This window comes from Myiozetetes cayanensis, unplaced genomic scaffold (assembly GCF_022539395.1).
Source record: "Myiozetetes cayanensis isolate MyiCay16 unplaced genomic scaffold, myiCay2020 scf5-8, whole genome shotgun sequence".
In the NCBI taxonomy this organism is placed as follows: domain Eukaryota; kingdom Metazoa; phylum Chordata; class Aves; order Passeriformes; family Tyrannidae; genus Myiozetetes; species Myiozetetes cayanensis.
Genome location: NW_026087742.1, coordinates 41,758,582 through 41,902,760, shown reverse-complemented (window position 1 = coordinate 41,902,760; position 144,179 = coordinate 41,758,582). Strand labels below are relative to the sequence as shown.

The 144,179-nt window shown below is 41.3% G+C and overlaps 3 protein-coding genes across 13 annotated transcripts; 2 read left to right on the top strand and 1 right to left on the bottom strand.

The window, feature by feature from the left end:
- The first annotated feature begins 8,045 nt into the window (after nucleotides 1-8,045).
- SLN (sarcolipin) lies at nucleotides 8,046-9,850 on the top strand. 2 transcript variants are annotated; one of them, XM_050333201.1, is made up of 2 exons: nucleotides 8,046-8,168; nucleotides 9,201-9,850. In XM_050333201.1, the coding sequence occupies exon 2, from the start codon at nucleotides 9,308-9,310 to the stop codon at nucleotides 9,401-9,403; it is 96 nt and encodes a 31-aa protein (XP_050189158.1). In that variant the 5' UTR covers nucleotides 8,046-8,168; nucleotides 9,201-9,307; the 3' UTR covers nucleotides 9,404-9,850. The 2 variants fall into 2 exon arrangements, with proteins under 2 accessions (XP_050189158.1, XP_050189159.1); XM_050333202.1 differs by having other exon boundaries at nucleotides 8,062-8,193.
- Nucleotides 9,851-28,415: 18,565 nt separating this feature from the next.
- Nucleotides 28,416-72,835, bottom strand: ELMOD1 (ELMO domain containing 1). Of its 4 annotated transcripts, none has more exons than XM_050333627.1 (13): nucleotides 72,644-72,835; nucleotides 57,554-57,659; nucleotides 57,144-57,238; nucleotides 45,933-46,078; nucleotides 45,755-45,783; nucleotides 44,447-44,544; nucleotides 40,514-40,643; nucleotides 37,348-37,481; nucleotides 36,063-36,131; nucleotides 35,745-35,768; nucleotides 33,673-33,723; nucleotides 32,052-32,185; nucleotides 28,416-29,802 (listed from the first exon to the last, which is right to left on the bottom strand). In XM_050333627.1, the coding sequence occupies exons 3-13, from the start codon at nucleotides 57,158-57,160 to the stop codon at nucleotides 29,630-29,632; spliced, it is 1,005 nt and encodes a 334-aa protein (XP_050189584.1). In that variant the 5' UTR covers nucleotides 57,161-57,238; nucleotides 57,554-57,659; nucleotides 72,644-72,835; the 3' UTR covers nucleotides 28,416-29,629. The 4 variants fall into 4 exon arrangements, with proteins under 4 accessions (XP_050189584.1, XP_050189582.1, XP_050189585.1 ...); XM_050333625.1 differs by lacking the exon at nucleotides 72,644-72,835 and adding an exon at nucleotides 72,223-72,371; XM_050333628.1 differs by lacking the exons at nucleotides 35,745-35,768; nucleotides 72,644-72,835 and adding an exon at nucleotides 72,223-72,371.
- Nucleotides 72,218-140,255, top strand: ALKBH8 (alkB homolog 8, tRNA methyltransferase). Of its 7 annotated transcripts, none has more exons than XM_050333619.1 (12): nucleotides 72,218-72,362; nucleotides 89,554-89,694; nucleotides 92,357-92,597; nucleotides 93,660-93,791; nucleotides 94,484-94,579; nucleotides 95,921-96,025; nucleotides 106,529-106,599; nucleotides 124,793-124,899; nucleotides 129,108-129,262; nucleotides 130,072-130,337; nucleotides 138,213-138,362; nucleotides 139,558-140,255. In XM_050333619.1, the coding sequence occupies exons 2-12, from the start codon at nucleotides 89,563-89,565 to the stop codon at nucleotides 140,128-140,130; spliced, it is 2,028 nt and encodes a 675-aa protein (XP_050189576.1). In that variant the 5' UTR covers nucleotides 72,218-72,362; nucleotides 89,554-89,562; the 3' UTR covers nucleotides 140,131-140,255. The 7 variants fall into 7 exon arrangements, with proteins under 7 accessions (XP_050189576.1, XP_050189578.1, XP_050189580.1 ...); XM_050333621.1 differs by lacking the exon at nucleotides 72,218-72,362 and adding an exon at nucleotides 79,999-80,065; XM_050333623.1 differs by lacking the exon at nucleotides 72,218-72,362 and adding an exon at nucleotides 82,364-82,385.
- The last annotated feature ends 3,924 nt before the right edge of the window (nucleotides 140,256-144,179 follow it).

Here is a 144,179-nt window from a genome sequence, read left to right as displayed (position 1 = left end):
GCTTCCTATCCATCTCTGAGCTCCGTAATTCCAGAAGCAGGGCAGGTGCTTTCTACATGTTGGGTTTGCTTTTTTTATCTTCCCCCCCTCTCCTGACAGGTTCCAGGCTATGACTTCAGTTTGCTGGCTCTGTTCACATGCTGCTCTGAGTGTCCCTAGTGAAGGACACCTGTTCTTTTCCATGTTTGCAGGAATTGGCTCTCTGTCTTCTCACTGTGGATGTTGGACTATGTAAAGTGTCCATTGCTGGTAGTTACTTTCTGATGATCTTCCGGAGGAAAGGGTGATGTCCTATTATGGTGGTTTGTTTGGTTTGGTTTTTTGTTTTTGTTTGTTTGTTTGTTGAACCCAGAGGCACTGTTTTGTCAAAGAGTTTGCTGTTGCCATTTGTAAAGTAGTGAGAATGTAAGGGAATGAACACCTATACTCACAAGTAGAGCATCACCCAGAATTTCTTGTCTGTTTGGCTTCACAAAGTATTTGAGGGCCCAGTTTGACCAAGCTTTAGCCAGAATTTCAGAGTTTCTACTTTGTTGGATTCAGGTTGTTTGTCAGACTCAGGTAGAGCTACCAAAGGATTGGTTTCCCAGGTGTAGACAGAGAGTGGCCCCTCTCTACTCCTTTCAGATGGTGTATGCACAGGCTGCTCCACTGCAGCACTCTTTTCAGTAATCCCTATCCTTCAGAACAGCCCCCATCACCCTTCTGGAGCATATCCCTTTGTATTTTTATAGCCATCCAGGGATGTTTAACACCCTTCTGTGGCTGCCACTGCTTTATCATGAGTAATTGGGCAGAATATTGTCTGTCTGAGGAGAAATAGTGCTACTTTCTTGAAATGCAGTACCTGCTCCATGGCATCTGTGGTTGTTGATACTGTGGTAAACATGAAACATCTTCTCCCACAGAGGAGGTGGGACCATCACCACATCAGGGGTGAGGGCAACCGTGTGGTTTGCACATTGCAGCACAGTTGGGTCTGGGAGATTTCAGAGAGATGTTCATTGGCCCATAGGCTTGTCAAACCACACAAACGCTGTGTGTTTTTTTCTGGCTGAAAGCATCAGAGTGTTTTGGCACAACTGCTGTTGGCTACCTAGTAACTAAAGACAAACCTTTCTCACAGGGAGGGATTACAGGCTGCCCTGTAAATTACTCCAGAGATGCAAGAACTCACACAACAGCTGTATGAGTTAAGCTGAAAGCTTGTCACATACCAATAGTGCTGATATGGTTGTTCACAGAGATAAAAATTGTATTTCTGCATGGTGCCAGCACATAGTTTATTGAGGACTCACTTCTTTCCATGGAAAAGATCAAACCAGGCTGTGAATGCACAGATACCTCACTCTGTAGTAGAGTAAGGAGAGAACCTGCCTGACATCAGTGGAAACTTGTGGCCAAACTCCCACTCAGAAGCAACTTTAAAGTAAGTTGTTGCTTTTTTTTTTTTTTTTTTTTTTTTTTGGAGATAAGCACTCTGTCTTTTCTTATACAACCAGTTACCAGGATGCAAACAACAGGTTGTAGGTTCACAGCCAGCCCTTGTTGCTCTTTGCTCCAGGATAGTTGAACCCCCTTGGCAGGAGACTTTTGGCATGGTGATAAGTTCAAGGACATCAGTCATTCTTGATGAAAGAGCACTGAACATCAAGGCCTGAGTACAGAAAGCTGGACTTCTCTGCTTGTGCCTCTGACCCAGCTGCACCAAAGTCTTCTCTCTACCACCTGTAGAAATTTCCTCTTCCACTCAGAGATCAGTTAAAAAAAAGACCAGTTTTGTTTCTGATTTGAATCTGTTCTTCCACTGTAGTTTCTGCCATCAATCTCTCTCACGCATTTCTCTACTAGTTTGCATATTGTTTTTTCTTTGAGCCAATGCTAACTAGATTTATCTGTTCCATTAACACCTTGTGTCCACGGACAGAAGTCTTCTGGTTCAAGCATAAACCCCAGAAATGGCATCCATCACAAGAAGGAACTTTTACTGATGTGGCAAAGGTCACAACTGCTCTGCCGGTGCAGAGGCACAGTCACAGGGATTTATGGTGCACCTGCCCACTCTGTCTGTCCAGACTGCAGCTCTGTCCAGCAGCACATTTCAAGCTGATGTGGAAGAGTGTGGCCACAGTAACCTGCATCTCTGTGACCTTGATCCTGATTGCTGAAATTAGCTTTACAGGCATTTAAGCTCAAAACCCTCTCCATATCTTCCACCAATACTGTCTGGACAAGGGAGTGTAGCAACAGCATAGCCCATTGCATAGCCGTGAATTCCCTACTAGATTTCAGTTATCTTCCTGGAGAAACTCATTAATTTCAAGGTCTGACGTTTAGCATCACTGGGAGAAGTTGACTTTTAATGACTTTCCTTAAAGTCCAGTGAAAGATGAAGGCTGTGACCATAATTCAACTCCATTCAAAACAAGGGGGATGTAAGAATGTAGGAACTGAGACGTAAAATGCATCCATTTTGTCTAACTTTCAGCAGCATTTTTGCATAATTCCACCTCTGATATTTAATCTCCTAATATTCGCTGCTTGATTGTACCTGGGGTGACTGGGTCACTGCTGTTGCAGATGAATTGATATTTTCTTCACTCTTGACCTAACACTTAAATTTGTTTGGAGACAAACACCTATAAAAGACTAAAATTAAGGTCTCCTTTGCTTTTACCTTCTTATCTTACCTCTGACATAGAACAAGGGACTATGACCTGGCAATGAAATTACAGAATCATAGAATGCTGAGTTGGAAGGGACCCACAAAGATCATTGAGTCCAGTTCTTAGCCCTGCACACAACCATCCCCAAGAGTCACACCATTTACCTGAGAGTATTGTATCTGTGTGACTCATGGTCCATACTTTGGTTATTGCAATCTTCTCTGAAAAATGTTTCCTTGTTATGCTGGGCTTTTCTGTTCATGTTCATGTTGAACAACTGTGGATGCAAAAAAGCTAAATACCTTCCAAGGAACCGTAAATGTCAATTTTATGTCAAATAAATGAACAGTTGGAGAACTATTTCTCCCCACCAACTACAATATAATACTGGTATTGGAAGAGATTATTCTTACCATCAGACACAGAAAACTAGTGACTATTCCCTTCCTGCCACTCATCCATTATTGAGTTCTTCTTGGGGATCAGTTTCATTAACAAGTCAGTATGAAATAAGACTAAATATGAATGAAAGATTGTAAGAGAGGGTTCCGTGATAATTAAAATTTGGAAGTCTTATTCATCAGTATTTTCAGTGATTTCATAAAATCATAGAATGGTTTGAGTTGGAAGGAACCTCAAAGATCATGTAGCTCCCTGCCACAGGCAAGAACACCTTGCACTACACCAGGTTGCTGAGGACCCCATCCAACCTGACCTTAAACACTTCCAGGGATGCGGCATGCACAATTTCTCTGGGCAACTTGTTCCAGTGCCTCACCACACCCACAGTGAAGAATAATTTTCTTATATCTAATCTAAATCTACTCTATTTCGGTTGGAAGCTGGGCTAATACCACCTATGTCTAAATAGACTGTACCATCTCTCTGCAGCCCCAGGAAAAGTACCTGGTTCTACAAATTAAAAAAGCACTTAAGACTTGCTTTGACCCATAATATCCTACTCACTCTGTTGGTGGTGTGAATCCTTTCTTGGGGTATTAGGTAGGTTCATCTGCTAAAAAGATAGACTTCTGCCACCTGGCCAAGTCCAGCCTTCTCAGGACCCCCAAACTCGCTTTGAAGGTAATCAGTGTGATCAATGGAGTTTAGGGAGGCTGACCCTATGGCAGACAGCTGCAACAGGTAGATGACTTGCAAATGTTAAGAGCCTGGTTTTCCTTCACTAAGTCTTTTAAGGCAGTCTGTGCTGACAGGTTCTGTGTGAGGCTCTGTGCTGTAAGTCATGCAGCCATTGTGCTGAGAGTCACAGGTCTCACACCTTCCTGGCAGGTAGGATCCTGCTGCAGGAGCCTAAAACCAAGACATGGTAATATTCAGGTTCCTTCTTATGGAGTGATGGGGTCTGTTTATGAGTCCTGTAAATCATCAGATTTAAGATCTGTTGAGCAGTCTTCAATTCCTATACAAAGATGTGATAGTTATGTGTGAAATACACGCGGTGATTACAAGCACTGCATGTTTCTGCAAACTTGGGTTCATACAGATAAGACATCAGTGTTTCAAGTGGGTAATAAGAAGATACTTGTGATTACACTAGAGAGTAGGTGTCAATTTAAAAATGAACGAGTTAATAGCAGATTTTAAAAATAAATATACTGCACTTAGTGAGAAAGGTAATGCTAAGAGCAAAAATGAACACAATCTGATCTAATTGTGTAAGAATGGCTTTGAAAGATTCCGTGATATTTGTTTAGTAGGCTGGGAAGAACCTGAAATAGTCACAGCAACTTTAAATATAGACTAGAGCCTTGAGTATGTGAGGTATGAAGAGGGAGCTTTGGCATGGGCCACATGAAAGCTGAGAACATCCATATCTGTCAGAAAAAGAAGAAAAAGTGCCACAGAGAAAAATATTCAACATGGTATTTAAACCTCTGGATTAGCATTTAAAGTAGAACCACTTAATAATTCTCTTTTTCTTCTTTCTGCTTTCCTAATCTGCACTAAATCACTTGGATAAATAAACCATCCTTTTAAAGATACAGCCTTTAAGGTCTTTGTGCTTTTTGTTCATTAACAGCAGGAGTATGTGGGGTTTTTTTGGAAGGTGAGGAGAGACGGCAGAAGTTCAGCCACTGGCAACTCTAATCTATGGTTTGTGTGATGTTCAGACACTGGTAGGATTGGCAGTTAACGTCCAGGCACATTCCACTGCTAAGGGGTGTTTATGGCACCCCCTGTTCAGTGTTAAGCCCTTTTATTTTTCACAACTCTGTGTGTGTGTATACACATATGTAGTATATAGAAACATTCTGTCAGATGACATCAGTAGTAAATGTAACATAATTTGGCTCTTCTAAAGAAGCTATGGGCAAGCTCTGTCAATCAAAAGCTGTTTCTTAGCTAAATGGTCTCAGTTCTAGCAAATGAGCTGCATTCAAATTGCTGGTTTGTTGAGGAAAGTTACTTTTTCTGCTTTGCAGAATATTTTAATTTGCAATATAATTTTTGTAGTGTGGAAAGTATGTAGTATGTTGTGCAGAGAAGCTCAACTATGAACAAGTTGCCTTATCTAGAATTATTCATGGAATGAGCCACCACAGCTGCAGGAACACACCCTCGTGTTGAGTGGGCACCCTGACAGTATGAGCAAGAGGGAGCCATAAACCCACCCTGTTTGTAGTCCCAATCTAGTTCACAGACTGAACCCCAGACACCTGAGGATATTTGTGCAAAGATTATGTTACATTTGCTGTGTTCCTATAATGCTTTTCCCAAATTTCCCCCCAAATACTGGTCTGTATATTGGGTTAGATGAACCTTTGTTCTGGTTCACCAATGAATTCCTGTGATCCTATGTGCTCATCCATGGTCTCCTGTAGGACCCACAACACAAAAAATGAGAGAAACATCTGCTAGGGCATTTGTTGTGTGTGCTGATTAATGACGTTTATAGCGCTGTTCCCCTGTTTTGAAGCTGTCATAAAGGACATTCAAAAAGAAGGAGATGAGCTAGGATGGAGCAGGAAGGGGCTCCCTGTCAGTATGGTAATGCAAATACAGGCATGGGGACCAGAGCTGAGGGGTTCTAGAAAAAGCATAAATTTTTTGAGTTTTCCATTGCCAGAGAGTAAAACAAACCCCAAAGTTTCCATAGCCCAAGGGGAATATTTGGGCACTGATGTGCAGCATTTAATAATTAGGGTCAATGGCATTCAAATGCTTTACCCTTTTCCTGGTTGATATTTATGTGATTCAAGGTAAAGTAGATTAGCCATTGCATCAGAAACCCAGAGATTTCTGCTTCAGAACACGTCAGGGGAGGGAATAGACTAGGGCAGGTTCATGGCAGTCATACATCTTGCTTCTCTCTGGCTGACAGAGAACATTTTGAATCTGAATTTCCCAAATCCCCTATAAGTGTGGGATGTGATTGCCCAAGTTTTCCTTGAGGGGATGGCCCAGCAGAGCATGCATTGTGATAGGGCCCTTCAAACCTACTTAGGCATATAACTCCTGAATGAGGCATGGGTTAAACCTTTGCTTTTTATTTTAGCACAGGACTCCCACGCAGCACACTGACTTTTTTTGAATGTGCTGCCTGGTTGTGTAGGAGGGCAGGGGCAAGGCCGTTAAACCAATGGAAGGGAAGGTTTCTACTGTTCTGGCCCCTTCCTACCTCCACTGATTGTGTGGGAAGACTATTTAGGGAGATCATCCAGCAAAACTCAGGCAACACTCCCCTCCACCCCCCTGGTTACCCACAGCTATTTGTTTTGTTGTGTTTTCCATTAGGTAGGTTTCCACCCAGCTGGCCTCCCTCACTGGGGCATCACACTGTGACATGAGTGCCAGCAGCGGTGCAAAGGGAGAAACCTGGGAGCTGATGGAGGTGGACTGTGAAACAGGCTTAGATGCTCTGAGCTACAGTATGTCCTAGCATGCCTGAATATAAATATACAAGAGGCATCAGAATCAATAAATAATCTGCATGCTATATATCACGTGGTGCTTGGCAGTGAGAATAAGGCCAGAGTTGTGGATAGCCTTACACACTTGAACCTGATCAGGATCCTCCCACTTATCTGGCAGGCAGCACTCTGTTGCAGAAGTGACCCCTCTGACTTCAGTGGAAATACCTGTATTTTCCAAGTAGGGGGAAACCCATGGCAGTGCAGGGCTGGCAGAGCGTGCTTCCACTTCAGTACAGCTCTCGCTCTGCTGAGGCTCTGGTTCAGCTGTATTGACTTAAAGGAAGGAATTAGCCATTTCTTTTTGTTCACGTTTATAACAAGTCCTACCAGTGCCTTGAGCAAATATAATGGGATGTGGCAGTTACAGCTCTCCAGGCCACAGAGCAGTGTGCTTTCCGGGATGAAATGCTGCAGGGTGGCAAAAATACTTGTCTATATGCTCAAGCAGGTGGAGCATTCATACCAGCACTGAAAATGGATGAGGGAAGGGCATGCAAGAAATCAGTAGTTTTTTTAAGCAATGGTTTGTGCTTTTCAGACCTCCTAGTCCCAAACTTTTCTAACCAGCAAATATAAACCAACATAGCCCTTTAAAAATATCTAGGGAGAGGGTAGGTGATGTCCTGGCTTGCCAACACAGTTGTTGGTCTCCACCCTCAGCCTACTTTAGCTCCCACATAGGGATAGAGCATCCTGGATTTCAGTAATTTGTGTTCAAATGCAAAGAATATTTTGCTCCTATTGACTTTCTTTTAAAGGCATATGAACTTGAGAAGCTGTGTAAACTGTAGGCATATGGAACAGCAAGAGCTGTACTGTACTTAAGAAGGTAAATATGTAGACAGATCTCCGTATCTGGGAAATGATCTTAAGAATTCTGCACACAGAACTCTTCAGGTGTCTCTTTCTTTCCTTTTACTCACACTGAGGAAGACACCAACAGGCCAAAGGAACACGTGTAGTGACAGAACAAGGGGCAATGGCTTCTAATTGAAGAGAGATGGTTTAGAGTTAGGAAGAAGTGAGGGTAGTGAGACACTGGAGCAGGTTTCCCAGAGAAGTTGTGGATGACCCCTGGAAGTGTTCAAGGCCAGGTTGGATGGGACCCAGAGCAACCTGGTCTTAAGGAAGGTCTGGCAGGGGTGTTGGAACTAGTTTTAAGGTCCCTTCCAACACAAACCATTCTATGATTGGATAAGATTCTCTATCAAAGCCAATTAACTCCCAAGAGCTTCACACAGCCCTGCTCTTAGCACAGCACTACAACAGAGGAACAAAAAGAAGCAAATCAGCCCACTGATTATGCAGAGTCCACTGCATAAACAGCCTTGACCAAATTTGCAGCCCAACACAGCCCTTTAAAAATATTTGGGGGTGGGGGGAGGTGATGTCAGCACCTGGCTTGCCAACACACTTGTTGGTCTCCACCCTCAGCCTACTTTAGCTTCCACACAAGGACAGAGCATTCAGACCGAGTGGGAAATAGGCAGAAGCTTGAAGGGAAATAGTATCTGCACTGACCCAAAGTCCAGAAGCAGAACCACTGGGCTGCATTTACCTACTCAAGGTAAAAGAAGTGGCTTACTTATCAGGTCAGATTTTGTTTTATGCAAGAATGTAGGAGGCTGATAAAACAACTTGAAAATGCAGGAATTGTTTAACTGCATGCACTGGGCTTTTAATATTTAATCTGCAAACTAAGGCAGTTTCAATTTAAACTCTCTGTCTTCATGCTGGGATGGTCCCAGGGCTTCTCATATGTACCATAGACGTTACAGCCTAATCTGGTTTTGTAGCTGAAATTCTTTGTCTAGAGTTTGTGCCTCATTTGTTTAAAGGTTTTTATTTTATTTACGTGGCATACAGATGGGATTAGTGCATGATATTCATGATAAAGGATTCTCATTTCTGTGCATGAACTCCAAAAATACATAAAATTCAAAAATTACTGTCAAAAGTAAATTAAAACAATAACCAACAGAAAAGTTTCTGAGTACAACATGAATGGGATTTTTGAAGTATGACATTTTTTGCATCTTGAAATTGCAGGAAAGGCAGAAGGTTCTTGAGAAAATGCAATTTCATCTGTAGGATTAAGTCACAAAATATGTGAAGTTCTTCAGAAAAGAAAATATCTAACCTTAGGTTCTCCTTGTACTTTTAGCGGTAACATAAATAATTCAGATTTATTAGTCTTTCTCTATAAAAGAAAGTTTGCACCCAGTTGCTTTAGAAAAAAAAAATCTGTAGACGAATATAGGAATTTTAAAACTCTTAATAGTAGTATATTTACAATGTATATCTGTTGAAAGTATTAAACAGGGCTTGGACATTATTTATTTGCAAATGCTTGCCCAAAGTAGCACTAATTTCCACAGTAGCACTGTAGTTTGGGGTGACACTTGGAATGCTTCTTGTCAAGTGCTGTAAATCAAAGAGGGTGATAAGCTGTCAAAGATGGCTTTTACTTCTTAGCACCCCGGTGCTTGCTGACTCCTGGCCACTGAAACAACATTTACTTAGATCAACATAAATAGCTCTGCTGAACGTGCCACCTTCATGCATCTGTTCTTCACATATTTTTCTCTTTTCTTTAAAGAGCCCGTGCCCTGAAGGTTGAGCTCAAGGACACATCCAGGCAAGTCGCTGAAGTTTTTCCTTTGCTCCGCCTGCTGGCCTCTGCTCTCTCCTCATTACTCCCGAAAAATGGAGCGATCCACACGAGAAATTTGCCTCAACTTCATGATTGTCCTGATTACTGTAATCCTCATGTGGCTCCTTGTGAAGTCTTACCGGGATTGAAAGACAATCAGAAACTTTGGGGGGTGATTTAAGTGTGTGTCTCCAGAGAAGAGTAACAGCCACAGCATGCCGCTGTGATTAGCTTTCAATCAATTGAGGATGTCATGAACCTTTTTTTTTACTCTCTGCTGTCTGTTGCCTGTGTTAATGTTTGTAATGGGTCTGTGATGGTGTAATCATTTTATGTATAGTGATCCAGCTGTAGAATGTAAGATGCTTAGGCACTGTTCGACGTGTCTCTCTCCTCCAGTGGTTCCTGTGTGTCGTATCCTCCTGCCCACCATGCAGGCTTCTTTGACAACAGTGTCAGGTTCTTGAGGGTGTAAAACTGCAGTACCTAATGAAAGTGCCTGTATTTACCAGTGTAAGAGGCATAAACTCGCTTAGCAGAAAGGAATGTGAAACCTCAGCTTTCACTTGCACATATTGTTTAAATAAAGTCCATGTAAAGCCATTTTTTGGAGCATTCATTTTCCCTCTCCCAGCCTGACTGCTGTTCACAGAGAGAACTGAGGATAACTGTGGTACAGTGTGATATGCAAGTGTGGTGGTTTTCTTGTTCCTCCCATCGCATTTTAATTAAAAAAACCCATTGTATTTAATTAAAAAAAAATGCAGTAGAATGGACCTGTTTGGGACACTTTTCAGTCCAGGATGACTTACACAGTTGGTGCCTGTGGACACAGATATCAGAAAGAACCTCTGTCGCACTGGGGCATTGTCAGTAACTGTGTTTTTTGAAGCTGGATTTCGGACAGGGATTCCCGCAGTCCTATTTTTGGCCAGCTATACTTGGAGCAGTGCCTGGAAGGATGGGCCTGGGCCAGCTGGAGGCGTAGGTGCCCTCTGGCACCCAAGTCCTGCAGGAGCCTTGCCCAGGGCAGCATTCCCTCGGGTCCAGTGCAGCACGGCAGGCGCCACAGCACACCCATGCCCAGCCCCAGCAGGCTGAGGTGTGACTGTCTGGGTTGCTACGATAGTGTCGTCGCCTGCTGAAAAATCTTAAGCCATCCTGAAGGGCCCACAATCCCTGGGATGTGAAATCAGTAGTCAGACTCCTCCTAGGCATTCCCCACCTGCTATTTTAGTGGCTTCGAAGAACCAATATCTTCTACAAAATACATCTTCCTGTAGGAAGGCAGTGAGATGTGTGCCGTGTTGCTGATACAGCTCTCCTTCTCCTCCGAGAGCCTGCAAGGAACAGTCAACATTGCAGAGTCGTGCTGAGTTACTGAGGGCTGGTCTCTGGGATGGCTAGGCGTTGACAGCTGAGACTCAGACCAGACTTTAAGGAAAGACCGAAAATGTTGTAGCACCACTTACTAAGGCTGTGTGTTACTTAAAGGTTGCTAATAAATGTCCCCTCGCCCTGTGCCATTTGTACTGCCCATCTGGGTTTGCAGTCACCCCACTGCAGCTTGTGCTACTCATCTTCCCAGTCAAGAAATTCCCGCTACTAGTGCAATGATAAAAAATTACCTCTTGTTTACTCTTGGCTGCAAATGAGGAAACTTCCCTCCAGCATTTCTAGGGATGGCAAATTTTCTGGAAGAAAAAGAAAACAAAAAAAAAAAAAACCCAAGACATTGAAATGAACTTTTACCATCAATGGATGTAACATTTCTCTGCAGCCCAGGTGCTGCTACATTATCACTATTTCACATGGTCAGTTTGTGTTCATAAGCTTGGCTGAGACATGCAAGCAATGGCTGGAGAAGGGCATGGAAAATCTATTTTTAAATACTGTGAATACTTGATGATTCAGTATGAAAGATTCTCATCTTTCACTGGCTGCAACTCCCAGAAGAGAGTAATATCATGAGCAAATTGACATGTTTGGGCTCATGACAGGCTAGCAAAGGAAAAACTAGAGGTGTGGGCTTCACTGTCTGAACCAGAAGTGGTTCAGCAACAGTTCAGGGTGATCCTAGCAACTTTCAGATAGGAAGAATCATGGAATGGTTTGGGTTGGAAGGGGCCTTCAAGATCATCTAGTTCCAACCCCTCTGCTGTGGGTAGGCACACCTTCCACTAGACCAGGTTGCTCAGAGCCCCACCCAACCTGGCCTTAACTGCTTTCAGGGATGGGGCAAGAACTTCTCTGGGCAACTTGTCCCAGCGCCTCACCATCCTCACAGTAAAGAATTTCTTCCTAACATCTAATCTAAATCTACTCTCTTTCAGTTGGAAGCCACTGCCTCATGTTCTGTCCTCTGCAGAGCTGTTTTCCAGCTGTTTGGCCCCACATACATATGTGTATATCAACATGTGACCTGCTGGAAGTTTTACACACAGTGTGCACAGGGCATGAATGCAGCACGTGCTCATGGAGAGGATTGCCAAGGTGACACTGCACTAACTCCATTTCCTCCGCCATCCCACCTACTTTGTCAAAGGCACTCTGTGTAGCAGGAACTGCCCACAACAAGCAAAACAGTGGTTGGGCATGACTTTGACCTGATTTGAACAAGTTAATTTTCATTCTGACACGGCAGTACAGATGAATTAGCCACACCCAGAAATAGAAGTCCATCAGGGGTCTTTCCATTCACTTTACTGGGCTTTAGATCAGATCGTAGCTACCTAATTTTAGATGTTCAGATTTCTGAAGTTTGGCTCTAGGCCTGGTAATTTGGAATTGCTAAGCCCTTAGCATCTCAATCCACAGAAACTAGAGAGATTGGATGTTCGACATGCTTTTGGGAAAAATCAGACCACTATTTTATGTGTCTGGATACCAACCTAAAAAAATTTTAGGCACCAAGATTTGAGACTTTGGTTAACCATTAGAAAGTTATTTTCTAGGGTTTACAAAAATGTTTTTATCTATCAAGTGTGTTTTCAGTTTCTGTATTTTTTTGCCAGAAAAGTGTTTTTATCAAGGAAAACTAAAATTTGTCGGTCAAATGTCCTGCCTGAAAGCCAGCTGTGCCCAGTTTGTTTTTGAATGATGTGGCTGCCATAGGTTGTGTGATTTGTACCCCCTTTCTCCTTTGTAGTCCAGGCTCCAGGCCAGGCAGGATCTCTATCCCACGTGACATGACCAGCCACTCTTGTGATCTGTTACCTCCAAGTCACAAGGCAGAAAACGGTCATGCAGTGAGAGAGAGGTGAGTAGGGAGAAAAAAGTGATTGACATCAAAGAACTGCATGTACTACATTTCTAAATGGATTGATTACAAACATATTCTTGCTGACATTTTTTAGTTTGCAAAAATTCACTCAAAATTCAGTGTTCTGTGGGAAAAAATTGCACACTGTGTAAGCTCTGTGTTCAGCAGATGTGAACATGTAATGTGAAATGTATAGACTTGGTGCATGTGTTCAGCAGATGATATACAAAAAGAAGAAGGAAAGACGAAACCCAAGGTTCTCAGTCTTATCAAAACAGCATTCCTGTGTGTACATAGAATTTTTGTCTGGATCCAAAAAAAAAAAAAAAAAAAGTGAAACATCAATAACTTCCTCACTACGTAGCAAGTCCAGCACAGTTCTATTTATACAACTGCATTTGGAAGACTGCCAGAAGCGATAGATGCCCTTGCAATTCAAGAAGAACTTGGCACAATCGTTATTTATATTTTGCTGGTGCAGTGAGCTAGAAGGGATCAAGAAGACTGACAGGTGCTGACACCCTGGGTTACCATTGCTGGGGCTCCTAAATCACTCTTCACCTACACAGCTGAGCTGTCTTTGCCCCTTGTGCGTATGGCTTGCCCACAGCTTAGTGCCTCAGAGGTCTGAGCTGGAAAAGCCTTTGGCACGTTTCCCAGGGTCGAATACAGCTGGTGCACAAGCCAATCAACTCTGACCTCTTAGCTTAACAGTTCAACTGTCAGCTCCTGAAGAGAGATGACAGCATTTTCAAGCAGGCTCTATTATGCATATCAGACAATGCTAATCTCTACTCACACTGGTACGTTCCGTGAAGAAGTGTAAAAAAGTATAAATCTATATACAGAATGAGTGGAGATAGTCAGCTTGTGCTGGTTGTGTGTTGTATTGCACTTCTGCTTGCCAGTTCTTCTCTGTAGTGGGTGGATGAGGGAAATGAGTAATAATTTGATGTTGGCGGCAGTTGTTAGATAAATGTAGACCCATGCTTCCTTATATTACAGCTTGTATGGTAAGGTCCAGAAAGGTGTGCCTGGATGTGCCTTAATCTTTTGGTTTTGCATATATGCCTCTTGTGTACCCAGAAGAACAGCCAGACCTGTCTCTTTTCCAAATGACTATTTTCCTTGTGTTTCACCTCTTTCCTCTTTGGAAGCTGGCAGTGGCTTATATCTCTCAGCCTCATGGCCAAAGATGTGCACAGTCTACCACAATAATGTCATGCCCTGTTCATGTCTGCTCTGCACTGCCATCCCTGCTGTGTGTAAGAAGGCCTGAAATGAGTGTGGCTCAGGTGACTTGAAGATCAAACTGATGGGGTCAGGATATTCACAGTGACTCAGGTACCTAAATTGCTTAGAGGGACTTAATCCCTTGTGGAGGTGTGCCTTGGGAGAAGGGCTCCTGGAGAAGATCCTATCTTGTGCTCATAGAAATCTTTCTGCATGCACTTGGCAAATCTTTGGGCTTGCGCATCACTGTGACAGCCTGGCCTAGATGAATCCTCCAAAACATCTAGCGGGAGTGACCTAATTCCTTAATCAAAACTGTGGGACATGCTGAGCAATAAATAATCCAGAATGGATTTTGCATGTACCTCTTTTCCCTGCAGTATTCAACCCTTTTGCTGTTCAGCTTCCTGTCCACAGACATCTGTTGGCATAGCTGAAAGCAGCGACATAATTTTTTAATACCTGCATCACAGTTTCACTGGTGACTGCCAGTTTCAGTAGGATTAACCTGAACCTTGCTACCATCTTAGGAAGGACCTGCTTCTGCTTGCTGCAAGTCATTTCCCTAGTGGGCTTCAGTGGAGCTGGGCCTGGTTACATCAGACAAGGATCTGTCCCTTTGTGTTTCTCCAGTTCTGATCTGCCCTCCACAAAGGCCTCTTTTAGCACTACCTGGAAGAGAGATGCCAGAAGTATCTTTAGATTTTTCAGTTCAACCCGGTTTTGAATAGAAGAATTTCACTATAAGCAATCTTATATCTCATATGTATTAAGCTATATTAACTAACACTTTAATGAACCTAAGATTTGGAAACATTGAGCCTCACACCCTATATCTATACCTGTATTTGAAACTATACTTCTGAATTGCTAGGTTCTAAGACTTGCTGGGCTTGGAAGAAAATAAGTAAGAACAATTAACTGAATTTAATATACTTGTTTTGCAACAAATTTATTTTTGCAACCCCAGTAGAATTTTAAATCTAGTTTGTTTTTTTTTTTAAATGGTTTAAATCAAAGTGAAGTCAGGAGCCAATAAGCATTGAAAACACTAAACCTTGTTTGTTTGTTTTGGTTTTTTTCAGGCTAGGATACTTCCCTACTTAGCAATACCTCTGGGTACTTCAGCTGCATTTTCACTTGTTTATCAAGAAAACAATTAAACTGAAACTATTCCATGAGATACAATCAATTCCATGTCTTAATGAGGCTAGATAAGGTCTCTTGTGAGATTAATAAGTGGGAACTTATACCTGCTGCACCAGAGTCACACTGCCTTTGCAGTCTTGGTTGTGAGTTTTGGCTCTTTCCTCTGCTGAGGCTGTACTCAGCTGAACACTGAAATTACTGAAAACTCCCAACTCTCTTTCAGGCTTGAGGAAAGCTTGCCTGCATAAATCACCAGTCCCCAAAACTACAGTGCTCAGCTTCTATATGTAAAATTATATCATAGTGCATCCTGTGATATAGAACAGGATGGAAGTCAGTGAAATTCAGATGGGAAACAGAAACAACAGAACAAACAGCAATTCCAACAATTAAAGGCTCATTTAGCCGGAAACAGACCAAGACCAAAGTTAAACATCTTTTAAATTATTTTTTTTGTTTGAAATACTACTATACAAAATGAAATTGGGTAGATTGGAACATCTGGTTATTAGTCAGGACTGGCCAATGAGAAAGGTGCAAAGTGGGAGACAACCACTAGGACGTGGTGATAATGCAAATATCAGAAAGACAAAGAAGATAGTATCAGTAAGGAAAGTGCAGCATACATTAAAGAAAGCTCTAGAAAAATAAACTAACTGTTGCAAAATAAAATATAATGCCCCTCTAGCCTGACTTTTCAAAAATAGAAATAGTGCAATTAGGACTAAAGTGTCAACTAGGATAATACATGCTATAGGACAGCAGCAAGGCTGTAAGGCAGAGAGCACAGTGGCCACAGAAAACTTCAGCTATACACCACCTCCACAAAGTGGGAAAATGTCAGACTGGGCTCTAATTCATGCTGCATTTCTTAACAACATGAATTATTGTTTCCTGGACAGACATCACAGAAGGATGCAGCCGTTGACAGAACACAGGGTCAGGATCAAATGTTACCTTTGGAAAATGATGGTGTGACAGTAACCACAATGTCCATAAGTGATACATCCTTATGGATGGATAAGTGAAACATCCCATCCTTATGGGAATGGGAAGGCTAAAAAAAAAGAATCAGCAAAGCACAGGGAGTAATTATAAATAAAATAGTACTGTTCAAAACACAGAATATGTATCTGTATTGGCAAAACTGAAAAGAGCTCAGAAAAATTAAATAAAAAATTGTAAGGAGGGCAAGAAAAAGTGTTGAGTAACACCACGCCAGATGCATTAAAAACTAATAATAAAACACACTAGAAGCTGGCAACCTGCCTGGAAACTGCAGTGTCTGCACATGATAGATACAGAACAGGAGTGCTCAGAGAATATAAGTTTGGTATAGGAAAGGTATATTAATTACCTACAGCAGTGCTCACTGTGGAAAGGCTTAGGAGAGTTTCCACGCTAGAACTTTTATCTGCAGGTGATGAGAAATGGTCTCAACTGAAGGGCCAGAAGCCAATAGCAGCAACAGTGATATATCAGCAGGACCAGATGATGCTTACCCAGTGATTTTAAAGGAGCTCTGATATGAAATTTCCTGCCAAGTTACTGTGGAGTGTAACTTATTGCTTACATCAGACTGGTACCAGAGGAACAGGAGGTGGCAGATACAGTATCAGTTTATAAGTGGACTGCAGAGGACAACTGGGCAGTTACAGACCAGGAAGTTTCATTTCCATTTTGGAAAAAAAAAAACAAACCACAGAAAGTCAAAGAGACAGAATTCAAAGCTGCGTAAGTGCCTTGGGTTGTCAAGCATTGTAACAGGCTGCCCAGGGAAGTGGTGGAATCACCATCCCTGGAGGTATTTAAAATACGTGTAGATGTGGCACTCAGCAACATGGTTTAGTGGTGGACTTGGCAGTGCTGGGTTAATGCTTGGAGTTCATGATTTTAAAGGTCTTTCCTAATCTAAACAATTCTACAAATCTATGATTCTAAGTGGAAAAAGTCAGCAAGGCTTCTGCAAAGGGAAATTCTGCTTTTGATATCTACGACAATTCAAAAACAGTCAGTAAAAGTGAGCTGATCAATAAATTTAAAAAACCTCAGAGTGTCATGGGACAGAAAGGGGAGTTCTCCCTTTAATTCATGAAAGACAAAGAGCGTGGAAGTGAACAGTGAAATTGCATAATGTAATAATGTGTTATAATAATAATTGGTGTTGGAAAAACTTCAGAGAGGGACAATAAAATTATAAACAACATTGTGACAGTTTCAGCTTGAGAAGGAAACCAAGACTAGACCTCCTTAACTTGAAAAAAGGTAACTGAAGAAAAGATATGAGTAATAACAAATAAGACCACAAGAACTGGCTATTTACACTCTCTCAGTCCATGCAGCAACATATGAAATGAAAAAAGGCATTTCACAGAGTAAAACTGATATGTAAAACTCAAAAAGTACAGGATGTTCTGAAAGAATACAGAACAGATATGTTTAAAAACGTTTAGACAAATCTGCAGAAGGAAAAAAAGACATTGAGTCCTTACAAATATAAGGATAGACTTGCTGGCTCATAGGAAGCTTAACCCACAAACTGCTAAGTCTCAGGAGGTATTCTGGTATTGCTCCTTGTTTTACCTATTGTCGGGGTACCACAGTGGACAGGGGCTCCCCAGAGAAAGAACAGGGCCTGGCAGTCAGGACCCATCCCACCACCACTGTGCAGGGCAGGCCAGGGGCAACCAGTGGCAGCCCCAGCAGCACACACCAAGCACCTCACTGGGAATGGGGATGGGCCAAATCAGACAAAAGAAGATTTTTAACAGCCTTCAAATATATACAACCTAATATCAAAGAAAGCAATAGACTCTTTTCCTTGCATACCAAGTAATGGGCTTGAATACTAGCAAAGGAGATTTCAGAGCAGTTTTCTTAGTCTAACTAGTGGATGGTGTAGTTGATTACTATGCTGCTCTATAGAGAGGTGCAGACCTGCCAATATCAAGAGATGTTGTCAGTGCTCCTTAAGAATGAGTTCAAAAATCCATCAGAAATAGTTTATAACAACTGTCCTACCTTGGAGAGGGATACTATCTCCTGGGAAGTTTCCATGAAAGCAAATAGCAAAGGATTCTTTCAGTGCTTAAGAGGCCCCAGCCTCCCCATTCTGCCTCAATTGAGGGCATTTAACAATGAAGAAAAATGCTAATAGAAAGTTGCTGTAATTTGCTTACAGGAATGAACAGGGAACATGTGAATAGACCTATCTGTACTGCCCTTGATGGAATTTAGAAAGTGTGTAACTGACCTAGAGCAGGGAAAATGCTTGCCTCAGGGAAGACAAATGTTACACTAATTTTATTTCCTACAGGCTGCTGCCATCTTGCTGGGATCTCTCAGGCCTTGAAGTGCAGGATCCTTGGCAGACTTTCTCCAAGGTGAGGGCACTCACAACAGCCAATTTCTATTCAAGCATCTCATGAGAGAATAGAATCATAGAGTATCTCAAATTTGAAGGGAACCTGTAAGGATCCTCAAGTTCAGTGTCTGGTTTCTTGCAGCAATATCTAAATTAAAAAATATGGCCAAGAGCATTGTCCAGCTGCTCCTTGAACTCTGACAGGCAAACTGAGTAAAAATCACCCAGTATAGTTCCAAACACCTGAAGGGGCACAGCCTCCACTTGATTCCCAAACTCTGAATTCCACCAGAAACTCAAGTGTAATTAACCTATTTTGATTAACAGGACTTCCTTGGAGATAGTTACTAAGCATCCCCACTGTTGTTCCAGCAGTCACGAGCAGCAAAAGGTTGTAACATGGGGTAGATGCACGAATTACAAGGAGCCAGGAGAGAGGGTTGTTTGTTTGCCATAGATGCCCGGTGGGCCCAGCAGCCCTGGGCGCTGTGCTGGCCCTGCGCTGCCCGGCCCTGCCTGGCGCTGTCCAGGGTGCTGAAGCACCGGATTCACCCTCGGCTGGTGCCGGGGAGACTCGGCCCGGCGGGAGGCAGTGGCAGCGCCGGGCGTGGGAGGGACCCTGGCACCGGGGGAACGGGGTTGTCCAAAACCTCCGGGTGTTTTTTTAGAACAATATCAGAAATATTTTGATTTTACCCCAGAACGGCTGTCGTTATAACTTTGAGGCGTCAACGGGAAGGCAATTCATCACACAATCCTAGAATATTCTGAGCTGGAAGGGACCTACAAGGGTCATCAAAGTCCAGCTCCTGGCACTGCACCGAACAGCCCCAAGAGTCACACCATGTGACTGAGACCATTGTCCAAACACTTCTTGGACTCTGTCAGGCTTGGTGCTGTGACCACTTCCCTGGGGAGCCTCTTCCAGGGCCCAACCACTCTCTGGGTGAAGAACCTTTTCCTAATATCCAACCTAAACCTCCCCTGACACAACTTCAGGCCATTCCCTCGGGTCCTGTCTCTGGTGACCACGGAGAAGAGATCAGTGCCTGATCCTGTACTTCCCCTCGTGCAGAAGTTGTAATTGCAATGAGGTCTCCCCTCAGTCTACTCCAGGCTGAAAGAAGCCAAGTGACATCAGTCGCTCCTTATAGGGCTTCCCATCTAGACCTTTCACTATCGTGATGGCCCTTCACTCACCATAGTGTGAGGCTGTTTATAAAAATATTGGTGTTTGTGGCTTTGAAGTTGTCTTTTGTGGTTTTATTTTCTTTCTTTTATGACTTTCAATTAATTGTATAGTCAGACATCAATAGTGAAGACTAAGTTGCAGAGGCCTTGCGAGATGAAGAGTTTTGAAGGGGTAGTGAGACTTTGGTTTTGAGCAGATAAGAATGCAGGTGAAAAAAAAGGCAAGGAGGCAAACCCCAAAGGTGTCAATGGTATGATGCTTAACTTGTTAGAAACTAAAAAATGTGCCAGGCATTAAACAGAGGAAGCTGCCCCCTCTGCCAGGGGAATCTGACTTTCTATATTTGGATGTTGTTGTGGTTTAGTCCCAGATGGCAACTCAGCAACAGCCAGCCGCTCACTCCCCAACAGTGGGATGGAGGAGGAAATCAGAAGGGTAAAAGTGAGAAAACTCATGGGCTGAGATAAAAACAGTTTAATAGGTAAAGCAAAAGCCTCACATACAAACAAAACAGAATAAGGAATTAATTCATCACTTCCCATGGACAAACAGATGTTCAGCCACCTCCAGCAAAGCAGGGTTCCGTCACATGTAATGGTTACTTGGGAAGACAAACACCATCATTCCAAGCATTCTCCCCTCCTCCTCCTTCCCCCAGCTTTATATGCTGAGCATGATGCCTTATAGTTTGGAATACCCCTTTTGTCCCAGCTCTGTCCCCTTCCAACTTCCTATCCACCCCCAGCCTACTCACTGGTGGGTTGGTGTGAGGTCTGCTCAGCAGTAACAAAGATATCTCTATGTTATCACCACTGTTTCCAGCACAGATCCAAAACACCAACCCATAGTAGCTACTATGAAGAAAACTGACTCTAATCTCAGTCAAAACCAGCACAGATGTCACTTAAGGGTCAGATTTCAAGTGTTACAGAATGATGATGTGACAGCTTTAAACAAGATGAGACAATGTCTTCCATCCTCAGTGTATACATGTATATTGAATAACACAAAATTCAGCCATGTCAGAGAAGCGTCTGCTATAGCAGCTGAGTCAAGACAGTGAGGTTGTACCCAAAATTTTTATTGACTGACTATAAACCAAGATATTTCATTCTCAAAGGGTATCCTACTTTTCTTTTGAAGAAAGCTTTCTCATGGTTGAAGCAAGGAGGGACAGCATGGGAATTCAGGCCTCTCTCTTGCATTAGCGTAATTAAAACCTAAATTATTTTGCATCAAACCTCATTTTTCCAAATATGATAAGTGTTATTTGTTCATGTACAGGGATTTTGTGAGACCAAATTCCTTATGATGTGCAAAGCATTCCTTGGACAAGGAATCAGACCCAGCCAGCACGGGTTTAGGAGAGGCAGATCCTGCTTGACCAACCTGATCTCCTTTTACGATCAGGTGACTCACCTGGTGGACGAGGGGAAGGCTGTGGATGTGGTCTATCTGGACTTCAGCAAAGCCTTTGACACTGTCTCCCATAAGATACTCCTGGAAAAGCTGGCAGCCCATGGCTTGGACAGGGGCACTCTGTGCTGGGTTAGGAACTGGTTGGAGGGCCGGGCCCAGAGATTGCTGGTGAACGGGGCTGCATCCAGCTGGTGGCCGGTCACCAGTGGTGTCCCCCAGGGATCAGTGCTGGGCCCACTCCTGTTTAACATCTTTATCGATGACCTAGATGAGGGGATTGAGTCCATCATCAGCAAATTTGCTGATGACACCAAGTTGGGAGGGAGTGTCAACCTACCAGAAGGCAGGAGGGCTCTGCAGAGGGACCTGGATAGACTGGAGAGATGGGCTGACTCCAATGGGATGAAGTTCAACAAGGCCAAGTGCCGGGTCATGCACTTTGGCCACAACAACCCCCTGCAGCGCTACAGGCTGGGGACAGAGTGGTTGGAGAGCAGCCAGGTGGAAAGGGACCTGGGGGTGCTGATTGACAGGAAGCTGAACATGAGCCAGCAGTGTGCCCAGGTGGCCAAGAAGGCCAATGGCATCCTGGCCTGCATCAAGAACAGTGTGGCCAGCAGGAGCAGGGAAGTGATCCTTCCCCTGTACTCTGCGTTGGTGAGGCCACACCTTGAGTATTGTGTTCAGCTCTGGGCCCCTCAGTTCAGGAAGGATATTGAGGTGCTGGAGCGGGTCCAGAGAAGAGCAACCAGGCTGGTGAAGGGACTTGAGCACAAGTCCTATGAGGAGAGGCTGAGGGAGCTGGGATTGTTTAGTCTAGAGAAGAGAAGGCTTAGAGGTGACCTCATCACTCTCTTCAACTACCTGAAGGGAAGTTATAGCCAGGTGGGGGTTGGTCTCTTCTCCCAGGCAACCAACAACAGGACAAGGGGACATGGGCTCAAGCTCTGCCAGGGGAAGTTTAGGTTAGATGTTAGGAAGAAATTCTTTACAGAGAGGGTGATCAGGCATTGGAACGGCCTGCCCAGAGAGGTGGTGGATTCACCATCCCTGGAAGTTTTTAAAAAGAGATTGGACATGGCCCTTAGTGCCATGATATAGTAATTAGAGTTGGATCAGGGGTTGGACTTGATGATCTTGGAGGTCTTTTCCAACCCAATCTATTCTATGATTCTATGATTCTATGATTCTATGATTGTCCTGGCTGGAACACAGCTGTTGGGACTCAGTTATATTACAGCAGTTTTCTGAGATACATTGATATTAGGTGGGATTGTTAACAAAAAAATATTGCTCTCTCTAAAGCAGAGTATTTTTCCCATTGCAGTGTTTGTTACTGGTAATTTAATATGAAGAAAATTAAGTTATTTCAGCTGCTTTGATACTAAAAGCGGCAGTGAGCTGAGGAATTAACTTCTGGCACAGTACAAGACTGATGTAGAAGTCCCATTGCTTATTCAGGTGATGCATCACTCCATAGTCCAGCCGCCATGGGTATTTCGGAGTTATTTTCTTTCTAGGTAAGTACAAAGAATGACAGAATATGCCAAGTTGGAAGAGATCCACAACCCAACTTCTGTCTCTGCACTGAACAGCCCCAAGAGTCACACCATGTGATGAGGAGTATTGTACAAACACTTCTTGGACTCTGTCAGGCTTGGTGCTGTGACTGCTTCCCTGGGGAACCTCTTCCAGGGCCCAACCACCCTCTGGATGAAGAACCTTTTCCCATTATACAACCTAAACCTCCCCTGAGACAACTTCAGGCCATTCCCTCGGGTCCTGTCTCTGGTCACCACAGAGAAGAGATCAGTGCCTACCTCTCTTCTTTCCCTCATGAGAAGGTTGTAATTGCAATAAGGTCTCCCCTCAGACTCCTCTTCTCCAGGCTGAACAGACCAAGTGACCTCAGCCACTCCTCATAAAACTTCCCCTCAAGGCTCTTCACCATCCTGAACATTTTTGCTTGTGCTTATCTCGCTCTCTGAAATTTAGGCACTTGATTAAAGGGTCTTATTACTGATTAAATTTTCAGTAGCATCAGAGTGACCTCTCCAAAATGGCACAGGCTGCATTGCCTCCCACATGCTCTATCCCCAAAGAAAATTGTGTCTTTAGGATGTGGAAAGTGTCTAATCCCCATCACTCAAATGTCTAGGAGCTGTCATTGCTGTGCCTGAAAAATAATGGGATAGAACTGTGGCATAGAAGTTAATTACTGTTATGTATGAGACTCATAGGCAGTGATTGTAGACATCCATAAACTTAAGAGGATCACAAAAGATACTTTTGCTAGACAACGATGTTTAAATTGCATTTATAGGTGCAAATTGAGAATATAGAATAAAACATGCAAGTTCCAGCATCTTTCTCTGACTTGTAGTTCAGACAGCTCCAAAATGCAGGGTCCCAAATGCACTGCACCATCTCTCTGTAGCTTTCTTATCACTATTGGAATTAGAAACTAGTTTAGTGCTCCAAAAGTACTGATATTTCACATAATGAAAAAAAAATCACTGACTGTCTTTTTAAATACTCTCTGAGGATGTGAATGTTTAGTCTACCTTTTAATACAAGGGCACTCATACCAACGATCAAAGAAGATTTTCAGTAGAAAACCACTCAGTAGATAGTTGATGTTCACATCTCTCTCAGATCTGCCTTTTTATCCAGCAAATGGAGAAGAGAACTGTGCTGGGATTATAACTTCACGCCTGGGCTCAGGATACCCTTTTCTTTGCTGTTGCTGGATTGATTTCTTCTGGGCAGACTTGGAACCAGTAAAAATTTGCTCAGGTTCACAGCAGAGAGGCATGACTTACACTGAGGCCTGTCTCAAGCATGGACAAAAAAACCAAACCAAACAAAAAAACCCCAAACAAACAAACAAACAAAAATCCTCATTCTGCAGGACAGAAGAAAATGATTCTCCCCAGTGGGAGGTTGAGGGTGCTTTAGGAGTAGAACAATGGCATGCTCTAAGTTAGTAGCTGAGCTAGAAAAGCCCTGTGTTGTCCATGCAGACACATGCTCATGTTCTTTTCCCACAGCCCTCATGAAAGGCACAAAGCAGTTGAAGCAGTTGCAGACAGCAGCCTTGAGATGGCCAAGCTTAGAGCAACCGTCCTGCCCTTGGTGTCACAGTGGTCCCCTGCAAGCTGGGCCAGGGCAGAGCCGGGGGAGGGGGCTCACCAGGTCAGCTGGTGTCTGCTCAGGCCTCTGATCCCATCATTCTTTTTGTGCTCTTTTTTGGCCATAGGGCTATGGAGAGGTGACACTCGCATCTCCTGCAAAATGGCTTGCTGACAAATGTGTGTGATGGGTCAGTGGCGACAGAGGCATGGAAACTGGAGGCAAACTGTGTGTCAGCTGACTTACATTCAAACCAACCAGTCACTAGGGATGTAAACTGGGAGAATGGGAGGAGGCAGATGATGGCTTAGTCATAACAGCTTAAAGGAACATGTGAGACCAGCCAGAGTCAAAGCAGCATTACAAATACGCCTGTCAAAGAGAGACAGCAAACTGCATCCTTGGGTCTTCTGCATCATGCCCCCTTTTGGGTGGATCTATCCTGATCCATGTTACAGTCTCAGGTTGCTCATCATTTCATAACAATTCTCCCCAGCTTAAGCCTGATGTGCCTATAAGCACTTTCCAGCTCTGGAGAATGCTTTCATCTTGTCTATGGACAGTGAGCAAGGGTTCCACTTTTCCCCTGCTCTCCATTCAAGGCTTTACATCAAGGTTATGTCTACATCTTACTGATACTTCCTAACTAGCCTCTGTTGAGAATCATAGACTTTCTTTTCAGCCATGTGGTATCCACCAGGGATCATAAAGTCATAGAATGGTCTGGATTGGAAGGGACCTCAAAGATAATCTTGTTCCAATCCCCGTACTGCTCACCTCCCTTGTGTTAAGCTGTAAGCTCTTTGGAGAATGCACCACCTATGGTTACATGTTTTTACAGTCCTCCAGCACAGCGGAGCCCAGGCCTTAAGAATGCAGCAACACAAGTCACCAGCCCTCTGCCCTTCCCCACAGCTCATTTTGAGCTAAGCTGCTGTACCCAATTTTTGCTTGGAAGTTTTAGAGCTAAATCTCTTTTCTAATTATAGTTCTATACAAAGAAGAACAGTTTTCTTTACTAGAATAAGTAATGACCTGATTTCTATGTGCAGTGCTCACAGGGGAAGGCACAAAGCCAGTCCTGCTGTATTCCTATAGGACCTTGTAGGAAGAGTCTTGTCTGATCTTTGGCAAGTCTTACAGAAAACCTGCACTGCCGCAAACTAAGGAAAACAATGAATAATTCATTTTCTTATCTGTTTCAGGATTGTTTTCTGCAAAACATCTATTTTAATAATTCACGTGATCTTTAGCTGCACTGTACTGCAGACGCAAGAGTACAGAGGGGAGCCCTACTCTTTTCCTCAGTGTAGCCTGGAGGATTCATTAGTGCAAAATTCGATCTCTCATTGGACTTAGTTGGAAAACAGGCTGGTTAACAAGATTCAAAGTAGAACAATTCTCTGAAAATCATAATTCCAGAGGAGTCTTCCTATGATGCCAAAATGTTCATATGTTGATGATGTCAAGCTCGTCAAGAGCCAACTGGGGGACAGAGGGAAATATATTCAGAATTCTCATATTTCCCTACATTGTATATAGAGTTTCCCCTGTTTCCCCAACAGTATTTGTCAAACACATGGACTTAACATTTATAGAATTGCACTCCAGTTACTATTTCAGGCTGTAACTGATTCCTACCTCAGTCAGATCCATCCAGGTGGCAGAGCTGTGGATTGAGGTTTCCTCTGGAGCTCAGGCAGGAAAGATTACAACCTGCAATACACCACTAGTGCACAAAGCTGCAGTGTTGGTCAACCTTGCGGGAGGGTCAAACACTTCTGGTCACATTCTGACAAAAATGACACAAAAAGCTAACCACAGTCCACGAAGGGAGGGATTTAAGGATGAAATGATGATCTCACATAACGGAAGCCAGCGTGTGAATGATGATACCAGTGATTCTTTGGGTCAGTAGCAGCAGATCTTAGTTCATTAACCTGAGCATCAGCACTCTGTTCACATACATCCTATTCCACCTAACAGCACTTATTTCAACCGGGGGCATGCTAAAAATACCCTGCTTGCAGCAAAGTGTTTCAGCCTGCTAAGTCATCACCACTTGGCTGTGCCCCACAGGGCTCACAGTGGGTACAAGTGCTTTTAAAGATTGCTTTTCCATTAAAAAGGACCAATTAATCCTCTTTACCCTGTACATGACAATAAATTTTTCAACCCAGCTTTGTGGCTGCTCCAGGAAACAGCCTGGAGATACAATTCTCCAAGACAAATCACATAGCTAAGATGGACCTTGTTTGCTTCTAAAAATAGTACATAGAAATATCACCAGCACCAGAAGTACCTTCAATAAGAGACAGTTAGAATCACAGCTAAAATATTTCTCCCCTCCCCCAAAGGAAAAAAAAAAAGCTACAAGTCAAAAAGTTTCAGAAGCTGGAGTAGCATTTGCTCTTCTCCTGGCTGTAGTCAAACCCCCAGGCATAGATCCTGTTCGTTCTCACAGATGCTGGTGGAGAACCAAGGTTACTGAAGACAAGTCGGTATCCACCTACATTGTTAAAGGAGCCCTGGTAACAATTTAAATACTCATTAACTGGGATAAGGAAGTGCTGTGCTACGAGAAGTGGCTGAATCTGTGACAGAGAAATACAGGCCAGCCTTATATAATTCTGCACACAGAATTAAAGAACTCCAACACTACATGGACCTTTTTTCTGGGTTTAAACAGATCCAAGGTAATCATTTCTGCATTTTAGATCACATACAACTTCCCCATATCACGTTTTCATCAATTATATTTTCATCTGCCCACCCAAGGCAAGACATTCTGCATAGGTGCAGTGTGCTGTCTTGTATTTTATAAAGTAAATTAGCAGCTTTGACTTTTTAAAACTACACTGGGCTGCATGGCACTGCCATGTACTGCAAAAATTATTTGCTTGACAAAAATTACCTCTTAAAAAAGAAAGGTATAAAATTGCTTTACAGTCTGGGCAGGCAGCATTTGCTTCCCAAGATGCACATGGCCAGTCACGAACCTGTGGGAGAGATGTCTGGTGAAGTGCAGTAACCATGAGACTGTGCAGAGCTTTCCAAAAGATCCAGCACAAATCTTCTTTGTTCTTGATTAAACCAAATTCTGCACCCTGCAGTGTCTATAAGTACTGATTCTACTTTCTTGAAACAACTTTTATACCTTTTTTCCCCCTGTTCTTTCATTTTCTCCTCCCTGTGGACAGCAGCACCCAGTTGCTGACAGGTCAGTTTGGATTTGTATCCATGACAGTGTAAATTCTGATTTCTTAAAGAAAAGCTTAAGTTTTCATCGTGGGGGGCATTCCTGGGGAGGAGGGAAGGCAGTGCCAGACAAACATCCTCCCTCAACACCACACAGCCAGTTAGGCACTCACCAGGGACATCTCTGCCCCAGGTCTGGCAAGGATTTTGAGAACAGGAATGTTACAGGACAAAGCTGAAGCACAAGTGGGCAGGATGATAAGATCTCTGAAGGCACCCTCGTGCAAGGGCTCCACAGGAGAAGGAATTTCACACTTAGCTTCGTTAAATCCATTGCCCTGAAAGACTGAAAAAAATTATCACTCAAACCAGTTAGATTGTAATGATATAATCTGACATGGAGCCAGATGACATTTTCTGATTTTATTTGAAGCTGACACCTTGAGACAAGGCATAACTGAGAGGATGACAGCAGTAAGAAGGGAGGAGGAACCTTCGTGCCTCCCTCCCCTCCGCCCAACTCCATGAACTCCAGTGCAGAGTATTAAAAATCAACCAGTGTAACCCAACAAATTGCAGAAGATATTTCAGTCAGAGTGGGACAAGGAACGAAAGTGAGAGTCTAAGATTTGAAACTATGAAAATTGTTACTAGAAACTTATTTTAGAGGCTTCAGGAGAGACATAAAAATGTCCTTAAGGCCTAATGACTATAAATAACAACTTCCCAAAATCACTGGTAGTTAAGTTAAACACGCAGAGTTTTATTCCTTATATTTTCATGCAAAATATGCAAATGCTCCATATTTCCAAATTCACTGTATAAGACTAATTATAGAATTATAATTAAGTAAATATAAATATAGAAACATAGAATTTTGCTGATTAACTCCACAATGAGTGCAAGTTTCCAGCCCTGTGGAGAAGCCCTGAACCCCATCTTACATTTCAGCTAAGAAACTAGAGGGCTTAAATCCAATAAGGAGTTTCCCAAGAAATTTAAGTATTCCTATTGCTTTACTTTTTTTTGCTTATAAAGCCATGGCCCTAGCAGGAACTAAAATGATATAAAGCACCTGATCTGAGGAAGTTCAGATCACACTTCAGACTTGGGAATACCACAGAGCTGCTACATCCCATTTTACCTGACCCATTAAAGCAAAATAGCTTTCATCTGTATTACTGCATATCTCAAAAATAAAATCCACAGTGCTTCATTTTAGAATGATGTATAATTTATTGATATAATTCACAAGTAGTTGGACACTACTCAATTTAATCTCCATATGCAAGTGATTTACACAAACATATAATACTAAAATTGATTGCTTAGAAGGTAAAAAATACCATGGGTATGAAATGCCATGGCAGATGTTGTTCAATATACTACACAATCTTAGTGTCAAACACTTTTACTCATTTATGGTTTTAGAAAAAAGGCAGTTTGCCATTTTAAATTTTTCTTTTTTTTATAAGTAGTCTGGGAAACTCAAGAGGAGAGGTTTTGCTCTAAACCTTCTAATCAGTTATGTCTCCCAGATCTTAGGAACTGAACTGACAACCAAAGCAACATTTTCAGTAGTTCAAACCGAAGATTCAGATTTTTGCCCCCTTGAATTCACCAAGCACCACGTGAACAAATCACGTTGCCTTCCAACATGTGATACAAAAACTTCTGTATATTCAAAGGAATGTGCAGGAATTTAGACCATGCTTCACCATGGTGGTGTTGGTGAGAACAACCTGATGTTGTAACTTTTGGCCCCTGCCAGTATCTGGTAGTTGTGAGTGTGTTTGCAGTTCACTGTGAATGTATTAGCATCACCAGACCATTTGGTATTCATGTAGCTGATTGTAATTCTGCACAAACTCTTCTCACTGAAACTTGTGTCTCATAAGCCTCATTAATTTTGCATTAAGCATATAGTGGCTGCATGGAGAAAACTGGACTTTAATGTGTTTGCCTGCATCAGATTAAATTACACATATTATCTTCTAGATGAGGTCCAAACATATATTTTGCTTGAAATGCCAGTAGTTATACCAGCCTTAAAACATATCGAGAAGCTAGAAAGCTTTCACAATACGAGATCCAGCTACTTATTCCACATATACAAAAACACAGCTAGAGAAATACAATTCAATTGTCAATGCTGAATTATGAGGAAAGTCTAAAAAAATAGAAAAACTCTGATATCTGGACATCAATTCAGAAGGTAACACTGCATAATGAGGCAATATGAGCACCCATTTAAAATGAAAAATCCCCAACCAGAGAAGCATAAGGGGATCATGTTACAAAAATAGATGAATACTGCACCAAAAACATGCACACGATTGCCATGGTCATTCAGTATGCTAGCGATGGTCTAACAGTGGTCTAACACAAGAGTGAGACAGTGTTTCCAAAGAAAATTAAGTGAGTAACTACATATTGATTAAACTTTCTGATGCAGCAAAGTGAGGGCACAGAGCCATCTCTGGGTTCTGGAGCTGTTTCAAGATTCGCTTGTAAAATTTCTCTCTGACACGATTGAACTCCATTATGTCCAGTGGATCCTCATCAATCCAGAATTTGTGGAATTCATGCATTAAGTAGCCTACAAAATAATAAAAAGGGAGAAGAGATGAATACAGTATGTAAAGATGATATAAAAAAATAGAAAGAAGTCTGCAATTAATAATTATGATCTGCACAGAGTCGTGGTCACTGAGGTCTGACTCTTCAGGGCACTGAGCAGAGACAAGATTAAACATATTTTGGGCAAAAAATTGGATTAATACTACACACTGGCAGAACTTCTCACCATAAATACAAGAAGTCACTAGTTGTCTTGACATATGGATTCACTAATTAAAACATTAAACTAGTGAGTATAAAAGCAGAGAAAGATGCTGCTGATGCTGCCTCACCAGCATTTTGTTTATATTCAAGTTCTGCCTCACAGATATTACCTCATAGGAATATTGCTTACTCTCCACTAAAGAAAGAGCCTACTCTCAGGTAAAGTAACAGTTGCCATCACATTTTTTTGTGTTAACACTTCCTTCTTGTGCTCGTTTGTACCCTGTGTCTGCATGACCTTGCTGAAAATGTTGTTTGACGCTTATGCCTATGATCCTGAAAGGATGGATGGATAAACAGAACCACTAGCTTTGACAAGACATCCCTGTTACAGGAAGAAACATGATTCCAAAGTAGGTTTAGTATATGGACTTTGATTAAGGCCTTTATCCTCTCAGTTCTGTACTGTCCTTATCCTCAAAGAGTTTCACTGACAGGAAAAGCTTTACATCTAGCATTAGAACGTCAATGAACCGGGCCAAGTCTCTTGAGCCCAACTTCTACAGCAAAAGTACCACTGAAGGAGTGCAAATGTTCACCACAACACAGCAAAATATGCAAGTCAGTTTTCTGTACTGCAGAAAATGAGAACATGTGCTGTAAAAAAAAAATCTTAATTGCTTTTATCCATTTTTTTCTGTTGTATGACAATTAGAACACACATGCTTCTAACTTTAATTTCAATATGTATTTCCATAGACAGGTTTTTTACTCCATCACCAATTTGAGAAACTTCATTCAAAATGTACTTCAGGTACATCTTCAAATCTCTTCCATTTATTCCAGCAGCCACAGGCAGTTTGATCCTCAGAGATGTTACTTTCAAAGAAAAGCCCAGTAAAACCCCTTTTAAAAAACCCCACTATATAAAATGAAGAATGTTGTTAGATCTTCGCCCTCCAAAATCTAGGAGATTTCCAAGAGGCACCTCCTGTATTTCAGCAGTGACCATGCTGAGCATGCCATGGAGCAATGCAGTTTCATGCACTTCTTGTACAGTTGGAGAAGGTAACAGAGGCCAAGACCAGCACACTAAGCAGAATTCTCAGCTTCCCACAGCCTGAGGGAGCAAAAGGGTGCAGATGAGGGGACATGGATTCAGCATTTAGGAGGTCCATGCAGTACAACCACTGTGTCCTCCTAGGTTACTGGCTGGTCAATGTAATTTTGACTTTCCAGCTCAGTCAGGCAGCCGGTAGACATTTAATGAAGCCTAATGTTATCTGGGATTGAAGGAAACTTGAAGGAAACATAGGATGACTGTCATAGGGAGAGGAGAGAAACTTTAAGAGCATAAGAACAGAAATTTATCAGACACAAACAGATAACCTCTGGACAAATTGTCCTTGCTCCAGGAAAGTTTGCATGTTGATGTTTCTCTACAATAAGATCCATTTGATAACCTCAAGTTTTTCTGTCCAAGCCATGAACAGTTTCTCCAAGAAAATGCTGTGGGAAACAGTGCCAAACGCTTTACTGAAGTTTAGGTAGTGTTACTCCCACTGTGCAAGGTGCACAGCAGGCCTCTGCTGTAGAAGGGATGATCAAATACAGGGGAAAGAGCTGTGAAAGCATTATTTTGGCAGGGGAGCAACTCTGCTGAAGTATGGAGAGTAACACTTGAATGTAGATGCAAGTATCATAAGACTGTTGGATTTATGGGGAAGCAAGTTCCAGAAAGTGCTTAAAGTCCCTTTACTTTCTTATTATTATTTAAAAAATCAGAAAGGTCACATGTTCAGGCATTTTTTGTTTTGTCTGGGATTCTGGTTTTCTTTTGGTTTTATTTTACCCCTTGGTTTGGTAGTGGAATCAATCACAACTAAGAGCTGAATCCAAGTCTCCTAAAGACAGGAGAGCAAGACTAGCACTACAGTCTCTGTGTTGTGTCAGCAGATTATTTATATTTTTTTTTAAACCATGGTTAGTACAAAATGGGTTAGCAGAGTACAAATTATGTATTTCCCAACCCCCCAGCCTTTCACCCTCTCCCCCCCCACTTACAGAATGTCTGCTGAAAGTGAGTGAGTGTTGGTGCTTCTGGAGCAACGTTGTAGAAATGGGTCTTCAGAGCTCCACTCACAAGCAGGTTGTATGCGAGGTCTGTTATGTTAATGCCCACAATAGCAAAAGAGTAGCTGTAAGAAAAAGCAGCAACATTTGTAGAGACTTCACCTTCTTTCAGCACTCTGTAAGAAACACTGATGACCCTGACATTGCAGATTTTGTATGTTACCGAGATATATTAATTCTTTCCTTTGTGAGTTTCCAAGGTGCGTGTGGGGTGGAAAGCAAGAAAAACATTTATCCTGGCTGCCTTGTACATTCTACCAGCAGGTTTCCCTCGGGAAATACATGAACACAGTGAAAACAGGAGATTCATCACTGTGCCAGCCTTTTCAGTGGAAGAGCACTGATTAGTTCCCATGAAATAAAAACAAGCACAGATGCCCCTGTGCTCCTGCGCTCGCCTCTGCAACAGGGCAAGGATTCCACGTGGTGGCTGTGGCTGCAGGGTGACCCACCATTTGCTATCTGCCCCACTGGAATTCATTACCCAGTTAGGAACATCAGGTTTTAACAATCCATCCTATAAAGACATTCATATGGCTAAAAAGTCTGTGAAAAAAATCCAGCTGAGTCACCTCCAACTTCTTCTTAGAAGTGAACTAGATACACAGGCCAGAAAACAGGCAAAAACCTAAGTCAAAGCATACTGTATGCAAACCCAAGAAAAATCAGACTCATGAAGCAAACTCCTGTCCTGCTAAGAGATATCAAGTGAAGTATATTTAGGCACAACAGAACTCAGAATCTGCAAGTTAATTTGTGAGACTGGTACATAAAGAACTTGACATTTCTGGCAGTGATTATTTCCCAAGAAAACACATAAAGCCTCACACTGACATTTAGTGATAAAAGCAAACATATTTGGATATTCAGTGTTTTTTTTTTCTCATCTAAACACAGTTGTCTTCTGTAGACTGCTCTGAGTATTTTTTCAACTATCTCTATCAAGTAAACTAAAATACTTTCCTTTTCTTTAACCTTGGTTGCATTTCAAGAGGAAAAAATAATAAACACTAGTCTAGAAGTCAACTGCAGCATGAGACTTAGAGGCATGTTTCACAGAAAAGTGAAATATGGACAGTAAGATGTATTACAGATCTTCAGACACACACAGGAGGAACATCCATACTCATGAATAATGCAGCTGCACCAAACCCACTCTTAAGGGAAAAAAAAATTTCATTACTATTTTTTCCCTATTGTATTTTCCTAAAAGCACTTCAGAACCTGGCTTTGACAGCAAGAATTGACATTTGACGACATTATGCTTTAAGAAGAATTAAACAGATGTTCATCACTGCACTACATATATAGCATATAGAGAAAGGTTCTCCTTGCTACAGAATTTTTGGATTATTTTGTTCTAAATGTAACAAACTGTTTCTTAGGCAATCTTTCATCAAAACCAAGGTGTGTTTAAGACAACAGATGTTAGTATGCTCCCAGAAATTTCCTTTAAAATGTAATTAGGAAACACCTTTTTCTGTTTAAATACGCAGCATCATTGTTACCGGCTGTGTTGGTAGCAATTTAAAATTAAGATCTTTAAACTTACCCAATTGCCTTATCAAACTTTTTCTTCTCCCATTCAGCTTTGCTTAGTTGGCTGAGGAAAAAAAAGTAATTAAAATTAAGATATTGCCATACATTACAAATTGACAAATATTTTCTTTCAGTTTCTTTGATATTATAACATTTGAACATGGTCTTTCATTTCCATTGACAGGGCTAAGTATGTTTAACTCTGCTTCTGACCACACGGATTGACATAAACAGACTAGTAATGGGCTTTGTAGCATTGCCCATGAACTTGTCTCACCATTACAAAATAGGTGCCTATGTCAATGCTCACAGTAAAAGCCAGTTGTTTCCTATATTGACCACAAAGATGATCCACTTCAGTTAAGTTTCAGCTATACAAAAAGTTGAAATTACATTTAACTAATCAAAGATGGTTTTAGCTTTTTTTTGTTCTCAGAGATATACATGACACTCATCACTGGAGGCATGATTCACCTGAGGCAGCAAGCCTGAAAAATACTCCTCTGACTATCCAAATTAGAAACCACTCAACAGCCAAAAATGAGGAACAGCATTTTCTATTATTTGGCACAATAACGAGGAGATTTTCAAGGACACAGAAGAAAGCTCCCTTAAAATAAAATTAGCTAGGGAACAGATTGATTTTAGACTAAATTTCAACTGTTCAATGATTTAAAAAAGGTGTGTGATCCAACCAGTCAGCCAACATCGCACTAACCAGGTCTGAGTCTATTCAAATGAGGAAGTTTAGCAGAAATCATTTCCTACATTTATAACCAGCTAAAAACAGGCACAGAACCGACCCTAACCAGTGGGCTACAACCTTGACATGGCTTGTTTTGCCTTGGTTAAGTAAATCAGAGTTTGCAAGCTTTAGATCCCACATTATGGACATCTATGTATGAAAGCATAGTTCTTGGACTATACCGGAGCTACAATGAGTATATATTACACTAAAAACAATTCCCTGAGCTTCATGTAAATATAGTATGTAAAAATTTCTGTCATTAAGTGTTTAAGATACTAATAGTTTCATACCCATCTGACCTGAGTGTTACTAGGTGGCATGCACACGGACAAAAGTTCACCTCCTAAATGGCTTAGCATACAGGAATACCTTATTCTTCACTCATTCTCTAAAATCTTAACCATATTTGTAGGCTGTGGCATAACAACACTTAGAAGACCCCAGGTAAAGACTGAATAATAAGGGGGGTACACATAGGATATGGGTAAGCAATACAGTTCAGCTAAGACAGAAAATTCATTGAACATGATCCCATCAGAAAACAGCGCAGCTACTAAGCAACCACATCAGGAAGATCACCATGGGCAGCCCCAGCAGCATCTATTTTTCTGCTGAATGTTCTGCCAAGGCATAGAAATTGCACATACTCACACAGCACTCCAACACTGCCCTCGGTAATCAAACATGCAAATGAAGAATACTAATATATTCCAAGGCCTTTCTGTCATAGAATTACCATTGGGAATTCAATCACACAAAAAACCCCTAAAGAGATCAAAAGCTTCACAGGATTCAGATGTGGACCAGCTGTATGGATATCTAATATTACTGGCAGAAGAAAAATGTCTTTTAAGGCAACTGATTTCTATGTAACTGGATAAGAGGCATCGACCACTCCAATAATTATGGAGGAAATCTCATATTCACAAATTGCCCATAACACAGTTTTTGACATCTGAAAGTACCTGATCTCTCAATAGTCAGGACAACTTGCCAAATTGTGACCATCATTAGTCAAGGTAGACAGAGTATATGACTATAAATAAAGGGGCCTTTCAGCTCTGCTAACAAATTTTTGGCCTAGACTACTTATGATTATCAAGTCAGTCACTTCAGCTACATCAAGCAAGGTGAATTTTGTTTTTGATGTATAAGCATGCTCATATATATCCAGTGTTGCACCACCAGCTATGTTTGAGTCAAGTCTGAAGAAAAGAATATGGAACTCTTGGTGTTGCAACAAAGATTTTCAGTTTATAACACACCAAGTTGTAATATGGTTTGATGTTTATTTACATGTAGTGTCTCAGAAAACTTAGAGAAAAGAAAAAAAATACCTTAGTTCCTTCTTAGTGACTTCCCTTAATTATGAAAAAACACAAACAAATGAAAAAGAAAGGTAAATAAAAATACAAAAATCACTTGAAATTAGAAGTGAAAACATTTAACACTAAATTTAAATATTTTCCAGATTCAATATACAAGTTCACCTCTTGTTCTTGATCAGTTTTCAGGATCAGTTCTTGAAAACAGACATCATGTGGCAATACCCAAGCATATACCCAACAAAGAGAAGAAAACCCAGCCCCCCCTGCCCCCCAGACAGAGCCAGCATAGTGCTCTCTCAAGTTATTATTTCTGGTCTCAAGCATTACCTGTATTTAGGGTGAAGAGAATCAGAGAGAACTTGCTGAGCTATCTCAGTGTCCCATTCAGCGAAATACCTGCAGACATATATAGGGTATTTAGGGCTAATTGTTAAAGAAACACAACCAAAAAAAAGCATCTTATGACACAGTGAGCTGTCCATACACACCCTTTTAAAGGTCACTGCGTGTGTTACACAGGATGAGTAGCGCTTGACATGTTAAACTCATTAAGCTACCACTCAGACCCCCAAAATAAAAGATTAAAGCAGCCTCAAACTACAAGTGCAATCCTGTAAGTGCTTAGTGAATGCACATTACCAGAGTCCCCTTTCTACCCATCCTATGGAAAATCAGTTGCTTATTGCTAGAGCATGTCAGGTGCTGAACTCAAGAGAAAGCAGTTCAGGCTTCTTGATCTGGCAGATTCATTATGCAAGATAAGAGTCATCACAGTAGACTAAGAAATTAAATACATAGTAGGGATTAATTTCCCATGGAAGTTCAAAGCTGGAGTCAGGACTCCAGATCCTTAAATGAGCTTTGCTAGAGAACAACATACGGACAGTGGATGATTTATGTCCTTCAATCTGTAAAAGCAGAAAATGTTTCTTTTTCCCCTCATAGGGAAAGGTTATTTTACCAACTGTTTCTAAATTACATAACTACCTGCAGTAAATACAATGGCTGGAGAAAATAACAGGCATTAGTCAATTCCCAAATTACCAAGCACAGCTATGGTACTAACACCTGGTATTCCTGAGTTGGAAGGAAGAAGTGATATAAGCTCACTGCTTCATTTTGAGTATCAACAGAAATTGAAGTAGTAGTCAAACTACAGAAGTCTGCCATCAGTGGTTGCATTTCAAGTGTTTTGCTTAAGGATTCAACACGAAATTCCCAAAGAAGGCGGCTGAGCAGTAACATAACCCTCTCACCCACATACTTCCAGGGTATTTTGTTGAAGGAGATCTAGATACCGGTGAAAATATACTTTGTAGTTTCCTTCTCGTGGGAAGAGAGTGCTAACTTACTGTATCACAGAGAAACTAAAAAAATACCACTTAACAAGTGGTATTAGCAGGTTGAAAGAGGAATACTGAAAGAGAGGAGAATTATTTGAAAAGAGAAACCCTCCAAAAATTAGGCTAACAGATAAATACTTTCATTTGTTTAGTATGAAGTCCCTACCACTTTTATAAGTTATTCCCACAGACTTGCTAAAATCTGCAAGTAATGCTGCTTTTCATGAATTTAGGCACACATAAACCCATCTCCAGAGGAACATACTTACACCAAGTTATATAAGCCCAGAAGACCCATCCCTCTAAAGTCTGTTTTAGGATCGTCACCTTGGAAACCAATTTCACACCATTGCTTTGAAATCCGAGCTTTCAGTGGTGAGTTGGGCTTCAAGCATTTCCACAACTAGGAAAATTACAAGCAAAACATAATTAAACTTCCACACGTTAGTATGGCTTTTTTTTTCTTTTTAAACTAAGTTCTGATGTAATATCACTGCATTGCTATCCCAGCAACTGACACACAAAATCAAATTAAATTCCTCTGTGCGTGTGGGGGCAATATCGCAAACATCTCTGAACTATTGCAGATGTTTCAGCCCTACAAGGCCTTATCGACAGCTGCCGTAGCATCTCACACAAAGACTTGTTTTGCTCACGCTCTGTTCATCAAAGTGGTGTCTGCCTCCCTAAGCACAGAGACAGGAATGGGCTGCATTTGGTTGTAAATCACTGACAGAGTGGCAGGCAATCAGCCCTCGAGTCCCTGAGGTTCTGCAGCAGTCTTTACTCTGGCATCTTTTGCGAGTCTCTGTAAAGGTTATAAATCAACAGTGCTGACTTGGCTACCACAGTGCTGAAAAGCAAATCAGAGAACACACCAAAAAAATAAAATCCACACAAGAATAGCATGTGCCACCATCATACTTAACTAAGGGAAGAATCATTCATTGATCTCACATTAAAAAAAGACAAAAGTGATTTAAGAAGCCAGATCGCCAGCTGGAATAAATCCACTTAGCTGCACTGGTCCAGTGACTTTAGTGCCTAAATGTTATATTGCTGGGCACCTAAAACCAGCCTAAATTGATGTCTGACAAATACAAACCTCATGTGCTATATCTCAAACTCACTCTTTCCAAAGTATATTAAGAAATCAGTATTTAGAATTAAGAAAGAGTATTAATCATCAATCATGAGTTGGTGAGTAGGGCATCAAGGCATGCATTTAGACAAAGCCTACCCAAGGGAAAGAGCTGTGTGCACATTTCCCCAATAAAAACAGAAATTGTTTTATTTTTAGCAATCCTTACTGAATATAAAATTAAGTGCCCAAGGAATGTTAAAACTTTAATGATTTCACTTTGCAATGGTTGTGTAAAGCATCATTGTTTAAACCATATTTGCTATCTTTCTTATTCATCCATCAACAGTAAATACAGTATTAATCATTAGTTCAATCATGTTAAGTTAATCTCTCTCTCATTCATAAAGTGCCCTCCTGGTAAACATGAATAAATGATAGTCATTAGGAACTTGAATTACCCATTGCAGAGATCCCTTGGCAGAGTGCATAGAAGGAATGAAAACCAGCTGACCCATTCTTCCACAGTGTGGGTTGGAAAGTGAATTAAACCCTTGGACATATTTCCATTTGACATTTGCAAAAGCAAAAGACCTGCTGTAAACAAGTGCTAATACTCAGATGAAACTGATACTTTTTTCAACATTATGAGTTTGCATAATGTTGCATAAGCTGCACTGTTTAATCTTTCCTCAGACAAATGTTGTTTCCATTCTGCTTTTATGCTCATGCAGTTATGTTTTTAAAGCACTTAACGTGACTACACATCACTGCTGTCATGATTCTCAGGACCTTGCCCTCGCAGGCTGAGTGGCTCGGAAAGAGACCACAGACAGCTCCTTGGTCTTTCTCACCTATGATCCCATCCTCAGTTCCCACTTCTCGCTCTCTGGGCAGTGTAGATGCCCAGCGTATTAAGGAATGCTTTCTTGGAGTCAAAGGCACTCATTAACTGCCAGTGTTACTTTCAGGGATAAGCCATGTAGGCTCACATCCAAGGCACAGGCTTCCTCAGTGGGTAAATCCGTGTGTCCTTTTAGTGAAAAATCACTCTATCCCCAGAAATTTGTGCATTTTATTGCACTGGGGCAGAACTTGAACAGGAGGAGTCCATCTGCCCAAGCCTACTTGATGGTTAGGGCACTCCTTCAGGGCAGCTCTGGATTCTGACAACTCCTTGGTGAGACTCCCACCTCTCAGCAAAGGGCCAGCCTTAAAGACAGCAGCTTTCCAGACACCTACACGAACTCTGACCATGTGAGGCATTTTTTAGGAATAGTTATTTGCATCTGACAGTGCTTATATAATATGCCTACTGGGATTTTTTGAAGTAGCTGGAAGACTAACCATAGTAAAATTTCCAGAAGCTCTCACTGTCATTTGGTTAAGCACTGTACTGCAAGATAGAGCATGGTTTGGATGTAGTGGTGTTTAAGTTTTCAATATTTTTGTTTGAAATATTTGGAAAAAAGCCCCCAAACAACAACCAAGCAGGTGGTATGTTTTTATAAGAACTATTAAAATTCTCTAAGAAGGCATTTTGCTTGCAGATAATAAGCTCACTATCACTTATTCTATGTTCCTTATCATTTCTCTGAAGTGTGGAATATGGTCAGAAACAGGATCAGAAGAAATACCGGGGCTTACTATTAGACTATTTTTCAGACCCTTCATTCTTTCCTCAGTTCCTTTCTAATATAAGAACTCCCTAGCTCTTCCTCTGCTTATGGCGTCAAGATAAAAAAAATGCTTTTATCATCTGCTCCAGTGTGAGGCTTTCCTGAAAGCATGAAGGAAGTAAAACCCAATTGTTATGGTTTTCATAACTCTGCCAGTATTTTCCAAAGAACAGTTTCATTTTGTTTTCATTTCAAAACATATTCGGTAACTATAAATGTTAATCCTTCCATTCCACACAATAAAAGCTAGATATTTGCCATTGGGATACATAGCCATTGTCTTCAAAGATACAAGGAACTGAAGAAAATATATTTATTCTGGTTAACAAAGAAAAATACCCCTCTTACGCTGAAGAAAGCTGTACTGAAGTAGGACATAGGGTAATTTTTCTAGAGCTCACTGGAGATAACAGCTCTGCACTACAAGAATTGTGTATCCAATGCCCACATATAGTCCAGCCAAGGGAAATCCATTCATCAACCAGGGAGTGAGCTGCTTGCTTGGCAGGTGTTATACTCAGACCTGATTTTAATCCTGTATAGTCTTATCTTAAAACAAGTACACAATGGAGGAAGGTGACAGTACCTCTCAATGTTTTAGAGAGGTTTATAAACCAGGCTGTTTGGAGCTGACATGCGTAAAGGATGCCCTCTAAGCATCTCTTAAGCACCCACCTTCAGAAGCATCTCTTCATGTTGCGGATTCTCTGAATCATATGGCTCTCTGCGCAGCTTTTCGACCTCTGCAATAAGGTTTCTGTACCCCACAATCTGCAGCAAGCATGCCTGAAGAGATACTCCCAATCTGAGGGTGGGGGGGGAGCAACATAATCCAACTCAATCATGTGTAGCTTTGAAGCAGATTTACCGTGTACATATCTATTTAATTAATGAGTAGCATTATATGCATGAATTGATAGTCTAACACTTTAATTGCAATGGGAAAATTTCCAACAAATCAATATTACAATAAACAAGGTCTTGTGAAATGCAGTCATATTTAGTGCCTTTCTTAGATTATAAAATTGGGGATTTTTTAAAAAAACTGAACAGTGATTTTCACATTGAGATCCCATTACAGCTAAACACAGCAGCATCGGATGTCTACAACAAGCACATTACTTAATCTTTCTCCTCATTCAAGTGACAGCTTCTCAAACAATACCCTGAGATCAGAGATGTTAATTTAAAAAGGGGTGAGGGGGAGAGGAAAGTCAGCAAAAAGCTAAAAATATTCATTTTGTTTCCATGCCACAAAAGCTAGCATAAAGAAGCTAAAACCCTGAAGTAATAGAATTTCAAAGATCTGCCGTCAGGCAGGGTTTTTTTGGTCTCATGTTGAGAGTTGTCATAATGGCTCTTTTCATTATAAGGCAGATTTTGTGTTTCCTTTTACATTTCCTGATGCATCATCAAAAAACTCAAAACCAAAACACATGAAAAAACATTCCTCAAAAAAACCCCCAAATCCCAACAAAAAACTGCACCAAGCAGCAGCTTATTCAGCTTTATGTTAAGATTCTATAATATGAAATGCAAGTTATGCAGTACACAACTGCCATGCTCATAGAAATTTTTACTTCTATATGGGAATAAATCCTCTAATATTTAATAATGCCTGAAGTTATCAGAACATCTAGTATGAATTTGGAGAGCAAAACTAAGTCTGCACCCTCATTCCTGTGTGGCACGCAGGTTGCACTGATATTAAGCTGTACACATTCCTCATCTGTTTTGTCTGATATAGTGAAACACATTGTTTATTCCATAACACTGTTAAATTTTTTGAGCAGGATTTTCACTGCTTATCTTTTGAGCAGGTCCTGCTTGTCTAAACTGATCATCTTCTATGGCAAGGTGACCCACGTAGTGGATGAGGAAAAAGCTGTGGATATTGTCTACGTGGACTTTACTAAGGTCTTTAATGTGGCTTTACACAGAATTTTCCTGGAGAAACTGCTGCTTGTGGCTTGGGCGGGTGCACTGTTTGCTGGGTAAAAAATTCACTGGACAGCCCGGAGAGTGGTGGTGAGGGTAGTTCCATCCACCTGGGGGCTGGTCACTAGTGGTGTCCCCCAGGGCTCAGTTTTAAGGCTAGTTCTGTTTAATATCTTTTTTACCAATGATCTGGATGAGGAGATCAAGTCTATCCTCAGTCAGCTTGCAGATGACACCAAGTTGTGTGGGAGTGTTGATCTGCTGCAGAGTAAGAAGGCTCTGCAGAGGAATCTGGACAGGCTGGGATTGATAGACTAAGGCCAGTTGTTTGAGGTTCAACAAGGTAAAGCACTGGGCCCCTAATACAGTAAAGACACTGAGGTGCTGGAGCATGCCTAGGGAAGGGCAACAAAGCTGGGGAAGGAGCTGGAGAATGTCTAATGAGGAGCAGCTGAGGGAGCTGGAGGTGTTTAGCCCACAGAAAAGGAGGCTCAGGGGAGAGTTCATTGCTCTCTACAGCTTCCTGAAAGGAGACTGTAGCCAGATGGGGGTCAGTCTCTTCTCCCAAGTAACAGGACAAGAGGAAATGGCCTCAATTTGCCCCAGGACTAGATTGGATATTAGGAAAAATTTTTTCACCGAAAGGGTTACCAAGCTCTGGAGCAGGCTTCCCAAGGAAGTGGTGGAGTCATCCATTCCTGGAGGTATTTAAAAGACATGTAGATGTGGCATTTAGGGGCATGGTTTAGTGGTGCACCTGATAGTGCTCTGTTAAGGATTTTAAAGGTCTTTTCCAATCTAAATGGTTAATCTATATAAACAGAGATGTCAGCATTAGGCCATTTCTAGAGCCGCAATTTTATGCTATTTGAGGCTATAATCCTTTAAGAAAATTTTTTGCAGCATTTTCCCTCCTTTACTGTTTATCTGTTTATTTTGGGGTTTTTTTCCTCTTTTTTAATTATTTTTTTAACATGCTTCACTTGCTATAGCCTGTAATTTTACAGAAAGACAGCATTTCAAAGAAAGCTGAAATGCCAGACAGACTGCATGTGAAATCCTGTATTGCATCACTAAACCACAGCCATAATATTTTCAGCTACTCTATAGCCTCAGAACAGTTTAAAGCAGCAAGCCACAGGATGTGGCAAAGTAGAGCAATTTTATATATATATATGTATATATATATTTAAGATACATGTTGCAGAACACATTCAAAGTAAGCCATGTTTCCACTTTATCTAAAGCCAGTCAAAAGCTCAATGCAATATTATTTGGGTGGGGGTTTGGGGGTAGAATTAGTTTCCCCCTCTCCTTTTCATTAAGGTTTTGTTCTCCTCCTTGCCAAGCACGGGAATCCTGGTGACTTGCTGATGTCCCATGCCTCCTCCCTGTCATCCTTGTACCGGCTGTGGCAGTTCTCAGAGCGCAGGAGAAATGAGCTTGCATGCCCAGCTTCAGGTGCTCCACCAGATGGAGGCAAGTCCAAAAGTGGAGCAGGGGAATGGGAACCAGATGATTGTTAAGTTGCCTTCTATGATTCTATGTCTGCTTCCATAGTTAGTGTAGACTGCACATGTCACCACCTGGTTATTAAACCTACTTGCTCCTAACACTACATATAAACATTTATCTCAGAGGCACTAACAAAGGAAAATTACTGTGTCCTGCCTTCTCCCTTTCAGGTCACAGAAGCCCACAGCCCTCAAGAAAAGCTCAGTGCAAGCACCCCTGGGGAGCTAGTTCAGCTCTACAAAGATGCTACATTAACAAAAATGACTGCATAAAGATTTGCAGAAACACATACAGTATGACATATGTCCCCTTGTCCTTACCCTGGGATATTTCAAGTCTCTACTATGCAAGGCAAGGCAAGAGCTTCTGAACAAGACAGTGTGGATGCAGGTGTTTTTTTATATTCAAGAGAAGGCAAGGCATTGGATTTTCCTTAATGATGTCTAAAAAAACAGCTGACCTGCTTTTGATGAAATATCTCCATAAAAGTTCAGTATAAAATAAATGGCTCACACTTCAGTGCAGATGTCTAAAGTGTAGCAGAACTATGATTAATTTAATATAAGGAGCAATTCAGTGGCAGACCATGTTTCTATGTAGGTGGCATCACCTTGCACTTTTCAGGCCCCCATTCCTCACTGATTTAAGGAGATATTTTACCAATTTATCTTTTGGGTTTTGTTGTTGCAGCAAGACCTTATTGATGCTCTGATCACTTAAAGAAAGGTAGCTATCAAAGTATGGATGCCCATTTTGAATTATGTACATCAACCACAAGCTTGGGAAGAGGAGTGAACCTCAAACTGATTGCCTAAATAATACAGCTTTCAACACTTATTCTGCTGATTCCTGACCTTGACACCTTATGCCCTAAGCTAGGGGCTGCGAGGTAAGGCAAACCATAGCGTTATCACTTAAATGGTTGGTTGTTAACCTCTTCTTGCTAATATTAGTTACATTGTATCATTAGAACTTGTGTTTGGATAATTAAAGGCAGTTTTAAGATGTAAATCACTGTACTGTTTGTATCAGTTACAACAGAATTCATCATCAAATGGTGTGCCACAATAACTATGGAAAACCAGTTCTCCACGGACCTAGGCACTGAAGATATCAATAATTCCCATTTATTTTGTGAGGAAACCATGAACTTACTGTGGATTTACATCTGGATTAATCCTTTTTAGCTCCATGATGTCATCTATCGTTTTTTCAATAGCATCAGGGTGAACATTTACTGATGTTTGCAGTCGCTAAAAAGAGGTTTTGAACACATATTAATTATTATAAAAGCTATTACTCTATAGAAGTTAACAATGGCAAACTTGATACATAAAAGCTTCCAGATTAAGAGCCCAGAAGACCCAACTAATACACGTGCATATCTTTCCAGTCTATTCAACCCTACTGACTAGTTTCAGAGCACTCTCCCTGTAACAGCTTGAGTCGCTTTGCTATGCCCTTGTAGTGTATCGCATTTCTGTGGCGGCTGTCAGTGAAGGTGATCAAAAGCCTCAGTGCAGATCAAGAAGGAGCTTCAGACCATCCACCTAATTCCACCAGGATTGCTAGCCTTCATCTGACATTCCCTCTCCCAACATGTTGCAGTAATACAGCAAAACATTTTCCCTTTCACTTGTCACTGCACTTTGTAGAGATGCCTCTGGAAGTTCAGTATTCAAAAACCAACACGTCATCTGAAAATTTGAGAGGTTGAACTTTCTGATGCTTTGTTTCTAAACTACACAGTTACTTAAATGCAAGCTTTTAAATAGCATTCTGTCTTTCTGTTTGTACTAGAAATATATTTGGAAGCACTATGCTGAACTAAGAGCTACATGACATCATTTTTGTTAATGCTGAGGTAAGCTTTTCAACATCACTCATTCTCATGGCAGAGAATTTAAAGCCTGAATATGCTATTTAACATATACACAAATGCCTAAGAGAAGAACTTAGGTTAGTACAACCAGTGTGCACAGTGAAAGGATGAAGTGACAGAGGCTTTTCTCCTTTAATGTATTTAAAACGGAAGGAGAGAACAAAGTTGGTAAAGTTGCTTTTCCGGTTGTGAAAGTTGCTTTCCAGACAAAAAACCTGATATTTTTTGTAAGTGTATAAGTGACTGACTGCAGATTACAGATATTCTAAGGCAGAATGAGGAATCAAGCCCAAGAAACCCCAAATTACAAAACATCATTCTCATCATCTCCACCATGGCCTGCTTTCCCCTTAATTCCATGATTGCTACAGTGTGTCTGCCCCTGGAGCATAGGACACTCTACCCGGCTTTGCAAGATCATCTGCTATTGCAGCCACAAGACCCTCTTCAGTTGAAAACTGTTTTAATGTAAAATCATACCAAATCTTAAAGTGAATTTTTGGGGTGAGCAAACAGCAGACTGAACAAACCAACAACACAGGACACAATAGAAAAGATGAATGATGAGATCTTTCACTTACCTTACTTTTTGAACCTTTCAGTGATGCCTCTGTAAGAGAACAGTATTTGAAAGCATCATGTCAGACAAGCTAAATTTATATTGGATCCATTTAACAGTTTATTTATAATAATGTCATACTATTTTTAGCATGTGCAGAAAGGTACAAAGGCATGCAGAACTAAGTATTTTGCAGTTACCTATTTTCATAGTTCTGGCAGCTCCAGGTTTGGTATTGTAACAGATCCTTTGCAATTCACATTGACCTGTTAGTTTCCTGACCACGAATTTCAGGCAGCGCCACAAGCATTTGCAGTAGAAGTACAGGCATACCTGGACAAACATCCTGGCAAAAGAAGAAGCCTGAAAATAAGAGTCTGCAGCAGAGTTTGTTTCAATGCTGTCACCACCCAAACAGAACTTCCTCATCCTAAATTCCCACTGCCTAAGGACACCTTTAAAACAAAGGCAGCAATCACACCACAAACATTTATGCTGGTAAATGTTAAATCTTGCTTTTTAGTCCTAGCCAACAAAACAACTCACGCACAAAACACCAGAACTGGAAGCACAGAGTAAGTCAGCTCTGGAGTTCTCAGAAGAGTACTTATAAAAAAACTCTTTGGCCCCTTAAAATAAAAGGCTGTATAGTTCCTACAAATGCTTTGGGGAAACAGGACTTCATGAGAAGGGAGTACAGCTCACTCTGATATAATGGATGCTGAGAATCCAGGGAGTCATTACACCCTGGTTTAGTTTTGCCTTGGCAACCAGCTGCTCCAAACAGATTGGTTGGTTATCCTGACAAACTTGACATCCTGATAGCATTCATGTCAGGTCCCTAAGACTTGTAATTAAGGAAATCAAACCTTCCACTTCAGCACAAAAGGTGTTTAAGAACCTGCCCTGAGGTTCTCCAGTTCTTCCCCAAATCAGCTGTTACATAGCACTGATGCTGCACAGTTTCTCAAAGTACAGAACTGACAGTAAGACAAGAAATCCCTTATTTAGCTATTGCATCTAATTTTGAGCCCCAGCAACAGAAGGCAGACTTTGACAACAGCATATATTTCAGTGGAGATGGTAGGACTGGAGAGCAAATCCTGTGAGGAGAGGCGGAGAGAGCTGGGCTTATTCCACCTGAAGTAGAGATACCTCCAGGGGGAACTAACAGCAGCCCCCAATGCCTGTAGGAAGATCATGAAGGAGGCAGAGCTGGGCTCTTCACAGACAAGGGACAGCAAGTACGATCGCAAGATGATCAGTCTTGTGAGGAGAAGTTTTTTCACCATGAGGACAGTCAGGTTTCCCAGAGAGGCCGTGCAGTCTACTTCTTTAGAGTTTTTTAAGCCTTGACTGGAAGAAGCCCTGAGCAGGCCAGTCTGGTGTCAGTGCTAACTCTGCTGTGAACAGGAGGTTGGACCAGAGACCTGCTTAGGTCCCTCCTGGGCTCAACTATCTTCTGATCATATGAAAGCCTGAAAAAGACTGCATACATGAGAAACGCTCTATTTTAAACCTTATTAGCACTGCAGCTGCTACTGAAGCCCACATGCTGCCACAATTACATAACACACCCCAAACCCACATTTAATGGGAAAAAATTATTTGGAAACAATTTAGCTTTCTTGTTTCTATGGTTATGAAGGCACAGATTCACAAGGTGCACCAGGTGGGGGAAGATTCACCCATGGTTCCTGGGTTCAGAGGCACATCTCAGAAAAGACAAATTGCAAAGATATGACAGTGGGAACATCGCCATCTGGGCATGGTCCTGGGCAACTGGCTTTAGATGGTTCTGCTAGGACAGTGGGGATGGACCAGATGACTTCAGTGGGTCTCTTCCAAACTCAACCTCTCTGTGATTATATTCCATTATTATATTATGGGAAAACATCAATACTGCTTTGACACGATAGCTTGCCAATAAATAGTCAAAAATAATTTGGGATTATGTTCTAAGCCTTTGTGTATGCATATTCACCATTAGCCCATTATTTTCTGCTGTTGATGCTTTCGTAGGATGGTTATTTGTTTGGAGACTCTATTAACCTTTGCAATGAAGTGCGGTGCTTATTTCGAATTACTGAATTCCAGATACTCAAATCAGTTATAGATTTAATAAAGCTTGAAGAGCTCCATCACTTCCTAAAATCATCCTGAAGGGCATGCTGTAGAAGGACATTCAAGGAAGGGAAGATGAATTAATGCATGTTAATGTCCACACAGGAGTTTAATCTGCTTTATATTAACTTCAGCTTAATCGTCTTTGAAGGAGGATTAAGCTAAGGGAACTAAAGATATTTTATGTCTAAATGGAAAGCATCAACACAAGTATTTAACATGCTTTAAAAGCATTCACTTTATCTTCACACTTTTAGTTAATTCACTTAACACTCCCAAATGCCTGCATGCAGGCAAACCCACTTGGTTTTATGCAACAGGAAGCCACTATTTTACATACAAAGTGAAATCTAAAGAATGAGGAATCAGTCCCATTATTTATTCTAATTTTTGACAAAAAATAGTTTCAGGTGCTGACACCAAAACATCCCCTCATCCCTGCTGCAAGATGTGCCAGAACACAGTTCTGTGAGGAGTTAATTTCTGTTTTACAGCAGGTTATCACCTTCAGTTTTAAGAACAAGACTGGTTACCAGTCAAAAGCCATCATCAACCAACAGCCATTCTTTAAGTTTTCAATAGTCAGAAGTAGAATCTCAGAATCATCACAGAATGGTTTGGGTTGGAAAGGGCCTTAAAGATCATCTCGTTCCAACACCTATATCATAGGCAGGGACACCTTCCACTAGATCAAGCTGCTCAAAGCCCCATCCAACCTGCCCTTAGGATATACATCTGTTGAAGAGTCAATTTCACATTAAGTCAACTAGTATCTTCAACTGACACCTTTAATAGTGGCTTAGAAAACCCTATAGGCTAACACTGGACATTTTGGTTTTCCAGCAGATGTTTGATATCAACCTTCACAGGTTTGACTAGTCTGCCATCCCTGAAGAATTCGAAAAATAGCCATCCCTTGGCTTCCTCAACACAGCTCAGCTCTGTAGTCAGGCTGAAAGCACAGAAAAATAAACACAAGAGAAAAATACCAAACCAAAAGGTGGAATATGGTCAAGCAAAGTTCTGAGTTTTCATCATATTTTTGTAGTAGAAATTAGAGTTGTTTTCTTTAGGCCTGCTTTCTTTCCACAGGTTAGGTCTCTATTAAAGCGACTCCAGAGACAGCTCATTTATATGTAAAATGAAAGACTCGGACTCACTTAACTTCATGTCAACGGTCCATGTAAGAAGATTTCCTTCTAATGAGCTAGGTAGCTCACATAAAATCCATGTCCTTTAAGAAAGTTCATGCTTATACTTAGTTGCCTCCAGCACTGAACCCATTTCTTTAAAAAAAAAAAAAGGTTTTGAGTACTGTATTGTGTGATGTGCATAAGTTTTGGGGGGTGGGGGGGGGGTGAGGAGGAAACGTATTGAGTGCATTTGAATTATATGCTTCTGCCTTAGGCACAATGACAGATTTGCAAATCAAAGGGAAAACTCCAGATGGGATAGTGCTGTGAGCATATAGTTGCAACGACTTTCTCCACTAAAATTCTGCTTTGGCTGTGGTTTGTACAAAGATTAATAAAAATGCATCTACTAAAAGCATGACACTACAGCACAGAAACACTACATCTGTGATTCACTAAAGTATACTTATCAGCTATTACTAATAAAACAAATACACACTAGTTTTGACTAGAAGAAACTTAGCCTTTGTGGGTACCTTCAGTTTTCTACTACTCATCCATCTCAGGCTTATACTAGTTGAAATCTTCCATTTGTAACATGAAAGGTATAAAAAGTAACACAAGTTCTTTATAAAAGGTAACTCTTGCTTGCAGAAGTCCTGTAATAAAAGCACACTAATAATTATATAGGACAAGTTTTATGCTAACCACTACGCACTTCAGTGAGTGCAAAGTTGAGACACTGGCAGCTATAAAACAAAACATAGTGTATCATAAAAAAGAACTCCTACGAAACCACAGCATGAGCCATATGTTTGACTATAGCACAGTGGCATCAATTTCTGGTTTGTTTTAGCATCCAATTCCAAAACTCCTTTCCAGTCAATCTGTGGTTCTTGTTTGTTGTTTGGTTTGTGGGTTTTTTCACCTCGCTTGCCCTTGCAGCACAGAAAACAGTTTGTGTGGTCATGTATGGCATTATTTCAGATCCTGAGGTGAGGTTTAAAGCCAGAAATATTATAGAAATTAAGGCATTCTTCAGAGACTCACACTCTACTCTTTCCCATTTAAATACAAGCTCTTTCTCGCCCTGTATTACAAGTTGTTGTATAGACCCACATATTTATGTTCATAGTTGCATTTCAACAGTATATGAACATTTATTGAAGTGAAACAAAGAAAGAACTGCATAACAAGACGCTGACATGCACAGGTCAAATGAACAGCCAAGGATGCTATATGACAAAACCAATCAAGCAACTGATCTCTATCAGCAAACATGGGGCTCAGAAGACATTCTTAGAGCTCTCTTCCAGAAGGAAGGGGATGAAGAAAGGAGCTTCTATGACCGTTAGGATCCTTGCAAGACATGGAGAAATTTAGAGTCAAAAAGTAAGAGTACTGCTGCTACAGTCACAGTGCTTCTACTCCCCACAGCATGTGCTGATCTGCCTGGGGAAAGAAAACACATGGCAGCAAGAAGCAGAGAACACTGAGCATGTTGTTTAACACCCGAAAGGTGTGAAGATAAGTGGTTCTCAACAAGGAGTTCTCGGCATTTGCCCTTGACTAACCATCTGATGTCGAGTCGTTGTGACAGGAACAGCACGTGATGGCTATTAGAATTTACATCTTCCTCCAGTGACATTATGACATTACATTTTCACGAAATCTGTCTTTTTATTTAAGAGTGACTGGCTCTAGACAGCCTTCTCAGTGGTAAACTGGCAGAAGCAAAATTGAGCAAAGGTTTCCAAAGTTGCCTAGTTTTTCTGTGAAGCTCTTTCCTATGTGATCTGTTCACCTAAATAGCAAGATGTATGTATAATGCAACATGAAATAGCTCCTCAAGAGAAGTAGAGATTAATTATTGTGCAACAGTTTTGAAACTAATAAAATAGAAGGTGCTTATTTTCTCCCACATTAATTTCAGAACTGTAGTATTTTTAGAGTTAGTAACAAACACAAATACTTCAGGTAAAATGAAAACTTCAGCTATATGCTCAGTGCTAGTTACTGCACTTAAAATTGGGAGGGAAGAAAGCAAACACTTCAAACCGACCGAAAATACCCCAACACCAAATCCGGTAGTTGAAAAGAATGAAAAAACTCACTGAATCTACATACACATAATTTTCTTTCCTATGTGTCCTATTTCAGGTCCCATGGATAGTAAAGATTCTTACATAACTATTTTTCCTGAAGGACATACTCAGCTCAGAAAAGAGTGGATTTCCTTTCTGATAATTCTGATTACAGTTTGAGAAGTCAAACTAGTTATGGCTGATAAGGTGTCCAAATAGGTGAGTAAGCAAGTGATACTACCCTGTTAGGAGCTCATTTACCTTGAGTATCTTTGGTTTATGTGCGTAACTTACAGTGTATATACAGGTCAACCAAGAAGTAATGTACCAACCACCATTTCTGCCATAGGCAGACCTGCTATTACCTCCTTTAAAACACAAGAAATTGTTTTCATTCTGTGCCTTTGCAGACTTGACAACTGAAATCCACCTTATCTCCTCATTTAGACATGAAAGCAAGTCACCGTGGCAACTAAGGAAGACATAAGAATAGTTTTTAACAGCAGCTTTCCTCACTTTGCTTCTCTTGCTCTTTGCTGATTTGATTTTCATTTTATCTGATATGACTCCAGTAACAGAGCTTATGCTTAAAATCTGCTAGCGCTTACAGACTGTTTTGCAGTAGATCAAGAGAAGGTGTCAAGTTTCTAGGGTTTACTGAAGAAAATCTAAATGTCTGCTACAGTTGGCTCTCCAAGTTGTTATTATTTTAGATGTTTAAGATAAATTAAAGTTGAAGTGGAAGTGTCATTGACAGACTCCACAAAACCCCTTTACAAAAAAGAGCACTGAAAGATTAAGCTTTTAACTGAGAAACAGTTTTATTATTTCATAAGTAATATTTCAGACTTCAGAAATAATTAATATCAGAGCAAACTGAGAAAGAAAAGAAACCTAAACCAGCTCTTTTCACTTGGACATCACCTTGAATTAGAGCTATGAGCACAAGAGTCTAAATTCAAGGATTTAAAGCTGTTCCAACTATTGACTGCCGAATAAAAGCTTCTCCTTTTCCAATCAAGTTGGGTGGGAGTGTTCTTCTTCTAGAGGGTAGGAAGGTTCTGCAGAGGGATCTAGACAGGCTGGATCAATGGGCTGATGCCAACTGTATAAGGTTCAACAAGACCAAGTATCAGATCCTGTGCTTGGTTCACAACAATTCCAGGCAGCGCTACAGGCTGCGGGAAGAGTGGTTGGAAGCTGCCAGGTGGAAAATGATCTGGGGGTGTTGGTTGACAGCAGCTGGACATGAGCCAGCAGTGTGCCCAGGTGGCCAAGAAGGCCAGTGGCATCCTGGCCTGTATCAGGAACAGCGTGGCCAGCAGGACCAGGGCAGTGACTGTCCCCCTGTACTCAGCACTGGTGAGGCCACACCTCAAATCCTGTGTTCATTGTGGGCCCCTCATGACAAGAAGGACATTGAGGCATTGGAGGATGTCCAAAGGAGGGTAACAAAGCTCGTGAAGGGTCTGGGAGCACAAGTCCTGTGAGGAGTGTCTGAGGGAGCTGGGGTTGTTTAGCCTGGATTAAAAAGAGGCTCAGTGAAGACTTTATCACTCTCTACAGCTGGGTGAAATGAGGTTGTAGCCAGGTTGAAGTCATTCTCTTCCCCCAAGACGCAAGTGACAGGACAATAGGAAATGGCTTCATGTTGTGTCAGAGAATGTTTAGATTGAAAATTATGAAAAACTTCTTCACCAAAAGAATTGTCAAGCATTGGAACAGGCTGCCCAGGGAAGTGGTGGGATCACCATTCCTGGAGGTATTTAAAGGACAGGTAGACGTGGCACTCAGAGGATATGGCTTAGTGGTGGACTTGACAGAGCTGGGTTACTGGTTGGATTAATGATCTCAAAAGTCTTTTCCAACCTTTTGAGAGACTGATATTGGTTAATGGCTTAAACATTGTCAAAATCACTGAAAGACTTTTGTTCACTGTAGAAAACTGTGCAAAGAAACTGCTCAGCAGAAGCCCACCCCTACTAATTTAGACCATGATAAGATAAATGATTGAGATAAGAAAAGGTGATACTATTGTCCAATTACTGGAGGAGAAGAATATATCCACAAGTGTGAGAGACAAGAATGCTGATGGCTCAGACAATCAAGATGCAAGCTGACTATGTGGGAAGGAACCTCCCAGGTGCCAAGGGCATGCACTCCTGACACCTCAAGCTGCAAGCTGGATGTTGAACAAGGTAAGGAAAGAGGCAAGTCCTGCAAATCAAGGTTGTGTTTCTTTGTCCTTACACAAATGACTTAGCCATGATAACTCCCCTCTGGGGAACTACTGCAACAATTCACGTGTAGCCTGAAGATGTTTATCTCTGCCGACAGGCCATAATGGGCCATAATGGACTCAACTGCACTAATGTAACTAACATTAGGCAGCTCTAACATCTTAGAAGGTGTCAAAGAAAATGTTCCATTCCGTGATCCAGTATTACATCATCCAGTGTAAAACTCCCTGTCCTAGTGGAGGTACCAGAGATGTTCCTAACTAGCCTAAGCAAAATAAATACTTGGGACTTCCCTTAACACCAGAGGCTTCCTCCCTAACCACACCTGGGTTTCTTCCCTCACTATGCTGGGCTTCTTCCATCACCACATGGGGCTTTTTCCCTCACCACCATGGGCTTCCCTTGACAGATCCAGACTGCAACCATCATTTCAACAAGTCTGTGACTCTCACCACTGAGAAGACCACAAGAGGATCAATGGAATGCTGTCAGAGTCCGTGGGGTGGTCATATATTTTTACTTAATCTGTCTCACTGTCACTCTCTTTCTCTACTGTGCCTCTCTCTTTTTCCTATTTCTTTCTATATCTACCTCACATTTAATGTTAAATAGAAATCCATACTATTGACTTTGGCATATGGTCTCTGCACCTTAATTTGGACAGAGGCATTTCTAAAAATTTTAAAGAACCTGATCAGAACACACCTAAAGAATTGTAGGATTCTAAACAAATCAAATAGGTTGTTCATAGAGGCTGCAGAACCTCCATCCATGGAGATGCTCAAAATGTGACTGGGTGCAGCCTCAGGATACTTGCTATAGCTGACCTTGTTTTGAGCAAGGGGATAGGATTCGATATCCAGAGGTGTCTTTCAACCTCACTGAACACAGAATGGTAGAACATTAAACAAGTCTTCTTAAATTGAAAGGTGCAGGGGGAGGGAAAAAAGACAATTCACTAACATTAAACACAGAATAGACTGTCAAAAGAGAAACAGGAGATGTCAGGCTGATTATAAAAAGTCATGTCAAAGGTCCAACGGATGAGTAGTAGGTACAGCAAATGCAGCACTCAAATTACACTAATTCCTCATTATCTGTATTCACAACTGCAGTGTTTTGTATAGAAAACCAGCTCCAGTAAAACCAGACACTACAGTGTGTCTCCAGTTGACAAACCTAACTCAGAGCTGAGTGGCAAGTCTGCCTACAGGTAAGAGTATTCTCTTACAACAAGCTGGATTTGAAAGCCGCAATTCAAAGTCCTCCTTGGGTGTCCAGGTAAATACCTGCTGCAGAAAAAGTACTGCCACTACTTATAAAGCAAAGGTGAGGTCATTTTAACTTCACAGATAAAAGTCCTATCCGTCTCTCCATCAATTTTATGGCATTTTCCATGTTGCAATCAACAAGATGACTTGCAGTTTATGCAGACTTAACTAAGCTCGATGCTTTCAAATGTAGAGATAATCTCTGCCATCAGCATCAACTAGTCCAGTGTCTGCTCCATGTTGTGCAACAAGGAAAACACTGTGCCACTGAGCACACAGCACTCAGCCCTGAATTTGATCTTCACAAACGGCTAAGAATACTTTAAGCTCCCAAGCGGCAGCTGCTAGTGGTAATGGACAAACATCAGGGGACACAATATACATTAACTTGTTTATTTTCCAGCTGATTTCCAAGCTGGGAGACTTAATATCCTTGCCTCACATGTATATGTCCCTGCAGCTCCACTCTTCACTTCCTTTATCTTCATCCCACAAACCTGCAACCACAGGCTGCAACACATATAACAGAAATCACTATCCCCAGTATGACCCCAGCTTACTTTTTAATCTCTGTTTTTCTTCTATATTGACAAATTATGAGGAGGAGAGTACTCTTATCAGTTCATGTCAAAGGATTAACACAAAATAAGAAAATCCAGATGCTTGTAAGCAAATAGAAATAGCTTCCCTCTTTCAACAGTATTTTCCTATTTTAGGTGCTCTTTATTCTCCCCCTCCCCATTCCTTAATCCAGCTTCCTGTTCAGCATTTACAATACTGGACTTCCCATAACAAAGTCCTAGACTGTGCTATTTACATAAGCAATTTTTTTCAGAATATCTACTTGGACTACTTAAGAGAATCCAACACCATCAAGACTTCTCAAATCGTTTAGGATTCACTGACTTCAGAAATACCATAAAGAGAAGCAGGAGGCAGTTTCCTCAAGACAGCCTCAGGAACTCACATATTCAAAACAGCACACTTTCTCCAATATGGAAAAATCACCAAGGGGCCAGGACAGACAAAGGTGAGCAGCACGCTTAGTTTAATGGGAGGGGAGGGGAGGTAGCAGCTTAGAAGATGGCAGTAGCTCAGCATCTCCATCAGGAGGGACCAAAATTATTTTATGCTCAGGAAATACCAGATCACTATGGGGGCAAGCTGTAACACCCTCTGCGACCCCAGCCAGAGGCTTTCACCCTACTCATGGGATGGTAGAGTCCCCTTTGTGCAGGACTCATGACCGAAATCCCTTATGGCACCAATTTGTGACCTTGGGTCAGGCTGTTGAATAAGTCTGTGCAGAGAAAGAAAGGTAAAAATTATAGAGGCAGGACTGATGAGATGGAAATAATTAGCAGGATCCCAGAAGGAAGGCTCCAGAATGAGACAATATAAAATTATAAAGGAAAAGGCACCACAGGGATGTTATCAAGGCTAGTTGTGAACTGTCAGCTCACTGGACCCACACCAATGGAGCTGGTAGAAGACTTAGGACCACCCAAGACATGGGCCACTTGCAGGGTCAATTCTTTCCCTCCTGGCTGGTGCCTGTCAGGGTGGTGAGCACACTAATCTTTAGCTCATTCAGTCTTATCTGTCTTTTGTGGATGTTAGCAAATTAAATATTTGCTTTATACTTTTGGCTTTCAATGTCCTTTGTCCTGCTTACAGCGTCCTTCTGCAGCTAGCTCAAGATACCTGAGGAAGCTGATCCAAACACCCCACAGAAATGCTTAAGCCAAGTCTGGCTTTGCAGCAAAGTCATTACAGATGATCAGCCTAGAGGTAATGATGCTGATATCCATACTGTTATAACAGTCTAAAAAGGGAGAAAAATATAGTGGCAGATGCTCTATACAGAAGCATATGTTTTAGCTCTCTTGTAAAGGTTTCTCTCATCCAGACAGATTATGATTTCTTTGGTTTATACACAAATTAGGCTCTTGATCTGTATTAATTTTGAGAAGTGCTCAACTCTCTCCACTGACTACAGAACAAAGACAACATGGGCTTTCTGCACCTATAGCTGTTGTCTCTCAAGTCCTTTGTTCTACCGCTGGTTTATGGAGAAACAACAGCAAGTCATATGTAGGAGCAAGTAACTGACGTTTCTCTCCAAAACTGAGCATGATCAGCTTCAAAAACACTTGCACATCTCCACCAAGCATCTCCCCTTCTCTGCTTTCACAAATAACATGCAAAAAATCCAGACATCAGATGAAAATGGGAAAGAAAAAATCCAAAATTTTTCAAGCAATGTTCTACATTACTATTTCCCCTATTTTCCCCTGACATATCAGACACTACTGATTTGATACATCACTGCTCCAATCCCTCAAGACAGTTGACACATTCTTTTCTTCTATAAAAAACTGGAAAGGAAAATTTAAATTAAAATAGCTTTAATTAAATAGTGAAATCTAGGTGAACAAAAAAGCAATCTAGTATAAACTAGTTTACACCTTCTGTAATACTTATAATAGCAAAAACACTTAACTCACAGTAGCATAATCAGAATAATTTAACACTTTTGAAAAAATACAGAACAGTTACCTCAGGAAGTGCTTCATGGTGATGGTTTGGTTTGTGTTGCTAGAGCCGTAATCTATTGATCACTGATGATCTCTTCTTTGCAGGTGATATCGGTGCTGTAGAAATAGAATTGAGACTTATTTACTAATAGAAAAAAAAAGTGATATTTCAATTGTCTAAATGGCTCTTGAAACAAACATCTATGCAAATACATGGGAAAGAATGTTTAAAAAGTCTCATGTCAATAAAAAAAAAAAAAAGAAAAATCATAATTTGTTTACACTTCAGCCCGTGCACATACTTTGACCAGACTATACTACCCATGTCTCCTTTCAGAAAAGTAAAAAACTTGAATGAGAATACAGAAAAAGGAGAGAAAGCTTGAAGAAATATCCAGACAATTTCAAACACTACTTGTGTTCTTCAAATACCTGTCTAGTTCACAGCAGTTTCCAAGTGGCAGTTTCAAGAGACACTCGGTTCACTCTGCTGTTAAAAGTCCTCTGTTTGCCAGAATTTCCAACAGCACTTGGAGACCTTGGGTAAAAGTAGAATGTAAGCAAAGAGCTGTTACTGATCCAGATTTTATTCACTACAAGAGATATTGGGTAATCAATTTTCCTGGTGACCAGCTATGTTAAATGACACATATGAGGTCTTAAAATAGAGTTGATCAGGTTGCCCATCAGTTCTGAGATCTGGTGTTCTATAGTTAATATTCTTTATGTCTGCCAGTTAGTCCCAGTAGAGGAGAGGAAATGGAAGAATTCATGAAGAAACATTGTAAATATAACCCTGCCTGTGTACTGCAGACTCTCCCCGTTCACCACCTCTTTACTTCATGTTTCTAAAATGAAGTATTCACTTACAAGTGATATTTGACTAAAAGATGCAGACTTCTCAGATTACAGTACTTCATATCCTGTAAAAGGTAATAAAACATTTTTAATTTCTTTACTTGTCAGAAAACAGGTACTGCTACATGTGTCTGCTGTTGGGACAGCTCAATCTAAGACTTAAAGGGAACAAGACCACAGTTTCAAGCTCTGTGCTAGTACAGACCACACACAAAGGCCTGAATAAAAGCCATGAAGAAATCATTTAAGAGCCTGTTTTGCACTAGCACTGCATGCAGCATGCTCAAAAGTACTGAAAACCTTAAGAAATTTGATCTCTTTTGTCGCAAAGCTATAAATTTAGAGAACCTCAAACTTATTTTCTTCTCCAGGACCTATCAGCTCTGATGGAATAAAAATCTTCTTGCCCTATCTTGTTCTCATATTCTTTTCCCTTTGTAACTTGCAAGTTTCACATTCTGTTATTGCATGCTGACAAGAACAGAACAAGCATTTAAGTTCAGAAAAATGAAGCTATCTCATTGGATTACATCACATACAGCTTGCTAAAAATATATAATCCCTGAACTGTGAAACCTTCATTCATTTATATTGTTTTTGACTGGCTGAATCATGTTGCTGTCCCCTGAATACAGCTGTAATTGGTGCTGGCTGCAGTGACACCTGCTTGCAAGAGCAGAGAGATGCTAACATCAGACTCTAGTTCATTAATGAACACAGTAGGCAGGCTCCTAACGCTTTTTGATAGAGATTTTGATAGGTCTTCTATGGCAGCAACCACAGGGAGCATAGGAGATAGGCAAAAACTGGAGGGGATATAACCTGCTCCTCTTCTCCAGTCTAATAATTTGCTGTTTAAAAGATACAGTTTGTGAAAGACTCTCATAGCTGAGTCTCGGCGTTTTAGCATCAACTTGAAGAAAGGAAGCTCCACCACGATATTTGACCCATAAGGGCATCAGTATAAAGGACACACCAGAAGTGCCAGGAGCTGTCAGATCAACCACCTCAAAGTGTGTGCTGGCCTCAGCCTCCGAGGTCAGCTCCCTCTTGATTCTGATCAAGGTACTTGCTGAAAATTATGCTGCTTTACTACTGCTTTAAAGGGAAAAGAAGTTCAACTTGCTTGAACTCCAGAACTGGTTCATCCAAGTGTGGCATGGAGCCTCCAGATACTCTGCCTGCAAGAACAGTTATGAGCTACAGCCAATTATAAACTCATTTTGAATGCTCATTAAAAATTAGACTGTTTCAAAGACTGGATTTTCAGTCAGTGTAGCTGTTCATACACTCTTGTCTTCTTCCCAGAAAGCTAAACTCGAAGGAAGGTCACTGGTTGCAAAGAAAGAGCAAAAAACTAAGTGACAAAACAAGCATGACAGATGATTTTGGATTTCTTTAAAAGCACACCCTTGGAATTACAGGAATAATTTTTGTTGATCTCTCCCTTTTAATGAAAAGGTGTGAGAGAAAGTCATGAGAAAGAAACTTTACAGCTGAAGTCCTGATGCCACAGAAATCAATACCAAAGCCTTTCAGCTTGGAGAGGAATAGTTCACCCTGCATGTTCTGCAGCCAGTTCCCCATAGCACAAGCCCAGATAATAACCAGGGCCATAGGAAGGCCATGGCCTCAAAAGCAGTTTCCACTGGGGCTCAATGCAAACAAATTCCACCTGACTCTGTCAACAGAAGGCTTCAAGACCTAGAGGCAAGACTTCCAGCTCAAGCAGATGCACAGAGAATCTACACTACATAAGGTAAAAGGTTTACTTTTTATGTGGGGCAGACAGGCTTTCTAAATGCTGTAATCTGCTAAGTAGAGACAAAAAAATCAGTGCTGTGCTCTGCAATTCTTGCAACAATTCACTTTTGTGGATACACATACACATGGTATTAAGCTATTTACATCCAGGTTAGACTGGGAAGCCAAATCAGAAGTTGAGAATTTACAGTCATCTTCAAAAAAGTAGGGCTGGAGGGCAGGATTCCCTATTTCTATATATCTCTGTAAGTGATCCTCTAGGGGAAATTCAGCAAAGATTTTCTGTGAAGAAAACAGCATTTAAACTCTTTAGAAAGATTGTTACCACAATTCACAGCTGATTAGAGTTCAACTATTCGTAAACCTACAGAGCCACAAGACCAAATTTCTGCCAGTCTCTTTATCGCAAAATGCAACAGATTTCACGTAAGCAAAACTTTACTTCCAGCAGCTCCGTGAATGGGAAGAGCAGTTATAGCTTAAGATAACATGTTCAATCAACACTTCAGAGTTTATCCAAAAAGTCAATTGTATTAGGTGTGTTTAGAAAAAAGACAACAAAAACCAGACAATCCCTCCCCTCCCCACCCCTCCATTTTTGGTCAGGGAGAAGGACTTGACTTCCAGCCTCCTGTTTTCTTTAGGAAAGTTGCATGTCTGCAGATCAGGAAGGCTTTCAAGGTCCACTTGCAGGAAAGAAAGACACATATGAGAAAAAGATGCCTACAAGTGAGAGATAATCTGGTTAATAAACGTTTTTGAGTTTGCTGAAAGACAGGACACAACAATTAAACAGTTAAGTTGAGAATTTGACAGCAGTTATGGATTTGGGTATACTGAAATGCAAAATTCTGAAGATGCAACTTTATGTACTTCTGAAATATCACTTCTGTCAGCAAGTGCCAGACTCTCAGCAGGACACCCAGAGCCAGAAGGTGCCTTACGGGGAGCAACCTGTTAGAAACAATATCCACTCACTACCCAGAGCCCAGATTTGCATTTTTACATGGTTTTACTTACTTGAACTTGTAGCTGCTTTCCTAGAACTTAAGAAAATGTTCTAGCTTCATGCTATGCACATATTTTCTCCCTAAGGAATCTGTAAGATACTTTTCTTCTCCTTTTGTAGTCAGTTTTTCAGCCTTTTCTGATTTTAAATCATGCAGCTGAAGTAAGTCTAAAGACAAGTAGGTCTGACTTTGTTAGCTATCTTCCATTAACTCTCTAGAAGTAGCTTGCACAACACAGATCCACTACAGAAACACTCTTGACTCAATGTTTGAAGTCGGCTCTTCGGCATGAAGAGACTCATCCACGATGTAAGGCTCTAGATTGAGAATGATGGAGCAAGGACACAGTTTGGATCTCCCATACACTCAAGTTCTCAGCTTGCAGGATTTTATCCTGTACTACACCATTTCTACAAAGCAGCTTCCTCCTCCCTCCAACACCACACCCACATACCCATTCATTGCCAATTGTTTTATCCAGTTTATTTTAAACCAGACAGCAGTTTTCCCTCCTAAAACTAACCACAGCTTTTCTTGGAAGAGAAGCAGTACTACTGTAATCACCTAAAACAGCAAAACTATTGCAATCTCTGTCTCAAAATATAAATGAAACTCTCCTTAAATAAACATCAACTATCAGAATTTCTTGTGACTCTAAGATCTTTTTGGTAGTATAGTAAAACATGCATCAATCTGAAAGGTTAGCAGTTGCTGGAAGCTCAAAGAAATGAAGAGTAAGCTTTAAAAGTCACCTCTTTATCTGAAGCTCAGGGTTTGCTTTTTTTTGTCTTCAAGAAAGCTGCAGATACAGCTGAAGGGAAAAGTTGTGTTATTTAATATAAATCACTGTATTTTCAGAGGAAAATATAAACCAAAGGTAGTTTCCTTCACAATATTTGTTTTGCAAGCTAATGATTCACCTGGCATATTGCAAACACTCAGAAGGATTATATTCCAATTACAAAGAAAGAGTATCTGTGCTGAAGAGAAAAATTGTTGGAACCATTAATACAAGTAGGCTGAATATAGAGCCTTGTTTATGTGGATCCCTAGATTACCAAAAAAACCCAAAGTCAGTAATTTATTTTTAAGTTTAGTTGTTACAGTTTCAAAGTATGTTTTCCTGAATGCCACCATCATGATGTTGATTTCAGGTTGCAGCTTTTCTTTCCAGTAGTATCCTGGTCGCCACCTATCCCTCATTTACCTTGAAAACCTGCATGCTTTTATCTGTGAGGGACAATAGGCTTGAGCCTTATGTCACCACCAAAAGAGTTTTGCCTCTGTATATTCCTTTTTTTTTTTTTTTTTTTTTTCCCTGAAGGGAATGTTAGTGCTTCTGTATCTCAAAGACCAATCTGCGATAACCAGAATTAGAAAGGGGAAGAATAGCTGACACAGATTATGAAATGTCCCTTGAGGTCCTGGAGGATAGCAAGCTGGCAGCAAGCCAACAGTATGCAAAGACAGACAACAGCACTCTGGGCTGCGTGAACACAAACATAGCCAGTAAGGAGATTGAAGGAAGGGATTATCTTCCTCTACTCAGCACTCTGGGCCATATTTAGACACTGTCTAGTTTGGGCCTCCAGCAATACACAAAAGACACCAATAAATTGAAGAGAGTTAAGCAGAGGCCACTGAGATGGCAGGGCAGAGGGTGGGGGGAGATGGACTTGTTCAGCCCCAGGTGGAGACAGCTTTGGAGGAATGTAACAGCACCTCCAGCGCCTATAGGGACATCATCAAGAAGTCTTAGATGGACTCTTCACAGCAGTGCAGCACAGGAAGGTGAAAAACAACAGGCAGAAACTTAAACAGGAGAGGTTTAGCCTGGATACAAGGCAAAAATTTTTCCTGGATAGGACAGTCAGGCAGTGGCACAGGTTTCCCAGAGAGACTGTGCAGTCTATTCTTTGAGGTTCCAAGTCCCAACTGAATGGAACCCTGAGAAGCCTGACCTCAGAGCTGACCCTAATGTGGGCTGGAGGTTGTGCAGGAGATATTCTAATGTCTCTTCCAGCCTTTGATTCTCTGCTTCCCCCATGGTCATTTCATGGGAAGATCTCAGATAACCTGAGTTATACCCAAGTATTCATAGTACTATAATGCTATAGAGATACAATAGACATGGTGTCCAAGTCCCTGCTCTTTTATCAGTTTAAGACCTACCATCTTCTCACTAAATTCCTGTATACTTTTAATGTTTCCCAAGAAACAAGCTTAGCTTTAGGATGGAACAAAATCATTCCCTCTATCTTATCTCTCCCCACCACTCCCAATCAGAAGCCTCCACCATGCAATTTGACCATAAACAAATCATTATAAGGGCTGGACAAGTCAAAAATGAGAGTCTCCAAGAGCCCTGCCAGTATCAATGCAGCACACAAAACCCTCAGACACAAATAAATCCCCAACAATTCTAGGACCCCAGTTTGGTAAGCCATTCTAATTCCCAACAAGTATTGTTTATCAGGCTATCCATGGAATAGACACATACCTATTTGCATCTTCCAGCTTGCATTCATGCCCAAAGGTGGTATAAAAGTCCCTTCAAGTGTATTAAAAAACCTGGTAAAAACAGAGGAACTTTGACCATCTCAGTTGCAGGCATAGTCATTTATAGGTCTTTGAATGTTATAGCAAGAATGCTCAGACTTCTCCAGCTCAGAAGTCACCCTGGGAAATGGCTCTATTGCTAAAAAAGCTCCCAAGAACAGGTTGCCTCAAACCACAGTTCCATGGAGTTCAAAAGCACTTTGTGTTGGCTCAGAAGTGGCTTTGCCTAACACCAATGGATGCAGCCACTGGTAGGACTCACCTCAAAGATCAACAGTGGATGCCTGTTTTCTGTGAGCTTAGTTTTTCATCTCAGTTCAGAAAGGCATTTTCATTTCCATGTGCCCATGATGAGGCTGTATTCAACGTCAAGCATGCTTTAGAAAAAAGTCTTGGAACAAAATGTCACACTTGATTGATGATGTTAATAAGCAAGACTTGACTTCAGTCACACTGTCACAGGTAATAACATTTTTTCCCCTCCTAATCTCCATCACTAGTTGACATTTTTCATTTCTGTATTTCACTAGGAGAGTGAAGAAAAGGCTAGATGTGAAGTAAAATTTAACTGAATTTTAGTCCTGTGAGCATGAGCACATACAACACAATTAAGCAATAAAAAGAGCCCTGAATAAAAGCTTAAAAGCAGAGTTGGGGAGTGGGAGAGCACAAAACCCCCACTTTCTCTCAAGCTGCAGAACAATACCTTGAAAGTCTCTAATTTTGTATTTCTACCTTAGCACCATTACTGCCTCTTTAAAGTGGTAAAGGGCATCCCTGATATACAACAATGAAGGATCAACAATGAAGGATCAAGAGGGTCTTGCAATAGCTGTAAGAGACAGTCACATAGGATTGTATTTGGCTTCAAGAAAATTTACTTATCAAGTCTCGTGTGGCAAGTTACTTCTAACACCACCCAGTTCAGTCTACACAATACAATTCCTTTGCAGATTTTTGCTCAGTGATAACCTACAGTTTAATGAAGATAACATCAAACCAGAACTCAGAGTTATAGAAGCATCTCCACCTTTTGTTGTTAATTTCTGCCCATTAAAAGAGAAGGCTATGACTCTCTACCTGACTGTTGAAAGAAAACTATATCCCAGAAAGTCAACAAAGGAGATGTTCACGCATACAGATACACTTTGCATGCAGAACTGTGGCAATACTCTTACCAATTTCTATTAGCTCTGCTCTATTACAGTGTTAAAAGATGTGGAGGACAAAACTATATGAAGTCATTTCAGGTTACCAGTGAAGACTTTGCTGGGTACATTCTATTTGTAATAGTGAATACGAAGTTAAAAAACACAGGAAGCTTTCCACACCCTAGAGAACTGTAAACCTCTAGAAATGTTGTCAGATGCCTAAATTCAACAGAAATAAAGTATTCAAGTGTTATCTCTGTCTATAGTATTTCCATTCTTAACAAGCTCACCTTACATATTGAGGAAAGTGTATTTTACACAGAAGAGAACTGAGTAGATGAAATATCAGCTAAAAATGAAGTGTCATACTTGAAAACAGCCTTCAACCCACAGCAACTTCCTCTGCCCCCCTCCTTCATATATTGTAAAATGGTATAATTTTTAGCCACCTCTCATGAACTTTCACTTGACCACTGAGTTCACCCAGGAGAACAGTGGTATCATCTGGGAGGCTCATATGTGTCTACACAGTTTGCAGTGCACAGTTTCTGGCCCACTTACTCTGTTTCCAGACACACTTATAACAGATTGAATTGCAAGGAAGTCTGTTCTAAATAAAACATCACACTTCATAGCAACATTCCATCAAGTTTAGAATAAATCCTACAAGGCTAGATGCATAAAATCCAAATATGCTGCCTGGTTAGTTCCCAGACTTATTACTGCAGAGGCTTCATGGAAAAAACCCAAAATTACTATTTCCAAAAGTGAATGACTGATGTGCTTTTGCCTTCCCTTCTTGGTTTCCACCTCACTGCCTGGAGATGAGTGGAGAGTACAAGTTAAAAGGCTAAGAGGATGTACTCCCTTGCCACCAGAATTAACTTGTTGTGCCATCTTCTCAACATTGCACCAAATTACTTTGGCACAGGAATGACAACTTTTCCCCAGAGCTCTGAGAGACAGTCATGCAAGAATACGGGAAAGAAGAGTACATGAGATCTTCTGCATTTCCTTCTGTGGTTTTACAGACAAACTGTTCCCTAAGACAGGATTCAAGAATGATGATCTCCCATGCAGTAAGCCAGTTAGAAGATGTCACAAAGCATCACATTTGTGAAACCAAGAGCATCCTATAGCAAGTGTTATGCACCAGCTGCCTGGAGTCCTGCAGTCTGCAGAGGGACCACAATAAATAAGCAACATATTTAATCAGCAGACAGGAGGACCTAAAATCCCACTTCAGTTTTTCTGCAAACTTCATGGCCTACTATTTCATCTCCTGTTCGCTGCTCAGTGAGATGTTCTACATCCCAGGAGGCAGGAAATCAGGACAACTCCAGGTACATGACCTTGTTGGAATCTCTGGTTATGCATTTTCTGCCCAGAAGGACACGTGCAGGGTAGATTGTTCTGGTTTTACCAATGCCTGAGGTGAGAAGAAGGGGAAGACATAATCTATTTTATCATTTTCTTGAGTTTCTCCAATATGTATTGTAAACTCCATGTTTTGGTTGAAACAGGTTCAAGCCCTTCTTTTAAGGAAAAGTTTTGAATGGCAACATGGTAAAAAAACTCACATCACTTAAAGGCATCTTCCCAAATCTGTTATCCAGACAGGCCTAGGTACCAGCAGCTACCAGCTGACTCTTCAACTTGGAAGGCTCACAAGTATATTACCAAATTTTAGTTTCTATTAACAAGGGTTGTGAACAATTGTTAAAGTGCATTAAGACTCACTCCATCCTACTGTAGCTTAAGATAACTAAGTAGCGTCAAAATCAAGCACTGCTTCTATAAGCAGGGGAGAAAGAAAGCTATGGCAGAGTTTGGTGACAGGGACATTTGTAGAAAAGAGGGATAAAGCAACACAACAACCACCCTAACATGACAAAGTAAGAAAAAAAGGTGATGAAGATCTGCAAAAGGTAAAGGTGGAAAGAATGGTCTGAAGGTCAATTACTTTATATCAGCTGGTGAGCAAGACCTATGAAGCACACTTTGAAGCATGGTGCAGGAACCATTTTTATGCGGTAATTGCACAAAATGTACTTTTTCAACCAAGTAGGGAAAAGGTGAGTGACAGAGGAAGTGCAAGGTGCTCTGGTGCTCTCCTGCCCTCTGCCACTTCCTTCTTGGTCCTACCGTATGTTTACTTTCTTTTAGGTGGCCAGTCTCAAACAGAAAAGGATACTGGCAAAGATTTTATAGCAGCAAACTGGAAAGAGGGGAGAAGACAACATGGAAAGAAAAAAGAAAGAAGAGACATGAAGACCACTGGAAACTTCCTGAAGCAACATCACCCAGGGGAAGAACAACAAAGCAGAGCCAGTAAGAATACAAACTAGGACAAGATGATTGACAGGGTTATCATAATGGGCTTATTCTTAAAACAGTGCAACACAAAGTCTTCTTCCTTCAGTGTCTCTACTTAGAAAAGTTAGCATATATTTTTTTATATAGTCCTACCCTTTACCCCATAAGTGTAAAGTGATAGAAAAAATTCTAAAAGAAAACAAATAAAGCAAGTTTCTAGAATATTTATAGCAGATATATTCATAATAGTTCATCAACATGAATTGGTCTTATCCTTGAGGTAGTAACCTATATGATATAGCATATGTTGGCCAGGACAAATGAGGTTCAAAGAAGAACACGACTGTCTCAGCTCCTTGAAGATATTGTTGTATTCTGCATGAAAGAGCTGGGAGCAGATTGCATGGCCTTGTCTTAATTTGTGCTCATGGTATGTCCCGTTTTCCATATCACCTTCTGGGAACACCACCACTCCTTTCCTTTTCCCACTCCTCTCCCTTCCTCACATAGTTCAGCAAGAACTCCCCTTTTCCTCCTTCAGCCCATCTGTTTTCCTCAGGCTGCTTTAACACTGACAGCATGAAGGCCTAGCAAGCCCAAAATTAACAAACCCCGCATTGATCTTAGTGTTTCAGAGGCAAAACCTGTTTGATGGCACACATCCAAGTCAGTGTTGATATGGATATGGCTTCGTGAAAGCAGAGTGGGAGAGGGAATAAGAGACTTGCTCTTATAACTGCCTACCAGAGCTATGGAGGAGGACTACAGTTTCCATGACCACAGGACAGCTTTGTAGTAAGGGGCCCAATTCATATCACCTGCACACCCACGTGATTGTGCAAGTATTATCAGTGTAGTAACAAATTATTGCTACACCATGGACAAACCCCAATACCTAAGTCATCCTGGAAGACAATGAAAGGTAGGGATTTATCTTTATTTTTCAAATATATAAGATGACTAAAAAGAGAAAGAAGAAAGAAAAATAAGTGGAAAACTTCTGTTCATTATCAGTGCAATCTGTAACTGGCCACAGAAGCACTTGCTCAATATGCTGACTGCAACAGTGTCATGATTTTGGAGTCCTAGGATACTTACTGTTTCACTTGTGGCAGACACAGACATACAATATGGGCGCACGTGGCAGATGGTGTACGTACAATAAGGAATAACTCCTGTGTTTGTGAAACTGATAGCCAATTGCACACAGTCCTAAACAAGCCCTCTTTACAGAAGCTGCCTTTCCTTCTTATGCACCATCAGCAGACATCAGTGACTGAGTTAGCAGGATGATACAGAGTGCTGTGGAGACAGGACTTGGTATAAATAATTTTCTGGGGTTTGGTCCTGTCCCTTAATCTCTCTATCTGAGTATCTTTCCCCAGAAAAGCAAAATACACAACTACTACAGAAGGTACAGTTACATCAGTAAAGAGCACAGATCAACAGAATTGCCTCTGCCAAGGAAAAAAGTCCTGCCAAGCACTTGAAATGGAAACCATATAGGCTGGGGAAAGACCACTTGTTTTTAAACAAAACACCCTGTACAGATGCTGGAGTAGCTCCAGTCTGGTCCCTGAGACTAAATGATGGGTTGCAGTTGATGTGCTCCCAGAACAGTTCCTCCTATTTATTCTCAGGTGCTCCAAGACTAGCCAAAGAAGTGAGGTGAAGAACAAAAAGGCAGGGACAACTGGACTGAAAATGCCTATGAAGCAACTCTATGTACAATTTCACCAGAGAAGGGAGACCTCACAGGTACACAGTGTCCTATAAACACAGTCATAAGGACCGCAGTGTATTGCACTTCCTAAACCTTCTCTAACAATTTGCAATTTCATGTGTTTATACTGCCAATTGTTTTCAATTCCCATCTTTGCACCTCCTGTATTTCTCCTATTCCCCAGGCTCCTTTTTATGTCTGTGACTGTATCTGCCTGAAACAGGATGGAGTGCTCAGCCTAAGGATCTGCAGACAGATTGGAAAATATAAAAAAACCATGCCCAGTTGATTAGTTTCACTCATATATATTCACTCCTATGTAGTAAGTAGTATACCTACTGTACTGCTAGAAACTATCTGTTTGAAGGGCCTCTCAGCTGTAACAGAAAGCTGAGAAGTTTTTGCTCACATTTTTTCAGGGAAGTAGGACACAGCACCCCAGAACAAACTGCCAGAAATGTTTCAAGCTAAAAAAGGTGGTGTGGGGCTCTTCATTCGTTTTATGCTGAAGTGGATGAGAACTACTCACTCGATTACAGCTGAGAGGTACTTTAAAGAAACGGATGTTTTTCACACAAGACTCAGTAATTGAAGGGGAACGCTCCCAAAGTGGAAGTCCTGGTTTAGTTTCAATGAGAGAGTTCAAGTCTCTTGTAACGAGACTGCCCTGAGACCTGAACCATCACAAGACAACTGGAGAAGGTTTTCAGGGAATGTGTCAGATACTCAAGCTGGATGGGAGCCAAATCACTAGTGTAAACATATTCATAGTTTGTCTCAAGGCAAAGTCAAACAAGTCAGTTTGCTACCCAAATTCTTGCTTTGCCTTGAAAAGGAGTGCTCATGCAGTCCCACATACCGTAAGAAGTGACTTGTGAAGGTGCTCCCTCAGCCTCTGCTGTCAGACTTCCCTTTCCACTGCCTGGCAGGAACAGGCAGCATTTCCAGCTCAGGCTTGGCAAATCCTGAGGTACAGCACTGCTCAGCACTCGCACTCAGTTTCGTGGCTGAGCTCATATCATATTAGATGGATGTTGAGGATGTTAAGCCTGAACTACAGCCACAGTCCTGCACTACCATAAACATTATCCACATCTCTTTATATCAGGCTCGTTTTTTATTTTATTTTTCTCAACTTTATCCTTCTTTCCTGCTTGGATTCTGACCACCTGGCTTCCTTCTCAGTATTCCAGTAAACCTTACCCTGGAGTTTACTCTTCACATCTACTTCCCAAAGCTTGCATTGAATGAGAGTAACATATTTGACACAGTCCTTTACCCTGCATTACCAGCAAAGGATTTCAAAGGAATGTTAAATAAAAGAAGTTTTCCAATCAAGAAGGCTGAGCAGATGTTCATTTAAAAAAAAAAAAAAAAATGTAGTCTCATGATCCAGAGGGCATTAAATCCAACAAGATTTGATCTCCAGGCAACCCACGCTTGTTCTTCTTGTAATTTGCTGCTAAGACTTCAAATGACTCCTTGGCAAAAATAAAGCTCACCTGACTCTGCATAGTTCTTATGCTCTGACTGTACAACTGAACAGATTTTTTTTTTTAAATTGTTGTATAGCTGATCACAGCTTAACTGCAAGTACAAGTTCTCTGCATAGCTCTAAAATACGAGATTATTTAAATACTAGCAGCAGTCTGGAGCCCTACATACACTAGCACTTGTGCAACAGCGTTTTCACTACTTCCATCACTGCAGCCAGCAGCAAATCTGTTTGTACAGGGGAGATGATAGATAACAAAATAGCCACTTAAGGCAACATAGCCCTGAAGTTTCCCCTCTTAAGTATAGCTTAGCTCAAGGGGCTGTAATTCCTCATCAAGAGCAACAGAAAGATGTTTGATCACAGAAAATTCTTGGGTTCACATGTGTCAGTGCAGTTAATATGATGCTGTCCCATGGGTAATAAAGTCCTGTCTCAATAGCTGATCAGGCAAAGGATTCATAGGTATTTTGTTATATGCTCAGCTGTAGCAGGTTTTTACACTAGCAGAACATGTTTTACTGTATTATCAGTGAACCAGCAGGAAAGTCAACAAATGCATTCTGTTGCACAGTTTTTCCATTGTTTGGTGCTTTCCCAGAATTATTTTCGGACCATTTTCTGTTTAGAGTGACACATACAGCATCTGATGCTGTCACATGATTTCACTCCTGAAAATCATAGGCTTCCTGTCTCTGAGCTTCTATTAGCCTTGATAAGTCAATTGCTACAGCAATGTAGTTTTGCATTTGTTTCAGTTGAAATGATTTATCAAAATGATATGCAAATTATGAGAATTTAACAAGTCAAAAAATATTTCTAGACTCCACCAGTTTGGTTTGGCAATGCAGTAGCCCACATTTTTTAAGGCAGTCAGAGAAAAGCAGGCTCTCCTAAGAATCAGCAAGTCTCATCTGAACTTGCACTTTGCCAAATAGACACAAGTATGCAACACCTACAAAATTATAATGAGTCTTTTGGTGTTCTATTCTTGGGGAGACAAAATGTTTTTATGACAAGCACACTCAACTGATTCAACTATTCATTGATCTACCGGTACAAAACAACATTCTTTAAACACGCGCAATGAAATGTTTGAAACAGAAGGCAATCCGTAAGCTTGTTGTAGTGCATAGGGATGATGCAGGATTTTAGAGATGCTATTTCTTCCATTCTATGTCATTTTAGGATAAATTACAGTAGTAGGGGGTGGGATGGTGGGGCATGGGGACACAGAAAAGAATGAAAACCTGGATTTATTAAAGCATGCAAGCCACAAAATAATTTTCTTCCAGTTTCAAAAATGGCTCCTTTGTTTCAAATGCCTTTGTCACAAAAAACCCAGCTTATTGTGATCTGACTGTTGAGTTGACTGAATTGGGACAAAGGTGTTGTTCTTCCCTTTCCCACATCGACACTCTCCCTCCACCCCCACGCCGCCCCCATTCTGACATAGACTTTCGCTACTCTCTTTTACCATTTTAAAGGAAATTATAAGAAAAGCAGAAACGGCGAGGACAAAGGGAAACATCAAAGACTACAGACATCAAACCTGGAGTAAACTCGGGAGCAAGTGTAACTTCAATGCACAATGACCAAGCGGGGGAGGGGGGTGGGGGAGGATGAAGGGGAAGCAGGGAAGAAGAGAATACCATGAAAAAAAAAGAGTCATCATTATCATGTGCACATGTTGATGTGACTCAGGTGGCCAGAGCCCAGGGTAGGTGCGGCGGGGCAAGCCAGGCCGGTGGGGCCGCGCAGGGTGGGCTGCGGGGCAGGGCAGGCTGCGGGGCAAGGCAAGGTAGGGCGCGGAGCCCACTGCGGAGCCGCAGAGCCGTGCGCCTGTCGGCCGCCCAGCGCCACCCTCCTCCTGCCCAATTACAAAGGATGGGGCCGTAAAAAAAAAAAAAAAATTAAATTAAAAAAAAAAAATAACATTCAACCAAAGATACCCCCAATGCGCAAACCACTCAGCGGTTCCAAATTTCCTTACGCCCCAAGGTCTTCCCAGGAAGCGTCCCGCATTCAAAAGGGGCAAAACTTCGTTCCCACCGCCGGCCGGGGAAGGGAAGGCGGGGTGGGAGTGTGTGTGTGTGTTGTGGGGAGGAGGTAGGGGGGGAGGAAAGCGGCGCAGGGGTGTGCTGCGATGAGATGCCCGGAGCCGCCTCCCGTCGCTAAGCGACCCGCGGGGCCGCCGCCGGGCCCCGCCGCCGCCGCGCACTCACCGCTCCGAGCCGCTACATCCCCGCGGCGCAGCGCGGCCGCCCTTCCCGAGCCGTCCCGAGCCGTCCTGCCTTAGCCGGGAGGGACACGGAGATGCCGCCGCCGCCGCGATCTGGGTCACCCGGCGCGGCGCCCGGCGAAGGTGAGGAGGAGGAGGAGGAGGAGGAGGCGGAGGAAGGCGGGTGGCGGTACCGCCTACCGGAGAGCGCTGGGGGCTGCGGCGGGGCCCGAACCCGCCCCGCAGGGAGGGAGGCCGGGGGCCGATGGAAGGCGGCGCGAAGGGACCCAACGCGCCCCCGGGGGCGCGTTGGGTCCCTTCGCGCCGCCTGCCATCGGCCCCGGGCGTAGGATGCACCTCTCATCGCCTGGACTTCCAGACCTTCCCCCCTCGCCTTCCCCATGCTTGCCGAGGAAAGGCGATACCTGTCCGCTATTCAGGGGAATCCAGCCGCAGGAGTACAGTTAAGGTCCCAGGAGAAAGCGGGGAACACCTCCAAGATGTTAAGGTCCCGGCTAGATAGGGCAGTATCCAGCGAGTCAGCATTCTGCCTCCCTATGCCATCCCACCGATCTGTCAAGGAGATCAGCGTCCTTTCTCCCCTAGCAGTGTATCCTGAAGGCTTTTGATCTTCAGAGTTTAAAGTCTGCTAAGCAGGATCACAGGCATGTCGGGTTTTTATTTATATGGCTCTGCCCCCACTCCCCAAGAGAAAAATGACAGTTGTCTGGAGCATCCACAGAATCCTTTAAAGTTGTCCAGTACTGTAACTACTGCCAGTAGGCAAATAGTCTCTGTTTTGTTCATCTTTACTGCTGCATGCATCTGTCCAGATGTTCCTTTGAAGCTGTAAGCAGGCTCTCAAGCCACACTGGCATCCCACCACTGTCCAAGAGTCTCAGGTTTTCAGAAGTCCTTTGAAAATGCTAATTAACCTACTTTTCAAAGTGTTTTCTTTGCTTAACTTGAAAATAGCTTTCTGCATGCCTGTTACAGGAACATGGTTTAATTTCTTCTGAATCTCCTTTTTCGGTCATTTTGATCCCATAATCAACTGTCACATTCAAGAAGTATGGTGAAAACCTTAGTGTCATTGAGTTAAACACTTAATGACTAGGAAATGCTGTTCATGTCTTAAGGCAAAGCAGACTGGTAGTTAATTCTCCTCCTAGCTAGAGCTATGTAGTCCCTCTTCCACTTGTCATGAGCATGCCTGATGCACCTGGCTGGTAGATGCTGTGATCTGCAGAGCTGATCAAATGGCAGGAACAGAGGAGGTGCCAGCAGCCTCCACAATAGCTGTGTGGTCATGAGCAAACAAGGTCTGATGCTCCAAGGAACAACTAAAATAGTCGGTATCAGACTGCAGCTTTACTGCCTCCGCTCTTATTTGCATCGCGTTTTGCACATTGAATTAATCTCACAATTTTAATTCCATGCATCAATGCAAAGAGAAAAGTAGTTCTTTCTCCTGTCTCCTGCATTGCAGCAGTTTTTCTAATTACTGTATCACATTGAATTCCACTCCCAACACGTTCTTGCTCTCAGGTCCTGTGCCTGTCAGAAACTTCTCTAGCACTAGGCCAGAGGAGCCACTGCAGGTCCCCAGCTCTCTGAACGGAGTAAATCCAGTGCTGGGGAACTTTTCAGGTGCTTCAGGAGCAGGGTTCAGTTACGCTTCCCAAAATAAATTTAGGAATAGAGATTTGTAAGACATTTCATTCATAATTATGCAAGATGAATCATGAGCATGAAAAGCCAGATCCTTGCTACAGAAGTAGCCTTACCTTCCCAGATGACATGCTCTTGTTCACAAATATTGAGGAATTCAAAATGTAAGCTGGAAAGACTTATTAACTTATTCCCTTACTGTTATGGCAAATTTAGGGGATCTGAACAACAGGTCTGGAGTTTCCAGATGTCCTTCTGCCCTTTCTCTGGAGTTACATAGTGGCATGTGGCTATACTGTAGTCATGAAGTGCCATTTCAGACTTGACAGGATTTTTTAAAAACCTTTGTTACCAAATTTCAATTTGATGCACCCGTTCACTCAATATCTTGAGATGGAAGCTACCCATGTTACTATGACTCCTATGCTCAGCATTGTTGTTCTCACAGAAAGTTGAGGCAAACCAGCATTCTATAAAAATCCCTAGGTATTTTGATTATAAGCAGTTACAGAACATCTTACTTCCAACAGCATAATTATTTTTAATTTATGGCAAATGAGAGAAACTGTGCATGACAGCAGAAATACAGCTTGTACTTAGAAGTGGCAGTGAAAACCACATTAGAAAAAATAGATGTAGGACCCCACTAGTTGAGCAATGTCACACTTTTCCAGCAATAGCTCATACAGCCTGCTGTGCTTAATAAAAACCAGCAAGGTCACCTGCATGATTAATTTAGCATTAGAAAGAAGGTGATAGAAGCAGCGAAAAACCCAGATAGCAACATACCTTACTCAGATATTGGTGAAAAATCAAAAGCTCAAATCCTTCATTATTTTGGATAAAAGCTCTTGCTGTTACAAAATTTACTGATAAAAACGAAATTGATAACAAAGACATGTGCTATGCCCTTGTGAAGAACCTAACATATTTTGACACCACCCAGCACTTTTCTCAGACAACGTGCCCCCCAAGCATTACTAAATGCACCATAAGGAATTATGTTTTAGGTAATATAGTGTCAGGGCCACTCCCGGGCAGGTGGGGCTCGTTAGCCCTTAAAGACAACCCATCTACGTCCTAAGGACCTTGCTACCACCGTCCAAGCTTGCTTGGCCCCGGCAGATGAACCTTAGGATTAAAGGGTGGGCTCAGTTCCACGCACACTGTGTCTCACCTAAAAAATCCAATGTGCAGGCTGGAAGGTGTAGAGACCTTCCCCAGATCTTTGCTCTCGAAGACTGGCCATTATATTATAATATAGTGTTATTTTGTTTTCTTTTCAACAAGTAACATTTTTCATTTTGTGAGAACATGGAGGTGGCAGAAGTATTTTAGCTACACTTGTATTCTTTTAATCAAAACAGACAAGAGAAAAAATATGTTTTATGAAACAATTCTAACACTCTTGAAATAATCAAAAAAGTTGTAGTGCAAAAAGATAAAGAAGGAGTAAGAACAACCCCTGTTTACAAAAGGGTCTTTCTTACCTCAGTTTTCAAAATCTATGGTCCAAATTATCAATCTCTCTAGTTTTCACTTAGCATGAGAAAGCATACTCTCATCATAAACGAAAAACTTCTAAGGCTGTTTTCCATCTTCCTCACCTGCCTCTTTTGAGGGGACTCTTGTCAACTGGGGGTTACTCTTGGCTTTAGTCTGATAGGAGTTTTCCAGAGACCCGTGGGTCACCAGAAAGTTTTTATTTTTTATTTCTTAGTGTTTGATCTTCTGACTCTATTAACCCAAGTGTGATTTAAGAGACCATAGTATATTAGGCAACTGGTGACAGTGCTGTGCATTTAGAAGAAAACAGCTGTAATGGAGGCATAGTGCTAAGTATAATGAGACTTGTGATATCAAAGGAACAATAGTGGATTAAGTACTGCAAGACCAGCTGTAGTTTTTCTTTATTACTTTAACTGAGATAACCAAATATTTTTGCTTGTGGAGAAAAGCTTTGCATTAAAAAGGTTATGCCTTCCTCCTAGTATTCCTGGCTATTGGAGCACATGGAGTAAGGTTTCAGTTTAAACAGCTATTTGCTCTCCATAGGAAAAGGCATCTCAGCTCTTGTAATTTGGAAACTCATATGTTTTTATGAAACTGTATGGGATCTTGGTGTTAGACCTTATAAGAAATGACCAAACACCAGTATGTGGTGAAATGGAGCCTTTTCAAAGCCAGTAACAAACAAGTGACAAAAGAATGCTGTCATCGGTGAGTCTGAGCTACAGCTTTTGCTCACAGAAGAATCAAGCTCAGATTACCTTAGATGTAGGACATCATCAAGCAAAATTCCAGATGTCTTCTGGAAGGTGTAATATGGTCCAGGTAAGTGGGATGTTCAGGTAAAGGTGCAGATGGGAAAACACTTGTCTGAGCACAGTTTGTCATCATTCTGCACACATGGATCATGACCCATATGAGGACTAGGCTGAGAGAGTTGCGGTTGTTTAGCCTATAGAAGAGAAGGCTCCTGGGAGACCTTAGAGCATCCTCCCAGTACTTAAAAGGTCTGTACAGGAAGGATGGGGAGGACCTCTTTATCAGGGAGTGTAGTGATAGAATGAGGGGTAATGGTATTAAACTGAAAGAGGATTGGTTTAAATTGAATATTAGGAAGTAATTCTTCACTGAGAGGGTGGTGAGGCACTGCAACAGGCTGTCCCAGGAGGATATGGATGCCCCATTCCTGGAAGTGTTCAAGGTCAGGTTGGATGGGTTTTTGAGCAGCTTGGTCTAGTGGAAGGGAACTACATGATCTTTGAGGTTAACTAGATGATCTTTTAAGGTCCCTTCTAACTGAAACCATTCAGTGATTCTACACATTTGGGATGTAAGGAACTTGCTGACAAAAAAAAAAGAAGAAAACTCCAGTAAGAATCATTGCAGGATTTGAATCTGCAGTCTTGGAGTCTGTCAGTGGGAGCAGAAATCATGTGAGAGGTATACTAACTATAGCAAGCTCTGTAGAGAAAAGTGTCTACAGTAAATCGCATTCCAGCTGCTGGACTGTACTATGTATGCAGCTGGACAGGTGCTCCTGATACAGTTCTTACTTCTGTGCCAGCATAGCTACAACTTTTCTAAATCTACCTTGAACTTTATAGTTTACTCTCATAATTAAAATATATAAAATATTTGGAAACAGGCTCTCTTGGGTATCCATGAGAATCTACAAAGAGAGTATGAAACATCTGTAGATTCTCTTATAGGTAAAAATTATTGCTCTTTTGGAGCCTTTCATCTGAGGATACTCATGTTTTAGCATGAGTTAGCATCTCTGTTTTATGTTTGACAGTGCACAACATATGTAGGAGCCAGTTGTTTTTATTCTATACAATCATATATATCTGCACTGGGATCTACTGGGTGGGATCTGGGGTTTGTAGCTCGTTCCTCCCCATTCCAAGCAGTGCTCAGGTAGTGGGCATGAGCCTGAATTACGTGATTCGGTCATAGATTCCTCTCTTTGATCTCCATGCACATTCAAGTAGGTGGTGATTCCATTTCTAGGACAGTGTGCTGTGTAATTGGCTGGTGTATGGGGACTTCCCTGCAGATATCCTCACCCCCAAAATGCATTCCTACAAACTGAGTTGCAGAACACTATAGAAGTATGTGGCAAAGAACCACTCTGCGGCACTGAAGAGAAGGATGGGGTGACAAAATATATTTCCAATCTCTAACTTCAATAATTTTCTTTCTTAAGAAATCTGATTCCCCACACTAAAAACTATTTTATTGCTATGTCTGAGCATCTATTTCAAATCTACATTCTACTTTGAAATATTGAACAACTGTCAGTTCCTTGTGCCTTGCTTAGAACAAGCATCAAATACAGATTGTCCTGCATTGGTGAATTATATGGCTCTCATGGACTGATATCACAGCAACAAGAGCAGTGTGCACACAAGCTTCATGATAAGTTTTTAAACCAATCTTCTAGTTATTTTGTTCATTTACAATCCCATGCTTTGCCTCTCTTGTATTCCTTTGACTGAAGATGCTATTAAGTTTAACACAGAAGACACTAACAGAAGCATGTAGATGATGAAAACATGAGAGATGAAGTGTGTCAGGCTTACTCATAGAGCCTTTGGAGAGATGACAGCTAAGTGAAGCAGCCAGTATGCTCATTTAGTTCACCCGTCTCTTTAAGCAAAGCTTTTCTCCAGAAAGGACTTTGTCTACATATGAGTTAAGAGCATTTAATGTTATAATATTTTAATTTAAACAATTCTGACTGATATTTCTATATAGAAAGAGTAAAATAAAGTGATGAATTTCAAATACTATATGCTAGGAATGCCTGCTTATTTATCTTAATAAAACCAAACACACTCAAATATGCTGTAACTGTGTCCTAATCTTCAACAAGATGTATTCTAACCATATTGTGTCTGTGTGGAAAACAAAGATTTGCATTCGTAAAAGAGGAGTTTTTTAAACCACTATTGAACTAGTAAAAAAAGGTGATGTGATATTTTTTCATCCATTCTTTTCATTTATCCTCTGTCATTCATCAGATCCATACTCTGAATGCCTGTGCTACATTTTGTTCAAGGATTACAAAGTGTTTCACAAACAATGATTCATGAAGATTCACAACCTTGGCGAGTTGGGTAAATATTTATGTAAATGTCACCGAGATTGCCAAATTGAGTCACAGAGAAGTGGTGTTGGTAAAAAAAATTCAGTAAGTTAGGATGCACCATCTTTGGTCTTGCCTATTCAGTTGAAAAACTTACAGCTTCTGTTTTTCAGATATGTCAAGTATGCATATAGGTTCAGGGAAGTAAATGAAAACCAGACTACAAGAGCAGGAAGTGGGGTGACCCAAGTATCCAACCATGTTTTTGTGTAGAAAATTTTAACTTATAGTTGCACAGCTATTCTTCTTATGAAGAAGGTAAGCCTATTGCACGAGCAACAGCGAACAAGACCTCCTGAGATGATGCTTAAAAGAAACTGAAAGGATGGAGTTCCAGTTAAAGGAATACATTACAACATTCTCACCAGTCTTACTGGAGGCCCCAAGGATCTCACTTATGATGGAAATGAAATATTTCATTCTCTGTATGTAAACAATACTATGTCTTTAAAAAATAACTTCACAGACTGTGTCCAGACTGCAAGCACTACCTCCCCAAAAATGTATTGATTGATGAAATAGACAGAATCGGTGCCTGATATTCCATTACTGTCCTTATGATACATTTGTGCCCTGAAATTATAACTGTAAGAAACGATGGTTTCCAAGGATATGCAGGAAAGCAGGCTGCCTACCTAGTGTAGATATCAGGGAGGATCTCTGCAAGGTTGCATTGCTTCCTGAGTGCCTTACAAATCCTGATTGCTTGTGACAGAACTGAATTTTGCCAGGTTTGTGTAAGATTTTGACTGTAGGAACAGAAGAATATAATATAATTCCAACAGTAATTTAAAAAAAAAAAAAATTATATCTCCTGTAATGTACATGCAGGCTTTGAAGAAGAGTTGATAATTTTCAGTCTTCAGGTCAGAGAAAACAGAAATATTTTGCTTGAGTCTTTCTAACAACATTGCTCTCAAGGCTAAACTAAACCATGTGTTCACCAATTTGGATTGTGTCTTTCAGTACTTCATATTACTTTTCTGACACCCTGAAAAGTGTACTAGATTGGCAAAAGGTCTTCCCTAAACTTTGCCTGAACTGCAGAGGAAGAATCACATGGGCAGTGAAAACAACAGTTCCTGTTCAGCAGAGAACTATGATCTCTTCTTCAAAGCCTGTATGGCTTTGGAAAGATTTAAAGCCCCAAGTCTCCAAGATTTTTTATGCCCAGAGAAAAATTAGAAAATTAAAATGGAGGACAAAACAATTTCCTGCAATGTATGGTTTGCTTAATATTGGGGCATGTGAGACTTTGAAGGCTGAAGACTATTCACTGAGAGCCTTTATTTGAGCAGAAAAAGCTGGCAGTAGCTTCACTGGGAACTTTTATCTGAACTTCATGGATATTATGTTTTCCAGTAGTTGTTCCTAGGGAATTTACATCTCTTAAATTCTTCCTTAATCAAATTAAGAAATTATCTAGTTTTTGACATATGTGTCTGTGTGTTGCAGGAGCCTCATAGGAGCTGATGCTTTGCTCTGGCAGTATGTATAATGAAATGTCTTCAGACTTACAGCATGTACATCATAATTACAGTAATTTCTGTCTTACGCCTGAAAGTTCAGAGGAATTTTCTGAGGACTCACCAGAAAAAGATCAAAGATTTTCTGTTTATTGATGCCTACAGGTGGTGCACCCAGTCGCAGTGCAGTATTAATGGTCAGCAATATAGGCTCCCAGCAATATAGGCACAGCTTTGCTGTGTGTCTGACAACAGAAGTTAAAGCTGTTCCTCCCTGGCTCTGATAGACAGGGTTGCATTTCATTAATGCATAGCAGGAGTGGTCACTTTAGCTAACCTGCATCCAATACTAAACATTCACTGACCAGTTTGGTTCCCTAGATGATAAGATCTGTAGCTGTCCCAGTACAGAACTGGAATCTTCCTACCCAGAAAAAGTTGTGTCGTCACACTAAAGACACTTGTCCTACAAGAGCATCCTACCTTCTAAAGGAGGCAGAGAACCTGCCAATAATCATGTATTTGTGCCACAAACACCATGTTGCCAAATATTACCATTTTATCATGAGACTTATGCTATTTAATGAATTACTTAAAGTTCCAGTATGCTGAGTCTTGAGATTTCAGGTAAACTGCAGATTTCATTAAAGGAAAGGGGAAAAAAATGTACTCCAAAGTCTGGAAAAAAGTTTGGAGGTATGCACAGAGTGTAGCCTAAATCTAGAAATCAGAAAGCATACTGATATTACTTGACATTTTAAGTCTCTTGAGAATACAAGAGTTTTTTTCATTATTGATTTTACCAGGGCCTAGATTTTTCTCATCTCTTTTCATTCTTCTGCAATTGCTAAAAAAATTCTTAAGGGTTTTTTTTTTTTTGAAAGAAATATGAAATCTAGCATTGAACAGTACAAATGCAGAATCAAAATGACATTTGGCACAGACTCAGCCTTGCTATCTTCCTGAAAAATATAAGCCTTTGGCATTGCAGAGGTTTGTTATGGAGAGCTTACTATCACAAGCAGCAGCAGTAGCACATTTTGAATTTAGGTCAACACATATTTGTCCAAGTGCTTAACTATTGCGTGAATGCTACCCTAAAACAATTCATCTTGTGTCTCATCCTTTACTACGGTACTCCTCTGCAGTACTAGTCGCGGATGATTTTGAGCTGGATTTTGTGCTAAGAAGTTTCTTCTTACTTCTGTAACAAACTGCTATCCTGAAATATATCCTATTTGTCATGATTCTTAAACTGCAGTTTCTTAAACTGAGAGATTTGATACAGAAAAATCCTACTATCTTCTTGTGATTTTCTTTTAATTCAGTTCGAAAGTGATGGAAATCCAGTATGATCACATTAGGCTAAAGCATGGCTTGGCTTAGTTTGCTATAAAAGGGAGTAAAATTGTTTTTCCACATATGAACCAGTAACCTCCTGTTTGTTGAAGGAAACAAAAGTGTGCTTACTTGTTATCATAGAAGTTGATTCCCAGGGACTGACAAATACCTTGACTCTGCCTGGGAATGTGGCAAAGATAAAATAGCTAACAGCACAGCAAATATTATAATTTGCTCCTGAGAAAAGTGAGTAGCATTTTATTTTTCACCTATGAATAAATGGGAGCATGATATTCTTCTTTAGAAGATGTTTCCTCATTATCAATGAAAAAAAAAATAGAACCAGAGCAAAGCTTTTCTGATATAAACTTATTTATCTTAAGAGAACTATTAAACCTTAATATCAAACTAGAATATTTAAAACCAAAATAGTATTAGTCATAAAAATTGGATTTTTAAAGGGAAATATTGAGATTTCTGCCAAAGCACTTTAAATCAGTTATCATATTAACATCAAAGGTAAATGTATTTGACTCCCCACTTCAGTGAACTATTTCTTGGGTTAGTCAGTGTTAATGTTGTTAATCACATGGAGATGTATTTTTACTTGTGGTCAATAAGCACTGTGATATCTGTAGGAGTCTGTACCCACATCATCTAGCATGGGAGGAAACTGCACAGTGCTTCAAGGCCAAAATTATGAAGGGAATAACAGTTCTGATTTGACCAAAGTAAGCTTGTATTAAAACCCTTCTAACCAGCATTTAACTGTTTTCTCTTTAAAGGGTGGAATTTTCTTATATGAGAATATTGCTAATAGAAGCAAAATCTTGACGCATTTACAGCGGAAATGTTGTTGCCATATGCATGATAAATTCTTGACCAGTGATAATCATACAGAGATACTTAAAAAAAACCAACCCCACAGGGAATTTGTTCTCCCTCAGAGAAAACACATGGACATGCAAGTAAAGAATGGAGAGCCCACACAATTTGGAATGTGGGCACTTAAGAGAAACAACCTTTGGGCAGGTATTTTCCACTTGTCAGAACAAACTGGTAATGAATTACAAACCTATTTCATTAGGATCATCTTTTCAGTAGCTTTCAGGGTTGGGTGGTTTCCAGCGCTGAGAGCCTCAGAGAATATTTTAATAGAGACAGCAGCTGTTGATGCAGCCTGGTTGTTCTTTGCCATTCATTTTGGCTCACAAGAAGACCAGATGATGCTAATGCTTAGCATTCACAAAGGTTAACAAGTTCTATGCTATACTCTTAGTAGGTAGGCAGTTAATATTCACACTTTACATATAAGAAAACTTAAGCAGATGTGTGTTATCACAAGACCTTGCTACCCTCTGTGTGGGTCAAGGACAGAGAGTGATGTAATCCCCACAGACTGTGGAGGAAGGACAGAAGTGGAACCACTCTTCTGACCAAATGCTACCTTCACAGGCTGGTGGATGTGCCCTGTTAGCCTCACATCCTTAGTGCACTTGTACCTCCTGCACACAGAAAAGTTGTGTGCCCGGCGCAGGGAATGGTATATGCTCCAAGGGAAGTATATGGTTTGTTTGTTTGTTTGTTTGTTTGTTTTCTGGGTAAGCACAGCCATGGGTAGATTCCTCCTGAGTGTGGATCTGGGACAGGCTTGAGGGGCTGGCTTTTGTCTATGGATTTACAGGCTCATCAATCACCTTACATACCACCCACCTGGGAATCCCACACATAATTGATATTGAGAAAGGTTACATACTCACAGGAGACTGAGGGAGAAAAGATAAAAATCAGCTTGGTACTTAAATAGAGAAAGAAAAAAAAATTAGAAAAAAATTAGGCTTTTGGTAATAAGCTACAGTTAGACATAGAATATTTGCCAGGTAAAGACAGAAAAAGTAGGTAATCCTGAATTTCAGTATTTTGGATAAAGAAGGGGGAAAGGTTATGTTTAAGGCACAGTATGAAGCTCCATTCTATGATGACGAAAAATGAAGGAAAGGTTTACACACTGAATCTCTGACTTAAGGGACCTCTTTCTCATGGAGTGTGAGATGCTTTCAGTGAGGCAGGTCACTTGATAGTGTGGCTTTAATCTGCAGCCTTACTAGGGTTGCTAGCCAGCTCAAGGATGGAGAAGTGAAATATTTATGTACAACCAGAGGCTTGTCTTCACGTGGCCTTGTCTGGATGGGCATGCTTTCGTCTTCCTCTGCCCCTAGTGTGGCGGCATGCCAAAGGTAACACGATCAGTGCTGGTGGCTTGTCCAGGTGATGGTCTCTTTGAGGGAGCACCTTGGCCTGGGGGAAGCTGTCTTTAATGCACCCCAGCCTGGGGGGTGATGCCTTTAGTTCATCTTGGCCTGGGGGAAGCTGTCTTTAACCTGCAGTGTGGATGTGCCTCCCACTGGCTGGTTTTCGATCCCTTGTGCTAGATGAGGCTATGCCCCAACCTGCTCTCAGTGAAGGAGCGGAGCCAGGCGTGGGGTTGAGGGATGGTGCAGCACTGCGTGTTCGGTTAAAGTATTGTACTTGTTCTGTGCAAACTCAGAGAGAGACTTTATTGAAGGAGAGGAGGATGACAAGGAGTTGGTTCTACTTGGAGGAAAGGTAGCACAAAGAGGCCCTGCTGGCAAGTGGAACTGGGCAGCATGGAATGAGCAGGAACAGGAGGTGGCACAGTGACAGTAAGCATGTGTCCATGGCATGCAGTCGTAGGGGACCGCTCATGCCCTTCCCCTTGCCAGTCCAGCTGCTCCTCTCAGTGCAGTGAACTCCAGATCCCTGGACATTGATGTCCCTTCCCCAAGCAGTGGCTGCATGTGGGTTCTCCTGGGAGAACACTGCTGTGGTTGTCAGGAAATCTTGGTGCAGAACACTGGCTGCTGTCAAAGAATCACAGAGTCAATTAGACTGGAAAAGACCACTGAGATCATTGAGTCCAATCTTTGGCTGAACACTATCGTGTCAACTTCGACCATGGCACTTTGTGCCATGTCCAATCTTTCTTTAAACACTTCCAGGGATGGTGACTCCACCACCTCCCTGGGCAGTTCACTCCAATGTCTATTACCCTTTCTGTGAAGAAATTCTTCCTAATATCTGACCTAAACCTCCTCTGCCACAGCTTAAGACTGTGTCCTCTTGTCCTGTCACTTGTTACGCGGGAGGAGAGACCAAACCCCACCTGGCTACAACCTCCTTTCAGGTAGTTGCAGACAGTGGTAAAATCCTCCCCGAGCCTCCTTTTCTACAGGATAAACAACCCAGTGCCCTCAGACACTCCTCATAAGACTTGTGCTCCGGACCCTTCCCCAGCTCCGCTGCCCTTCTCTGATCACACTTTAGCACCTCAATGTCTTTCTTGCACTGAGGGGCCCAGAGCTGGACACTCGAGGTGTGGCCTCACCAGTGCCGAGTACAGGGGGACAATCACTTCCTTAGTCCTGCTGGCCACACTATTGCTGATATAAGCCACTGTGCCACTGGCCTTCTTGGTCACCTGGGCACACTGCTGGCTCATGTTCAGCCTCTGTCAACCAGCAGCCCCAAGTCGTTTCACTGCGGGCAGCTTTCCAGATACTCTTCCCGCAGCCTGCAGTGCTGCGTGGGATCATTGTGACCCAAGTGCAGGACTCCGCACTTGGTCACGTTAAACCTCAAAGTTCGGCTTCCTTGACCTATAACAACAAAGACAGAGGCTTACACACGTTAAGTGCCCTCCGCGGCCCCGACTCCCCACCGCCGGTGCGGCCCTGCCCGCCCGGGGCGGTGCCATGACGGCGCTGGGGGGCGGTGCCGGCCGGGCTGCCCGCCCCGACATGGCCGCCTCCAGCCAGGTAACGCACACGCGAGGCCGGGGCCGCCGCGCCCGGCCCCGGTTGGGGACGGCGAGCAGCGAGCACCGCCGGGGCGGCCCCTGCCGCGGGCTCCCCTGCCCTCCCTGCCGCCCTGTGCAGGGAGCCGAGCCCGCGGCCGCCCGGCCCCGTCTGCACCAGGTGGTGTAAGGGGAATAAGGCCAAATCAGCGCCCGCGCCTGCCTTACAGCTTTTACAGCCCCACGCCGTGTTTACTTAGGGCTGTACGGACACTGCTGTGAGGGTGCTGAGGCACTGGAACAGGTTACCCAGAGAAGCTGTGAGTGCCCCATCCCTGGAAGATTTCAAGGCCAGGTTGGATAAGGCCTTGAACAGCCTGGTCTAGTGGGAGGTACCCCTGCCCATGGCAAGGGGGTGTTGGAACTAGATGATCTTTAAGGCCCCTTCCAAGCCCGTAACATTCTGTGATTCTGTGACACGTTCCTGTGGTTATTCCGATTATCGTTGTTGTCTGTACGAGTGCCCAGCGCCCGCGGGTTTGCGGGGTGTCGATGGGAGGTTTGTGTGCCGGCTGTCCCTGGCACAGGTGGGATGGGAGAAGCCGCGGGGATGTGCTGGCACCTTTAGGAGCATTTGGCCAATGCTGGAGCTCTTAAATCTCCCCATCAGGGCTGCTGAATTTCGTGTTTGTTTTTGTTTTGTTTGTCTGGATTTGTTTGTTTGTTTGTTTGCCCGCTAATTTTGATGTCTGTATGTATGCAGCATCCGTATACGTTTATGTTGACGTGTCCGCGGCACAAAAACAAGCCAAAACTGAGTAATAGATCCAAACTTATCCCTGATCGTGGCGCTCCCTCTGCCGACGGCCGCCGCTCAGCTCCACCCAGACACCTGCATTTTCCTTTTTCAGAAGCGGCTTCTACAGCAGATAAAGTTCCCGCACTGCATTAAAGCTTTACGTTAACCTTTGTAGTAGTTTCAGGCCATCTGTGTGACCTGCTGTAACATGAGCTCTCATTCCAAGGGGAAACTCTTTCAGTGTATTTTCAGGAGCTACTTTTTAAAAATACTCGTGAAAGGAGGTGACGAGTAATACGTGCAGCAGTGCATTATCCCTTTTTCTTTTGTATTTATGTTGGCCTTTGTAAAACGGGTGTGAGATCCTACCAAATGAAGTTTTCCACTTCCATGCAGTGGAGGGTGATTCCTTTACTCAGAAATCAGGGCAGACTGTTGGTTTCTGTGCCTGCAGAATTGAGCCTCGGGTAATGATGCAACAGACAAGGCAGAGAATTTAGACCCAGTTCAGAGACCAGGCTGAAGCTGTCTGAGAAGCTTCTGCTGTCTCAGCCATGCAGGTAGTACTGTTTGAGATGCCTTCAGGGGCTGGAGGCAATACTGGCAAGCATGACACAGCACGTCAAGAGGATCTTTGGCTTCTTGAGTAGCAGCTGGAAGGCCAGGCATTGTGGAGCAGGGCATCTCTGCCAATTTTAAGTGCTGTTTAGGCAGCTGAATCACAGTCTCATCTGTCCTGTGTTCCGTTATTTAGTTCAGAGGTTATGAAAAGACAGGAAGTAGTCTTTCAGCTTCAGTTTTGGTGCTAGTTTGTTAAATATTGTGGCAATGACTTCTCTCCTTTTGCCTGGAGAATGTGGGAGTTTGAGGACCTGACTAAAGGCCTGAGTAAACTCAGAACTGCTTCCCCCAGAGATCAGATGAAGTTTTCTAGTACACAGAGGTGTAGATGTTATGAGCGAGACCTGACCTTTCAGTTTGAAATCCTTTTGTTCTGGCTGAGTGTGTTCTGCAGGAGCTGCATGACAGCTGGTATGGGTGCACAGCTGGTATGCATGACTGACTGGTATGGGTGATGTGCATAGTCTCCTCCATGCTTTTCCACCTGAACCAAATGTACCTGCTTCCAAAGCATTAACCTGTACCATATTTCTACTTTCTTTCTCTAACTCCTCCTCACCAAGTCAAAGATGTGTCTCTACTGTGCTTTCCTGTAAAGTAGTTTGAGACTGCATGACCCGCTCCCCAGAAAGCCCTGCACATGGGCAGTCTATAAAGCTGTTTGCCTCTGTGCACCTGTGTATGGCAAGAAAAGTTGGGCAGGCCAAGCCTTTTGGACCAAATTGTGTAGATGGTGGTGCTTACCTATATGGTTTAGTGGTGAACTTGGCAGTCCTAGGTTAATGGTTGGACTCGATCTTACAGGTCTTTTCCAGCCTTAATGATTCTATGAAATCATATAATTGGACAGGTTGGTAGGCTTGCTGAATGACCCTGCAAATCAGATGAATCCTGGTAAGGGTAACTCGTTAGATGCACTTAGAGAAATTAACTTGATGTAAACTTTTTGGGCTTCCTTCCATGAGACTTTTATTTTTCCCCTCTCAGGTACCTTGATTTTTATGTATGTTAATGTTGTAGGGGTTTGTTTGGTTTGGTTTGGGTCTGTTTGTCTGTGGTTTTGTTTGTTTATTTTTGTTTTGTGTGTGTGTCTCCCTGTGCCTTTTTTGGTGTGAGGAAGTTTGAGATTTCTTGATCATTGTTTAACTAATGAAGGTTAAGAGGACCATTTCTCTCTGTATCTTTAACCCCATTTGCCGATTAAGTGAAGAATCCCTCAGAGAACTATTGTGAGTTACTTGTCTTTAGAAGCAAGCATGTGTTTTTCAGAAAATGAGCTGTGGCCTATGTACAGGTCTGCCATCAAGAAGGGAAAATAATTATTTAAGAAAATAATAAGAGATTTGGGAAGGGAAGGGGAAAAATAATCAGTATAAAATGAGCAAAAAGCAAAATAAAATGCTGCAGCAATCACAGGGAATACATAGTCACAGTTCCTATGCATCACTTTAATGTTTCATAACAATTTTACTAGCACATTGGTGTTTGTTTAAAGGAAAAATTTTGCTAAGTCATTCAATGCAAAGTTGCAGCAAATACTAATATGACTTTTTTCTTTTTTTTTTTTACCTTTACCGTTTTTTAGTGGTACATCATCATATTATTATGACTGTGTCTGCAGTTTAGGTATTGGGAAGCAACTCCGCAGTCTTGAAATCTAGAAGGCATGCAAGTGGATGATGGACTGTTGGAGCAGTTGACACAGTTAAATAAGTACATGTAGAAGTGATTGACCTAGTTTTGTTTTTTTCCTGTAAAATACAGTAACAAAAATATTTTGTGAGATGAAGAGGAGATGTGGTGAAAGGATTGTTGTCAGATCAATGATAATGAAAGAAAGAAAAAGTACAGACAACTGCAGTTGACTTGTGCAGCTGTACTGTTACGAGGATTTTTGGGAAAGCAGAGAAGAAACCACTAAAATATGGGTAAGGGATTATGCTATAGGGAGAGATAGAGGCAAAGTCAAGCTACATCAGTGTTTGGGAGCTTTGTTACATTACATGAGGACTCTTCCCTTGGATTTGAAAGAAGTAGGAAGGGAGAAAGAGAAAGAATGCAGGCTCAGAGAGATGTAGGAATGTACTGTATGATCTCAATATAGCAGTAGACCAAAAGTGGCAAAAGATGCAATAAAATCTGGAGGAGGCTAGTGACTCTTAAGTAACTCACTGCTTGGTAAATACTGTCTTGCCATGACATGCAATAGCTAACATATATATGTACACAGTTTTCTGTTCCTTCTCATGACAGGAATGTGTTTTGCATTAAGTTTGGCCTTGGGAGATGTTCTAAATGAAGTGTGGAGCATCCTGGTTGCTTGCTCTTGGGCATCTAAGTATTGAACGCATTTTTCTCTCAAAAAAAAAAAAAAGCAAGTTTGACCAAATGTCCTACTTGGTTGCAATTAGGAAACACGACCCAAATGAACAGTTCATCTCCAACTCAAGCATTTGGTGAGGCATGAGAATAACTTAGAAGCTGTGATGATGCTAATGTCATGGCAATTTCACACATATCTTTTTTCTCATGTTGTGCTCTGGAGAGACTGTAGAGAGAAGAAAATTAGCTGAAACTACTGTGTGAGAGCAGGAGAGGCAGACAGGTTTAAAACCCACAAATGGATGTAGTGATACTGTGAATAAAGGAGTGAAGAGGAAGAGGAAAATTGGAAAATGAAGTCAAGGATCATGACAATCTTTTTAAAGCTTTAATTTTGGGAGAGATCCTCTTAATAAAATAGAGTTTAATAGCAGAACTTCAGAGATGGGGAAAACTCTGCAATTGACTAAGGAAGAATGTAGTTTGCAGATTTGGTTTTATCAGCCCCAAATAATTCATAAAATCTGGAATTATCTAAATTCGTAATACTGTCCTAGAGATGACAATAGAGACTCTAGAGCACGCTGAAGTACTCAATTTTTCAAGCAGGACACTTACTATGTCTTGTTACTTCTGCGTTCCAGATCACCAGCATGGAAGCTAAAACTAGTGGAGATCGTTTGAAAGTCCATAAAATGAAGAAGAAGGTATTGAGGAAGCAGATCAGAGCTCAGCATACACTGATGAGACATGAAGGCATTGAGTGCATCTCCTGTGCCACACAGGTGACTGGTAGTTGTAATTTTGGTGGTAGTGTAAAAATGCTGCTTATCTGTGTTCTGTTCTTATGTATGCCTCATTTAAAATGCCGTTCTCCAAAATGCACTTCCTGAGACTGAGGGTTTTCTCTGCATCTTTGATTTCAAAGCAGAACTGTACTTCAGCAGTTCAGTGTCTGTGGAGAGACTTTGATGGCCTTTGGATAAGGGTTTTTTTAACCTGAAACAGTAGTTCCTTGGGTTGAGGAGGAGGAGGAAGCATGGGAAATGTTATTGAAGTAGATAAACTTTTCCTCTCTTTCTCTGTGATTTCTTTTTTTCTTGGGCTTTTAACTTGTGTATCTTTCTTATCTCTGTACTTTTTTTTTTTTTTATCAAGTGTAATTTGTCTCATCTGAACTCCCCATTAAAAACATGTCTATTTTGGAAATCTTTTCCACTTTGCTTTCTTTACCTAGGTAAATTAAGGCTGTGGTTCCGTGAGGTTTGAACTGGTTGACTGACTTGCAGCTGTTGAAATGGGGACATCTTTCTGTTTCCTTGCACAAAAGGGAACAAGATAGGAGGCAATTCTGCTTTCTCATGATGCTTAATGAACTTTATCATAAGCCACTTTATTCCCTAACCTAACAGAAAACTACTCAGCTTTTTGATTTGTAGTTTTCTCCCACAGTAGAGTTACAGCAGATCAGAAAGTGACCTCACAGATACTGATGTAGCAAAAGGTGACTAGAAACTCGCAAGACAGAGAGGGAAGAAGTTAGAAAGTTTTTAATTTCCCTCTGTTATTTCTGAAGGGATACTAATAGCTTGAAACACTGTAGAGCAGTATTATTTACTCTATCCTTGCTCATCCTGATCCTGCAAATTCTTCCCATTCAAATGTGGAAACATCAGTTAAATCTTTATACGATTTTGTAACTAAGTATGATTTAGTCTTTACTTGGATTTCACACCTCATGGACAGATGTTAAAATGACTCAGCAATCTTGTATGTATTGTAAACTTCTTGGAAGAAAGACTGTGTTTTTCTAGTGTTGCTTGGAAATGGGTCTTTAATTTGGGACTTGTTCCCCTTCAAACTCTTCGAGGTACCAAATTATCCATCTAATCTATCCAGAGAGTAGTTTTGTGGTCCAGCAAGATCTTTACTGGTGACAGAACATTTGAATAAGTGATATATGAAACAATATCATAGTGCTAGTGGTAAATTTGTGTCAAGAACACAGAAAATATTTCAGGCTTTGTGCAAAATTCTGATTATCTCCAAATTGCTCAGTCAGAAGAACATCATCAGTTGCTGCATGTGCTGGAGCAGTTGCATAGTAGATGCATAGTCTTTGTAGATGAAGTGAAAGCACTGGTTTGTCCTTCACATACATAAGCCTCTCCATTAATAAAATTCTAGAAAAGAGCAATAATCAATAATGAGGTAAACTTTGGAAAAGGTGATCAGTAACAGACAGCCTGATGCAGTGCTTGGAACAGATGTTAAGAGAGCCATTGCAATAGGCAATACAGCAGCACTCACTGTATAACTTTTTTTTTTGAATAATCCTTCTCTTCAGTGCTAAACCTCATTTTCTGTTTTTTTTAGAGAAGTGAAATGCTGTCATTTGAAACAATTGAACACTTTCCCATCTACCTTCAGTCATAGAACATTTATAGACTTTTAAGGAAAAGATTGTCTGAAATCTTTCTGGAAAGGTATTACATGGAGTTAGTCTGAGCAAATTGTTGCTGGCAGTTTGGAGTCACACTTATCCTTGAAAAGGATATTGAACTTCTTTCAACCACTATGATTGGGTTGAGGATCCAGTTATGGCATATAGCTACTCAGATGTCAAAAGAACTTGTTATTTGTTTTGAAAAGGCCTATGTATTTTCAAAAGATATTTCTTGAACAATAGTGCTATTTTGTTGTTTCTTCTAATATTTGGCAAGCCAGCAACAGTCCTCACAAACTGCATGCTCCTTGATAGCTTTGGACATAAATTAATATGAAAGCACAGAATTAAGCAATTAGGCATTATGCATTAAGTAGCCTATGTTAACTAAGGATAGGACATAAATCCCTTTTGTTTATAAAACAAGAGAGAAAATTTTCAGATAAAAGTGCTGGAGCAGAACTAGATGCTGTGTTTTTAGAGCGTTACTGCTTGTTTTTGGTGAACCTGACGTATGGAAGACTTATGGTGGGACCACGAATATCCATTTCTATGCTTGGAGACACTTCTTGGCAAAGATGAGAGAACCTGTCTTAAAAAAAGGAATCAGTCTCTAAAGGGTTTTCTGTTTGTTTTTGTTAGTGATAACAGGTCTCTGGAAAAATTGTGTTTTAAAACCCTCCAAAGTTATGTGTGCCAGCATCGCTGTTTGCCTGCGGTACACTTGACGCATATGTGCTGATTCAAAGTATATATTAACTGAGGAGGTATTTCTGATAGAACTTGCAAGCCTTTCTGCCAGAATGTGTGCTAGGTGAGGAGAGCTTGCCTGAGCCACATACCAAGCTAATAGAAATGTAAATATCCCATATGGACAACAAAAAAGCATGATCGTGGGCTTAATTTTTCTTTATAATGCAGCTCTCTTCGTAGAGTGTTAGTTTTAAAGGAACCGAGAGTAATCACTAATTCTTATTTTTAAAAAATTCCTTTTCAATTAGAGCCTGGTTATTGCCAATGCTGGTCTTGGTAATGGGATGAGTAGACACCAACTGCTCAGGATAGTAGAAGAATATGGAGAGGTGGAAACGCTCTTAATGCCACCAAATAAACCATATTCTTTTGTGAAATATGAGAGAACAGAAGAAGCCAAGAAAGCCTTTGATGCCCTTAATGGAAAAGAAGTAACATTGGAAGACTGTGGCCAAAACATTGTTCTATATATTAATTTTGTGGAAAAAGGTATAGTTTTTTTTGCTCTCCTATGTATCCAGCTTCCTGTGTATTGCTTCCCTTTGCATTTACTTCCTGGGTTGTAAATATAGTTAAAAGCACACTAGTTTTTGTAAGTGGGCACAGAGAATGAAAGCTAGAGTCTAAGATTCAGGACATAAAATTATCTTTGCTCCTTGTATTTCATGATAGGATACTATAATTTCAACTCTTTTACTTGGAGGCAAAAAAAAAGGGATTTAATTAATTTCCTGACCATTCAATACTGCATTTGAATGTTTTGCGGTTAAGGAGCCTGGAGATCTCTGGACAGTTCATTGGATTTCTTGCATGATCCTAGTCTTGCAATCTTTCTCTCAATTCCAAGAAGAAAAATATGCACAATAAATGTGATGGGGTTTTTTTTCCCCTTTCCCCAAGTTGTGGGGGTTTTTTTGCTGATTATAAGCTATTTACTATAAGAACTGTTGCACTTTCTATGAGCTTTTATAATGTCTAGGGAAAAGGGTTCCTGGTGTTGGTCTATACATTCTGGCAGCAAATAGCTTTTTTAGCTATTAGGATAGCAAAATGAATGTCCCTACATCATCAATGCTTGTGCTTGCCTAGAGATTGCAATGTACTACTCCATATTTGTGCATATTTGATTACAGAGTATTCTCTGTCTAGAGAAGCAATCTGCTGATACGCTACATCACTAAAGTTCTACAAAATTAAAATGAAATTCAGGTAGAACCTTGAAGTGACTGGGAAATTCTGTTTACCATTATTTTGACAGGAAAATCACAAGTGGTTTTGTGTTTGAGTAGTGTGGAGTCTTTTTGTCTTATACAGTCAAATTTTTAGGAAGTGCTTTGCATGATGCAAAACTTGAGCCTTATCCTGTTTTATCATGACAGAAAGGAATCATTCATATACCAAATAAGACCACGAGGGCTATGTTGTATCGTTAAAGTAAATGTTTCTACAGCTGTATTATATTCTCATACAAAATGAATATCCCTGTAGGGAACACATGGTTTTATTTTCTCTAAACAGTGACAGTAATCTCCTTTCTTTCATACACCCTAGTTTCCTTGCAAAATGCTGTTCCTACAAGCTTACCTCCAGGATTAACAGTAATTGAAAAGATTATTTCTCCAGAGGAGGAGAGGAGGATGTTGGAAAGTATTGAGTGGATAGGAGATGAAGATACTCAAAGTGGTGGGTACAACTATAGAAATCCAGACCTTCTATGCTTTTATGCTGTTTTTTCCTGCAGTTTCAGTTTACAAAGAAGTCTGCATCTTGGTAAATGTGTTGTCTGAAATGATTGTGTGTTTGTTCTTAGGATTTTAGAAATTGGGTCTTATACTCCAAGTGATAGACTCCTGGAGGCAACTGGTCTGAATTGATATTTTAGGATGGATTTAGTTGATTAACATACCTGCATCCAAAACCAACTAAAGCCATTTTTATGTGTCTTGTGCCAAGCATAAGATAGTTCTGTGGAGTGTCCCCTTGTAATTTGATGTCCAACTGCGGAGCTGTGTCTTCTTTTAAATAAAAAATAATCCAGTGAGACACATTCTGAATCCCTTTTTTGCTTTCACTTGAGTTCTGTGGAGCTAAATCCCTTAATAAATGAATTCTTGGCATTTGCTTCGAAGTTATTGGCTAAATTTTGTTCCTTGGAGCAATACAAGGGGTTATGTTGACCTTAGCTAACATGTAAAGTGGTGATTGATGAATATGAAGGGTCTTGCTCTTGTATGAATATCCATAGGATATTGTTTTAACTGCTAATTGAAGAACATTTAGGCTTAACAGGTCAAATGGGATAGGGAAGCATATAGCAAATTTCCTGTACTGTTTTATGTAGTCTAATCTTACTTTAAACTTGCTTGTTTTTACAGCCCAGAAGAACTTAAAGCATAGAAGAGTAAAACATTTTGGATATGAGTTTCGCTATGATAACAACAATGTTGATAAAGACAAACCTTTACCTGGAGGTGAGAACTTCCCTAAGAAATCATACTTATTTTGCACCGATATTTGAACCATTATGTAAAGCCTTTAAACCTCACTGAGATATGGATGTGAGATTCTAGTTGGAGAACTTTCACTGTATCTTAAGTATACACCAAACAGTGCTTTTGAATGAGATCCATTCCAAATTATTGTGAGTGCTTTAAGCTTGTTTTCTAATCAGTTGGAACCAGAGGTTGCTGCCCTTTGTTGAGGTCCAGTCAAGTAAGGCTTTTAGGATTGTAATTGTCATTCTTTTTTAGCTTTTTGTTTCATAAAACAATTATGTGTTACAAATTGCATATTAATTTGTTTGGGGGATGTGACGTATGTTGCTGTATATATTTATCTCGATTAGCTTGAAGCTTGCTGCATGCACACCAAAATAAAATTTCCTTTGGACTGAAAACCATTTTGAAAAGGTTTTAGTAACTCTTGTTTGGAGTTGAAAGCTGTGAGTCAGAGCAAAGCAAGTGAGTCATCTTATAGTCTTAGATTTAAAAATAGTAAAATAGGAGAGTTAAATTCCTGTAAAATTTGAAGGTGTTTAAGGTGATGCATGTGTTTTGGGATGGATGCAGCATCCAGCTGAAGGATTCTGATTATGTTGAGGTTTTAACAGTGAAGCTATACCATCATAAAAGCATTGATATTTGAATTGTTTTCTAGTCTCACAGCTAGACCATTTTATGTGTGAGAAAAGCATACACGCTTCTTGCAGGAAAACAACTATAAGTAAAAATCAATAGATTCATGGAAGGGCTATTAGTAACATTTGTGGGTGTTAACCTGCAACAGAATTTTTCAATTAAGTCATTGGGTAAAATAGTAAATCAAAGCTTTACTGAAGGACTATAGCTTTCCTTCCTGTTTCAAGACCAGCTTATCTTGAGCAGAGTTTTTTGGTCATATTTAATCTAATTCAGTAAGAAATTTTCAGGGAGTGATTTTTTTAGAGCTCTCTGCACAACTTCTGACTCTCTGCATAATAATTTTGCTTCTTGACTGAAAATTCTTTACTGTAACTGGTGAAAACTTTACCTCTGATTTGATGCACTTTTATTTATGTGTAGAGATACTGCAGTTTGCATTTGTAAGGAGCCTTGGAGAAGTGACCTTTCTAATTTTTAGATCTTATAAATATACTGGACTTGGACATGAGGCCCCCAATTCTGACATGTATGTTAGTAATCATTATTCAAGATGCACTTGCATGTATATAAAGGTGTTCTTGTGTACTTTTCCAGTTATATTTATTGTAAAAAGAAAGGATAAAAATGTAAAAAGCTGTCCTGTTTTGCTTACAGTTCTGTTTCTATAACCAGGTCTTCCTGAAATTTGCAACCTGTTCTTGGAGAAGTGCTTAAAGCAGGGATACATCAAACATAAACCTGATCAACTGACTGTAAATCAGTATGAACCTGGACAAGGTAAGTTTATTTGTCTTTCAAAAACTTTGACTTCTTTACCAGGTTTAAACCACAATGTAAGGTAGGTAACTTAAGTACCACAAAACCGCTTGCTCACTCCCCCTCACTAAGATAGAGGAGAAAATTGGAAAGATAAAAGGCAGAATACTCATGGGTTGAGAGCAAGATAGTGTAGTAAATTAATAAAAAGGAAATAAAAAATAGAAAAACAAATGATGTAAAAAAAGCCCAAACAGTTACTCACTACCAAGCAATCAGTGCGCAGCCAGTCCCTGAGTAGTGACATCCCTGGTAAACTTCACCATGTTTTATTGTTGATCACCATGTCATATGGTCATATGGAATATTCCTTTGTTCAGTTTGGGTCAGTTGTCCCAGCTGTGTCCCCTCCCAGCCAACTTGCTGGCAGCGAAGTATGAGAACCATTAAGGACCTTGATGCTGTGTAAGCACTCCTCAGAACTAGCTAGGCTAGTTCCACGTATTTTCTACACTGTTTTCATTACAAATCCAAAGCATAGCACCATACAGGCAACTGTGGAGCAAATGAACTCCATCCCAGCCAAACCAGTACAATTTCACTGAAAAACAGAAGGAGTGTAGCATCTAAATGTGACACGGTGTAGGGACAGGATTTAAGCACCTACTTAGTGCATTTCCTCTGTGACCAGAAATGCTTTGAATCAAAACTAAAGTGTTAATATTGGTTTCTGAACCTGGAAGCTTGTTTTTAGAAGTGAAGTTTTTGATACCACTGTTAAAGAAAATGATGGTGTTTCAAGGTCCAGGCCAATGACATGAAAATTAACCATAAAATGTTATGGGAATAGTCATATTTTTTTTTAGTCAAGTGCATTTTTTCACTCCAGACTTGTCTTTCTCCCTGTAATGTGCATACAGTCTCCAGGAAGTGGCTCTTGCTGTTATTAAGTATGATACAATGCGAGTATATGTGATATATGGACTCTTAAGTATGATGCAAGCAGTGTTCCCTTACCTTAGAAATAAGGAATTACTCTATTTCTGTAACCTTTTCCAAACTGGAGACATCTGAAGAGAAATATGCTTCTAATCTCACCTCTAGGGAATAAATCCCATGCTGTACTTTTTGCTAAACTCAGTCACCAAGGCAAAGTGTCTGGCATGCTTTCTAGATTGAATATCTCATTTGTCCTTAGGAAGAAAGGACAATGGCTTTACTCTCAGAATTAGTGTCTGACAGCCATTACAGTGTCTGCCCAACAAGGGTCTGAAAAGCTGATCCTATTTGTTTGTGTATCTGACAATCTGTTAAATTGATACAGTCAAATCCTTGTGCCTGGGACACCAGAGGAGATTATTTAGAATTGTAGATTTCTATCAGGGATAGAAGCAGTTTTTTTAAAAAACAAACAAATAAAAAACCAAGCCCAAAACAAAATACCCTTTCTTAAGTGCAATTTGTTAGGATATGAATGAGCACAGAGTGCAGTCAGATTAATACTTTCAGTATTTTTATTCTGAGCCATATTTTCACTGGAAATTTTAGAAAGTGACTCATGGCTTTGGGTATTTAAGCTGTAGGGGCCACACATAAGACACATTAAATGAATTCCTTTTTGAGGACACTTTTTCCATTCAGGATCCTAATAACATTTGAAGTTGTAGATTTATGCTTGGACGTTACCATATACTTTTGAATGCTTACAGAACTGTTAGTGTAGAAATCATCCAGTCCAACCCCCCTGCATTGGCAGGATCACCTGGAGCAGGTGACAAAGGAATGTGTCCAGGTGGGTTTTGAACGTTTCCAGAGAGGGAGATTCCATGACTTTCCTGGGCTGTTTGTTCCAGTGCTCTGCTGTGGGGTCTGGTTACACCAGGTGCTGCAAAGCATCCTGGGAGTTGTAGTTCTGAGTACTCTGTTACACATGCTCTGTTGAATGCTTGTATGGGATTGGCTTAAGTTACCTGTGTGACGTGGCAGCATTTGAAACTGCTATATAAGCTGGGACTCCTTGAATAAACTCTCTCTTGTTACACACCACGTTGGTGTCGCTATAGTCCCCATGGGACTTATTATTTATTATATTAATAACTGCTACATATGGCGCCCGGAACAGGGACCTAAGCCTTATCCTGAATCAGGAAGAAATACGGACCAGACGTCAGGTACCAGCCTATATTTAACGCTGAGGGACGTCCGCCGTGAAAAAGAAAGAAACGCCAGGTACCAGAGGAAAGGAAACTCTGATGGGCGAAGGCGGGAGAAACCGCGATTGAGCTCGAAAAAAGGCCTGAATTCGGTAGGAAATTGCCTACGTTTTGAGAGGACGCTCTCGAGAAGAAAAATCTACGTCCCAGGTGAGAGGGCGGGAGAAAAAAGAAAAAGAGAAAGAATGAAAACTTTTAATTCACATGGGCCGCAGAATGTTGCAAGGGCCCTAAGCTTGATATTGAAAAGACTTTGGAGACAGGTTAACAAACATGGAATAGCTGGACTTTTAAAATTGATGAAAATAACTGTTTTAGGACTGCTGTTATTTACAATGCTTAGTGAAATTACTTGGAAAGAGGAGTGGAGAAGCAGAGAGAAAGCAAAAGTAAAAAAGGTGGACACTTTAAAACCCTCACAAGAGAATTCGTCCACAGAGAGAAACTTTGAATCTTCCCCTCCCCCAAACATTGTAAAGCATGGAACTCCACGTACTACTACAGTGTGGAAAGGGGGAGGGGGTCCGAGAGCATGGAAGAAAAGTCTTAGAATATACCTTTTTGTACTGAATTTTCGCGGATGCGTGAATTCCGAGAAAAAGGCGCGTGTCGCGGATTATGTGACTGGTAAAAGGGAACAAACTTTGAATCCCCAAGCCATAGCAAACTTGCAGACACGCGGAGACCACGCCGGAGCATGGGCGGCACCATCTTGCCCATGCCGGGAGCAAGAGGTAATCCCTTCTCTTCCTGTCTCGTGGCCATGTTGTAAGCTGCCTCTGCTGGAGGCGTGCATGGAACATGGTCCGTGCTGGGAGCCGGTAGCTAAGCAACAGCTGCTGTGCCTACCAGCAACAGCGGCGCGATGTTTAAAAAAGATACGTGATAGCCGCTCGACGTTGCGAGCGGCGAGGCCGGCGGCGAGCACAGAGCGCGGGGCTGTCGAGGCGCTCAGCAGCCGCAACAAGTCAGGCCGGGAACAGAGCTGTGCACGGCTCCGCAGGACTGCTGGCGGCGGGCGGCGACTCCGGCCCCCCCGAGCCGGGCGGCTCCGAGACGGGGCTCGGCAGCAACGGCGACTTCCTCTCGCGGTGCCGGCTGGTGTCGACCAGGCTGCGGCGGCGGTTCCTGCGCAAACCCAGATGGCAGCGGCGGCGCACCACCGAGCGGCGGGCCCGGCGCACAGCGTGGAGGGAGCCGGCGGCTGGAGCGGCGCCCGCCGCGGGACGCCTCTGTCCGGAGGCCCGCAAGCGGGCCAAAGCCCGGCCGAGGCGCGGCCGAACAGGAGGCGACCCGAACCGAGCGCGGAAGCCCCGCCGCAGCTGGCGGCGACTCCCGCCGCGCCCCCGACCCGCGTGGAGCTCCTGGCGAAGCTCCGCGTGGAACCCCGGCCGGGGGGGCAGCCGCCGTGCCTGAGGAGAAGCTGCGGGGCGGTCCCGCGGCCATCCCGGGCGGCCGAGCAGGCTTGCGCCGGGACTGTGGCACAAGTTTGTAAATGCAGCTGGGGCGGCGCGGCGGCTTCGGTGAACACGTGTCGGCGGCGCAGAGCTGCGAGGCTTTCGCCGCCCACCTGCACTTGGAACGCGGGCAGCCCGTAGTGACGGCCGGGTCGGGCCGTGCCTGGAACTGACGGTCGCATCCCACTACACGAGCCAGCCGCCCGTGCCGCCGCTCCCCTAAAACGGACCACGCGGCCGCAGCAGCGCGGCCCGGGACAGCCGCACATGCGGCACAACGCCGGGCTGAGCCGAGGCCCGGCGGCGATGACCAGCGACATGGGCCCCACCGTGAGCGCGCCGGGCCATGGCCGCAGCCACTCCGGCTCCTCCGGGAGCCTCAATAGTGACAACACCGCCTCCCCACTCCTGTGAGAGGGGCGGCGGCCCGGACAAAGACCTGGGCCGAGGCCAAAACTGTACAGACACTGAATTTACTGACTGTTTTTACATGTTTTACATATAACCCTTTAGAAATCATTACAAATGTTTTTGTCTAAAATAATTTAGTTAACTATCTTTAATTTTCTAGTTACACTAATAATAGAAAAAAAATTCAACGTTACCTTATTAATACATTTTTAAGTTTCTAATTTCCCTGCAGCTTTGTTTAAATTACTAATAGTCACATTTACTGAATATTGAAGTTTATAATTATCTCGTTTAAATAGTAATTAGCATCTTTAAGAATTTCTATTGTTATTAATTAACAGATTGTAATAGTAACCTACCTGTTCATTTCTCTAAGTACTCACTCAGAAATATACACACTACTTACCACTCTTATACCTTTAAATTCATTAACTTTCCATAATCACAACAAAAGAAGGGGAGTAGACAGAATATGCATGTAATTAAGTAAGTAAATCCTGAGTCAAACAATTTTCATTCTGACCAAACACTACATAAAAGTTTAAGTTGTATAGCTAGAATATGAAAACAAAGATTACATGTATGCATGAATGAAAAATGATTGGGGTGGCCACCCGAATGAGTGAGTGAGAAATTGTGTGAATGTATGAATGTATGTGAACCATTTACACCTTATACAAAATATCTGAAATGAACACACAGAGCAAACACTACCTCTAATATATCGCCTTAATAAAAGGCAACTCAAAACATGATGTTCCTCCTTTAAACTTTTCCTTGTGTTTTAATAAAGTAAATTTTCCCCAATTATATATAAACCCTCAGATTGATAAAAGTTTTTGTTCTACCCAATTGCAAGAAACCCTTAGATAAATAAGGTTTATAATGAATAAAGTTTTGTTATTATATAGAACTCTTAAGTATATAAGGTTTAAGCAAAAAATAAGTTTACTACGTCAAGTGAAAAACGTTTTGTTAAGAATTACACTGTTTTTTGAATTTACACTGTTTGTATCTTGTTATTAATAAAAATGGGGGAATTGTGGGGTCTGGTTACACCAGGTGCTGCAAAGCATCCTGGGAGTTGTAGTTCTAAGTACTCTGTCACACATGCTCTGTTGAATGCTTGTATGGGATTGGCTTAAGTTACCTGTGTGACGTGGCAGCATTTGAAACTACTATATAAGCTGGGACTCCTTGAATAAACTCTCTCTCTTGTTACACACCACGTTGGTGTCACTATGGTCCCTACGGGACTTATTATTTATTATATTAATAACTGCTACATATGGCGCCCGGAACAGGGACCTAAGCCTTATCCTGAATCAGGAAGAAATACGGACCAGACGTCAGGTACCAGCCTATATTTAACGCTGAGGGACGTCCGCCGTGAAAAAGAAAGAAACGCCAGGTACCAGAGGAAAGGAAACTCTGATGGGCGTAGGCGGGAGAAACCGCGATTGAGCTCGAAAAAGGCCTGAATTCGGTAGGAAATTGCCTACGTTTTGAGAGGACGCTCTCGAGAAGAAAAATCTACGTCCCAGGTGAGAGGCGGGAGAAAAAAGAAAAGAGAAAGAATGAAAACTTTTAATTCACGTGAGCCGCAGAATGTTGCAAGAGCCTTAAGCTTGATATTGAAAAGACTTTGGAGACAGGTTAACAAACATAAAATAGCTGGACTTTTAAAATTGATGAAAATAACTGTTTTAGGACTGCTGTTATTTACAATTCTTAGTGAAATTGCTTGGAAAGAGGAGTGGAGAAGCAGAGAGAAAACAAAAGTAAAAAGGTGGACACTTTAAAACCCTCACAAGAGAACTCGTCCACAGAGAGAAACTTTGAATCTTCCCCTCCCCAAACATTGTAAAGCATGGAACTCCACGTGCTACTGCAGTCTGGAAAGGGGAGGGGGTCCGAGAGCACGGAAGAAAAGCCTTAGAATATACCTTTTTGTACTGAATTTTCGCGGATGCGTGAATTCCGAGAAAAAGCGCGTGTCGCGGGTTATGTGACTGGTAAAGGGAACAAACTTTGAATCCCAAGCCATAACAAACTTGCAGACACGCGGAGACCACGCCGGAGCATGGGCGGCGCCATCTTGCCCATGCCGGGAGCAGGAGGTGATGCCTTCTCTTCCTGTCTCGTGGCCATGTTATGGACTGCCTCTGCTGGAGGCATGCATGGAACATGGTCCGTGCTGGGAGCCGGTAGCTAAGCAACAGCTGCTGTGCCTACCAGCAACAGCGGCGCGATGTTTAAAAAGATACGTGATAGCCGCTCGGCGTTGCGGCGCGAGGCCGCAGCGAGCACAGAGCGCGGGGCTGTCGGGGCGCTCGGCAGCCGCAGCGAGTCAGGCCGGGAACAGAGCTGTGCACGGCTCCGCAGGACTGCTGGCGGCGGGCGCGACTCCGGCCCCCGAGGCAGGCGGCTCCGGGACGGGGCTCGGCAGCGACGGCGACTTCCTCTCGCGGTGCCGGCTGGTGTCGACCAGGCTGCGGCGGCGGTTCCTGCGCAAACCCAGATGGCAGCGGCGGCGCACCACCGGGAGCGGCGGGCCCGGCGCACAGCGTGGAGGAGCCGGGCGGCTGGAGCGGCGCCGCCGCTGGGCGCCTCTGTCCGGAGGCCGCAAGCGGGCCAAAGCCCGGCCGAGGCGCGGCGAGCGGGAGGCGGTGACCCGAGCGCGGAAGCCCCGCCGCAGCTGGCGGCGACTCCCGCCGCGCCCCGACCCGCGTGGAGCTCCTGGCGAGCTCGCGTGGAACCCCGGCCGGGGGCAGCCGCCGTGCCTGAGGAGAAGCTGCGGGGCGGTCCGCGGCCATCCCGGGCGGCCGAGCAGGCTTGCGCCGGGACTGTGGCACAAGTTTGTAAATGCAGCTGGGGCGGCGGCGGCGGCTCGGTGAACACGTGTCGGCGGCGCAGAGCTGCGAGGCCTTCGCCGCCCACCTGCACTTGGAACGCGGGCAGCCCGTAGTGACGGCCGGGTCGGGCCGTGCCTGGAACTGACGGTCGCATCCCACTACACGAGCCAGCCGCCCGTGCCGCCGCTCCCCTGAAGCGGACCACGCGGCGCAGCAGCGCGGCCCGGGACAGCCGCACATGCGGCTGACGCGGCGCTGAGCCGAGACCCGGCGGCGATGACCAGCGACATGGGCCCCACCGTGAGCGCACCGGGCCATGGCCGCAGCCACTCCGGCTCCTCCGGGAGCATCAATAGTGACAACACCGCCTCCCCACTCCTGTGAGAGGGGCGGCGGCCCGGACAAAGACCTGGGCCGAGGCCAAAACTGTACAGACACTGAATTTACTGACTGTTTTTACATGTTTTACATATAACCCTTTAGAAATCATTACAAATGTTTTTGTCTAAAATAATTTAGTTAACTATCTTTAATTTTCTAGTTACACTAATAAGAAAGAAAAATTCAACGTTACCTTATTAATACATTTTTAAGTTTCTAATTTCCCTGTAACTTTGTTTAAATTACTAATAATCACATTAACTAAGTATTGTTTAAAATTGTTAAGTTCTTAAATGTATCTAAATATGTTTAAGTTTGTAACTATCTCGTTTAAGTAGTAATTAGCATCTTTAAGAATTTCTATTGTTATTAACAGATTGTAATAGTAACCTACCTATTCATGTCTCTAACTACACACTCAGAAATATACACACTACTTACCACTCTTATACCTTTAAATTCATTAACTTTTCATATTCACAACAAAAGAAGGGGAGTAGACAGAATATGCATGTAATTAAGTAAATCCTGAGTCAAATAATTTTCATTCTGACCAAACACTACATAAAAGTTTAAGTTGTATAGCTAGAATATGAAAGCAAAGATTACATGTATGCATGAATGAAAAATGATTGGGGTGGCCACCCGAATGAGTGAAAGAGAGATTGTGTGAATGTATGAATGTATGTGAACCATTTACACCTTATACAAAATATCTGAAATGAACACACAGAGCAAACACTACCTCTAATATATTGCCTTAATAAAAGGCAACTCAAAACATGATGTTCCTCCTTTAAACTTTTCCTTGTGTTCTAATAAAGTAACTTTTCCCCAATTCTATATAAACCCTCAGATTGATAAAAGTTTTTGTTCTACCCAATTACGAAAAACCCTTAGGTAAATAAGGTTTTTAATTAATAAAGTTTTGTTATTATATAGAACTCTTAAGTATATAAGGTTTAAGCAAAAAATAAGTTTACTACGTCAAGTGAAAAACGTTTTGTTAAGAATTACACTGTTTTTTGAATTTACACTGTTTGTATCTTGTTATTAATAAAAATGGGGGAATTGTGGGGTCTGGTTACACCAGGTGCTGCAAAGCATCCTGGGAGTTGTAGTTCTAAGTACTCTGTCACACATGCTCTGTTGAATGCTTGTATGGGATTGGCTTAAGTTACCTGTGTGACGTGGCAGCATTTGAAACTGCTATATAAGCTGGGACTCCTTGAATAAACGCTCTCTGGTTACACACCACGTTGGTGTTACTATGGTCCCCATGGGACTTATTATTTATTATATTAATAACTGCTACACTCTGCCACCCTCAGTGTAAAGAAGTTCTTCCTCATGTTGAAGTGAAACTCCTTGTGTTTTAGTTTATGGCCATTGCTCCTCATCCTGTCACTGGGCACCACCAAAAAGAGTCTGGCACCATCCTGTTGGCACCTGCCTTTGAGATATTTATATCCATTGATGAGACCCCCTTTCAGTCTTCTCTTCTCTGGACTGAACAGGCCCGGCTCCTGCAGTCTCTCCTCATAAGACAGATGCTCCAGTCCATTAATCATCCTTGTGGTCCTCCATTGGACCCTCTCCAGTAGCTTCTTGCCTTCCTTGTTCTGAGGAGCCCAGAACTGGACACAGTACTCCAGATGTGGCCTCACTAGGGCCAAGCAGAGGGGGAGGATCACCTCCCTCAGTCTGCTGGCCATACTCTTCCCAGTGTACCCCAGGATACTACCGGCCCTCCTGGCTGCAGGGGCACACTGCTGGCTTAGGAGACTCATATTACGTGCTGGATGTATGGAGTATAAACAGCAGGTACATAGGTTAGTGTGTTCTTGCTTGAGTTGTGTGAGTGACGATGCAGAGAGCTGTCCTTGTTCTGCTGCACAGTGAAGTACACAGACTGCAGCGTGCATCTAAAGGCAGAGCCTCAGTGCTTTATACTGAGGCAAAGTTATGAGCTGTAACAAATGGGTATCTGTCCTTGGTTTTCAAGTCCTGCTGATTTTCTATTGGATTAAATGCTGGCCTCATAAAACACTTGTATGGCTTTCACTGAAACTAATGGAATTCAGAATATTTACATCTGGAAGTAAAATCTGGCATGTAATAAGGATGCTTTATAGAGCTGACTGATACGGTTAGAAAAAACTATTTTCAACTCAGGAATTCTTTAGTGTCCCAAATGGACATTGGTAGTTTTTAATAAACAAGTAAAACTGTTTTGGTTTGCAAATAGGAAATCACTCTATGTGTCTGGGCCTGCTATGGAGTCAGAGGAAGATGTAGTTGTAGTTCTCCCAAACTGTCTGCTGGTCTTGCACCCCTGCTGAGTGCCGTTCCCCACCATATGGTTAGATTTTGCTGTGGCACACATACTGCTGTTTCTGTATTTGATGTTAAAATGTGTAGCACAAGGTGCAGGACTTGGCAGTTTCTTTCCAAATAGAAGATTTGAAATAAAAAAACCCCACAACACAACAACAACAACCACCAAAAAAATTACTGTCCCTTTGGCAGTTCTCAGCGGTGTGTGTTTACTCATGCACATACCAATAGATGTACTACCCAGGGGTTAGCCTAGCAATGATATCTGCTCTACCAGGAACTGCAAAGCAGAGGCAGGGCTTTACCCTGAGAGTGCCTGCCTTTGTGGTAGTAGGTCCTAATTCCGAATCTGAGATGCTTTACACAGTCATTTGCTTAGCAAATAGAGGGATTTGGGATTACTCCTCTTTGAAGAGAGTGGGGGAGAAATACATGGTTGTGGATTATCTAAAGTCCAAAGTTGCCAAACATCTCAAAGTGCTACTGCTAAGGGCTGAACTGCCTACAAGAAAATCAAAATCATTTAGCTACTCCTTGCAGCAGGGAACGTATTTGGAGTCATCAGAAGGTGAATGAGGCCTTTGAGTGCCCTGTACTGTCTTCTAGATATTTCCACTGATTATACAGGACATTTAGGTTAACTGTGTCCATCTAATCTGGGTATGTAAATCAGACAATTACTCTCAGTTCTTTTGGAAGGCAACTCTGTTGTTTTGTGATAACTTTTGTTTGTTCAACCAAACGTCCCAGTTTTCCATATGGACATCCATAGAAATAGAACTTCCTAGCAGAGATAACACTCTATTACTGTTTTTGTTGTTGTTGTTGTTGTTATTACTATATTGATATTTTTGGTTTTTTCTTCTCCAGGAATCCCTCCTCATATTGATACACATTCTGCTTTTGAGGATGAAATAATCTCTCTCAGTTTAGGAGCTGAGGTAAACTTAATGTTTCCATGTGGTTTGATACTTTCCTGAGAAGTTTCATTTTTATATTTTTTAATACTGGTTAATTTGATTTTCCATAGTGTGTGTTCACATTCACCCAAGTTTAATATCAAGTATGTAAGGTAATTGCGATATGCTAATTAAATAAGTAACTGCAGTTCAGTGTTGTCAGTGGAAGATTTGCCAGTGATATCAGTGACTTTTAAATCACTATTTTTAAATCTTAGCATCCAGTTCTCCATTGACCTTCCTTCATTTTGTTTTCATCTTAGAAAACATATCACTCCTATTTATGTTCTACTTCCATTTTCCCCTGTATGATCCCCTGTTCTCTCTGGTCTTCATAAGCCTCCCATTATTATTGTATTCTGTACATTCACAGTAGGCTAATGGAGATGTTTGACCTGTAGAAGATCCAGTCAAAGTCTGAGCCCTGCTGAGCTGGTCATGGTGAGGGCAGAGGTAGGCTCTAATTCCATGAACCCCAAACATTCATAGATAATGTAGACAAAGTGTGGAAAGGGAAATGAAAGGACACTGAACTGGCATCTGTACCTGTCTTACAGGTAGTGTTCTGTTACAAAACAACAACTTTGATTATTGCTGTGTATTACTCTTCAGGCAGTGAGAGAAACATGAATGGATATGCTGAGCAGTGACACTTTTTGAATCTTTAGTCTGGTCTTTGGCATCGACTTATTAGTTTCTTGCAAGTTGTGTAGTGGATGTGGAGCTCCTGGAACTAGGGGTGAGTCTAAGGAGGGATAGCTTTCTCATTATCCCGTGTGGCAGTGGCACATCTGTGTTGTTGGTCACTTGAAAATGGGGTGTCAGTGTTGCCAGTTCTCTCAGTTTGGCTGGGGGTGTATTTATCCACCATTCACAAAAGCATCCACTCTAGAGTGGGAACATCATGGATTAGTTGTGAGGGTGGTATGCGCAGTGGCAGTAGAGTTCTTACTACTTTTGTTTTGGAATCTCTCAGTCTGGGGGAACTTCCTCATGTGGCTTCTGCACTTACCCTTGTCTCAGAGGTAGTACATTCTCCTCAGTTCAACAGCCATGTTGTCTTTAACAGTGCCAACACCTCTGTGCTAGGTGGCACATGTGAACATCCATTTCTTTCATGGAGTTTCTCTAGGAGAAGGCTTGCAATTAATCTTCTGTGCAGTTTATCCATCCTAAGTTTAATTTTTCTAATGTATGCTGAGCATCCAGACCAGCACAGCAACAGTAGATGACTCCAATTTACAGCTGTTCCTATGTTGAACTTGTAAATTAAAAAAAAATTACTTTGGTTTACTTTATAAGAGCTATATTAGTATTCTGCCTCAATCCAGAGCCCCAGTCTTTCTGATCCTTTCCATTTCACTTAGAAGGCTGAAGCTGGCACAGATACTCTGTTACTGCATTGATGTAACACCATAGGCAGTGTATTTCTAGATTATTGCATTACACCATACCTTTGTGATGCTCTCAGAGGTGATCAAAACCCGAGTGATTTTAATCATGGGAAAATACAAACCTTTCCAGGAAGTGGACTGCCTGGAGCATTATGATGCTGTAAAAAGTTGGAATGTGTACATTTCAACCACTGAGACAGCCAAACTTGGGCCATTTCTACATATTTGAGACATAGGCACTGGATTACAGCCTATTAGGTATCTCCCAAGTTTCAGTGCCTTTTCCTAATGGGCCATAAATGCACTTTTCAGGTGCAGACAGTCAAAGCACAGATGTAGTAAAGCAAGCTAGTGGCCCACAAAATACTGCATAATTTAATAGCTTTCCTTTCTAGTACTTTTACAACTTTTTGTGATTTCTTTATGTGTTTTTCTGCACTTAGCTCTTCATCTGATTTTAAAATGAAAATATCAGTTGCAGTAATGTGTGAGTTAGCTATTTTAGGAGTAAAGTTTCCTTCTCTATTCCCGCTGAAGCTTACCATGTACAAAATTTATGCATTCTGTTAATAAATAATTGGAACTGCATCTACAGCATCAACCTTTGGTGTCTTTCTCTTCTCTTTATTCTTCTCTGTGTAGGATGACTGGTTTCTTTTCTACCTGAATAAACTAGGCTGCGTTTTAGTGGAAAGCATACCTAAAGTCATGTGTCTTTTTTCCTTCTTTGTTATTCTCAACAGTAAATGCACAGGTTTAAATAAAAAGTGCCATAAAGAAATAACCTTGCAGCCCAACTCATTTTGCATTCTATTTTGGAAGTGGGCTAACCAGACAATTCAGAGGGGAAAAAAATGAAGCGGAATGCCTCACTATACTAAGTCATGGAAAAAGCATTTCTGTCAATTGCTTGTATGCTTGTCCCTCCAGGATCTGAGTTAGGCAGATTGTGGTAATTAGTAACTAAAATAAATGCTCTGGCTTATGAAAGAGAAGTCTGTGGTAAAGCAGGGGACTAAACACAAAGACCTTCCTAGCCTGGTGACTTAGTTATCAGCACACATTCTCAGAATTCTTATATCATCTTCACAGGACCACAGAATTGTTTAGGTTGCAAGCGACCTCTTGAGGTCATCTAGTCCAAGCCCCTGCTCAAGCAGGGTCAAGTGAAAGAGGTTATCCAAGACTGTCCATTTGTGTTTTGAATATCTCTGCAGATGGAGACTCCAGAACCTTTCTGGGCAACCCATTCTGGTGTTTGACCTCTATCACAGTAAAAAAACAAACTCTTTCTTTGTGTTCTGAAGGAATGACATGGGTTTTAAATTGTGCCTATCATTTCTTGTCCTGTTGGTGGACATTTCTAGGAAGAATCTGTCTCCCTCTTCTTCATTCCCTCATATCAGTTATTTACATATATTAATAAGAGCCATCTTATCTGAGCCTGAGCCTTCTCTTCTCCAGGTTGATCTGTCCCAGCTCTCTCAGCCTCACCTCATATAAAGATACTCCTTAATCATCTTCGTGACCCTGTCCTGGACTTGCTCCAATAGGCCCATAGCTTTCTTGTAATGGGAATCCCAGTCCATTCCCAGTACTGAACAGAGTACACTAGATACATCCTCACCAGGGCTGCGTAGAGAGGAAGAATCTCATCCTTTGACCTGCTGGCAGTGCTTTTATTAATATAACCCTGGAGGCTGTTGGCCTTTTTTTCTGCGAATGTACATTGGTGGTTCATGTTCAACTTCTTGTCAGGATGCCAGGCAAAGCTGCTTTCTAGCTGATCAGCTGCCAGCATGTAGCAATACAGGGGGTTATTCCTGACCAGGTGCAGGGCTTCACTCTTCCCCTTGTCAAGCTTTGTGATGTTCCTATTGGCAACAGTTCTCCAGCCTGTCCAGGTCCCTCTGAATGATGACACAACCATCTAGTGTATCAGCCACTCCTCCTGGTTTTATCTCATCTGCAAACTTGCTGAGTGTACACTCTGCCCCATCATCCAGGCCATTAAGGAAGATGTTAAACAGTGTTAGTCCCAGCGTCAGTCCCTAGGTCACTCTGCCAGTGACATGTCTCCAACTGCGCTTTGTGCCACCGCCATCTTCGGTGATACCTTGCAACCTAACTCACATTATTGAGAATCAGTCTTTTCCTCAGTCATGAATGAGTTTATCCTGTAACAAAGCACCGTGAGCTATTTTGCTAGATGAATTATTGTAAGTTTAATTTGTTTTTGCAAACCTGATTTATGTTGAAGAAGGAATAGTTATTGGCATGCGTGTTCATTTTAAATACGAACAAAAAGTCTTGAGAAGAAAATAAGGGCATGATTCTTCACAACACTGTATTTTTCTTGCATCAGATAACCTACAGTAATCCGAGTTCTTACGTGTGAATGAAATGAGGCAGAAATATAGGTGTGAGATTCTCTTTCCTATCTCAGACCCATGAAACAGCTTTGTCAAGAGGCGCAATTTTGTCCTGGTTGGTGCAATACATTGTGTTTTGAGTAGTTTACAAGACAGATTAAACTTGATTTGAAGGAGAAAAATCTCATTATTACTTTGTACTTCTGCCTAACTTATAAAAACTACTAAATAGTTTGAGGGCAAAGCAGTGAGATGTGATTTGTCTTGTCCCATAATACTTCAGGAAAAGTGGGGAGTCTCACTCTGATCACTTCTGTTTGTGACCCATTTCTTTGGCATCTCCTAGGAAACTGCAGAATAAAGTGAGACTTCTAGAATGTGCTGCGGGCTTGTAATGATATTTTATAATTCACCACATTCACCTTTTCTTTATAGGAGCCAATACACTGAAAATATTAATGAATATCAATTTCAGTGCTGTGTTATTGAATGCAACTTTCTTTTATTCAGAAATTGTCATGGCAGAAAAGGCAGTAGTATAGATTTAGTTGAGCAATCTTTTATTAAAATAGTGGCAAACCACATCTTGTGTCCGTGAATTTGAACAAAGTACTGCAAAACAGGGATCAGTCCTTTCTGTTGAGAATTTATTTCAGTTAGGTGTTATTTTCAGTGCCTCCATTTGGTGTCTCTAAAGATATGTAATTTTACAGTATTTCATCTTAGAAGCCTGACCAAGTGTGTAGCTGTCTCAAAAAAATCCTAGTTTTAAAACCTGTGTCAAATTTTCTTTTGCAGGTTTACATCAGGAGCTTGATCAACATTGAGATTTCTGTTTTTCCATTTTTCCTAATTTGCCATATTACATGCTGTCATATAAGCCTTGATACATTACAATTTTAGAAATACAGAGGCAATATTTCTATAATGAGCTAAGTAGTGCTATGAACATATCCAACCCATGAAAGAATTTTCCCTTCCTTGCTGCACATCTCAACCCCAACCAACAGCAGTCCCTCATCAGTTCTGCTTGTTCTGTCCAAGACTGCCGTGGGACTCCCACTGCACCATGGCAGAGAGCAAAGCACTGTCACAGTTTGCTTGAAGGGCATGACACTATGGTCTGTATTGTTCTGTCCCATTTTCCTCAGATCCAGTCCTGAGGTGGAAGCCCCAGGACCCTTTGTTTCTGCTTTTCCTTGAGTGCCTTGCTCTTCTTCCTATCCCTGAGCCTCGGGCTGTCAGAAGGCTGGTGTAAACACAGAATTGCTGTGATGCTCTGACTAGGCCCCAACCTAACATCTGCAAAAGGAAAGCTTTAGGGTTCTGAGCCAGATTTGTTGGGTCAGGGTTAAACATGGGATCATCCTTGACTTCTACCTAACTTCTGTTCATCTGAACACATTCATCATCTTTTAGCCTGAGTATCTCATGTGCCTTGATCTATAAAGAAAATGTGTGACTCTCCAAAGCCTTGAAAGCAGAACAATGCTACAAAGAAAAACCCGAGACCTCTAAATCAACCTTTGAATGTGGTTGTTCTAGAACTGAGAGAATGAGATGTGCTGCTGTTACTCATCTCTTAGTCTGATAATTGACCCTTTTTCTGGCACTTTTGCTTCTTATCAGTTGATCTGTTTCCAGTCTGTCTTGGTTAACAAACAGAAGCCTGTAGCTAGCATAGCAGCAGCTGTTTCTGTAATAACTGCTTGAGAGATTTTATGAGAAACTTTTAGAAGGTCTAGGCTGTACCCAGCCTTTGATAGTTAGCCCTTGTTTTGTGTCTTGCATGAGCTTTAACAAGGTAGGCAGACAGCGGATATTGCTGTGCTAATTTTGTGGTCCAGCTCTTATTTTACTTATCTTGATTCGTTGCTGATTCACTTTAGTTTGCTGTTTACATATATATTGCTTTATTTTTCTTTTAAGGGAAGGCAGAAAGCATCCTACCTATTTAAGGAATTATTCTGATAGTGGCTATACCAAAGATTTTTCTCTATCTATGCTAGCAGGATGATTGTGGTGGGTGAAATTGATGGGTATTTAAAAAAGAGATTATATTGGCAGGAGCAAAATGTCTCCTAACCCAGATAGAAGATGCTAATTTTAATCACTGCAACCCAATGCTGAGTTTAAAAGTTTGTTCAAGTGAGTCTAGCAGGATTTCTGAAGCTCAATAGTGTGCTTTTCAGATCTGTAAGACATGTTTCTTGAGTTCTACCCTTCTTACAGTCATGGATTTCATCATTTCTTGAAGAATAGTGAGTTGTCGTTTCTGTATCATTTAGCTTAAAATCCAAAGGGACCATATTTATAACTGTAGACCAAGTTTAGTTGGTTTTTACATTTTAAGTCATATTTCATTTTTGAAAACTACTGAAGAGCTTCTCCATATGAAAGATAGCCTGACCACCACAAGTTAAATGCATCAGGCTTCATAAATCTGTTTCTCTTGTTTGCATCTGTTCTGTATAGATGCATCCTGTGTGTTTGTTTCTGTCTATGTCATACCATGATGTACTGTCACTGAGCTTGGATGAGATACAAGACTCCATCAAAATCAAGGGAGAACTTTTTGTTGATGTGATTGAACATTGAATTATTCCCTCTGAGATAAGTAACAAAGCCTGCAGCCCTTCGTGGGAATATTTATAACAGGTCTTACTGCCCCTTTCGGGAAAGGTGAATATTCAGCAAACATACTCTGCTGAGTTTTTATTTCTGTGCTGGATGTCTCTTTCCCATTTGCATACAGGATTCTGTTTGCAGATATCAACACATCCTGCTGGTATTTCCACCTGATGAGTTATTTTAACCTTTGGAAGGATCTTGAAAGCCCAGCTTTCCTGTGCACTATTCAGAGGGAATCTGTCCTGCAATAAAATATCGCCTCCTTGGTTGTTTATAGGGTAACTCCTCTTTTAGCCAAAGGTAACAAGAGCAAGGCACCCATTGTGTGCAAGTAATGCCGATAAGCATTTGTTTCTCAAGTGCTGTAGGAGTCTGCTAACCAATCTTGATTTGCATTGAGATGCTACAAGAAGAGTATTTGGTCAGAATTGCCCCCAGAACAACGATAGTGGCATTATTTCTGTAGAAGCTGTGTGGCAGTAATTTGTTAAGAAACAAGACAGCACATGGAGGTCTTACTTTCTCCACTATCTCCTCAGCTACTTGGGAAGAACAAAATCAAAGCTAAGCTATGAAAGGGCCTGTATTTCAAAGTTTTGTATGTAAAAATAGGCTTTATTTTTTCCCTTTCCATATTGGTGAGACATTATAGTTTCCAGGTGCCTCTTTCTCTGAGGTCGTGCATTTACTACCAGACCAGTACTGGGCAAGTGGCTCTGCAGAGATTTGTCTTATCTCATTTTTGTTGGATTTATACCAGCCTTCCTTCCTCTCCACAGAAGGAAGTTATCATCTCCCATGCCTTTCCATAAAGCTGTTCCCTACTATGCAAGTAATCCTAGATTGGCTAGAGTCCTAGTTCAGCGCTGAGGAGGGAAGGTACCCTGTAGTTTGGTTGCTCTGGGATGTCCGATCTGCAGGATATGCTGTGAGGTATTTCTCTTGGGTCTGCTAGAGTGGGAAGTTGCCTCCAGTCTCTGTAGTGGTTTTGTTTCCTTTACATGGTTGATTATTTTGGCTACTGAGAGGGAAGGCAGAGCTGCAGCTCCTCCTGGTTCATACCACTTTGCTTTCTTCCCAGTCAGTTGGTTGCTCTCTTTAGCATCCTGCATTTTATTTGACTCATTAATGTTGATAAATCATTGTGGGAAGACTGTTTTCTTTGTCTCCTGAACTCCTATGGGCAGTGCATCCAAAATGAATGCGTAAGCAGAGATAAAAAAGCCTGCAGTTAGGAGGAATTTGGAGATTAAATCCAGTCAATATCACATGGAAGATACATAGACAGGCTATGGAAAATGTCATATAGTTCCAGTTAGTTTTCTCACAATCACACAAAAATCCTACTGTGAATGAAATAGTTTCAAAAATGTTTGAAGTCTGCAGTAGAGCTTACGATTTTCTGACTGAGGTCACAACTGCTAAATAACGAAGGAAAACTTCTGCATAATTTGTTTGCCAACTTGGTTTGGTTTTAACAGAACCTGTTGTCTCCAGGCTATTTGCTGTTTCTATAGTGTGCTTATTTTGTATGCTGAGGCAGCATCATTTCATTTCTAATTCTCAGACGTCTGGCTGTTAAGGCTTTACTGTGACACGCAAATAGAGATATTGAATTTTTCAGTGGAAGCAAACAGTGTCTTGCTATTGCATACCTATTGCTACATATTTCTAATTGGTTTTCATGTAGTAGGAAAAAGATAAAAATCTTGGAAAAACATTATATAATGGTATACAATACTGCTTGTTTTAAACTAAAACCTTTTTTCTTTTCCACTTCATCCCTTCCATGTATCCTTCACTATGATACATGAACTATTTTTCTGTGGTGGTGGGATGATTAACTGTTTATATATGAAGTTTCTGTTTATTTCTATGAAAAACATACGGTTATTGTAATAAAATAAAAGAAGCATCAAAGAGAAGACCATCAAAAGCAGTGTGGGCAGCAGGCCTAGGGAGGTGATTCTCTCCCTCTACTCTGCTCTCATGGGACCCCACCTGGGGTGCTGCACCCAGCTCTGGGGCTGCCAACATAAGCAGGACAAGGATCTGTTGGATTGAGTGTAGAGGAGGGTCAAAATGATCAGAAAGCTGGAGCACCTCTGCAATGAAGACAGGCTGAGAAAGTTGGGATTGTTAGCCTAGAAGAAGAGAAGAGAGTACTCTGGGGAGTTTTCCAGTACTAAAAGGGGGCCTGCAAGAAAGCTGGAGGGAGACTCCTGATCGAGGAGTGTATTGACAGATGAGGGGTAATGGTTTGATACTAAAAGAGGGTAGATTTAGATTAGATATTAGGAAGAATGTCTTTACTGGTGAGACACTGGAAGTTGTGAATGCCCCATTCCTAGAAGTGTTCAAGGCCAGTCTGGATGGGGCTTTAAGCAAACTGGTGTAGTGAAAGGTGCCCTTGCCCAAGGCAGGGGGATTAGAACTAGATGCACTTGAAGGCCCCTTTCAAACCAAGCCATTCTATGAAAACTAATAGAGCATTTTAATTTACATTGCAATTAGTATTTTTACAGCTGAAATGATTTTTGAGTCAGGTTTTAGATTGTCATTCTTGAAATTCAGTTCAATTTTTTTTGTAGAAAGCTTCCTGTTGTTGTTTGAGTAGTTACTAATTTCTTAATTTTTAAAAGAATTTTTAATTTCTTCAAGAGGTTTATCAGTGGAAGTTACTTCTGTTCCCCATGTTATTTTAAAAAGATCAGTACTTGGTGCATGGAATGGAATCCTGGTGTCTGCCACAAATTAACAGCAAACAGGCTGAAGTGGAGCATTAAAAAGTTATCTTTAGCTATTGCATTTCAGCTGTACTTCAGTTCTGGAATTCAATAAAGAAATCTAATTTCATTAGCCAGTGATGTCATTGCTATTGTCATAGGAGCCTATTTTAAGACTATGGCAAATTTCATATATAAATGACAAGTAGTCAGTCAATAATAATAATCACAAGTAGCCTATAAGCAAAGAAACAAGCTTAACTTGTCAAGCTCCTGCTGTGGTGTATTGTTTCTCTTGGCTTTGAACTGGACTTTATAATACCAGTAAGTGTAGTAAATGAGGTTTGAAGTCTGTCTGCCTTTATACTATCTTCACAAATCTGAGTATTTTGCATAATGTGATGTTCTGTTTCTGTTTTTCTTACCAGATATGTTTTGTCAGGAGTTTCTCCACAGAGCTCTTGTTTCAGTGGAGTTGTCTCTGGAAATTTTCACTGATGCATTGGCAGTTTTGAGCAGTTAAAGTGTGCAGTAAAGAGCTGTCAAACCTGTGATGCCAGTACACTTGACAGAAAGATTCTGGTTCCAGGCAGTGGGAGAGTTGTGCTATTAGCAGAGAAGCAAGTTGGGAGGGCCTCTTGGTGCAAGGCAGGGACAATGCAGGTGAAGCTCTGGTCTGCTTGCTGGGGCAGCAAAAGAATGGTTGGAAGGAACCAAGGCTGATGGTGCCATGGGAAGCAGGGAAAGCTGGACACTTCACAGTTCCTTGTGAGGTGTTCTTGTTCCTCCTTCTCTTCTTGTTACTGCCTGCATCTCTCTGCAATCCATTGTAAATTCAGGGCCAGATGTTGAGGCCCTGGTTGAGCCCTTTTGTATAACTTCAGGCTTCATTATATGAAGACACTCAATTGTACTAATGAAGCAGATGGAGAGAGAATGATAGTTTGTGATGAAAATCGGCAGCATTGGAATACTGCCTATCCAAACTTCGGAATGTGTTTTTCCTTTATGATTGTGTTCCATGCTTTAAAATAATATGTATATGTCAGTTGTGTGGCAATTCTTTGGGGTGAAGCATAGCAATTGTGTGAATTGGTAAAACTGTTTTCTTCAAATGATTTTAAAAAAGGCTTTTTGTATCATGCAATGTTTTGAATTATCCTTTATGACCATTCATTAACTAAGAAGATGGCTTTTGTTCATTTTTTGGGTTTTGTTTAGTTTCGGTGTTGTTTCCTTTCTTTTTTTTTAATAGTTATATACTTTTGACTGCTAAGAAATGAGATTGCTTAATGTATTTAAGCCATTTCTGTAAATTCATGCCCAGATCTTTGTTCCTTGGTAGATTTCTCTTTTACAGTGAAGATGTAGAGGATTAAGAAACAGGCCATATGGTCGTTTCTATAGCAATAGATTAAAAACCTTGTCTTGTCAGCTCTTATGAGGTATGATACAAGAATTATTTTGGGAAGGCACAGTTTGCTTGTCTTGTATCCTGGCAGTTCTCTGTTACTGTAATGATCTCTGGGATAGCTGTAAGTTGCAGTTATGAGAAGAGCTTGTTGACCTTTGTTTCAAACTCAGATTGAGTGCTTAAATTCATAATTTCATCCCTTTGAATTACAGGTATTGAGCACCACTCTGTTTCCATACTACTTTCTCAGTATGTAAGGGGTGAGATTTTAGTGGTAGTAGTGCAGGAAGAGGTTTTAATTAAAGCATAACTGTTTTAAACAGAGTTGAGACATCTGCTGAGTCCATACTTGGGTGCCTTATTTAATAACTTTTTGTCAGTGGTGTTCAGTCCAGGATTAAGACACTGAAATTTTAGTGTTTACAAGTGGTGTGTACATGCGCACTGCAAGCTTGAGCTACTCTGTAACCAATGGGGATCAAGTCAATCCGTCTTACAGGGTCATTCAGCTCATGCTGAACTACACATCTGTTGTCTTGTTTCATGGGTTTCAGTTCCCTAATGGGTTGTTTTAAAATATAAGTCCAAATTTAGATATCTTAATCTTGAACTGATTCAACTATTCCCACCCTATGACTTAAAGTTAGCTTGAATTCTTGTACTACAGCATTGCGAGCAGAAAGCTGAGACCTGCAAAGGAGAGTAAGTTTTGATGAGCAACCCCAACATTTGTAGAGAGTGAGGGAAGATGGTTTTCCACTGTGTAGGTTGATGAACATGCAGCATGTTTTACCCATGCCTTGGAATACCCTGAACCTGCAAGGACTTGGGCCAATATTCAACAGCTGCTGTGGCTGTGCCGCATTAGTACGTGGTGTGAGTCTACACTCTGAATGCAAATATTTCAGATCCTCTTTCCGTAAATTGGTCTCCTGTTTTATTCCATGTTTGGCAATATTAGTCAGGCACAGCCTGGTTTGTGCTGTATCAGTTTTGGTTTATGTTACGTGGAGGCTCTATTCACAGTTCCTTACACCACTTCTGTTGTAGAAAACTTGCAATTAAAGGCTGTAATGGATGATGACAGGATGATAAATGTACAGGTAGTGTGGCATGGAACTAAAATTAAGGTTGAAGGGAGTCCTGCTTACATGTATTTGCAACCTTGGTAATGTGAAAATTGTGTGTGTTTCCACAGATTTTTGTAAACAGTCAATGGTTTAAAAATGTGAGATGTGCTTTTTGAATGCTGAAGTCTTTGCTTTTCTACTTAAGCAGAAAATATCTTGAGAACTTTTTAGTGTGTGAAAGAATTGCAGATGTCGCAGCACCACACAGACAGATGTGCATACCAGAATCCTCTAAATATTTGCATATAAAGTTGCACTTATTACAGAACAGCTGTGTCTGTGTTTGTAAGGACTTTTTCAGGGTTTTTTTGGTAGACATTTGGTACAACATTGAACATGTAAGTAAGGATCATTTGCTTTCAGGACATAGGATAATACAATAAGTGCAAGTCTGAGGAGATATATTTGAGGATGCAGAACTGCTTTCTCGTCACTGGGCACTACATCTTGGAACAAACTGAGTTCTCTGGAGGCCACTAGAGTCAGGATGTGTAAGAGTCTTCCATTCAACTGTACTCCATTAGGGAGCAAGTGATAGAAAACATTGGAAATTTCCTTTGGAAAAGAAGATGAATAATTTGATGTATTTGGGACATATTCTGCCCTGTTACAGGTTGATGCAATTCCCTGTATGTAGTAGCTCCCATGGATGTGGGAGAAGACTGAAAGAATGGAAAATACTGCAGAGGAGGCTAACTCAAGAAAAGAAATTAAGTAAAGATTAACAGCATTAGCCTCTTGCTTTCTGTTCCTAAAAGAGTTTAAGCTAAGAGCTAGGGAGACAAATTTATTAAACGATGAAGATGAAACATGAGCAAAATTGAATAAATTGGATCTTGTTGAGAACTTGACTGGGTCTTTGGATTCACAAAAGGACATCAAAGTCCTATGCTTGGGTTGGATAGCATTTTCCAGAAAGGAGAGATTTACACCTTTCGTGGCAGAGAGGGGGAAGCAGTGGTAATGCAACTATTGCCTTTTAGTGTAGGGATTGAAAGTCTTTTATGTGTAAGTCTTATATTCAACATTGCGTTTTAACACGGATAATGACCTAGGAAGATGCAAAGACCTCACAGGTCATCTCCTGACATACAAAAGAAACTTGATACTTTTAGAGGTAGTAGGAACTGATATATTTGATTTTGATTGTCTTTATGGGATTGTGGGTTGATGTTTTATTATGTGGATTGTCCTTAATGGATTAGGCTTGTTGTGTCCTTTTAGTCTGGCTGTCAAGACTAAACAGTAACCCTGGACTTATGGAGAGGCTTTTGAAACAAGGAGTCAGCTTGAGAAGACATGGAAGTGAAGCATAAAAATTTGTAGCAGCTATGAGACATCTTGGAGTGGGAACAGCAGCAATTAAAAGTTGGTGTGACAGTGCCAGAAGTACCACCAGCATCCCAACCTTTGCCAAGGCTGGGCAGAGCTCCACCACAAGGAGCTGGCATCGAGCTAGTGGCATGACTGATCACTTGGAGTTGGTGGACCTCAAGAGGTGAATCGCCGGGTACAAAGGGGGAGCGGTATAAAGTGGTATATATTCCAACTAGCTGTGACAAAGCCTGCAGAGGATTGTAAGCTACTCCATCCAACAGGGGTTAGCTTGAAAATTGCAGTAGTTTTTCTCTTCTTGTGCATTACCTGAATCTTGTAAACAGAGGCCAGAGAGTAATGGAATTTGTGTCATGGAGTTGATGGCATATGTAATAGCTAGGAGAGATACTGGCATACTGTTCAGTGGATACACTCTACTCCTTGGGCTTATCAAGAAAGTCATAACAAGATGAGACCTCAGGTATAAAAGAATGAAGTACTGTCCATATATTGAAATATTTTATAAACTCTCATGTGCTAGACTTCAATTAAGAGGAAAAAAAACCATAGATAACTTAACTTAAAATGACACAAAATTCAGAAAGATAGTAATGCATTTCATAGATAGAAAATTGAATACAATTTTTGAAGAAAGAAAACCTAGAGTAAGTACATTAAGCATCTGACTAACATCACCATAGTGCCTAAGAAGATAAGCAGGCTTAGCAAGAGATTGCATGCTTTGGCATAAATCTGATATGGGGGAGGCCTGCACATGTGTTGAGAGATTTTTGAGGTAGGCAGTACTGAAATATTTCATCGTCATGATTGTCAGTGTGGCACTGATTTTCTGAACTATGGCCAGAGCAAGGTAAATTTGCTATGATGTAGATTATTCAGGAAAGATAATCCCATTCACTTTCCTTTTGAAATGCAGAATTTTCTGAATTCCAAATTTTGGAATTTAGCATAGTTTTTGCAGTGACAGGCGCTGTGTATTGCCAATTGATTGCCTTGGTCCTGTGTAAGCCAGCAGGCTCTTGTCTCTACATAGAGCCCCACTGTGTTTTTCAAGCTCCATGTGTGGGCTTTAAACCTCTCAGCTGTCTTTGAAGTAGACATTCTTTTTCATCTGTTTTACATGTGGGAAACTGTTATGTAGGCTGATAATCTGTCTCTGCTCTCTGAAAATTCAGTAAATAATGTCAGAGACTTGAGAAGCATTCTACATTGTACTTTTTTTAGCTTTAGAGTATGTTTTGTCTAAGGTAGTCTATTAACATCAAATACAAATTGCATCAGAGACAAAGCTTAGACAAACAGTTGTCATTCCTCGCTGTAGCAGTGAAATCCTTATTGACATTGTCCTTATAACCCTATTGTATTATTTCTGTTTTGCCTTTGAATCTTAACTTATTTGATAGACCAGTCATTCACCTTCATCCTCCTGCTTTTTCATGAAGTACAGCACCACCGCACTGAAAGTGGTGCGCACTTCTTATTCCTAAGGAGTTAAGAAAAAACTACTTTCTTCCCTTTTTCTTTTATGCTGGATTATTTTCTGGGTTTTTTGCATTGTGCAGTATTTTGTGCCACAGGAACAATGCTCGCCATGTGGTGTCCCTTTGCTTTGATGTTTAGCCATCCTTGAAAGCTGTTCACTGCTTTGTGTGCTTCCTTGTTATGAACACTCTCTCTTAAATAACCTGACAGTGTGACAAGTTATTTAAAACCACAAGTAGATGTTATTATTAGCTGGTTTTTTCTCTTAAGTTTTATCGCTATATTTAGAGGCACACTTTTTCAATAGCACAAATAAAAATGGTAAAACTTGTATAAGATCAAAGCATTCACTGTTTATATTTTGTGAATGTAATCCTTGGATGATGCACCATGGGCTAGCTGGAAATTTGATCCTTATTGACTGCCATCTAAGAGAAAAAAGAAAATAGGTAAAAACTAAAATAGTAATTGGAAATAGCTCCTGTGGAGCAAAGTTCTCATGAAGCAGATTGATTTAGCAGTGGCAGAGTTGCTTTATTGATTGTAAGTCCTTAGTAAATTAAAAAGAGGACCAAATATGTTAATATTCTACGTGCACGTGTGTTTGACTGTGACAATTCAGAATGTTCTGCCAGGATAAAGACACATATAGGACTGTGGGAATGTTGCCTACATCAGTCCATAACAGACTTGTTAGAGATAAGAACAGAGTTCTTCAAAAACCCTTCTGGGTTAAATATTCTTTCCTCTACTGTAAACAAAGGATAGAGGAAATACTCTTGCTTGGTTTTTTTAAGCATTCAGATACAGTTCATCTAAATAAAGGAGTGAAGCATAGGAATTGCACTAATTTTCTTCAAAAGTTCACAGTGGGTTCCTTACATTTGATTCTCTGTCTCAATTGCAGTGTCAAATTTGTTGATAATAGAAAAAGTGCAAAACTAATATATTCTAGCTGAGGACCTCAATCTGCTTCATAAGCAAAAGTCAGTTTAGGATTTGGATTTTTGGCTCTTCTAATTACTGCTAATTACTTAATGTTGTTTCCCATTTGCAAGTAAATTAGTCCTTTATTTATGTTTTCCTTCCCATGTCCTCACAGCTTTTCATAAGGATAAAATTCATTTAAATGGGGAGCAGCCACACAATGTGAGATTACAGTACAGAAGCTTTCCCTCCCCAGAAAAGTAGGGAGCAGAAACAGATCCTGTGCTGGTGAGGATTAGACTTTCCAGATGTTACAGAGATAATCTCCTGTTTTCAGCCTCAAATTTTGCAGCATCATAAATTTTGTTTCACGTATTTCTTGTTGGCTTAGCATAGCTGAAATTTAGCCAGGAGGATGTGCCACTGCTGCCTGAAAATTGAGTTACCAGGAATAGTTTTGTGGCCCCTCACTCCCAATGTGTTATCTATTACAGAGCACTCTGAACCTCTGTTGTTTTGGATGCATGGTTGTTAACAGGACAGGGTTTGCAGAGCATCTTTTGTGAAGAGGCTCTGGAGCCATGCAGTGGGTGGGGGTAAAGGAATTGGAGATGCATGAGGTGAAGCAGCACAGAACTAGGGAGCTGGAGGTGCTGTTTCCCACTGCTTCATATAGAGTCTGGCATGTGGAAGTGAAAGGGAACAAGGACCTCTTTTGGGCTCTGAAGAGAGATGGGAACTGGGAAGTGGAGGGGACCCAGCAGATGTCTCTTCATTGACTCATGGGTAAAATGCAGTTCTTGAATATCATCTGCAAAAACTGAGCTTTGTAACTCTTACTGACCCAGAATGATGGACAATGGGTTAGTGGAGCCTCCAGGAGGGAACCTGGACATACTTACATTGAGGTTATTTTGCCATACTATCTTGTCCCTCACATCTGTCCCGGCAACAGTGAGGCAGAGAGGCAAAAGACAGACTGAGATATCATCTCACCCATTTCATCCTACCACTTCATTCCCCATTTTTTTCTTTCCATGCTTTTCCTTTCCTTGCCTGTTGGTCCTGATTAGTTATCTTCTGTTTTATTTGCCTTGCCAAATAGCTACATCTTTTTACAGAAAGTTGCTGCTGCTTGTGCTTTATGGGACAGCCTCCCCATCAGATTTGTAAAACCACTGGGTTTTCTCCTTTTTCACCCCATGCTTTTTTGAGGTTACCTAGAAATTGCAAAGTGCAAGGGAAGGAGTACAGTAGCAAGTGGCTGCCATTCATCTATTTTGTAGCTATTGAAGTATTTCATAATCAGAGCTTATAGTTGTGCTTTATTCCTCTTCCCCCACATCTCTCCACCCCTTTCAAACCTGCTGTTTGCCACCCTTGTCACTTCTGACCTTAAATTTAGATAGCCCAACAGGAGAAGCTGTGTCACCCTATGTGAGTGGTACTACAGCATAAATAATTTTTTTTCCTAAAAATGTAAATGCCCTTGTGGTTTGCTTCAATGTGCACAACATTAAATAGTAATTGTTGTAAGTGGCAATTTGTAGTGTTTAAAAGTCTTGCTTATTCAGTCTCTGTCTTGCTGTGTTTTTGTGCTGAATGACTGATCATTGCACCACTGTTTTCTCTTTGTTAAATGCATCTGTATGCAGAAGTAGAACTGCTCAATTTGTTTCAATCTGGCATACTGTAGTAAGTCTGCTTTTAAATTGCATGCTTAGTAGGTTACAAATCAGGTGGCAGCACTTTCATGGTGCTAATTCTCCAGTGTACCAGGAACTGCTGACTTGAATCGTTTTTGACCACTTTTCTTTCTCAGTAAGTCTTCTGTAACTTGTTTGGCTTGCTTAAATGACCTGCTCCTTATTTTCCACAGCAAGAGTTTCTCTCATTTGGGAAATGTAAAAGGATAACATTCCTAGCCCAAGCAAAAGCAAAATGTACCACTGCCATCTGGGTTGTGAAATTAGAATAAAGCTGAAAGCATTACCTCCATATATTGCCATGGCTAGAAGCCAGATGGCAAATAATAAAAGGATGGTCTGCTAGTTGGCATGTTAGCCAGGATCTTTAGAGACTACATGTGCTTGTTGTGCTGCAAACCTCCAAGAATGTGAGCAAGTTGGAAATTATTTCTCTCACCTAATACTGCTTATCTAAATGTTATGTATCTACAGAGTTAATTGTCTCAGCTCAGTCTGCTGGGAATGGATAAGCATTTCCAGAGGGCATAGGGTCATTCCACATCACTTAGCTCTGCATTTTACACTAGGATGAATAGCCCTGCGGAGGACCTTGTCTTTCTGCATAGACATCACAAATACACTGTAGCTGATGGTCTTAGATACAGCAAATGAGCCCCCTCTTCCTCTTATGCAGTTGCCTTGAGTTGCGGGGTAGTAATCCTTTCCTCACTCTCAGATACTCTAGAGATTGAACTGTGCTACTGTGTTCCCAGAAAAAATGTTTTTACTGTGAAAAGAAAATTTTATAGACATATATATATACGAAAATTTTAATTATATATGCATACCTTTGGTCTGCCTGAGATACTTGACATGGTGCTGAATGGGAGAGATCTTTAGGCCAGGAGACCTGGAGACTTTTGCATCCCTAGGAAATATGCAGCTGTTCCATAGCAGTATTCAGTTGAACACATTAGAGAGGCAAAGAAAGCTAGGACTTGAGAATACCTGACATGTATATGAAACTCTGTAAGTCACGCTTATTCACAGTGACTGGTTTTGTTTCTTTTTAGATTGTGATGGATTTCAAACACCCCGATGGCCATACAGTGGCAATTTTGCTGCCCCGATGCAGTTTATTGGTGATGACTGGAGAATCCAGATACCTGTGGACACATGGGTAAAAGTCGCTGCATTGCTGATAACAGAAGAATAATAAATGTTGTTTGTTTGCTTTGTTAATGACCTTCTGTATTTAAAATTACTCTGAAAGAAATCAAGTCAAGTTTTATAATTAATATACAAATTCACTCCTCTGCTCACTTGCTGCTCAGGTTAAACTGTAAAACTTGGGGATTTAGGCAGCTGATTGCCAGTCCCAGAGGTGCAGTTTACTGCTGCTGTCACAAGTGAAGTTTCACTGGGAAATCTCTCTCTCTCATGTCAGCAGTGTGAAAGTTCTTAATAACTCTGAGCTGGCAAAGAATTGATTTTGGTGCAATTACCTTCATCTTTTCCTTTCTCTCTTTCCAGCTCACAGCTTTTCCCATTGGATCACATATGCCAAAGGCTTGAGAGAGGGACTGATTTAGGAGAGTGACTTCTCTTACACAGAGAGCATGAGGGAGGGTGGTCTTCCTGAGCTATTCCCAGCTACTTTAGGGACATTTTAGCTGCTGCTAAGACTGCATTGTACTGAGCAGGTTTGGGATCCTGGAAAGAGATCTCTTGAAATATGTTTTGATGTTTTGCCTATTATAGAATTTAAATACATGCTTTTTAAATTGTGCACCACTGGGAGATACTTACAATGGGAGTGCTGAAATTGGCAAAAAGGCTAAAACCTTGGCAAGATTTAAGAGTGACAGTAATGCACTTCAGGAGAATATGGAAACTCTCATATTGGACAGAAATGCCCATGGTAAACATTTCTTCCTTTGTTTGACCCAAGCTGTCACTGGTTCAGCAGTCAATTGGAGACACTAACTACATTCTGTGTAAATTAAAAATCACATCCTTTTATTGGCAGAAAATTTTCTGCCTTTTAATTTTACTGGTTAATTGGTATCATGAAGAAGGATGAATATGAACTCTCTGATAACCTTTACATTGTTCATTTTTATAGAGCTCCCAGGGGAAGGAGGGCTTGCATTTGCTGAGGCCTCAGCTTTCTCCAAGGCTACCAGCTCTGCTCCTTCCAAGCTGGCCCTGGGCAGCCACACTCCCAGAAGGCAGAAGGATGCATGCCTAGCCCTTGCAGTACTTGCCAGCAGGCATTCAAGTTGGGGTAGTGTACCTGCCTATTAAGAACTGGAATGAGATTATTACTTAACTCACTTGTACCTTCAAGTGATGGTTGTCTTTTGAGAACCAATGACAAATTAAATTTGAAATGAAGATCCCAGATATTTCTACTTACATATAAGTGATTCCTGTCCCGCTGCTTGTCCACTTTTCCTTAGAACAGTTTTTCTGTATATTTTTAAAAGTAGTAGTGGGTCAAGATACCCAATAGGAGTAACCTTTCCATCAAGCTAGTGGAACATAGTATTGCAATCAACAAGATTAATCATCCAGCGAGAAAGTGTAGTTATTTCACTTGCACACATAATGTGTTCAAGATCAGCTGTGATGCCTTTTATCTATACCACAGAAATCAAATTAGAGAGCAAAAGAGTCAGTTTTGAAATTATTCTGGAAATATTTTCAGTGTGTGTACATATATAGCAAGGAATTAGAGACTTTAGTTTTGATCCTGTTAACAAAGTGCACAGAAAAAGGATTTTTAGTCAGTTCTCTCTGAAAGAGAAACATGATTTAGAAATAAGCTATACAGTGTCATCAAAGAGGACAAAAGATGTATGTTCTTTTTGTCTCATAGGTGAAAGTAAAATTCTGGCTTTTCTGATGACATTCATTTGTGATTTTTTTTTTCCAGTGAGTTTTGGTTTTGGTTGGGTAACCTGGTAACACTCCATTCCTGACACTGCAATAGTAAAACCACTCTGTGCCAAGCAAGAGGGTGTGGAGCATTTTGGTTTTGACATTGGGAATCCTGGTTTTAGCCTAGTGTTTATGCAGAGTTCTTGCTTGTAGTATAGGTAAAAGGAAATTATTTCGGTTGAAACCATAACCTTGAAAAATAAAACTTAATTTCTGGAAATATTATGCTTATTTTATTGATGCAGGTACAAAAGAAATCCAAAAGAAAATCTGCTAACTCAGGATTTGAAGTTCTGCTGTTGAGGGAGTCTTGGGCATCCTCAGCTGATTAATTCATCATAGCTCCATTATCTGCTGATATTAGATCCCATCCTTGCCATGGCTACCTTGGGAGATTTCCATTCTTTGGGCTATTCAATGTCTCCTTTTTACAACATCTGTATGGAGCATCAATATGCTGCTTCCTGACTTCCAGACAGAAAGGACCTGCACTCTTTTTCCCTGGTACTGCATGAGCGATCAGCTTTCCTGCGACAGGATAGCTGGCATACAGCAAAATACAGGAATGCTGATCAGGCTGCAGGCTGTTTTCTTGGCATTTGGGTAGTTCTTCGTTAAGTACAGGCACTGGTCGACAGTTTCATGTGACCTGCAGAAAATATCTGGTAGAAATTTGAGATGAAATTGAATGCTTACCTTTATAAAAATGTCAGACACTTTTCCCCTCCCTTTTTGTTCAGCCTAAGAGGGTTTAACTCAGCTAACCAATATGGAAGTCAGTTTTAGGCTGAGATTTTGTCCTGCTGAGAGTCAGTTACTTGGAAGTCAGCAGTTTTGAAGGGGCATCACTGGGAGGCCAATTCCTTAGAGATGATTTGCTTGGTTGTTTTTTTTTTCTTCCATGAAATTTCTGCAGTAATCTCCTTGATAACTAAGTTCAGGAAGAGTTTCAGTGTGACAGTAACAGCTTTGAAGTGCTGAGCTATTTCCCTGAAGAGTTTCCATTTTGTTCCAAGATTATCCACTTTTTCTCATCTGCAAGTGATGGGAAGTTACATGTAGATGCAGCTGTTTCTCTTCTCTTCACATGTTGTGTTTCTCATTTTACTTTCTCATTTCCCACTTCTCAACTTTGAGAGAGATCCATTTGTAGAGCTATTAAAAATTCTTGGCTTTGGTACTTTTTCATAATGTAAACCTCTTCATAAAATTAGAGAGTTCCAAATCACTTTAATTTTATTAATTTTGTTTCCAGTTTGCTCGCTTGCTAGATAGATTTTGCTCAAGAAAGATCTACAACAGAAATTCTCCCTTTAAGCAGTTTAGTAGATCTCCCAAGAGCTTAATTCTTTGCATTTGGTTCTGTCAATAAATGGAAAAGCAATTCTGTTATAAAGCAGAATTCATTTGAGAGGCCCATTTGAAATAAGAAACTTCAATCTGCTAATATACACCTCAGCCAATTCTATGCTTTTGTACCCATAGCCACCATTTTTAGTAGTGTATTCTATCTTTACCATACATATTTTTATGTCACATTGTCATGGTTTAACCTCAGCTGGCAACTAATTACCTCTCAGTTGCTTGCTTACTCCCCCCACCCTGATGGGGAGAATTGGAGGGAAAAAGTAAACTGTGGGTTGAGATAAGAGCAGTTTAATAATTGAAACAAAATAAAATACAACAATGACACTCACTATGATAATAATAACAATGCTGGTAATAGTAATGAAAGGGAGAGAGAAAGGAATGAAAACCAAGTGAAACAAGTGATGCTCCATGCAGTTGCTCACCACCCACTGACTAATGCCCAGTGTGTCCCATGCAGCAATGAGTGCCTCCCAGCCAACTCCCCCCAGTTTGTATACAAAGCAGGACACTGTGTGGTTATGGAATATCCCCAGTTTGGGTCAGCTGTCTTGGCCAGGCTCTCTCCCAGCTTATTGTCCTTGTGCTCTCTGGCTGAGCATGGGAAACGGAGATGTCCTTACTTAGAATAAGTGCTACTGAGAAACAGCTACACCATCGGTGTTTTTTCAACATTATTCTCATACTAAGTCCAAAAGACAACACTGTTGCTGTTAGCACAGATATTAGGAAGGAAATTAACTCTATCCCAGACAACACCAGGACAAAAATAAATATATAAAAAAAATTAAGTCCTAGACAAATAAACAATCAAACTTGATGGAAGAAAAGGGAGGGAGGAAAGGGAAATGTAATTACTTACAATTAAACAACACGTTAATTAATGTCATTAGTTTGTGTCAGCCCTTTTGTGTCTAAAATTGAATAAGTAGAAAACTGAGAAGCAGCAGTATGTTAAATAGCATGTTGTAATCACATTTGTCTTAATGTGCAAGAATTGCCTTCTTACAAAGATGGATTGGGTTTTTTTCTGATGCAAATTGAATTATTCCTTTATTTTGTATTACTTTATTTTAGGATCACACCCCGAAAATATGATATCATTCAAGCATCTGAGCTTGGGCAAAAAGTTGGAACAATCACTGCTGATGTTGGAGATATAACATTAAATCGAAGGGAAACAAGGACATCATTTACATTCAGGAAAGTGAGGAGAAGCCCTTGCAATTGCAGTAAGTGTCTTGAGGCAGTCTTCAAGTCAAAATTGTTATTTATCACCATTACATAAGCTTTTTCTGGTTTGAGCAAATCTGTTTATTCCTTTGGGTAATTTTGGCAGTCCTTGTAAGCCATTCCTGGATGGCTCAGGGTTAGGCATGCTATATGGCTTGAGTTGGTTGCTTTCATGTGGTTGCTGGAGTTTCTCTATACAGGAATGCAGTTGGCTTGCTCCAGAGCCAGACAAGTAATCTGGAATCTTACATTTCATTGACACTTCAAATGCTTAAATAATGTAACAGAATAGAAGTAACTACTGTTCTTCAGGTTTACCTCAGTATGATTGTTTTTTAGAGTGGGCCTGTACTTTTCTGGAAGTAAGTACATTAGAGAAGGAGAAGCAGACAGATCTGCAGTGATAGAGCCATGTGAGTGCCTTAGGGTAGTACAGATAATAACAGACAGGTGGGTCAATGATTACATAGAACTGAAGTCCATTTGTGCCCTCAGAACAGAATTTCAGAGGCTGAATTGCAATAATGTCATGGTCTTTGGCATTGGGGACACAGTCTCAGTTCTGAAAACATTAACATAGCAGGATTAATGATCACTGCAGACAGCATCTGGTACATGTGGGCTTGTTTTCAGGTCATCAAACACTTGTGCTGTTTGACCTGCATTTCCATTTTTAAAAGGTAAAAGGAGGAATGAAGCAATTTTTTTGCATTTTAATATTTCACTTTTAATTTTATTTTGCTAAGTACGATAAACCCATGAGGAAGCACTTAAAAAAATTATATTCTTTAACTGTTGCTATATCTAGTTTACCCATCTGTCTGTGACAGCCAGAAAGGACGGCAAAGACTGGTACAACCTTCGTTTCCCCACAATGAGATGGAGGCCTCAAAGCTGGAGCAAGAATATGTACACAAGGTGTATGAAGAGATTGCCACACACTTCAGCAGTACCAGGCATAGCCCATGGCCCCGAATTGTAGAGTTTCTCACGTCCCTGCCAACAGGATCAATAGTGGCTGATATTGGTTGTGGTAATGGGAAATATCTAGGCATCAGTGAGGATTTGTACATGGTAAGTAGTAGTTACTGTCAGTTCCTTTCATTGGTTCTATTGTTTGTTCTGTCATGCAGTTGTAGCATGTTGGAGGTTCAGTTGTGGGAAGAATGCCAAGAACAGAAAGCTGTTTCCTGGTCCAAGATCAATTACCAATTGTGTTAGGTTTCCACATGCATTCATTATGTACATTACCCTTTTCTTTTTTTCAAAGCCACTTTTGCTTTGCAATTCAAAATATGTTAATAAAAAAATAGTAATGGATGCAGTGGATTGAAAAATTGTAACAGATGGTTTAGCCTTTTGTTATTGAATAAACGTGTTAAAAGTGAAAATGGTTGGGCAGTTTGAATGCTTCCAACTTTTTCGCTTGACTTGTGTGCAGGTAACGCAATCTACATGTCCCTGAAATCTCCACGGGCGGCACTGTTTTTCATGTTATCCTCTTCAGTTCCCTTTGGCCTGGTGGCATGTCTCATTTGTGAATGATGCCATGTTTAGCTGTTCCACCTCTGGCTCTGTGCATAGGCCCAGTAAATATGCCAACATAAAATTCACTGGGAAGTCTAAACTTCGGTACAGAGTTCTGGTCTTTCTCTCACTCCCTTTTCGTCACTTTTAGACAGTTCTGACATCGTTCTTGCTTGTGTTCTCTCTTTCCCTGTCTCACAGTATGTACTTAGTCCAGTTTTACTCTTCTCCCTTCCTATCAGGGAGAGATGAAGCACATAGAAATATGAGCCAAGAGATAGTTTCTATTGCAAATATTTCAAAGCCTTTTGGAAGAAATAAAGTCAAACTTCCTGTTGTTTTAACCCAAAAAAAAAAATCTCAGAGGAGTGTGCATCATGGTATCTGCTCTCCCCTGTTCCAGAACTGTCTGATTTTTTTCACTTGCTTGTACTGGGAAACTCTTTGAAATCCATCAGTCTTGAAAACTTCTATGTAGAGCAAAGCATTCATTACTGATAATAAAACTTGGAGTTGTTTGTCTGTTTCAGGAGTTTATCTCCTGCTATTTATATTCAGCTAAAAACGTGAGTTGTTATTTACAACCCTGTCTGTATTAGTAATGGATTTATTTCCCTTACTGTTCTTACAGGCTAGAATAACATCAACCAATTTATAAGTAGTTATGTTTATGCCTGACTGCTGTAGTCTGCATATAATTATTAATGTTCAGTACCTTCCAGTCTTTCACTCATGACTCCTATAAAAAATAATCAGCAAACCTAACTAGAGAAGAGCAACTTTTATCAGGGTACCATGAAGATCAACTGGTCCTAGAATGAATTTGGTAAATTGCACCTGTGGAGGTTTGTGGTAGACTTTTAAGGTGAAATCATTGCAAGGTGCTGTGTTCCGAAATTGCCAGCACCAGTCTGTTTTCTGGAGCCCACAGTTAACCAGCTAAGGGAAAGAAAGGTCACATGTCAGCTGGCAGTCAAAGGAAATCCAGCCCCTTTCCTCTATTGCTTTCAGATTTACCTCATTCCTTATGTGTCTGCAGGAGAAAGACAAAACACGAAAAATAACAGTGAAAGGGAGGAAACTTTTAAAGAAGCAGTTCAGACAGCTGAAAAACAGAATGTGGGAATTGCTTCGTTCAGTTGGCCTCCCTCAACATTATATTTTCCACTGGTAGTCGTTCTTGGTGGAGACAGACTTTAGACTTTGCATTTGCTTATTTTCATTTGCAAGTCAGCAGAGTCTCAGGAGGATGGATGTAACTCCTTCTTTCTACTAGATTTATTCTTCTGTGGCAGCTAAAATGTGGTTAAAGAAAACCCAGTGTATATTGTGTTTACAGATTTTTTTAAAACTTTTGGCAAGGTATCTCAAATACTATTACTTCCATTTACCATGGGTTGGGCATGGAGCTAGGATGAGAGATTACAGAATATGTTTTATATATCAGATGCATCATTGGGATAAAGGGAATGCTCTCTAGATGTAGAACATCAGTTTTCTCCCTCATTTACTCCTCTTTACTTGGAAGCATAAAATCCAGGCATAAACATAATCAGTTCTGCATCTCTTTTTTTGTGCACAATGTACTGGAGCTCTTAGCCTAGTTCCTGTTGGGAAAGAAGCAATAAAGCCGTGCTGTGAAATTAGGAATTATTTAGGGGTTGGGTAGAGCACTTTTGGCACAGCTCTGTAGCTTGGGGTGTTTGACTCAGAAGTACTGAAAACCTGAGGCAAGCACTTCCTGAAGGCAAGCAATGTGCTTTAAAGGTTACTTTATGCTTTTATGCTTTAAGTAGCAGTGCTAATGGTAGATCAAAGCTAAGGTAGCTCTCTTGATGGTTTTAAGCATCAGGCACTGTCTGAAAATATCTCCGCTGTGGCCTGTGCTATTGTATTTGCTTCAGTTTTTTTGGATGATTACATGCAGCCTTATCTACTTGAGTATCCTTGTGTGACAATGAAATGCATGAGTCCAACTAGGCACAGCAAAAGTGACAGTGCTGTAATGGCTGCATTATTCTGGCACAGTGAGAGAGCAGCAGTAAAGAGCAGCAATTTCATGACAAATAAATTCAGATTAAGAATGTTTGAGTTAGAGATGGAATCCATGTCTGATGTAGCTAGGACAAAGACTGGAGAAAGGTTGAATTTAATATAGTTTCAGAGATGGCTTTAGGGTTGTTTTTCCACAATTCTCTCCCCACTCAGCCTCATTTGGGAGAATTATTTTAACAGATTTTATTTAAGTGCTTTCAAGCTTAATATTCGTATCTGTAAGCAGGGCTTTTATGGAATGTTATGTCTCAGCCTTAACCATTCCCCCGTTACCACAAGGATTTCATTCCAGACCCAGTTGACGTTATTATAAGGATCTCATCAATTTTTATGAGCTTTAGCTTTGTCTCCCAGTTTCCAGTGTTCAGGTAGGTGTGGTGATGTGTAAATCCCTGAAAGAATGTTCAGCATCCTCACAGGGCTGGGGTGTGAATGAAAGACACTGAAACCTTTCCAATTTGTGGTTTGCCTTTTTAATTGAAGGGATAAACTGGTGGGTAGATATTCTTTCTTTATATGTAAAGAAATTGCTCTCCTTGACAGAACACTGATGCTAGGAAAAAAATTATGGCTATGAAGAAGCCAAAATCATTTGTTTTAATACAGACATTCCTATTTCTGTAGTGTGTACCATTGAAAGGTAATTGGTAATATAGTTTATATTTCACAAGACCTTGTAAGACACCCTTTTTCTGCGAGGTGTGCATCTCTGTTTTCTGCATTATTGTCCCAAACTGGGATCCACTGGAAATATATAAGAATTTGATTTTTCCAGAGTGTGGGGAAGAGAGAGGATTAATATTTGCTGTGGTATGGTTGCATAATGTTGGGTGGGTTTTAGCTGCACTGGGTTCATACTAATGAAGAACAGATTTCTCTCCCAAGGTCTTGTTAGAAAATAGTACTTTCTTAGTAGAAAGTAAAAGCAGGAAGGACAGAACTAATTAGTAAAGGTATACCTGGAGCAAGTTCACCATATCTTAGCAATTGAAGGGCAAGACAGAGGAACCTTTTCTGCCCTTTTCTCTCAATGGATAGCAGTCATTAAATTGATGAGAGATCTGGGAAGAGAGCTCAGAAGGAACTGGGCAGCAGCAGCATAAACCCAGAATGAAAGCTGAGTCGCTCAGCTTAGTTCTGTTGCGTTGTCATTGAGAAATGAACTGCGTGTCTTAGACATAGCGCTTTGTTTCCAGAGACACCCTGGCTCTGTGCAATGGAAAACCAAAACACTACGTGAAAGGAATGCTAAAAGCCTGACTCAGACCAATTGGAGCAAGGAGATTTGTCTGTCTTGCTGTGGTTGTGCTGGCGTCTCTTTTTCTACGTGTGTGTGTGTTTTCTGGAATGTAATTTGGTTCCTTGAGCTTCTCGTGCTATTAGTTATAGCTGAGGTATTTCTCTGGGGAGCCACATAATTCCATTCGGTGGCTGGATTTCAGAATTAGATGTTGTTTTCTTCATCACTTTCTAACGTGCTGAATAAATCAGGTTTCCAGATACTCAAATGAACTAATTCTACCAGGTTGAGTTAGTTATAATGAGATAATGTAGAGAGAAAAAATATAATGGTGGGCAGCCTCGACCTGTCTTTACCTACATTTAAGCTTCCAAGAGGATTTATCTTTTGCAGATTTGCAGCACCATTACAAAGCAAGCTATTTATTTAGTGTGTTTTTCCCCCTAATGTTCTGTTCCAAACCATTGTGTTAAATAGATTTTATAAAATTTACTTTACCTACTCCTGGCTGAAACAGTGAAGGTGAAAGTGCCTGGAAACATGAAAGAGCAGATAACACAGGATCTACCTGTGTTATCCATTCCCAGGAAGGCAGTACAGGGCTGCTGCAAACTCAAACAGCACACAGGTGTTACATTTGTGTCTCACTCCTTTCTCCTCTTTTATCTTGGTCTTTTTTGATAATTTTATTGTCTCAAGGTTTGTGTTACCCAGTGTGCTCAGAGTGGGTGTGGTATGCCAGAATGATGACATGCCTTTGGCTCTTTCCTAGGTTTTGTGTTTGCTGGGCTTCTACTTACAGTTACAGGCCTCTATACTAATATTTCCTTGCTTAATATAAGTGTTGGATGAAGATACAATGAAAATCAATGCAGTAAGCAGTAAACAGGTTTCAGTGGCCATTCTCATGCTCCTGTGTGCTATTGTCTATATCACTGAAAGCAGTGAAGACAAGGATGGTGGTACTTCCCAAAAAAAAGCAGGAATGTGGGAATGGATGCATGGAGAAAAATCAGAGAAGCCTGAGAAGGCAGCTTCCTTTGGGGAAATACTGAAAAGTGCAGAGCAACTTGCTGAGAGGTGGACTCACTAAGAGTTAGGTTCAGATGAATAGTCAGCCATGCTATTTGAGATATATATGAGAAATTGATGGAACTCAAGAAGGAATTTGATTTGGAAAACTGGGTATAAGAAATGATTGAGAAGACTCATAGATAATAAGAAATAGAGAACTGTAAAAATGTATACAACTTGGCTCGCCAAGAGATGTAGTAGGTTTGGTTGGGTTTGGACACTGAACTAATAGTAATTAATCTACCTTTCTCCACTCTTCTGGAGAAGATATCATCAGCAGGGACAATAAATATCCTGTGCTGAGCATCAAAATTAGAGATATGAACTGGCAAAAATTAAAGCTTTCCAGTTATATTTTGAGATTTTTTTAAAAATGTTTGAACACACATTTAATTAGAGAGAGAAAAATAAACCTGTTGTTAATTAAAACAGTCTTTTGAACTCTTTTCTGTAAATGAAGCTTCATCACATCAAAGCTTCTGCATGCTTTAGAATGTAGAAATCAGTTAGTAACGGAATTGGGAAAAGCTGAGCTTGGGATCTCTGGTCCTGGCTGTAAATGTTTTCTGTACTCATAAAAACCACAGATAGGCTCATTTTCCAGCTGTAAGCTGGCATTGCACCACCAAAGTTATCTGGGTTTTGATAGCTTATTGTTTTCTAAGTGACTGAAACCAATGTATTTTGGGTTTCAGTGAATGCATGTCCCTTGTAAGCCAGAAAATGCAGGAATGTGGTGATTATAACTATTTTAAAACATTATGCAGAGATAATACTAGTAAAACAGTTCTAAATTTGCCTAGCTTCTGCACCAGGTATCTGTGGTGACTCCCTGTGTTCACCATTTATGCATCTATGCATAGCACCTATTATCATGTTTACTTTTAAAAGCACATAAAGTTTTAGCCTAATATACCTCTTTTAGAGCAGCTGTGCCTTCAGGGGCTTCTATTTCAAGGTCTCCATTTTCACTGCAAAACAGCATCTTTTGGCTGTGGATGTACATTGGCTTTAGTAAGTATGACAATACAAGTAAGCCTGACTTCATAATATTTGATATAATTTAGATGCAAATGAGGACTTTGCATTCTGGCAGTCATGCCTTTGTTCTCATTCTCGATTTCATTGGATTTCATCAACATACATGGTAGTCCTTTTCAGGGTCATTTTGGGAGCAGGGGATTGCGTTCCATTATCCAGCCTGTTTTCACTATAGATGCAGAGGGCCAAAGCAATTCTTCCTGGGAAAGCTTGCTGTCAGTGGAAGCTGCAAGTATTCTTCTTCCTCCTTCTGCCAGCAGTGAATTCGGTCCTTTGAGTTTTATTATTAAGTTCTGCAAGCTAATGTCTTAATTGCAGAAGTAGTTAAAGGCACCAGTAATGAGGTGTGCAGTCGCTAACATGCAGGTTGCCAGAGTAATTTAAAGGCACTTCAGTTGGCTTCCAGTGTGAAGTGATGGGGATTTATGTTTACTTTCAAGTAAACAGGATGTTTTTTTTAATTCATGAACAGCTCTATTCACTCAGTGCTTCAGTAAATGTGAGAGGCCAAGAAATACATGGGAAGAAAGCAATGCTAGGATTGATCTTTTCAGATCTGTTTATTGCTAATTGGCAGGACAATGTGTACATACTCATAGGGCTATTTTTGCAGAGGATTATCTTGTGTTGTCAGGTTGGCATTTTCACAACTGTTTCATTTATTTTGGATCAAAAGTCAGGGACCTGACTAGAAAGCAGCTCACATGAAAGCTTTCAGGACATAAGACTGGAACAGAATTCTAGTTTTCTTCAAAACTGTGATGGTAGGCTGAAAGATAAAATTATTTGAACTAATAAAATGAAAAATTATGATCGAAAATAAATATATTTTAATCACTGGAAAAGAGGTTTTTAATTTTAGCAGTACTGTTGTCTCTGCTGGGTTGATTAAGCAGAGCAAGTTGTTTGTTATTCTTCTTGCATCAAAGGTGGTTTAGTATTCTTTCAGTATTGAATGCAATAAACACTGTCAGTAGTAATTATTTAGGATTCTGAAACTGTTCACTGCCATTTACTTGTTGCTGGTCATTGAAAACAAAAATAAATGTAATATTCTTATACAAGCAGAGTTTGATATACAACCTGGTAGCAGGGCTTTGGTTAAGGTATTCAGTGTGCATGGCAGATGTGAAAATGAGGATGGTGCATGCCTCACTCTATTTCTTTCTATTAGAAAGAGTATTGATCAGTTTGAATTTATTGGTTTTTTTGCAAGCATGTGAAAAAACCTCTTCTATATGCTGATTTTTCAAAGATGGTAAGTTTTACTGTCTTTGACATGGACACTGGGCAAAGTTTAAAGGGCCAAAACCCAGACGTTTTATAAGGTGTTTTGAAATGGTTTCTAGGGGTCATTTCACCTGGACTGTACAGAACCTTGGAAAATGATGTTGTGCTTAAATTTTTTGTGGATCATGATACTGAAGGGTAAGAAGCCTGTATCTGAGCACTTCCTTACTTACACTGAAGCAGGAAAACCTGGTTGTGATCAGTGATACTGTATGACATACTTTAATGATGCCTCCAAAGTCACCAGATAGTCATTTGCACTTGTAGATCAGCTTTTGTCAGTTCAGTACTTTGGTGCTTCAAATGTTGTCAAATTAACAAATGGCAATTGAAATGGAAAGAAAATACTAAGGTTAGGTCACCTCTCATTTTGCTGATTTCAAGATACCTTGAATTACTTTTGAAGAAAAGTTAGGTTGAAACCTGGTCCATCTTAAGCTGGTTCAAAATCAGGGTGTTATAATGAGCTGTCTACTATCCAGTCTTCCAGCTTTGTTTTAAGTAAGCATCAGGGTTGTTTTCTTCTTGTCTATACCTGGGAGCCGTATATTCCTCTTAAGGCTATTTTCTCACTCTTACTCTTGTTTTGATTTCAAACTAAAATGTGTTCCCTCAGTAGGAGACTGTGATGACTCTATTACTGTAAGCATCAAGTAAAAATCATTTTCCAGTCTTGTAATTATCCTCTTATGAAAAGCTTAATGAAACACTTTCTGTTCTAGGTTGGCTGTGATCGCAGCAAAAACCTGGTGGATATTTGTGGAGAAAAGCATTTCCAGGCTTTTGTCTGTGATGCCCTGTCAGTGCCAATGCGCAGTGGCTCCTGTGACGCCTGCATCTCTATTGCTGTAATACACCATTTCTCAACAGCAGTAAGTCACCCCTCCCTGTGCTCCTCTGTGCTGCTGTACTGCTGTGCAGAGCTGCTAATACTACAATGAAAGCAAAAGGGAAGACCAAAATAGAAAGAAGTTAGAAGGTTTGCATTCAGTGTAAGCAGTTGTCAGAGCAGAGTTAACCTGCTGTGCTACTGCTTCTTCTTAGACTTTTCTGTTCACGTTCTCTCTCTCCTTGTCAGATGTCCTTGCTCCTCCTGGTGCTTTGGTCTAAATGTTTGTGTTTCATTTTTGTCTGCTTACAATTAATGACATAGGAGAAGGGGGCTCTGCGTTAGGAGGCAGGAGCTGTATTTCTTCCTGGCTCAGATCTTTGGCTCTTGGGCAGATCTTGTAGTTTTGGGTTCTTTCCCCTCTGTGCATTCATTTTCCATCTCTGAATGAAAGGGACAGTACTCACTAGTCTGCTTTATCTCTGGGCTATGTAAAGTTCTCCTGGCAGGAACTGTGTGATGGTAACAAGCTTCAAGACCATGAAGCCATCTTAGAGGGCCCCACAGATCTCTCAAAACCAGAAATGCAGCAAATGTTTCCAAATCCAGTATAAAAAAGTCGAAGTCTATTTTGGAGAAGGCTGAAATATGTTTGTTTGAGTGGTCAGAGGACCTGTGTTTAAGCTGTAAATCTGACTTCTTCGGCTGCAAACTTAGGGTGTGCATCATCAGGTTTGGTAGATTTGAATCTGGGATTTTAAATAATGAATAGCCTTATTGAAGAGGCATGTGTCATTTTCAGATGGACTGTGACACTCAGCACAGGACTTTTTTCAAATGAAAAGAGAATAATAAAATCCTTTAAGTTAGAAAAGACCTTTAGATCATCTAATCCAGTGCTGCCAAGTCCAGCACTAGACCGTGTCACTAACTGCCACATCTACATGTCTTTTAAATACCTCCCGGGATGATGACTCCACCACTGCCCTGGGCACCGTATTCCAATGCTTGACCACCCTTTTGGTGAATAAGTTGTGTTTCAGTGAGAAATGTCTTTAGAAAAATATCTTGGTTTGCACATGATGGTGGACTGTATAATGAATGAAAATGAGTAGTGAAAAATATCCCTTACTTTTAATTTTGATTGTATCTTGGGGGAACAGTAAGGATGAGTTGATGCCATTCTCCTTACTTTTTGTTTATGTACTAGCTTCACATTTTCTGCTTTTCCTTTCCAGGAGCGGAGGCTGGCTACTATCCGTGAGCTAGCCCGGCTTCTTAGACCTGGTGGAATGGCACTCATTTATGTCTGGGCAATGGAACAAGAATACAAAAACCAGAAGTCTAAATACCTTAAGGAAAAGAATGGTAGTAAAGGCAAAGAAAAGGAAATCAATACTGGGACAACGCAGAGACTGCTTACTGATCAAGTGCCTGGAAGCAGCAACCAAGACTCAGCATGTTTTGACCAACTCATTAATGACTTGCAGATCGAAGGCTGCGATGCAAGGACAGTGGGAGCAGACTTCAGACTACCTGTTCATACTAACCGAACTTCCTTTCAGTCTCAAGATTTGCTGGTTCCCTGGCACCTGAAAGGTGGTACTAAAAAGAAAGAGGAAGGTGTTGATACAGTGTTGGTTCCAGCTGACTCCAAGGAATCACAAAAACTCAGTCCTGTTTTCCACCGCTATTACCATGTGTTCTGTGAAGGGGAACTGGAAGCAGTGTGCAAATCCCTGGACTGTGTGAGGGTTCAGAAGAGTTACTATGATCAGGGAAACTGGTGTGTGATTCTAGAAAAGTTGTAGTCTGTGGTGTTGCCTCCACTATCTGTAGTGTTTTGTTTTTTACAGTGTGAAAGGTATTTTTAATGCAGGCTGCAGCTATTGCCTCTTTAAAAACAGCAGAATAAAGACTGTGTTTGAATTAATAACAGTGACTATGTGCATATTTTAACAAAATAATGGTCAAATTTGGATACTACATCTGCAGAGTGTTTACTTCTGTGAATTAGAGTGGAGAGGATTAAGTGGGAAAATACTGGCCATGCAAATCAGTAAGGCCAGTGTTGAGCTTTTAAAGACAAAGGGTCTGGTTCTCCCTTCTCTTACACCATTTTATGGTGGTGTAGCTGTAGTGGTCTCCCTGTAGCCCACAGCTATGGAGCTCTGGGCAGGAAAAGCAGAGCTGTTTGCTGTGTAAAACTGTGGGCCGGGGAGGCTGTGTACGTGTCCATGAGGGGTCACAGGTCTCTTTCAATTTAGAATTTACTCTCTTGGTTGCGGCAATAATGGTTTCCTCAAAGGGAGCTGCAAAGTCAGTGGGGATACCATTTTTCTCTTCTTTGACTCTCAAACACCCACGACTCATGCTGTCGCTCCCCAGATTTCCATAGCTCTTCATTGTAGTGTTGTTTGAAAGCTCCTCTAAGGGGTGAGTTGCCCAGCTGGAATACCCTGACCAGCTCTGCTAAATGCCTGCGTTCCTGTGAGCACAGGTCTCTGTGGTGTGGGGTGACCCTCAGATCCCCCTGGGGGAAAAACAGGAAATATATTAAAGTGAAAGCAGTATTGGTGCAGATTTTCTGCAGGGTACTTTCAACCTCTGAAAGTTGGTAGTGGAACAGGTTTTATTTACTGCATTTCAGAAGAGCAAAGAACTGGAGTAGAGAGGAACTGATGCTGGGGTGGCTGACTCAGCAGCCCCTTTGGCTGTGGCCTGCAATGACTAGCACAATTTATTTAACACAACTCTTTTGCTATCCAAGGGGAGTGCCACCTGCGATGCATTTCTAGAATTAAAATATACTGGGCTGGCTTTTGCAGGGTAAGTGGCTGTTGGTGCCTCTGGAAACCAGGGCTGCTAAGCTGCCTGTTATGTTGTAGCAAGACCTGTAGTTGTAGCAAGACCTATGGTATGGGCAGATTATGTTGCTGCAACTGATGGCATCTAAACCGAGGTACCTATCCTAAATGATGTGGGAACTTGGAGATCAGCTGCGTGCCTTTGGCCTACTCCTGCCTGCCTCACATGTGCAGGTTAAGGGCTGCTGTGCTGGCAGTTTGCTCACAGTCACCATTTCTCCTGGGCTCCCATCTTATAATGGAGAAAGCCTGATGCAAATGACAGTGGTAAGAGGGGAGTTTGCTGACACCACAATTCACCTGGTGTGTGTCTTGCTCACTATCTGCTTCCAAAGAGCACTTGGGGAAGATCTCATTCCTGAGCTGAACACGTTGTCCATGTAGCCCTGTCCTAACTGATTTCTTTTCTTTGGGTTACATGGAAGCATCTGTGGCTATGAGCCTGCTTGGGCATGTTCAGGAGTCGATTTGCATACAGTCAAGGAATATGACACAGCTGGAAGCACGTTTTACATCAAGGTCTCTGAGCTGGCTTCAGTACTGGGACACCGTGTCTGAGTGCAGCAATGCACCCAGTTCCCAGCTGGACTGTGGGACCAGAGCTAGGACGCAGTGCCACACAGTGTCAGTGTGTCCCTGGTGAGAAAGGGCAGGGACAGCCTCTGCGGGGTGTCTGAGCAGTGACTGACTCACTAAATTGAGCTGCCTATTACTTCTGATTATGTGAATTGCATTCATGTGGAATAAAGTAGGAGGGCCACGGACCACATCTCTCAAGCTCTGTGTCTGCGCAGCCCTGTGTTTGCTGGTGCCTGGACTCCTGCTGAGCACACAACAGCTGCTGTTTGTACATTTGCCTGTAGGTGCATTTTCTGTAAGAATATACAGTGTACAGGCAAGGAACACAAGCATTGCCTGAAACAGTCTGAAGTGTTGCCGTATCTTGACCTTGTGTGACAAATTAGGAATCAGCTCTGCAGCTGTGCTCAGTTGCTCAATGTACTCCTGTTCTGACTGGGGATAGCTCAGAGGTGCCACCTCCAAATTCACAGCTGGCTCTGAGCTGGGCACAGGGTTAAGTAGTATTCTAACCTGAGGCTTGAATGCATCAAGTAGACATAAACCTTGAACAGTCGAATGTGGACTTTATGTAACAGAGTGATCTATTTTTCACAGTCCTGTGGCTCCTCCAGAACTCTGCTGCTTCCCTCTGCTTCCCTGGCAGAGGCAGCATTAGGCAATATCCAGTGTGGCATTCAGCATTTCTTGACTGCCAGGCTGATTAACATCATTTGTTGACTGCCACTTGTATGAAGAGGTCAGATTCCCTCTTTCACCAGTTCTGCAGTGAAGCACCTGGAGTATCCGAGAGAAGAGTCAGATTTTGCTATCAGCCTTTGATACCTGTCTTTCTGTCAGGAATTACTTTTAGCTATGTCACAGCAGCATTTCTAATCCATTTCACCCTAGCTCAGAGCAGAAAGTGTTACTCTCCCTGTCCCAGGCAGCCTGATGGTGATGGGTCTCAGCAGATGTTGGTTCTGGAAGGAGGTTCTGGCATGGAGAACACCAGCTTGGGCAACCCTGGTTGAACATGCAATACATAACTCCTTACCAAAGAGGGTTTTCCTGGCTTTTCTGAGGGCTGTGAGCTGGAGGATGGTCGCAGCAGCACGTCAGCTCTTGAAAGATGCTAAAGGAGTTCAGAGTACTCTGACATCCTCTGGAAATGTTATGAAACATTTCTTTGATTAAAGTCAGGCAGCCTCTTCAGATGCTTGAAAAGGAATCAAGTGGTGAAGGAGAAAATTACAAGGGAGGATAGCATGTAGATGTTAACAAAATGTATTGCAGAGGTTTACTGAGGAGTTCTTCCAACACAGAATTATGTGCCACCACAGCTGCCCTCTGCAGTACTCACTTGCCCTTTTTTAACTCCTGGAAGTATAATGAGATGAAACTCTTTAAGGTGAATAGCTGGATTTAAATGTTAGAGGTTTCACAGTACAGTGGTTTTCATAGTAATTATGTTCCCTTTTTGGCCTTACTTAAATAACAAATGTGCTCAAATGCTTATTCATTTGCAGTCTAGAAGATAAAAGGAAAGCAAAGCTCCATGTGGGTATGACCTGTACTGTGAATGCAAATGCTTCTCCTTTGGCAGTCCTCCCTGATGTCCCAGACATCCTCAAAGTGCCTCAGTGCACTCAGAAGTAGGGAGGTGGGAGTTTCTGCTCTGGCCCAAAGATGACCCTTGGTTTGACTCCGGGCACATGCAGACAAATGTGGCTGTTTTGGGGTTCCCTGTCCCCTTTATTCCCAGCCTCCTGTTCCAGAGACCACCAAGGCTACCCAAGGTCAGGTACCCCTGACCCTGCATTGAGCCAAGTATTGCACTGTTCTGCCCTGACAAAGCAAGTGCTTCAGAGCACCCCTGGGCTTAAAACTACAGAAACGATGTGATTTGTTGTCCCAGGGGCAGACAGAAGATGAAACCTGCAAAGCACAGAGGACTTCTTTTAACTTCATAGAGGACTTCTTTTAACTTTTAAAAGAGTGATGTCCTGGTGCAGCCACACCAGTGACAAAAACTCCTTCAGACCTCAGAGAAGCTGGATTTCCCTTGAAGTGCTCAACTTTATCAGGGAGAGGTTTAGAGCAGCAAATAGCACAGGACAACATGCTGACTGCATATCTTTGCTCACTGAGAACCACAAAAAGCTGCACAGGGACCACAGCTTCCCTTCAGAGAGCTTGAAGGACTGGCCTTGGCACAGTGAGCAGAAGATGAGCTCTTGTACTGCTCCCCAAGGCTACACGAAGGCAGCATAGAGGAGAATGCAGTGGGAAAGGCAATTTGCCCTGTTTCTGAACTTCTCCAAAAGTTTTAATATGATGGAAGAATTCTTGATAGACTTATATGTCAGTCTTTGATCAAAACATCAAAATCTACTTGAGAACCTATTTCTGGTGAAGCTTCCAAATGATCATTC

Bases quoted from the DNA above. Each gene is read 5' to 3' on its own strand.
- SLN (XM_050333201.1), top strand. From the start codon at position 9,308: ATGGAGCGATCCACACGAGAAATTTGCCTCAACTTCATGATTGTCCTG.
- ELMOD1 (XM_050333627.1), bottom strand. The intron at 35,769-36,062 runs GTAATGCTTGAG...TTCATAATTAAG, and splicing joins TCTCTTCACCCTAAATACAG to GGAAGTCACTAAGAAGGAAC. The intron at 29,803-32,051 runs GTAAGTGGGGGG...ATTATTTTGTAG, and splicing joins TCACTTTCAGCAGACATTCT to GCTACTTAATGCATGAATTC.
- ALKBH8 (XM_050333618.1), top strand. From the start codon at position 85,127: ATGACGGCGCTGGGGGGCGGTGCCGGCCGGGCTGCCCGCCCCGACATG. The intron at 93,792-94,483 runs GTGGGTACAACT...TTGTTTTTACAG, and splicing joins AGATGAAGATACTCAAAGTG to CCCAGAAGAACTTAAAGCAT. The intron at 94,580-95,920 runs GTGAGAACTTCC...TTCTATAACCAG, and splicing joins AGACAAACCTTTACCTGGAG to GTCTTCCTGAAATTTGCAAC.